Source organism: Aulonocara stuartgranti (genome assembly GCF_965226115.1).
Source record: "Aulonocara stuartgranti genome assembly, chromosome: 1".
NCBI lineage: Eukaryota > Metazoa > Chordata > Actinopteri > Cichliformes > Cichlidae > Aulonocara > Aulonocara stuartgranti.
Window position 1 is genome coordinate 18948662 of NC_138939.1, and position 123270 is coordinate 19071931.

General features: G+C 39.5%; 4 protein-coding genes across 5 annotated transcripts; 2 read left to right on the plus strand and 2 right to left on the minus strand.

The window, feature by feature from the left end:
• Positions 1-22690: 22690 nt before the first annotated feature.
• On the minus strand, positions 22691-51069 carry aldh1a2 (aldehyde dehydrogenase 1 family, member A2). The gene is made up of 13 exons (XM_082540064.1): positions 50819-51069; positions 43184-43288; positions 41492-41632; positions 40811-40940; positions 37342-37403; positions 36534-36662; positions 34130-34243; positions 26594-26696; positions 25800-25984; positions 25519-25683; positions 25043-25200; positions 23791-23865; positions 22691-23559 (listed from the first exon to the last, which is right to left on the minus strand). Exons 1-13 carry the CDS (start codon positions 50933-50935, stop codon positions 23487-23489), a joined length of 1557 nt encoding a protein of 518 aa, XP_082396190.1. The 5' UTR covers positions 50936-51069; the 3' UTR covers positions 22691-23486.
• A 3543-nt stretch (positions 51070-54612) lies between these two features.
• On the plus strand, positions 54613-68660 carry aqp9b (aquaporin 9b). The gene is made up of 6 exons (XM_082527223.1): positions 54613-54839; positions 55517-55643; positions 58741-58878; positions 59099-59217; positions 60368-60585; positions 67624-68660. Exons 1-6 carry the CDS (start codon positions 54738-54740, stop codon positions 67784-67786), a joined length of 867 nt encoding a protein of 288 aa, XP_082383349.1. The 5' UTR covers positions 54613-54737; the 3' UTR covers positions 67787-68660.
• A 2063-nt stretch (positions 68661-70723) lies between these two features.
• lipca (lipase, hepatic a) lies at positions 70724-81598 on the plus strand. Of its 2 annotated transcripts, XM_082540847.1 has the most exons (9): positions 70724-71127; positions 73195-73373; positions 75251-75430; positions 75550-75667; positions 75769-76002; positions 77563-77805; positions 78762-78876; positions 79269-79487; positions 81334-81598. In XM_082540847.1, exons 1-9 carry the CDS (start codon positions 71046-71048, stop codon positions 81446-81448), a joined length of 1485 nt encoding a protein of 494 aa, XP_082396973.1. In that variant the 5' UTR covers positions 70724-71045; the 3' UTR covers positions 81449-81598. The 2 variants fall into 2 exon arrangements, with proteins under 2 accessions (XP_082396973.1, XP_082396974.1); XM_082540848.1 differs by lacking the exons at positions 70724-71127; positions 73195-73373 and adding an exon at positions 74496-74780.
• Positions 81599-82185: 587 nt separating this feature from the next.
• adam10a (ADAM metallopeptidase domain 10a) lies at positions 82186-120902 on the minus strand. The gene is made up of 16 exons (XM_082527626.1): positions 120485-120902; positions 114391-114541; positions 106736-106854; positions 105223-105381; positions 101112-101209; positions 100668-100829; positions 96874-96966; positions 96397-96580; positions 88086-88249; positions 87777-87960; positions 87517-87667; positions 87219-87402; positions 87022-87133; positions 86617-86837; positions 86359-86485; positions 82186-84755 (listed from the first exon to the last, which is right to left on the minus strand). Exons 1-16 carry the CDS (start codon positions 120534-120536, stop codon positions 84610-84612), a joined length of 2307 nt encoding a protein of 768 aa, XP_082383752.1. The 5' UTR covers positions 120537-120902; the 3' UTR covers positions 82186-84609.
• Positions 120903-123270: the final 2368 nt, after the last annotated feature.

The window sequence follows — 123270 nt, forward strand, 5'->3', positions numbered from 1 at the left end:
ATGCCCCACAGCTGGATACTGGAATGCCTAGAATTGTACAAGATCAATGGGACCCTAAGAGCCTTCATCAGGAACTCAATGGGGATGTGGCGTACAACACTAGAGGCCAACTCCAAGCCCATAGCACAAGTCACCATCAAGTGCGGGATCTACCAAGGAGATGCTCTGTCCCCACTGCTGTTCTGCATAGGCCTGAACCCCCTCAGTGAGATCATTAACAAGACTGGCTACGGATACCGACTACGGAACGGAGCAGTTGTCAGCCACCTCCTGTACATGGATGACATCAAGCTGTATGCCAAGAGTGAACGAGACATCGATTCACTGATCCACACTACAAGGCTATACAGCAATGACATTGGAATGTTGTTCGGACTGGAGAAGTGTAGTCGGATGGTAACAAAGAGAGGGAAGGTAGTCAGAACTGAGGGGATTGAACTACCAGAAGGCAACATTGCAGACATAGAGGACAGTTACAAGTACCTGGGGATCCCGCAGGCAAATGGGAACCATGAAGAGGCCGCTAGAAAGGCTGCAACCACCAAGTACCTGCAGAGGGTCAGGCAAGTCCTGAGGAGTCAGCTGAATGGTAAGAACAAGATCCGGGCCATCAACACGTACGCCCTGCCCGTGATCAGGTACCCTGCTGGGGTAATAGGCTGGCCAAAGGAGGAGATAGAAGCCACTGACATAAAGACAAGAAAGCTCCTTACCATGCATGGAGGGTTTCACCCCAAGTCCAGCACCCTGAGGCTGTACGCTAAGCGGAAGGAAGGGGGCCGGGGACTGGTGAGTGTCAGCACCACAGTCCAGGATGAGACAACGAACATCCAAGAATACATTGGGAAGATGGCCCCAACTGACCGAGTGCTCAGTGAATACCTCAGGCAGCAGAAACCCAAGAAAGAGGAGGGAGACGAGGAACCATCATGGAAGGACAGGCCCCTGCACGGTATGTACCACCGGCAGATAGAGGAAGTGGCTGATATCCAGAAATCCTACCAGTGGCTGGACAAAGCTGGACTGAAAGACAGCACAGAGGCACTAATCATGGCAGCACAAGAACAAGCTCTGAGTACAAGATCCATAGAGGCTGGGGTCTATCACACCAGGCAAGACCCCAGGTGCAGGCTGTGTAAAGATGCCCCAGAGACAATCCAGCACATAACAGCAGGGTGCAAGATGCTAGCAGGCAAGGCATACATGGAACGCCATAACCAAGTGGCCGGCATAGTGTACAGGAACATCTGTGCCGAGTATAACCTGGAAGTCCCGAGGTCAAAATGGGAGATGCCCCCAAGGGTGGTGGAGAATGACCGAGCTAAGATCCTGTGGGACTTCCAGATACAGACGGACAAAATGGTGGTGGCTAACCAACCGGACATAGTGGTGGTAGACAAACAGAAGAAGACGGGCGTAGTGATCGATGTAGCGGTTCCGAATGACAGCAACATCAGGAAGAAGGAACACGAGAAGCTGGAGAAATACCAAGGGCTCAGAGAAGAGCTCGAGAGGATGTGGAGGGTGAAGGTAACGGTGGTCCCCGTGGTAATCGGAGCACTAGGTGCGGTGACTCCCAAGCTAGGCGAGTGGCTCCAGCAGATCCCGGGAATAACATCGGAGATCTCTGTCCAGAAGAGCGCAGTCCTGGGAACAGCTAAGATACTGCGCAGGACCCTCAAGCTCCCAGGCCTCTGGTAGAGGACCCGAGCTTGAAGGATAAACCGCCCGCAGGGGCGTGCTGGGTGTTTTATTAAAGATAAATAAAAACCTTTCATTTGTTCTTGATTGTCTCCTTTTTCTTCCAGACACATCAGTCTAGCTACAACAGGAGTCTGACAACAAAGTCACAAATCTGGTTACTCAGAATTATGGACAACGCACGGTGGAGCTTTCAACTTTTTCAGCTTGCTTGTTTCATTAACCATCAAGACTTTCCTTGCTAACATGCTAAAAGAGCTGTACACACTACAGTGTTACTCCTCTATATTACATGTTGGCCAAGGTGATCAGTAAACAAACAACTAGCCGTTAAGATGATAAGTTCAAGCTCCTTTTCTTGCTAATGCTATATTTTTGATCATTTCAAGTTCCCAACTTTGTGAGAACAGTTTGGGGAGGATGGATGGATAGATTGCATTTTTAATAGACAGTATAATCTCCAAAAATGGTTTTCCCGAGGGCAACCAACATACATACAACCATGCAACCTCCTGTCTTTAAACTAAAGTAGTGATTGTAGGGGCCTATTAGAGGTCTGTGATTTGCCTTGGTATAACCGTGTGATTTTGCTGATATTATTCAAATTTGAGAACTTCAGTTCTCTGCTTAAGGCTGTATTTGTCTCAAAATTGTAAGCAACTAAAACTATAATTTTATTTTTAGTGCTTTACAACAACAACAAAAAACCCAAAAGCAAGTTTGTGTGCTATAGTTTTCAGCCTTTTATGCAGCATAGCCAGCAAGGCCCTTATCACAAAAATATACCTTATAACACGGTCGGTGTTTTAGCATCAACACTTTAATTAATGGAAACAATGATCTCATGTGATTTCTGTCAAACTGTTTTAATGAACAACTGTAACTGGTCTGCAAGCAGGGGTTAAAGTGGGACTTGGCAGGTGTATGAACCCTGTGAATGGGTAGTGCACCTTGGAGAGAAGATCACTAAGAAACCAGACTCATGATAATACTGTGAGCTCCAGGAGATTTTTGTTTGTCTACAGGCAAACACACAAGTGCCCACTGGAGTCTGCTTCACCTTTGGAAAGTGTTTGCACAATACCATGAGTATTTTTTCCAGAAAATAGTTTCTTATAGTAATAAAATAAGAACTCTGTCAACCATACAGTTGTTAGCTTTTATTCTTTTCTTTTCTTTTTTACACCTGGTTTCCTTCCTGATGCAGCTCTGAAAGAATTTGTCTTTGGCTGGAATCAACATAGCAACCTTTTACTTACCAACCAAATGTATGGACCAAAAATGAAAAGGTCAATCCTGCGTGAAGCTGCAGAGCTGGGCGATAATTCCCATTGGGTTTGTTACAAGTTTTTTTTTTCATATACACAAATGGTTCAGTGCTAGGGTAAAGCATGTTTAATTTAAAGTACAAATGTATCATATCAAGTAAAACTATGAGAAATATGTGCTTAAAAAACAAACACTTGGACCAAAAGGCATTCATTGTGAGGAATGTATCCTCAAGGAAACCTCATTCCCATCCTGTTTAACTCCTCTGGGCATCCAGTTTCCATTTAGCCTTGCAGGAGTGGCGCTCATCACTGCCCAGCAACTTCACAAAACTCCCCACAGTGGTTTTGGACTCAAGGTGCAAGGTAATAGTAGTCATAGCTTCGTCGCCCAAGAGTGATAAAAGCAGAGAGACACATTTATTTTACGTCAAAGTTTCACGTCAAGTGTGGCTGGTACGTGCTTGGAACAGCTCTACACTATACACAAGTGGTCCAACAAACTGCTCTGAGCAGCCTGATCTGCACAAGCTCATTTCGTTGGCACACCAAGCCCTCTCGACAAATTACATTTCCCTCCCATCTCGGTGTCGGTGAGGTTTCGAAGGAAATGTTCCCTCAAGCCTCGCTAATTAAGACTGATATAGTGTTTTTTGCTTTATACAAAAACAACATCATTATCCAGATTTAACTGTGTTTTAACAGTTGAATAGTGTTTTATTTTTTGTGGTCATTGTTATTCCACTGATGTTTCCACAGCCAAACACAGGTGTGGTTAATAACATTAACGATGGCCGTGTGAGATCTAACTGCTCTGGTGCCAAGCCCAGGCCTCTTCTGTTGTGCTTGTTGGCTCACCGTCATGGCTTACTGGGCCACCTAAATGGAATGGAGCCATCACATAATATTATTAGTTACACCTGACAAATCAAAGTGACCGCTGTGAGAAATGTCTATATTAGTGGCTGGGAACATTTCCAGTCTGAGCTGCATGCTCACATAGCTGAGTAAAGCCCCATTATCACCACAAAGTCTCTGTTTGTTTGTTTGTTTGTTTGAACTCCTTCACAATCAGGAGTTAAGCAATCGAGATTGACACACAGGTACGTCTTCCCTCAAGGTTCTCATCTATGTCAGATATTATGATATCATCTTGTTGCCTAGTAGCCACCTAGCAACAGGCTAAATAGAACCATTTGTTTATTTTATGAAACTATTAACACCTTGTAAAAGCATGATATCGTTTTAATTTAACAACAGCTACATCTATTTTGTTTCCACAGAAGTTGAATTATACATCATATATTATGACGCCATCACGTTACCAAGCAACCACCTAGCAACGTGTTCAAATCACCCATTTTTGAGGCATTTGTGCACATTAAAACAACTTAAAACTATACACACAAGTATTTTTGGTATTAAATTAATAACTGAAGCAACTGACTTTCCTAACTATTTGAGAAATAAGATAACTTTTTTCATATTAATGATGATAATTGAAAATGTATTATCATTCATAAAGCAGAGAGCCGTATTGTAGTCTTAAGCATTTAGTGGGATTATGGAACAAGACTACATAGTAAGTACAATTTTGAGTTTGATTGATTGCAACATATTGGCATTATGTCTGCATTTATATATTAGAGAGAAATTATTTGCAAAAATTCACCAGTTTGCCCAAGAGTAAGTGCAGTCACTCCAGGATGGGACACAGTTTGTTGAAGGAAGTTTACTTCCCACCTGGTGAACCTTGGAATCAGAACAATAGGACCTTCGACAGCAAAAGAACATTGAATGCAATCACTGGACAACCACCAACTTTGTCTTAGTCACAAGGAAGTTTCTGTCCTATTTTTATTCTAGTAATAATTATGATGAACCTAAAATTTGTTGAAAGAAGTTTAATAAAGATCAAACTACTACAAATAACTATCATTATCCAGAGTTTACCGGTGATTAATGCTCCAAACTGCTTGTCAGTCGCTCCATCTCTCTCTTTGATACCGAATGTCTGCTGAGTTATGAAATCATGTTCAGAATGACCACCAGCACTTTGATCAAAAGAAGTGTGTTAGCGAAGGGTGTCATTAATAACTTGTGTAGTACCAGGAAGGGCAGTTAATTTTCCCAAGGGGCCACATGAGAAACTGGAACTGTTGTTGAGGGCGGTCATCCACAACACTCGCAGTTTCTCATCTGGCCCTCTGGGTTAATAAATTGTTTTTGGAATCTGCATCAAATGACCTGCAGTATACTTTAGGATATTAAGGGTGAGCTTATTACAAATGATTCTTGCTGTTTTTCATCTTCTGTTTATCACTAATTGAAGAAATCATTAAAAAAACAAACTATTAAGCCTGAGGAGACATCATTATATTTCAGATCTTTCTGGAAATATAACAGTTCTTCATTGATGCAATGTAGGTTTTCCATTTTCCATTCACAAGAAGACTGCAATGCTGGATTATAAAGAACAACAAAACTTTACATTTGAATAAAAATGTAATTAAGATAAGTTGATGTTCATTGAAAGGAAACACGCTGCACATTAGGATGGCTCCATACTTTCTCAGTCATTAACATTATAAGACTGGTAAGTTATGCATACACACCCTGTGGAAGTTGTCGTTTGGTCCAAACCAGCACTGGTACTGCAAGACCATTATCACCCTAAACTGAAAACAAAATAGCAATAAAGGACCTGGCAAAAGGACGGCAGCAGCTGTGTCTGCGTCTGTGGCCCAAAGCCCTTCAAGAGAATTCTTTAATCCTGACACCTGCAAGTCATTTTATCATGATTTACAGTGGGGAAATGTGGGCCGGGGGCAGGGAGGCCACCAGAGGAACTGTTTTCACAACAAATGATGAGGAACGCACTGTTGTTTAGGCCAGGCATTTGTAGCTTGTTGTCCACTAACATATGGAGCTTAATTTGACAATGAAAGCTTAGACAGAAAATGGGCTGCGTGACTGTTTCTCTGTATTTCTGCTCATACTCACTGTCTCGTGTTTGAGGGGGCAGGAGACATGAGTGTGGAGCACAGTGTGAATGAATGAAACTGTGTCTTTGTGTGTGTCAGAGGGAGACTGAAATCAAAGATAAATAGGCTGGAGGTTTTGGGACAGGATACAGAGTTCCCTTTAATGATCATGAGTGGGATCTCTACAGGCCAGAGCAGTGCAGCGTCGTGGCTGAAAGTTGCCCAGCTGTTCCCCCATAATGTCTTCACATTACGGTATCGTTCACATCCTTTCACTTTCCAGTGTGTCATTAGTTTACGTGTGAAATTACCACATGCTGCACATAACTTTGGACTTGGATGTACTGGTGGTGTTGCGTATTGTGTAATGCAGCAGTGGCAATTGTCTGCGGCAAACACTGTTCACATGTGGTGCGAGAGTTTAGCTGCCTTAAACAAGGCTTAAACAAGGTTTGGTGTTGGTATGTTAGGCTTATAAACAAAGTTAATGCCTAAGACTGCAGCATTTACAGATCCTGTTTCAGCTTGGGAAATTCACTTTAACATTATTGCTAATTTCTTGTTTATTGCATTTTTTTCATGTAAGTATTATCCTCTACATTTGATACATGTAGCCCAATTAAATCAGAAACAGTGAAACGGCATGAACACAAAAACTGGAGCAAGAAAAAATGAACTGAGCACTTTCCTTTCCTCTTAGCAGAGTACCCTGAAATTCCCAAATTTCCTTTGCATCATTTGCAGAAGCTTTTTGGCTCATTTAAACCAGAGAGGTTTAAATGAGCTGCAAGTTAGGGCCTCTGGTTTCAGTGGCATCTCCACTTGTTGAGTGCACAGCTCGTTGTGTGTTTATCATCTTGCCGGCTTCTTCCACCATGTCTAAAACCCCAGATCCCACTAAGTTTTGTCTCTAAATCATGCCATGCTGCATTTACAATGATCTGTCAAAGCAGTGTAACATTTCGATGCATGAACAGACCACTAACTAAATTAATTTGACCTCATGTGGCTTGGCAGTGAAATATCAGCGAGAGGGATAAACCAAAAACATCTCCATGTTTTTATTTTAAGTTTAACTCTTAAGAGTCTTTTCCCACATTTTTACAGTTTCATTTACCCACTTCCACCCACACCTATAAATCCAAAGACAAAAGCATGTGGAAGATTATTGCTGTATGCAGATGATGCGTTTCTCTAACTATCAACTCACAAAACTATAGAAAATCTTTCGTGAGGTCCATCACATTGAACACTGGAACTTCTACTTGGAGTAAAACAGTACACTTTTCATAAAGGGATGTTACATCCTCTCCCCATTTTGTTGCCCTGCATTACTTTCATACTAATGATCGCTTCCGGTTACAGTATCACCTATTTGTGTGGTCCAATGCAAAATAACATCTGTAAGAGGTCGTGTTGTGTTTTCATTCATCAGTGCAAGCTGATATCTGCTTATGCATATCGAGAATCTGTAGGCATCATTTTTGGTCATGGAAGCTTTCTTGTCTCTGTTTCTACTTGTAATGTTTCACTTTGTCTCTATCATAAAAGGCAAAGTCAGCAGAGTAGTTTATAGTCTCAGCGTGTGTTTCATTGATGCAAATAGTAGATGTACAAACTGTAAAAATGTTTACTGTAAGACAAAGGCCCTACCTATTATGGAGATGAAAGGTTTTCCTATATTTTTATGACAGGGTACTGTAAACTGTTTGACTGCAACAACTTGGCACATCTGTATTTCATCATCGTTGTTGTGTTTGTCTGAGACAATGAATTGATTCTAAGCCAGCGTTTGGCACATTAAATGCTCAACATTACACTAACATATTGGGGCTTATGTTGCCAGCTCTTAGTTGAGACATTTATCAAGGAGGTGTAACATGGTCAGAGGTTGTGCTTTTGTCGTGTTTGTTAGTTTGTGTATCTTTCTGGTTGTCAGCAGACTAAAGCAGCTAAGCCCCTACCCGTGAAGAGGTAGCACCTGGGCAAAGAAAAAACATTAGATTTTGTTCTTTAAAACTGCAAACAGGGCATTGGCCTTGGCAGTTGACTGAGCTCTGCCATTCCACTGGGCAGTATCTCACTAAACTGCACTGAGTGTGTCTGCTGTTGCTGCTACGTGTCTTCTGATTGCAAGAATTATGTTTCAAAGCGCTGATGTCCTGGTGGCTGAGTGATTACTGCATATAATTTAGTACATGTACAAAAATACACTCAGGACAGTTTGCTCACCGGACCTTGGAAGCCGTTGTAATAGCAATAATATAAACAGTACTGACTCACATATTGGCACTTTTGGTAAGGGCTATAGGGGCCTTTTTTGATATTTTCCAATGAATATCTGGCATTTGTGGAAAAAAAAAATAGAAATGCCGTTGTGCTAAACAAACATTTGATTGTAATTAAAATAATAGGACTGGCTGCAAACAGCTGCAGATAGCATCAAATGAATAGTTAAGTGAGGCTCAGGGGTAGTTATGAATGTACTCTAACTTAGCAGAACCTCAGCTGTAATAATGGGGGGAAAGAGTTTAGAGGGCGACTCGAACAATCATCATGCCCTGCAGATCATTTGTTTTCCATCGCTTATCTTTCCTTTCTATAATGTCATGTTACGTAAATCACAGAAGTGAAGCTGGTATCATTCAGCCATCAGAGTAGTTCCCTAACACAAAACACATTCAGTACATCGGATATCTATCCCATGACCTGGAGATCGTTGTCTTTAAAATTCCCAAAGAGCACGATGCCAGTGAAAGTTATTTAATATCCATCAACTGACACATAAATCAACTGGAAACAATCACAAAAGACCGCAAAATACACTGGAATCACTGCAAAAATGTCAAGCTGCGAAAGTGTGTGGCAGAGCACCGCAAAGTTCCCAAACATTGTGACAGTTTTACTTTCCATTTCTTTTTTGGTTTGTTTTTATTTTTTTGAATAATGAATGACTGTACAGCTGTTTATAATTTTAGAGTTTATATTTTTAAATTTATATTCATATAGTTTTTTTTATTTTTACAGTTTATAATAATATTTTCTCATTTATTCTGTGAGAGAAATGGTATACTTTTGATGTAAAAACAAACGGGAGGATTCTTTGTTATTTAGTGGCCTAAAATCTCAATAAAGCTGCAGGTGCAATCAATAGTTTAAGATGAATTGCTTCCTGTTTTTTGGCATTTGGCAAAAAGGAATATTTCATATACTTATTTTTCATGTAACTCCTCTTGTTCTCTTTTTATCATTTATACAGATTTTGTTTTTCTTTTTTAATCAGCTGAAGATTGAAATCCACCTCACAGTAAATTTACCACGGCTCCAGTTCAGCATACAGCTTTTCTTCACACGCTTCTTTCTCCACTCTCGCTTCCCTTTTCTTTGCTGCGCACTCCCCTCCCAGAGATGACACTGTCATATTTTGAAACATCTCTCTCTTGGTTGGCAATGCTTTGCTTCCCTCTGTTTCTCTGTTTCTATTTTGTTGAGGACCACACAGAGGGATGACATGTTGGTGGCACATCCAGGCTGGGTGGCCCGGCTGCAGGAAAGATGTGGGTGACAGGATCAGCCTTCAACAGACTATGGGAGTAATGCGTGTAGACAGTGTAAAACCAGTCCTTTGGAGACCTGTAGAAAGAGCAACGCTGGCAATTCTGAATAAATGCACTTTGAAAAAGTGAAAAAAAAAAACGTTCTTTGGGAGCCTTGTTTTAGCTGCAGCCCCATGCACTGGACTCCCATGCATTACTAATACTAATGCCTTTAAACATCCACAAGTAACTCCAATCTAGCTGTAATTCCCACCACATCTACCAAGTAAACCTCATCATACAGATTTTATAAATAAATAAATAAGTCAGTGATAACAGGATGAGGAGGAGGTGTGTAGTGTTAAACCCCTTAGTTTCTGAAGAAAATTGAGATCAGGTCTTTCCTGATAATCAGCTTGTAGCATTTAGCAAGTACTTAACAAAACAAATGGCCTCTATGTGTGTGTGTGAGGGAGAGAGCAATTGGGGGGGGGGGCAATGATGCTGGACTTTGTCAAGGTTGGATCAGGAGTGTCATCACTAACAGGCCCCTGAATCCCAGCGGCCCCTCAGCTTCTGCATTCTTGCTCCGGATGAAGAATGGTGCGACTGGTGATTGTTTATTTTGTTTCTCTATCTTGTCTTAGCAACCTCGTTTTAATGAGAATGTGCAGTTGCACGTTAAGGTCTGGTTTCCTTTTCCTCTTAAGTACTTCTGAGGCTACGAGAGAGAAAGATAAACATGAAAAATACCTTTCTGATGTTTGTAATATAACAGCAGAGTTCATTATTTGCTCCAAGACTCCCTACTTTGCGCCGAAAAATTATTTTAAAGTTTTCCTTAACTGCTGAGATAATGTGGGTCATGAATATCCCAGAAGTAAACAAATCAATAGGAAACTTTTACACCCAGAGGCCTTCTATTCGAAACATGTTACGAGTACACAAAACATTCAGAGATTATCACCACATGCCAAATGAGGTGGATGTTTAAGGGTGTGTTGTCTTGCTATAGAAAAAAGAAGTATGGATGATTAATGTGGAGGCTTAATAATGGAAAACAGCTTTAACTTCTCAAACAAAACTTAGAATGAAGCCTGTAGGTTAGTGTTTCAAATAATCCTCTAAGCAGGGACCAGTTAGTTGGGACATGTAAGAGCCTATTGCACATCATAGCGTATGCGGTTTTGTATGTCAAAGCAGAATAAAGCATGTTAACTCACTCTATAGTAGGGGGAGGGAGAGAAAGAAACTTTCAAACAATCTGCTGTCAGTAGACAGATAAAGACACAATCACCAGTGTGTGTGTGAGAGAGAGAGTCTGTGTATCCTGGTCACCCATAGGCGGCCAGGTGGTCCTGCATGCGAAAGCGTCACCACCCCACCAACCGCCCCAATGCCATTGTGTGTCAAAGAAGCTGCATGACCGATTCAACAAAAGCCGAGACGGCTCTACTCTCAGCGCTCTGTGCTGCATGCTGAAGGAAATGAGCTGATCCTCTTGAGCAGACCGCAACTAAGCTTTGCCTTTTTTAAAAAGAAAAACTGTAGTAGCACTTAATCAACGGCACCGAGAGGAGGGAAAAACAAAATAAAATTGTGTAACGGGCCTTGTACAAACCAACAAGACTGTGGTAAAAGTCTATAATAAAACCAGATAAATTATTTTTATTTTTATATTAGGATCTTGTGTATCAGAAATCTGAATCTCGACTGCCAAGTTTTTTACATTTCAGATCAGTCAGGTCAGATCAGTTTAGTTCCTGCATACGCACAACATTTCATAACCCATCCAGCTCCCAGCACTGACAGGTGTGACATTTCTGAGTTGTGCGTGGTACTTGAGCCCACTCATCACTGCTTAATTCAATTGCTCCAATAAAACTATCCAGCTGCATAAACACATTACAGAATGTGTGAAATCTAAAACAAAGACCATCTTTAATGCTCCCCCGATAACACTGTATGCTACAGGGGCCAATAAATCATTTCACTGTGATCTAACGATTTAAGAGCTCAGTGTCATGTTGTCAAGTGGCACCATGATGGGCCGAGGTGTCGCCTTCTTAAGTGTCCATTACTGTGAAAGTCTATTTTCCCAAATGGCAGAGAACGAGGCCCCATTTGGGGTGGCTGGTTGAAGCGGTGACAGTATGAATCTGTGCTGAAGGCCTGGGCTTTTACACCTGTGTGTGACACAGGGGAGGCTCAGCAGAGAGTGGGAGAGTCAGCCAGCTGTGCTCTCTTGTGGTAGCTCTGGGGATAGCTTGGAAAATGGCAATGTTCACTTTGTTTAAAATCCTTTCAGCTGGTATTTTTTTTCCTTAAAAAGTCTTTACTGCTTCTGAAACACACATGATGTTGTGACTCAGTCGTCCTGATTTAGCTGCTTTAGATTTTTTTTTAACTTTTTTTTTATGCAACTGCAGATGTTCGATGCAAACTTCAGTTCTTGAGATGAGGTCACATGATGAACAGTCCAGCTGGTATTTTGTTGGAGAATAGGGTGGGGTGGGGGGGATCATTGCTTCTCTCAGTGCTGCGAGATGTAATTGCTCACTAAATAACAATCTCTCAGGGGTGGCCACGCTGCCATTCAGCACGGGTCTGCACAGCGTCCTCTCCCTCTCGGAGACCGGTCCGACACGTACAGTGGCTTTCCCTTGTCTCCCAGGACAGCTCCAGCATCCGCCTCATCAAGGCTGATTGCTGGAGACGTTCTTCTCCCAGCGATATATCCACCTGATGTGAAGCAGACCTGTGCCTTGTACACTCACTCACAGAGGAAAACTCTTTATGTCTGCTGGGGAAACAGTCGAGAAACACCAAAGCTCAAAGCAGTGAGGCTTTTGCTGTACCAATCAACTGATAACTACATATGCACACCACGGTGTAACTTATGGATACACATATACGATCGGTCCATGAAGTGCTACCAGCTGCTGCCAAACAATGAACGAGGCCTCCTTGTGTTTACCCAGCACCTAAAATTTTTCTATTATTTATACAGAAATTATTTTATTGGGGGGGGGGGGAAAAATCTTAATTTATGACCTCGACAGTGACACCCGAATAGGTTCAAACTTCTCTCCATCTGTTTGCAATCCCAGTGTAATGCTATCATCACCTGTTTCCATGGTCCCCGGTCACATCTGGCTTGCATTACCAAAGAGAAAAAACTTTTTTACACAAGGTGCATTTTTTTCTTTCCCCTTTGTGCTTTACTTTAGTATTTGGCTCATATTTCTGAAATAGGCTAGAACAACAAATTAAGATCTGAGGCATGAGACAAAAAACAAAACTTATGAGGAGCAGTAATTTGCTTTCAGATTTCAGAACTAGACTCTCTGGGGGTCGGAACATATCAAATCCAAGAATTTGAAAGCGCTGCAAAGTTTATTACAATATAAAGCTCTGTTTTACAAAGATAACAGAAGCCTTTTTTCCTCAAAGCTGGCAAAGAGTGACTCAGATTGTTTTGTAGGTAAATACCTTTACTTGTAACAGGTCCCAAGTCCCTAACAATTATTATCAGATTTTAATTTAGAGATGTTTTGCATATAGCAGCTCCAGTGTATTTATTTAGGGAGTAAATAAATACACATTTCTGTTCTAATGCTTACCCAGCTGGGAATGTCTTCAGTCGCCCTCTGACCCTAAATTGGATAAGTGGTTAAGAAAATGGATGGATTGAAGTAAAATGCACTGTCACTAAGATTTCAGCAAGCAAGAGTATTCCTGATCAAACTTTCATCAACAAATCAGCACGCAGGACTTTTCCATGTTTTTCATGCTTTAGATGTTTATATTTTTATTTTATTTTCATCACACCTGATTAGTCATTGATTCTGCCAACAGAGTGCCAAGAAGTCACAAGTCCTTGAAAAACTGACTGCAAAACACTGATTTCATTCAGCTTTCTCTGTCAGCTGCACTCTGTTAAATGAAAAAAAAAATGAATGAATGCATCTACTCCAGAGTTTGATTTTAGTTGCTGAACGCGGCATTTGCAATATTCGGCTGAAACATCATGCACATGTTTCTGCGTTTGTGGCGCAGAAACATGTGCATGAGGTAACATTTGCCATATGATACCATAATAGTTTGGACACACACCACAGTGTGGTGTGCCGTAAGAAAAATCTTGCCCAAGGAAATGTATTTCCCTGCCTCATAACAGTCTGGAATTTGTGTATCCGCTCTGTCTCTCCCATGGACACCAGCTGTGCAGCTGGGATTTTTAACACAATTCTCCCATGTGTATTGAAGGAAGCAGTAATGTCATGCAGTCGGGCCGTGTTATCACTGTGTGGATCCTGGAGAGTGATGTCAGAGGAAAAAGGAAACTAGCTAACTCCCAAACTAAAAGAGCAAAGGTTAGAGGCAGGCTGGCAGAAACCCAGATTGGCTTAAAGATGTTCCTTATTCTCTTTCCATTTTCCTTTCCTTAAAAGCATAGTCACTCCGTCCAAATGGCTTGCATGGACAGGATGTTGCCTCCTTTAGCATATCAGGCACAGAGCTGTGATTTATCATTGTGGACTAATAGTTGACATTTTGGGGTTAAATATAAAAGCTTGATTAAATGGAACATCCAGTGAGATGGCTGCGCATTGATGAAACACACTGTTGTAAATGGATGAAACTGAGACAAATGACTGGATGGACAAACTAATTCATCTGCTACATTAAAGCAAGCCTTTCATCACCAGTAATGAGAAAATCAACACCAGCCGATCTATAACGTGGAAAAACCATTTTGTATCCCCCAAATGTTCCCAGTGTGTGACTCCTTTGGAGGGGAGGGATCAGAGAAGACTTTTTAAAGTTTAAACTCTTCTGGAGCCTCCTGGAGAGATTGCATGCAGCATTTCTGCATCTGAAAGAGTTTGCTGATGTAAACCGTCACTGCACAAATCTGTGACATGCTCTCACAGCACAGCTCACAAGTCTCACTGTTGGAAAACTGACAGTATTGTATACAGTGGCATCATAATTTATTTGCTATATAACATGTTAGGATAGTCCTCCGCTTTATTAAAGACAGTTATTTATGCTTGAATTGATTTAGTGGCACTCCTGCATTGTTTTGCAGGAAGCAGCACTTCCTGGGTGACTACAGATCAGATGGTGGGGTGACCACAACCATTAAAAACAAACATTGCAAACAAATACAACTGCCACACACAACAAATGAACAACATCCAGTTTATACATGGAAAAAGATCTGAGGCAAAAGAAGAAGAAGGAAGAACAATTTACCCATATTTCAGGTCTAATTAATCCAAATAGTGAGTGTGTAGGACAGCGAGTCTAGCTTCAGTTGAATTCCTGGCAGAAGCATCAATATCTCCAGTCCTTGTCGCTGAGGTTTACAAAATGTGCATATTTGAACCAAAAAGTGGTCCCACAGTATTTTTCCCACCCATCAGAATCTTTATCAGTCTTGATCTGTGCAAGAGTGGTACAGTTAGTCTTGAGATACTGGATAAAATGAGAGATTGGTTTGTTTATGGAAATGTGGCACAAGCTGTTGCTACATCCAGTTCACTCAGAGGAGGTGCACCTGTGTTGCATTGGTTGCATAATGTTGCTCTCAGTACCAAGAGTGGATTACTGACAGAGCCAGATGGCCTGAAGAACCCAGACTGGCAGAGTGTCAGTCAGTTTGGGTAATTTGATTAAATACAAATTAGTCTACAGTATCAACTGAAAAGGGATGGCTAACGTTTGGTTCCTGGCAACCTGCAGGCAGACTACATTGTAACTTTGGCATCTTCTTATCTGAACCTTGTCTCATAAAAGCCCTTGGATGCTGTGTGAGTAAGTTAAGAGTGAGCAAATGCAAACGTGTGCAGATGTACAGTCTGTGCTTAAGCAGTGATGATGAATAAGAATCAGTTATGGATGCTGGGCAGCAGTTATGTAGTTCGGGCCTCCACAAACTTAATAACATGCATGTTAATTATTTCCAATGTATTTGTGCTTTTCTGTCATCAGAAAGAAATTTCAATAAAGTTTCTTGTGAAGGCTTGTGATGGCTCACAGCTTGTTCTCATGCCATCCTCTCTGAGGGAGGTGACAGAAAAAAAACTGTTATTGTTATTTTATTAAATCCAGTTTTACTATTGGATCACATGTGGATGGAAAGGAGAGCTGGGGATGGCTCGTAACAGAAGACAGAAGGATAGCAGCCTGAGTGAAAGGGAAGGTTTACAAGATGGTGCTGAGACATGCTATCAAGTACGGTTTGGAGACAGTGGCACAAAAGAAAGGCAGAAGACTGAGCTGGAGGGGGATGTTAAGATTTTCATCGGGAGTGAGCAGGATGGACAAGATTAGAGCTGATCACAGCTCAGGTTGAGTGGTTTGGTGACAAAGTCAGAGAGGCAAGGTTGAGATGGTCTGTTGAGGTCCAGAAGATGGACATGATTTTATTTATTTATTTATTTAGGACAGTGCATGTTAATGAACATAAATGTAAAAAAAAAAAAAAAATTACATGAATGTAAACATACCAGATTATAGCCAAGGGCTAATTTCCATCTGTTGTCCTTAAGCATAAAAAATAGACATAATAATTCATAAAAATTCATCATTCATTCATAATAAAAACTCCATCACCAAACTTACACATACACACCATTCTGTTCCCAAATAAAACATTAAAACTATACAACTCATACATGATCACACACTTGATTTGTCCATAACCAGTTTTTAACCTTTGCCTTAAACAAAGTGAGTGTAGAGCATTCTCTAATGGGTTGAGGAAGACTGTTCCACAGATGGCCTCCCTTGACAGAGAGGACGTTTAAGATGGAGCTGCCAGGCAGGAGGAAACAGGAAGGCCCCAGAGGAGGTTCATGAATATAGTGAAGGAGGGTTTATAAGAGTGCGCCTTTAAAAATGTACAACTGGGTTTAGAAGCACAGTGTCAGAAGATTTAGTTCAGAAAGGATAAGTGTTTTTGTCCTTAACCTGTCCGGGAAACCGGAAAGATACAGTCCTGCTTCTCTTCTCTTCTTCTGGGAACAGACTTGAAATTGGTCAGTTAGTGCTTGTTTAGACATTTGCATTTGCAAAATCACTGCAATATTATCAACAGAAACAAACAGATCTGTGTAGTACGATAAAAGCTGCTGAAGATCAGCTCCTACATGAAGTCTTTTGCAACATTAAAAAATGTTAACGAGACCGATATGATGTAAACAGAAGAAGTTGTTTCTGTGTGAATCCGCAGTTTGGTTTGCAGACCCTGCTTTTTTTCTACACTACCATAAACACTTTTGCTTTGTTTTTCATGACGATGCAGGACACGTTACACATGATATTTCAAATACAATAAAGCCAACAGGCTAAGAAGGCATAAAATGATTTGACTGGCTGTGCTGGAGTACTGAATATTTTATATCAACAGTCCCTTTTTAAGATAAAATACCAGGAATATTTTTTTTTTAAATCAACCTTGTAGCAAACATTTATTTTTTACATTGTGCAAAACAATCCCTATAATCAATATAGTGGCAAAAAGGCGTTTGGATGCTGCATGCATAACCTTAAAAAGTTCAACTGTACTTGCGAGTACTTGCAAGTGGATTTTATTTCAAGTCTTTGCTGCAAGCAGATAAGTTCCCACAAAAACTGTAAACTCTAAATGTCTAAAAATGAGAGAATAGTTTACAGCACACGCATGCACCTTACTTTAACTCGTGCTCAATCAGATCGGCAGATGGAAACTATTTCAACATCATCAGTGAGCATTATGTTCATTACACTGACATCACACTGGACGCAAGCCGGTGGTTATTTTTGGAATTCCTTTGTGGACAAATTAACACCCCACCCAGCTTTTACAAATAGTTCCTGATGAAGTGAAATATAATCCATGAGATATATTTGCTGTTACGCTGGTAGAACAATCGGGGAATATTTCTGAATCAGCCAAGCTAAACAATTAGCCATCTCTGCCTTGAGGACTGACCCCGTTGGGCCTCTCTGCCACAGTTTTATTGGAAAAACACTACTCAGACTTGATCATAGACATGTCAAGCACAAGTTTTATGATGACATTCAAAGCAGCAATGTCACTATCTCATTAAAGTCCTTATGGTACAAATGAGTCGTTTCATTAGCCGCAAAATGGATTTGGCACACCATGGAAATTCAATAGATCACCTCAGTAATTCTGTTCTTAAAGAAGTTATATTTCAGTGTTTGAATCTGAGAAATTGTTCTTCAGAATTGAATCTTTGAGGCTATTGAGCAGATGGGGAGATTTCCATGCAAATGGCTCCTATAAATCATCTTTCTGACTACAGGGTAATGGCTGGTGAATGATACTTATCAAGCTCTGTAAGTGCTCCTTCCAATAAATACGCAGTCCAGGTCATTTGTATTGAGATTCACGTGTTGATGGATATGGGATTACCACTTAACCTTGGAGTAATTCCAAGGCACCGCTTAAATCATCCAATACATTATCTATCCTATAACGGCTGACCAGTCTTTAAGGATATCGCTTCTTAATGTAAAATATGTTTTATGTGATAAATTAAACCGGAGGTGTTAGTGACCTATTCATCACCTAGATGTACTCATGACAGGGCACCTCTATCCTTTTATTTTGTGAAAGGTTGCTACTGTATGCATGTTTCCCATATTATGGTCATGCGATTATTATTATTATTTTGACACACTGACGTGTAACAGCGTTGCTCAGGGGATCGCAGGCAGTAGCAACACACGTAACCTGCTCCAGAGACACGTTTAATCTCTGTCAGGTTAAGCAGGTTCGAATCTGCATAAATGCACTAACAAAGCAGGACAGTGATGTATGAATGCTGATTGTGGTCATGTGCTTCTTGTTGAAAGCTGGCTCTCTTGACCCTGACCCTGCCTGCCACAATTATATCTGAAGACTTTCACGCCACAGAATCATCATACAGTAGAGTAAACATCACTGCTTTTCATGTAAACATTTAAAGCTGCGTTCAGAAGTTAGTAGTTTCTCACAACTGGCTTAAAAATGCTGACACGCATGTTTAGACAGTTAGTTTAGAAGTCGATATAATCCTGACCGGTGCGTTCATTCATGGTATGAATCTGGAAAGTCAGCGGTCTCTGGGGCAATCCTGAGATGTTTACATGTTTCATTCTGACAGTGCAGACAGACCATGTCGCTGCTATCCACACATAAGCTTGTCTAGAAAACGCATCCTTTTTTTTTTGTCTAAATGTGGAATTAATGCATTTTTCAGCAGAACATCAACTATGATTCCCTTCTGTCTCACTTTTACACAGAATCTGTTCATGATCACAACAGATAAGAGGTTAAAGCAAATGAGTGGTGCACTGATACGCACTCACAGGCCACTTCATTAGGTACATCTGTTCAATGGCTCATTATATTCAGTCAGCCGAGCAGCAGAACAAGGACAGAAAAGTGATTTAACCCTTTAAGACCTGAATTATGAAATAATTGTGAGGACATTCTTTTTGTTTTTAAGTTTAAGTGTTTATTGAACCTTCTGAGATTAAAAAAATATTAATTTGCACATATGATTCTTAATTTGTTAGAACCGGCATTTTATTTCTTTATAATTTATGCTTAAAGTATATAATTTTTTAGGTTTTTGAAGATGACTATATCACAGTGATGATGTAGAAGTCTCAAAACCTCACTCACAAAAACTTATGTATCAAACATGATACACTGTACGCTAAGAGGTTAAGTCAGTCTGAACCTGGTAAGGTTGCTGGAGCTGGACGCGCTCCTCTGAGAATTTCAGAAACTGTTGATCTATTGGGATTTTCCCACACAGCCAACTCTCGGGTTTACAGGGAAAAGGTCCAAAGAAGTAAGCTGCAAATCCCAGGGTGAAAATGCTTTGTTGTGATGTCAGAGGTCAGAGGAGAATGGCCAGACTGCCTTCCTATCAGCAGTCTGATAGCAGTTACAACTGAAGTATGCAGAAGAGCATCTCTGAATGCACAAGACATCAGATGGGCTACAGCAGCAGAAGACCACACCAGGCGCCACTCTTGTAAGCTAAGAACACTAAACCCAGTCTGTGCTTCACACAGGCGCACCAAAATCGAACACCAGACGGTTAGAAAAATGTTGTCTGGACTCATGAGTTTCTGCTGTGACGTGCAGCTGGTAGGATCAGAGGCTGGCATAAATAACACGAATGCATGGACCCATCCTGCCTTGTATCAACGGTTCAGAGTGTGTTGGTGTAATCGTGTGAGGGATATTTTCTCAGGGATACTTCACCATCGCCTAGCTGAATATTGTTCTTGATGATGTCTATCTCACTATGTATTTCTGATAGCTACTTCCAGCAGGATATGTCATAAACATCAGATCACTTCAAACTAGTTTTGCGATGCTGTCATATCAATCAAATGTCTGAGGAATGTTTTTTATGTTTTCAGCACCTTGGTGAATCTGTACCAGGAAGAAGTAAGTCAGTTCTGATGGCAAAATGGGGTCCAACCCGGTACAAGCAAGCTGTACATAATAAAGTAGAAATTCTTCATTCTAACTCTGTAGTTTTCAAGTGTGCAGTGAAGGGCAGCAGCAGTAGTAGAAGCAGTATTCATTTACAGAACAAAGTACACTTCTGTGTTTAAGAATGCCCCTTTAACTGACTGCTACCCTGCAATGATCCCTCCAGTTACACTAGCGCCAGTTCCATCTTCTGTGAATGTTGAATTTATTGCTTTAATTCTCCTAAATTAAGGACAAAGGCTCCCCATCCAGGGCTGTTGTTATTTTCTGTAATGTTCAACAGCCATTTCTTCTTCGCTCGCATGCACACATTAACTCATCACAGCATCGCTGGTGTGGAGGAGTCTCTGTTCGCTCAGCGAGCCCTGACTCACACTAAACTGGAATGAGAAGCATGCAGAGAGAGGCTTGCACAATGTTTCAGTGAGAAGAATCAGACCACCTCTGCAAAAGCACGCACGCACACATACACACACAATCTCTGTCCTTAGCTACCTCTCCAAAGTGTCCGTAAATGTGGAAATCGCTTTTGTGACAAATAAAGAGGACCGGACATCACAAAGACACATCTGTTTGTTCCGTTAACTCTGTGAGAAAATATTATGAAGGAACAGATAATAGGAAAAGCAGCGCTATCTTCTGGAATATTAACTGAAACTATAAACAAGGCTTGTGAAGGATAAGGGTTTTTTCTGGACAAAGGGTGAATGTCCCTGTCAGTGTGTGGTCTGTTTCTAGGCTGATGTCCTTAACTGTGGGGTTATGTACGTGCACGCTGAGAAAATGAGATGCTCTGAAGCGTCTGCATGAAGGAAATACTGAGTCTGTTCATTTCAAAATCTCTTAAAGAAGAACAAGATGAATAAAATCCCCTCAAAAAAAAGGAAATTTCAGTTCTTTGTCTTTCTCATTTGCTGATTGTTATGTTGTTGAGTGCATGTGAGGTTTTTAATTGTGTGAAAAGTGACAGAAACTTTTCACAGGGTAGTGTTAACGCTGCAAGGGTGAATTTAAATTGATTTAAAAAGAGAGCAAAAAAGGATAGAGGTTAGAAGTAATTTTTTTAAATAAGTCAGAAGATAAACAGGTTCATAAATGCGTTTTTATCTTGAGAGTGTAATCTCCTGGTCTGCACTGACATACCCTGTAGTGTTAACAGAGTGCTGCAATAAGGAGATCACTTTTTCATCTTGTCCTTGGAAAGACTGATATAAACTGGGAAAGGAGTTGTGGGAAACCGTAGCCTGGTAAATTAAAAGCTATTTGCCAAAGAAACACTCCAGCACGGTGTCTTCACCTCCAGCATGAACGCCGTCACCAAACAGACTCATATTTCTGCTGTAGCCTCCCTCAGTGGTCACTTCTGTCTTTAGGGCCCTCTTTCATTTAAAAAAAAAAGGAAAAGTGATTTTTTTTTTTTCTAAATGGCCATTTTTTAAAAAGTATGCGTGCTGCCTTTGTGGTTTAGTTCTTGTGTCAGACTTTCCACATGTCACAGACAAAAGATCTTAATAGCAGTTTGTTGTTTGTTTTTGTATTTAGTCCCATTAAGCTGTGATTGAGTAACTATGAGCCAGCATGCACGACACCAGGACCTGAAACTAAACCAGCCTGTGTTTAAGTAAACAAATAGTGTGTAAAGAGGGCAGCTGAGGCAAAATCTCATATTTAATATATGTGTTTTTACTCCTTCATGCAATGTACTCAAATGTTCCACTTCTTTGACATTCCTCAGTTGCTTTTAGAAGTCTAAATTTAGAGACAGATGAAGGCGTAAGGTCACACATGTAAATGTCAGAAGTTGTTATTAAGCAGTTACTTCCTTGTCCCACCCTACTTCCACTTAATAGGACACAACCGTCACTCATGCTGACAAGCGTTCTATTATTTATAGTAAAACGTGTCACACAGCAAGAGGATGTGTGTGACACGCTAACGTTATTCTTACTTTTCTTCTTTGGAATTGTGTCAGAGCTATTTACGCAGTTTTGGTGTTCTCATAATAGAAATAAACAGTATTTCCATTCACCTGGTAGGCTTAACTTTACCCGCTGTTACCTGCCGCTGCCCCCACCACGACTTTTTTTTTACTGGAACACTTTGATACAACTTTAATATTTTGCAGCACTGGCCAACTAAATAAGGAAGGAAGAGGATAAGTAGTGTGTTAAATGTTGTCCCCCACAAAATATGATTAATAACTCCCACAATGACACCTCCACCTCCTCTGTGGTGCAAGTAAAAACTCTAGCGTTTATCACTATGCAAATATTTCCAATTTCATAAGTTTGGAAACGGTTTTTACCTCAGAGTTCAAATGTTCACATCAGACTTGTGTAACTTCCCTGCTGGACCTGGATGGGCTGATTTATACGTCACAGATCATTTTGGCTCGGTAAATCTAAAACTGATTTTTTTTTCCAAACACTGACAAAAATACATCTGAGTGGATGGAGATTTTGAATTAGTATTCAAAGTATAATAATAATGAGTAGTACTATTAGTACTGTTCAACATGTGGATCAATATAACGAGCTAAGTATAGATATTTAATGTAATAATTAAATAGACAGATTTAGCCTGAATTAAAATGTGAGACTTTTTGATCGGCAAAGACTCGAAACACTTTTTCCAAGAAAAAAAGATTTTACTGAAAAACAAACAAAAAACAAAAAAACAACTATAGTCATTTTATAATTTTATAGCATATGATTGTATAAACATAAAAATAGATGGACATCAATGAAAATCAGTTACATGTATTTTAAAACACATCTACTCCTCTTTTAGCAGGTGAGAGTAAAATGCTTTTAAGAGGTTAAAGTTTTTTCACGTTTACATCAGTCAAAGGTCGACATACAGTGTTAAGTCATATGAGCTAAAATACAAACAAAGACAATTAGAAATCAATCTTAATTCAGAATTAACATTTCATCCATTCGTGTCTGAGGCTGACGACATCAGTGGTTTTGAATGAGCGAACGTGCTCGCACAAATTCTAACAAGACAGTGACACATGAGGTTTTGACGATCACACCGCACAGTACAGAGAAAAACTGTCACCCAGCGGGTTACAAGCTGCTAAAGGGCTGATTGCAAGTGCGGCAACTGAGTCTCTGAGCATCCAGCATCTGGTGGTGAGAATCGGGGTTGTAACGGCTGGGACGGGCGTCGTTATTGGGTTTTGAAGTCAGAGCAGCCTCCCCCATCGTCTTTGTGAGTGCTTTAGTGTAGTTAGTGGAGAAGGTATGGAGTACTGTGGGAGGGGGGCAACACAAGTGGCGATACCTGGACTGGAAGCGGCTGAATGTCCACGGAGGGATGGGAGGCAGTGAGTGGGTACAGCCTGGAGTTATCATGGATATAAGTAGCTCTGATGGGTCGTGGTGTGACACCATGGACAGACTGACAAAAGCTTGTCAACAATGAGGAAGACACTACCTCCTCCTCCCTCCCCACTCCCAAAAAAAGTGTGGCTGCCTTAAGAGTTCTTGGCGACCATCTTTATTGTGATGGTCTTCACTTCTGAGTACTCCTTCAAGCCGTTTTCTCCCCTGAAAGAAGAAATAGAAACATTTTGTTTAAACTCGAATGCTGACAGCAACATTGAATTACAGTGTACACACTGCTGGAGGCCCTTGGAGCAGGAATATTTCCTCTTAGATAGAGATTTACATCATGTTAAGCTTTTTTGGAAAGTCGGCTTTCAAAACACTAAGTCAGCAATACTAGTGTTGCAACTAATTTGTGTGTATTCAGCGGGCAGACGACCAAGTCTTACTCACATTTCACGTCCATTGCCAGACATTTTATATCCTCCAAATGGACACTGTGTGCTCAGAGCGTTGAAGCAGTTTATCCTGTGAAATACACAAAGCATTGATCACTCTTGATCAGTTGACTTGCAGTTTACTATAAAAATTTTGCACAACTTTATCCAAAGCGTCATTTGGGAAGACGGATGTAAAATTACATTCTCATCATCACAGCTATTTTTAAAAACCCCTGAACTCAATAACAATTATTCTTTTGCTGTTTAGCAAACACAGTTAAAAAATGTCAGGTTCTATATCTGTAAACGTAGTGATTACAGCTGCTGTAGCTGCAGAAACAATGCTTTGAAGTAACTCGAAAATATGAAGTAAAATTATTAAATATTTCAGCGATTTTTTTCCTTCTCATCCTTCTGCTGAAAGACTTTGTTCTCGTGCTTCATCACTTATGTCCTTGTTCTTCTCTCGCCAGTTTTTTGAACCACATTCAGCTGATCGCTCTCTGAGTCTTCATACACCCCCTGTACAGTACCCCCCAATTTCTAGATTGTCCTTTTAGTCTCAAACATTCATGCCATTTTAATAGTTGCACTACTTGTGTTTTCTTTTTCCTTTCTAGCTCAGGTTTTTGTATATTTGTGTGCCTCCTCATACATGACTTTTCTCCCCTCTTTTGGAGTCTGTCTCTTTGCCTGAGTTGACCACCTGCTGAGTGAATTTCTCAATGTCTATGATTAAAGTTCTAGATCTTACCTATTACTGATGTCTTGTGATTGGACTCATAAATATAATGTTTATAATTAAGGATGGAGCATATAATATCCTTTCTTGGTTACAGAATAATTTATGTGGCATTTGTGATGAAAATTGCCCGATGGTGATTAGGTCAACATCATTGATGAAGGAAGAGTTATTAAAATAGCTAAGCATAACAAGTGACGCAAGATTTCTGGCAGCTATCTATACTTCTACTCATAACCATTTGTAAGTAATTAAAAATGGAAACTATTGCAGGTTAACTCAACAAGTAACATTTACTATTAATTTCATTTCAGTTGTCCTGTCCTGGAACATTATTTCTGATATTTTCTCATCATATCTGAGCTTATGGGTGGATAAAAGGGAAGAAAAGCTTTTCTTTGTGGCTACTGTAATGATTCTAAATCAGCAGACTGTTAGTTAAAGCTTCGGGAAAGTGGCTGATATTTCTCACATGAAAAATATTACTGAATGGAGCTGAAGAAGCACGGCAGATAGAGCTTACCAGACAGTGCCAGCCTGCATGGCTGTGGATATGGTCATGGCTTTGCTGATGTCCTTGGTGAATACAGCGGCAACCAAACCATAATCTGAGTTGTTGGCTCTTTCTATCACTTCATCAATTGTTTTGAACTTCATGATCTGCTGGACTGGCCCAAAAATCTGTAGAAATATGGTAAATGGTAAGCTAACATCACACATCAAAGAAATGAGAATACACAGACTCACTATGAACTTCAAAATTATTAGTTATTCTTAGGTAAACGCATTTAATTAGGGACTTAATTTATGTATCACCATCCTTTTTGGTACCTTTTTACATTTTTTGACAGCTTTAGTGACTCTTTTTTTCTCCAGGTTAGAGAAACAGGTTATTAACAGCCTCTACATTTATTCATGAACTGTTTTGCTACCTCTTCTATTGCAGCCCTTAAATCAACTCAAGATGCATTAGTAGTGCTGGAGTCTTTATCACTATACCTCTTCTCTGGCAATGCGCATGTCATCTCTGACGTTAGAGAAGACCGTAGGCTCAATGAAGAAACCTTTCAAGCCCAGAGCTTTGCCTCCACACTCCAGCTTGGCCCCTTCGGTAATGCCGATCTGGATGAACTCCAGCACACGGCTCTGATGCTCTCGGCTGATCTGTGGAGGTGGAGGACAGACTTACTCCCTTATGACAGAAAAAATGAGCAATATATGAAATTTACAGAGCAAATGATAGAAAAACCGATCACAGCTTCTGATTCTGTGCTCCTCACCTGTGGTCCCTGCTCAGTCATGGGGTCAAAGGGGCTGCCAACTATCCTCCTCTTTGCTCTCTCCACGCTCCTCCGGACGAACTCGTCATATATGGGCTCCTCCACATAGACGCGAGAGCCTGCCGTGCAACACTGGCCTGCGTTGAAAAACACACCCTGGTGGGCTTCTTCTACAGCCAGATCCACTGGGGAAATGGAGAGATTTGTGCTGGTTAATAACTAAACAAAAGTAGTATAGAATTATAACCATGAAGCTACTTATTAGGTAAAAAAAAGACCTGACTGGTCTTTAAAAGTGAAACAACGCACAAATTAAATATCAATAAAGACAGAACAAATTTATCTGTTTATAAAAAGCAATGTGTGCAATGTTATTGGAGCTATCCCATGCAAATCTGACACCTGACACCTGAGAGACAGGATCCCGCTGTTGTGCACAAAGGGTTAATGGACCCCTGTGATTTATGGGTCTCGGCCGAGTCGGGGTCCATTCCCTTGATTTACAGGCCCTAGTGTGCCCCTCTCACGGCTGCTGAAAGCATTTGAGACGCTCTGCAACCCCAGTTTGGTGAGACACTTGGAGTTTATATGAAACCCATCCATCCAGAGGTTTTCATAGCACTGCTAAGCCCCGAACATTTTAAGGTTCTCAGTAAGGGTGAGAGCTGTGAGTGCTTTTCTAAGAATATGACACACAGCTACAAAAAAAACCGTGATTGTGACAGACAGACATTGGGTGGGAGGGGGTCAGGTAAATGAAGTGACAAATAACAAAATAACAAAACAAAACTTACAATCAGCATCTGCAAATATTATGTTGGGATTCTTTCCTCCCAGCTCCAGCGTCACTCTCTTTAGGTTACTCTTCCCAGCTGCCTCTTGGATCAGCTTGCCGACCTAACAGAGGAAACAGATCAGAGGTTTATTCGTGGCGATGCAAGGCTCACAGCCAGATCAGTAAATCAGCTGGAACCATTAAATATCTTAAAGAGGCTGGTTAGCTCCTAACAAGGAATATACTGGTAGGCCAGCTGAAACATGAGTTCTGCAAACACACAGAAAGAATATCTGTTACAGGCTTTTGGCGACAGCGAGAGGAAAACAAAATGATGTTTCTGCCGGGAAGAGTATTTGATATGTGCCGTAGGACAGGAAGAGGCAACCACAAGGTGTGTGGGTGGTGTACTGTGATATAACACCGAGACGGGATATTCGGTACGAGTTGGGCCTGGTGTGACGATACGAAAGACGGCAAGGGATTTGTGGTGTTTTATCTCATCCTTCTATTGCCCTAATTTCCACTTTACTCCTTATCAGGAGCGATGATATCAGATGACCTAAATGAAGAATAATAAATTACGGATTGAGGAATAACATTCCTTGATAAAGATCTATTGCTCAAGAGAATCATGTGTAAAATTCATCCTGGGGGAGAACGTTTTAGTTTTATTTAGTACAAATCATTAAATCTTTGAAAATGTTTTGAATACAAGCCATGAATATTTTTTTACTTGAACCTTGTTTTTCTCTGTAATACATCATTAAATAACATCCACACTTCTTTTTGCTACATTACAGGCTATGCATAGTAAGATATTTTAGAAGCAGGCTAAGGTAAGAAGACCAAGCAATACCCTTGTACCTCCACCAATCACCAGTAAGCCAGTCAGGGAAAAGATATTTTTCTCTGGTGACTGGAGATTTAGTGAAACTTGAAGGCGATGAGGTTTTTGGAGGCACGTGACCATTAACCACATAACATTAATATATTCACTGTTTGGAAGTGTAGTAAGCTTGGTGGCAATGTAGGATCGCTTGAATAAGGCATTAGTCTCATAGACCAAGAAACTAGTTTGCAAACATCAGAGAACCACTGGTCATGAGGAAAAAATTTGTATTCCCTGACTGCTTAGGAGTGGTTGGATGCTGATGGCAGTCACTGGGAGATGACTGATAAAATCCCAGTAATGCAAGCCTACATGCTCCCTAGCAAAAATATGTATTCTACAACTAGTTAGCAAAAACCTCATTGTGATTGCTTTGGCTGTTAGCATTTTGCTGCAGTTGTAGTTTAAAAGAAAGCATTGTACTTGCATATAAACATTGTCCAGCTAGTCTCTGAGCTAATACTGAAACTGTGAAAAGTATGACACAAACCAGAAAAAGAGATGCTTAAATTTGTGTCTTAGCATTGCAGCCAACCTTGTTAAAAAAGCTCAAATTAATTTTTCTTGTTTACAATTTTCAGTTTGTGACACACTTTTTTAAGTTTTACTAGTGCTTGGCTAGTGGTCAAAGATATTTTGAAGACAAACATGATAAAGCAAAGGCAACACACTACTTGCTTTGCTAGCAGATTGTTAGTGTTGCTGGTAGATTGCCACTAGAAGATTGCAATCACTAGGAGGTTTTTGTTGCATACTGATTAGTATGGTTTTCAGTGTGATTATTTGTCCAGGTTTGTACTCCACTTTGGTGATTGAAATTTTTGTATTTTATGGGCCTCTGCTTGTTAACTGCTCGCCTAGCGGTAGTGTTGCTAAAACTGCTAAAAGTGCGACACCAACCAGGAACAAAGACCATCAAAGTAAAAGTTGAGCACTTTTTGAAATCTTCTGGTTCCAGTGGTAAGGTACAACTTTTACTTTGAAGGTGAGTGTTCTGCCTTCCCAGTTTGCATTGCATTTTTCCCAGTTTTACTACCACTTGGAGAGCAGGTGGTAAGAGTTTTTGTTGCAGCCTCCAGCAACCACCGCCAACCACTCAGGGAATCCAAATAAGATTTCAGGTACCAAACAGGCGACATCACAGTGGCAACGCCCACTCATCATACCATCTATGAGCTTATGAGCAGGAGAAACTAGCTTGAGCTAAAGGCAACAGAACTTTGTGCTAATATGAGATTAAAGTCATGGCACATTTATTTGTTTAGGCACTTTTTCAATTCAACTCAACGTGTTTTAAATGAGACACAAAACAAACATATAATGAGGCAACTTAAAAAAAATAAACATGACATTTAAATGAATAATTAAATTGGTAAAATAATAAATACATGGTGGGATTCATCACTTTTGGACAGAGCCAGGCTGACTGTGCACCTCTGGTTACAGCCTTTAATCTAAACCTGCTGCTTTAAGACTAATAAAGGCAGTTGCAGTAATACGTACTCGACATGAAAAGATACAGGTTAAAACTGCCGGACGCTATTTGACCCCCTTGCCAATTTCGGTAAACATGATTTTAGGTTGTGAGAATGAGTCACCAGTTTTTAATCAATATTTTTCACTGTTCTGACACGTTGCAATAACTGGACTGATAACAAGCCTGGAAAATCCCATACACCACCCTCACAATCCTACACCCTAAACAAGTATTCATCTTCCTGTTACTCATACTGTGTCTTTTATAGATAAAGAAGAAGAAAAAACCCCTTAGTGTCCAAGTCCCCCCCCCCCCCCCCCCCCTTCTTCAAACCACCCCTAAGAAAAACATCTTCAAACATGTTAAAGACTCATTCTCTTGCTCTTTTCTTCTTCGCTCTACTTCCCATTATATACTGAAAGACTAAGATCAGAACAGCTGGGCTGCGGCTGGTACCGAAGCTGCCTAAATACAACACAAAACTTGGCTCGGCTTCATTTTTCTGATGTGTTTTGTCTGTCTTTGATCAGAAACATAAAGTGGCTGACTAAGGGGAGTTTAGCATGTGTTTATTCAAGGGTAAAGGAAACACACTGGGCTGCTAGACTCCTCCGCCACATGTGAGTCAGTGAGAGATGAGCTGAGCTCCTAAAATCCACCTGTAGCTACTCCAGCACCTTCAATCCTGTCTGAGGAGATGAGGTGCTTGCTAGGATCCCACCATTGCTACTACAGTGCAGTGACTCACTGTCTGGGCATCAGCAGTCTCTGACAGTGCTGGCTCTTTTCTCAGTAATTGACTCCAGTTCACACGAAATAACAGGAAAACTAGTAAAAAAAGAACCAAAAACAACAAGAAACCCCCCAAACTGGACCACTTATAAAGGAAATGTTCAATTGGGATGAGATGTTAAACAAAGATGTTTATAATACAAGTTAAACAAGATGCCACAGGATAGATAATTTCTAAATAGATAAATACATGATTATGGTTTAATCATAACTAGATCAATGTTTGAAATTATACAGTAACTAATATAGACCGTTAGCAGCTGCTAACAGTTTTTACCGTGGCTTATTCTAACAAAGTTTGGTGATCCTAGTGAGGTTGTGCTTGAATTTGAATGTTTACAGAAAATGTACGAAAGATTGAAGACACTGTAGACATTGAACAGACATCCTACACACACAAATAAGTAAGCTAAGAACACAAAGGATGCTGTGTCCACAATAGCGCATTTCTGTTCTGAACTTTTATTTTAGGAACTATTTGCGTTTGCCTAGAAAAGGTCAAATCATGTGACGATACATGTACGACTCAGGGAAGGACACATAGTTACTGTTATCAGCCAATCAGAAGCCTTGGAATGAATTAAGACAATGCTAAAAAAAAAAAAAAAACCCCAAAAAACCAAAACAAACTGCAGTTCCTCTAGTGGCCACTTGAGGCTGGCTTCAAAAGGGAGTGAGTCTCATTAGACTTCCATGATAAAATGGCCATGTACAGCATTACAAAGCATGTTTAGCTTGACATAAAAATGTCCCTGTGCTTTACAGATAGCCATTCAGATCAACTATAAGTAGAATGATTTATTTTTTTAATAACTGATCTACCTGCTTAACTGAGTTAGGGGTGTGGCCTTATTAATTAACAGACAGCTTTCCCAACACATTTAGCTGGAGCTGACTAGCATCTACGAGGCCTCACTTTTGTTACATCCAGCCATTAGACTGGGCCGGTATTGCCGTAGGTGAATTTTTAATTGATTATCTGACTAACATTAGGGCTTGATGTGTGGTCAAATCATCCCAGAAGTTATGTGCTTTGGTGAGTGAAGTTCTGGTGTTTTATTAGTTCACTACTTGGGTTGCTTATTCACAAGACACCACAAAAGCGGATAAATCAATAAGTTTGATTTGCCAGATTTTTATGCCAGATTCCATTCCTGACACAACCCTCCTAGGGATTTGTGTCCCTTAATCATTTGACATGTGTTAACCAATACAGTATGAACACTACGCTTGTAAATTGCCTTAACATGCTTTGCTGATATGTGCTTCTGTGTTTTGCACTCGAGTTCATGGATAGGTGATAAATTAGCACGCCACTTGTTTATTCATATAAAGTAACTTCTTCCTTCCAAAATCCAACATGGCAACAGCCAAAATGCTAACAGAGTCCACAATACAATTTCTGAATGTGGGCACATCCATGCTTTATACAGTCTCTGATGGGTGTCTGATCGTTTCTAATATCAGTGTGGTCTAGTCTCCAAAATGTAGCTAATGCAGTGTTGCTGAAAGCTGCTAGATGCTGGCTCCAAAATAAATGTGTCTCCTGCTTCAAAATGGATCCGTTTTTTCCCGCAAAAACTAGATCACATTAGTTTTTGATGATTTCAGCTGTACAATCTAATGTGTGTACCATTGGTCATTTTATAAATTACTGCTGTGTTACTAAGACTGGTAGCTAACGGAAGGCTGTAACGCCCGGCAGGAGGCGTTGATTTACAGCTGGCTGACAGCTGTTTCAGAGTTTCTATTTAAAGAGTAAACTTTTTTTTCTCCAGACGCACACTTCTACTACTCTGTTTGTATTTAAGGAGACTTTGATATGATGCAGTCATGCATTATTTTGGTAATGCTTGTCTTTAACACATTGTGGTTAATGTAACTAATACCAGCATGGGCTAGCCCAAGGTCCTGGCTCCACACAGACAAACTCTGCAATGCTGTGGCCATTTTTAGGAACAATATGGTCTACAGCTGTGGTTTGAGCTTAATGCTTATGTCAGCATGGACACACACACACACACGCACACAAACACACAATATGATATTAACATGCTTAGTTGGGTTGGGCAATATGTAAATATTTTCCAACGGCCTGCCGTCAGTCCTACGACAGGCAACTGATGATATATTTGTTAAGGGTTGTCTGTGCAGCAAGTGCAGGGAGCAGGGCAAAAGACTCCCGACACCCTTTCAGCAAATGGAAGCATTTGTTTGTGAAAATATTTTAAAAAATCACTATTTTGGGAATATTTTGGTTTTAAAATGGAAGAAACTAAAGGTCCTGAGGGAGTGATGCCTCCGCTTTGCAGCCTATAAATGAACAGAGGTAAAGATTACAAAGGCTAATAAATGAATAATGTCATTTATGAGACTTTTCAGTACTAATCGATTGGACAGCAACCACTACCTGCAATTACTTCAGTCTGGTCCCTGTCATGACTTTCTAAAAGTTAGAACCATTGGTACGAACACCAACTGTTTCCATATCACGTAGACAATAAATTTACTGGAATTTTCAAGAGGACAGACATAAATCACACAACATAATAATATTAATTATTATTATAATAACAATGAACCCCACAAACAACTGCATAACCCCAAACCTTAGCAGATATAACTGTAACCAACAGTTCTTAATATATCTGAAGCTGAATTGTTCTCCTGCCCAGATGCTAATGTTGATTTTTAAACTGAGACATAAATGTGTGTAACAAATTCAGTTCTGCAAGTTATCCAGATATTTAAAAAAATAAACAAAAAAATCCACCATTGTTTCATAAAAAGAAAAAAACCCAGCATATCACCAAAGTCATTTAAAACTGTTTTGGGGAAATTTCAGTGTTGAAGCAACAGACTGGTCAACTCTCACAGCTGTTCCTCGAGTCCATTAGCGTCACTTAAAATCCGCCTCATCGACATCCAGGATCTTTGAAATGCAAACAACGGCGTACACTAATGATGATCTCTCCCTGTGACATTCACGTTTACATTTTACAGGAATATGTCTACTCATGTGCCACTTAATTAGGTACACTGGTTCAACTGCCCCTTGCTCATGCTGAGCATCAGAATGGGGAAGAAATGTAATTTAAGCGGCTTTGAAGGGCGTATGGTTATTGGTGCCAGGCCGGTGTGACTATTTCAGAAACTGCTGATCTACTGGGATTTTCCCACACAGCCATCTATTTTACAGAGAATAATCTGAAAAAGAGAAGATATCCAGTGAGTGGGAGTTCTCTGGGTGAAAATAAGTTCAGAGTGGAATGGCCAGAATGCCAGCGCAGAATCGCTAAAGCGCACAGCACGCAGATTGGCTTCAGCCACACCGGGTGGCACTCCTGTCGGCTAACAGCAGTTAAAAACAGGAAGGCTACAATTTGCCTGGATCTCAATCCAGTACAGCACCTTTGGGATGTGGTGGAACGGGAGATTTGCATCATGGACGTGAAGCCGACAAATCTGCAGCAACTGTGTGATGCTATCATCACATCAACAAAACCCTAAATCCCTGAGGAATGTTACCAACACCTTGTAGAACCTATGCTATGACGGATTAAGGCACCTCTGAAGGCAAAAAAAGGTCCAACGAGCGAATGTCTCATTGTTCCAGTCGGTTTTGCTTTCATTGCTTTTATCTGTGACATCTGTACCTGTATGGGCTTATCAGGGACTGCTCCAATTACACATACTGTACACATGGCGCCTCCAACACAATGCAGGAGTCAAAACAAATATTACATAAGGCCGTGTTATTTGCTAAAGATAGGTGTAAATTACAGGATGGTCACATAAAAATATCACTACAACATCAGGACTACTGTAAATGGTTTTAATACAGGGGTTAGTCAACATGGAAATGACAGATGTTTATAAATGATCTGTAGAAAGGGATCTGCCGTCACTCTGGCTGTTCTCGCTGACTCCAGGAATCTGTTCAGACCACAAGGCTCAACACCTAACATGGTATGTCCTTTGTCTTCCTATTAACTGCTTCCCTGTTCTCAAGAGCTGTAAGGGTATATCCTGATGGTGAGCTAAATGAAAAGCGGTATGGAGGTGCATTAATACCTCAAAGACAGCTGAGGGAAAACAGACGAGAGGCAGTGTTTTCAGAGAGACCTGTTTGTATACTCTCGACAGCGCAAATATGTGCATGTGTGTGCGATAAAATCAGAGCCCTGTCATGAGGAGTAATGACAGGGTGCGCGGCTTATGTAAGACCCCATTTGTTTGTCATTTAAACTTCAATACAGGCACACAACATCCCCTAATTACCCAGCCTGCTCTTATGCTCTGCACATGTTGGTCACTGTGTCAACTGTGTTCAGTGACAAAAGCTAGCAGTAGGCAGATGCTGATCTGAGCAGTTCCACTAGAGAGAAAAGTACCTCGGTTGATCCTGTGAAAGCCACTTTGTCTATGCCCATGTGTGAAGCAATTGCAGCTCCTGCTGTTGGCCCGAATCCTGGCAAAATATTGATGACTCCCGGTGGAAAGCCGGCCTGTCAAAACAATATGAGAGGAAACAAGCTTTAGCGGAGATGACAGCAGAGCCAAGCAAAACCACAGGCAGTGTGGGGGAATCCGGACCCAACCCAACCTCCCTACAAGCAGAGAGCAGGGAGAACATCAAAAAGGCAACAGACAGATAGTCTCCAAGAAGAGGCGAGGCCGGAGAGGACAGGGGAAAAATAGAGAGGATGTAGACACTTAAATTTGTCCATTATTTGGCTTCAATACATTGCCATGTCAGGCTGTGTTGTTGAACTTACTCATGTGTTTATCCTTATTGTACACAGCTGCACTCACTACAAAGAGCTCTGGTTTGGAATTTACTCGAGATTTATATCAGCGTGTTTAAGATGTTCAGATTTTATTTTATTATTTTGTGGAGTTTTCGGCACTATTGCCAGGAAAAACTGAATAAAGAAAAAAGAAAGTTGACACCAGAGCATCCCTGAATTAATTTTTCTAAAGCACTTTTATGTTGACTGTCACATCCATACTTAACATATGAAACTATGTGATTATATAACATTTGTTCTTGTGATCTCTCTGAATTCATAATAAACTGATATCAAATTTAGAAATAAAAACTTAAAATAACTTTCCTTATTAGTCATTTAGCATTTTAGCTAGTGTGTGCATCATTAGGCTCTCATCACTCTTCATGCTATTGTTAAAGTGGGATTATTCAATGTGGTATGATAATGCTGTACTTATTACTGCTAAAATACTGCCTGTATTATTCTCAAAGGTTGCCATCTTAGCAGAAGGTTAGGGAGTACATATTTTAAGTCTGTATGAGGGAATGCTAATTCTAATTAGCAACCGAGCAGCAGGTGATTTTTAGCAGACCTTGACATTATGGGTGTTTTTCTTGTCTATGTATTAATGTTTAAATATTGTTAATAATGTTCCCCGTGGAAGAATTTAGTATGAGTGGTTACATGTTAAGTTAAGCTGTAAATGTCTACAAAATGGCACAGCTAGCTTGCTAACCACTGTGAAATGCTTCAGTAGCCATTTCTGCTAAGTACATAACCTAATTATCATGAGACAGCAGTACTGTATATACTTCATATACTGTTTATATATATATATATATACCACATCCATACTTGCTGAAGGATGTGAGACACATTGTTAATGCTGCTCGAGTACTGATGACACAATGATGACACAGCTCCTGGCACAAAGTTTTTGTGCTGATGTTAAAGCAAAAGGAGGTTTTGCTGTTTGTAATTTGACATTCAGGGACTATTTTCCCTTAGCACTTGGTGCTGCTGCTCTATAACTTTATGTGGTCTTTGATTTCATGGCTGAGTTGCTGTTCTTAGTAAAGCCTCCCGCATTGCAGTAATTCCCCTTTCAGTTGATCGTGTAATATCTAGGAGGGTAGAAGTTTCACAAACTGACTTGTTGCATAGGTGGCATCCTATTACAGCAAAACGTTCAAATTTAGTGAGTTCTTTAGAACGACCCAGTCTTTTACAAATGTGTGTGAAGGCAGTAGATGAAAACATTGGAATTCAAAGATTAATAGGTTTGACCCAGTACTTTTGTCCATACAGTGAATATTGAATTGAGTTGAATTAGCTGTATTAATATTAATATTTGGATTTTATTTTGACTAAACTACCAGAGGTAGTAAACTAGAGACACTAGACATGTGTTTAGTTCTGCATCAGATAATTATTTTGTATTTCTGACACTTAATTATGTGACAGAGACCAACATGAAGGTTTTTTAATGCAGCGTGAAAGCTCAGCAAAAATAGATATTCACAATATTAATCTCATTATTACTGTTTCTGCAGCATTTCCCACCAGACAGATGCTAATTCTGAGCTTTTTTTTTTTTCATTAAAATAAAGAAAGATTTTAAATGTTTCATTTTTATCATCCTTAATTAATTTTATTGTTGTATTAAGAGACTAAAATCTGTATGTTTTAGATCATTAAAAAGTTCATTTGCATAATTGAGGCAAACTAACCATTTCATTTTGGCTCTATATTGGCTGGAGATAACATAAAGGCCAAGTCCTACTTCACTGACTCTGAGATGATGCACCAAATCGATGTGACACTTCACTAAACATCTGTTTTTTATCGCCTTTTGGTTACATTAACATTGAACTGTCTAAATAAAGTGTTGGCCAAAGTCAAAGTGAACACTGTGTCCTTGGCAAAATAAAATCTATAAGTGATTCTGTTTCAGTTAGTTCAGCACTCATGCTTGAAACTGTGCGTGCGAAATGTTTGCTGTCGTCATAGTGACTCTGTCATTTACCTCCTTGATTAGAGCTGCCATGTAGAGGCAGGTGAGCGGCGTCTCCTCAGCAGGTTTCAGGACGACAGTGTTTCCACACGCGAGTGCTGGGCCCAGCTTCCATGCTGTCATCATCAGAGGGAAGTTCCACTGTGTACAACACGCACGCGCACGCACACAGAGACACACACACAAACACCGGAAAAAGACATCATGCATCTGACACACTGGGTGGTCACAAGTCAAGTTCAATAACTCATCGCTCTTAAGTCACTCACTCTCATTTTCACTCTGTCTAAACATAGTCAAGTGAGAAAATGTTCTCGGCACTTGTACAGTATTTTCTCTTCCCACAGTATTCTGAGAAAGTCGGGAAATTGCAACACATGTGCAATAGACCCGTATCACTGTTCAACACACAGGCCTGTGTTATTTCTGCTTTGCACAGGAGCCCATGGGGCTCAACACAGAACCACACGCTTTCTGCACTCTTGCACAATCAACAGTGTCTCTTTCTCCTTGATCTTTTCCTCCTTTCTCATCATTCTTCTTTCCTCAAACACACTCTGTTAAATCCCTTAGCTCATTCTTCTGCTTCTCACTTCTTGTTCCCTTTTCCTCAAAGCCACCGGCACACTGGAGGGGGTGGGGTTTGGAGTGGTTGCGGGGCATTACCGGTAAGATTTAAAAACTGTGGCTGACAGGGAATTACTGGAAAATTCAGAATGTAATTCAGTACTTTTAGACGCAGCTAACTCCATCTTTTTTATTTTTTCTTCACACTTCCCTGTCATGTTTGCATGTCACTTTTCAGAAAAGTTATACTCACAGGGACAATTTGTCCACAAACTCCAATAGGCTCATATCTGGTAAATGTCAGATACTCTCCATCTGTAGAGGAACACACATGAGCAAAGAGAGAACTGGGTTATTTATTCCTAGCTTTAACACTTTAACAAATAAGCACTTAATAGGAAATACTAAAAAATCCCTCTAAACACATGAAAAACGTCACCACCTGACTCCCCTGGTGTTGTTGACTCGACATGTTAATTTGCAAATGAATCCACATTCCTTGTTCCTTGTTGCTTTACCCTGGTGAGAGATTACGTTTCCTCCAGCAGCACAGGCATGTGTGTAACTGTTTTAGGTCATAGAGATGGGTGTTATGCTGGAAAGGTTTGCTCATTCCTCTTGCATTACTTGAGTAAAAAGGAGGTACTTGCTGAGGGTGTGCCATGCTTGTTCATTTTTCAGAAAAACAATTCATATTGAGAAATGTGTGTATAAATTTGTTACCACAGTGGTCAGCTGATGATTGCTTAATGTTGCACTTGGACTGGAAGGATCAGTGGGGGGATGACAAGTTAAACAATCACGTTGACAACAGATACAAAACTGCAGTAAGATTCCCATATTTCAACTTTTTCTTTTTTTAGTCCGTGTATTCCAGTGTGGATCTTGCAAAACTGCTATTGTTTGTGGAATGAATCTACAAACCCAGTAGGCATGACATTTTCTGGAGGAACTCGAGTATCTGAAGCCTTGTTTGAAAGAATGACGCCTGCACATGAATTATATTTCAATTTGGCACAGGTGGTGTAAATGATACCAAACTGTACTGCCAAAGGTGCTGCACATAATGACACTCCCCATTCATTTCATGCCGTCTCTGATATAAATTTAACACCACAGTATCAGCATAACAGGCAAGACAAATAGCTGCAGAGGAGCAGCTCATGGTAGCTGTGTTGCGCCTCATTCTAACAGGTGAACAAACATGATTACTTACATCATACAGGCTACAGGAATACCCTTATTTATTTACTCTGAAAGCCTACAAGTGGAATAAAGCTTAGACCAAAGCCCTGGGAAAACACTCGCCGTGGTTGGTTTGGCAGCAGCGTACAAGAGAAGCTTTGAGAGGGACAATACAGCGGTATCAGGATGTTTTCCATGTCCTCTCAGTCTCTCTCATTCTTTTTTTTCTTCCTTTTAAAACACACAGCCAACTTTCTTCTCTTCCACCCTCAGATTCAGCTGCTTTAGAGGGGCAACACTGGCAGCTGGCTCTAATGTGTTTAGATTGATTACCAATTTGTTACCTTCACCCGCTGAATGTAAGCTTAGCTTTCTGCAAAACTCTGAACACAATGAAATAAAAAGAGTGTTTTGTTTTACTAAAAAATGTAATAAATGGTGATGTCAAATAGAGACCCCCCCCCCCCAAAAAAAAAAAGATTAAAATTTCCTGTACTTGTAAAAAGCCTTGTATTAAAATATTGCAAGAATTTATGCAATGATCCTAGTCAAAGGTCTCTAAAGTAGCTTAAAAGCAAAAAAAATTAATGTTGCACAACTTAAATCCCTATATTAATTGTGCATTCTCATGCTCCTCTTACAGGGTTCCTATATTATAACATAGTTCTCCTGACTGTCCACATGCTTTTCAGTCAGCGTAGGAAAAGATTAACGGAGGCTACAAAGATTTTTTTTATTTTATTGTTCTGAGTGTTTTAAAATCATGTTTATAGCTGCTTGTTGTATATAATAAACACCGATTTTGGTACCTATGTACAGTGGAAGCGTCATGGTATTAATACTTTTAAGGATCTCTATAAAGATGGCACTTTCTTAACTTTTTTAGACCTGTGTTCAGAAACAAATCTTCCGGCTACCAATCTATTCCGTTATTTTCAGGCACGGCATTGCACTTCTGCTCTCTTCCCGTCCAACCCTCTTCTTCCAAATGTCCAGCCTTGGGAGGAATTCTTATCCCTTAAACCCAATAAGAAGTCAATTATATCTTTAATATATAAACAACTTATGGATTTACATGTCCATTCAGTTGTTAAAATTAGGAGGGCTTGGGAGCGGGAGTTAGGAGTAATTTTTTCGGATCAGCAATGGGAGAAAGCAGTATCCAATGTCCGTTATAGTACGTCCTGTGTATTGTACAGGGTTTGCTATTCAAACTATTGCAAGTCATTAAACGTTCTACCAGCTGATTAATATCATCTCTCCCCCCCCCCCCCCCCCCCCCTTTTTTTTTTGTGTGTTTTGGGTTTCTTCTTAGTTTTTGGGGTTTTTTGGGTTTTTTTGTTTTGTTTGTTTTTCTCAATTTTATATAAGCGTGGGTGTGACTGTGTGTGTGTGTATTATTGTATCTGTTCATGTAAGAAAAACTAACAAATATGTCAGGGGAACAGATTGTATTGTCATTTTAAACTTATGTACATTTGTCGCTCAATAAAAATATTTATTAAAAAAATAAACACCAATTTGCTGCATTTGTTATCAGGCACTGGTTGTAAATTATATAATAACTTACTAATCTAGGTCACTTTGTGTGGAACACAGTCAATATAATAATATATCCCAAATTCAATTAGCACATGTAACAATAATAAAAGTAAAGTTGATCAACAGACTTCAAAGAGCGATCGTATTGATTTTCCAGGTCAGGGAACTATTTTTTTATTTTGTTTTATTTTAATTTCATTTTCCTGACACCCCAGTAATGCACAATAACAATTAAAACCTTTTACTGATACCAAACGGGTCTCAGAATAAAACCGTGCCTGCTAAAGCTCTCAGTAGAGTTAGTGGAGAATTTAAAGCTACTTTCAGCTGCTCACTTCTCACAACAAACAGCTAACTATTGTCTAAGAGGTTTGACACATTAAATCTGAATGACAGACTGTGTAAAAAATGTGCACAGTGTAACATCAACAATTGTTTGAGGAATTCTGTATTGAAACTTCAAGCTGATGCAAAGAGCCACGTGTTGCATTCATATTGAATTGATTTATCAACTACAGGTTGCCACGCCCTAAGGCATATCTTTCATTATCATAGATTTTCTCTAAATGGGAACTAAAAATGACAAAATAAACATCATGTTGCAATCTTTAAGCGTTTAACTGGTTTATTAATCAAGGAAAGTGTTTACTGAGGTCAAAGAGCAGATCAGAAAGAAAGTGATCTTTCTCATACACTTCTATACAGTCAGTCTTCTTTTTGCAACCAGAGGAGTCGCCCCCTGCTGGCCATTAGAAGAAAGAAGTAGATTTAAAGATCTTCCACACATGCTTCAGTTTTTAAATCCTGACTAATCATATATGTTAAGTTTGCAATTTCAGTTGAGTGTTGTTGCGTTTTTTGTTTGTTTTTTGGTACCAAAAAGTCAGAGGAACAAACACAAAAACACAAACCTGGCTCTTTCTTTAATACCATCTGACTAATCCTTTCTTTAACTGCTAGTACCCTTCATCTCTCTCAGTCCAAATGGCTCTTACCCATTGGAATGGAAGTACCATGGATCTTGTCGGCATATCCAGCAAAGTATCTCAGTGTCTTTATGGTTCCTTGGAGGTCCACAAACAGAGTGGGCAGGAAAGGCTTTCCACTGTCCAGTGACTCAATAGTCTGAAGAGAGACGAGGGACAAATATGTGATATAACCTTTTGATCTTCACATATTTCCATACTGTTTTTTACACGCACCCATGGGTGAAATGTGACACTAAGATAACACTTAACTACAAATACGGCAGTAATATGCTCGCTTTAGGACATTTAAGATAAGATAAGATAAGATAAGATAAGATAAGATAAGATAAGATAAGATAGAACTTTATTAATCCCTCGGGTGGGTTCCTCTGGGAAATTCGATTTCCAAAAAAGCACAGCACCGACAGAAGTTACAGAGTTACAGAATATTATATATATACACACACACACACACACACACACACACACACACACACACACACACACACACACACACACACACACACACACATATATAAATACAGAGACAATATAAATAAAATATACGAAGGGGATAAATAGAATTTGCATGTATTTGTACTATCAAGCACAAAAGCAACTGTAGATCCTTCTTTCCAAAAGGCATAAAATGCATTTAATAACATGTGAGGAAAAATAAGAGAACATTCCCAGTATTTGTCCACTTACTGCTAGGTAGACACTGTCCCTCTCCACCAGGTCAGCCAGTTTGGACAGCAGTCGACCCCTCTCTGAAGCATCCATCCTTCGCCACACAGAGCCCAAAGAAAAGGCCAGGCGAGCTGCCTGCACGGCTTTATCAATGTCAGCCTACAGGGGGAAAAAAACATGTCACTTCATGATCTGTCTCTGCATTTTAGCAGGCCTACATCTGACATAGAAGTGTATATGCTGAATGCTGAAGATGATTTGTCTCATATTGTGCTTTTGCTTTTCTTTAATATTTCAGATCCAGCTATTTCACTCATGTATGACGGCTAAAGACTAGACTCCAGGCCAACACTATTGCTATACCTGTTTAAGCATGCAACGCATGTACCAAAGGATAGCGTCCTTACTGCAGGAGCCAGAGTTGGAGTTCATTACAGACCATTTCCTGCATGTTTTCACTCTCTCCCCACTTTCCTACTCTCTGCACTGCCCTATCCAATAAAAAGATGGTTAACCTTTTACAGGGCACTCACTAAGATACACAGAAAGTCTCAACTTTAACCCTAAAGTGTGACTTTTTTAAATCTTTGCGATGCAAATGAAGTGATATGTTTCCTGATTATGGGTAACCCCCCCCCCCCCCCCCCCCCCCCCCACCTTTCATTGTTAGACTCTCCAGCGCTGAAACCTAAGTACAGAGAAATTCATTATTCTTTTTACTGTACTACATGTATTTAAGGTAGCTCCATTATGCTTTTCAAATATATATACTGTTACATGCTCACTTTAAACATGGCTTAAGTTTCAGAAAATTAGGTCATCATGTATAAAAGTAATCCCTGTGAGCCAGAAACTCCAGACCTCACTGCATGCTCAGTTTACACCAGCTTTTTTTTTTTTTTTAACTCTTGGCTCTGTGTGATGAGAAAGAGAAAGAGAGGGCATCCTAACGTTTTCATCTCAAAGTACTGTACTGTGAGTACAGAGGCCACGCTGGCAGCTGTTCAAACCCGCTGTTTGTGAGAGACAGCCAATCAAAAGAAAACTGGCTTTAAGTGGGAGGGGCTAAACTGATGAACTAAGGGAATGGAGCAAGGCCAAGTATATGATTAATAAAGATAACACTGAACTATGAATAATTTAAAGCTACTCTTTTAAAGCCCAAGAATAAAAATATGGAGCAAATGAATTAAGAAAAACTTTAAGAATAATTTGTTATTTCTAGCTGCATTTATCTCTTCTGTGTTTGCACATCATGTGAATGTATCTGCTGAACATCAAGGGTCTTGTTGAGGTTTTACTTTCTGCTCATGTTGCTTTCTGTCCTTTGGGATCATCTGCCCCACCCCATGAGGTTCACTTGGGTTACCCTCCCACCTGTGTGTGTGTGTGTGTGTGTGTGTGTGTGTGTGTGTGTGTGTGTGTGTGTGTGTGTGTGTGTGTGTGTGTGTGTGTAGTTCTGCCTTTATCTTTTCTGTCTTTTTTTATCTTTTTTTATCTTGTATATTGTCTAACATCCACTAAACGCTTGCTTTTGTTGTTTAAGCCTGCACGCTAGTCCAACATGAACAAGTTAAAAATTAGTTTTACCAATAAAAACTTCTACATCCATCAACAGTAATGACTTTAACCATTTACTTGGTTTAACTATACTTATGTAATGTAATACTTATAATAATACTCCACCATAAAACATTGTATAACATTTACCTTGTCTGCTTCCTGGACTTCACAGATCTGCTCTCCAGTAGCCGGGTTGTAGACAGGGAAGACCTTTCCACTAACAGAGTCCTGCCATTCATTGTTGATGAAGATCTGCAAAAAAAGAAGAAGATAATTTGGGCATTTTAGTAAGAGATATAACCCATTTTAAATTCATTAAATAGGCAAAATTATTATTGGAATGTATCCTTTTCACACGTAGCACTGAAAGCCTGAAAAGGCAGTTTCCAAACATGCTAAGCATGAGCGTGCAACAATGGCTGCTCTTTTTTTAATTTAAAAATATTTATATTATATTAAGTAATGCGTTCATTTCACCATTTTGCTGCAGCTATGTGTTTGTGGACTGCGAAAGAAAAACAGCTCTCACGCAGCGACACGTCCAGGGAGAATCTCTGGAAATCTGGACACAGATTCCTGTCTGTTCAGCATTGCTCTCTAGGGAGTGCTCCACCATCCAGACAAAGGGGGTGGGTGGATGTGGGGGTACAGATAAATCCCAATCACACACTCGACCCCCACCCACCTACACAATCCGCCCCCCCACCCCCCAAGCACACAGACACACGTTTCACAACATCGCTGCTCGTTTACGAGATCATAAAACACGTGCTGCACTTGGTTTCTGTGATGCGTTAAAGCAAGTCTTCCGTTAAACAGCAAGTCCTTGGATTCCAACACGAGACATATGCAACATCTTTGCCGAGCAAAAAGAAAAATAAATGTTTACACAACTCCAAAACTGAGAGTTATGACACAGAAGTACATGTATGTGTCATATGTAATTTTAAACGTACCTCCAGCATATTAGGTCAGCGACAAAAACCTCCTTCCCCGCTGACATGTTTGGATTCATTAGGCTGACTTACTCACACTGTTTTTAATGGCTGTCAGTCTGCCTGATAGATAGAGTGCAAGGAGAACATCTGCTGGCACAAATCCCTCTGTGTATATATTCGCTCTTACCCTCCTTCTACTTTAGAGGAGTTCTGATGTACTGAGAGCAAACCTGAGAGCAGGGTTCAAGTATCCCACTGGCTGTAGCCTCCCTAAACTCTCCAACATGTTTACCTCCATAAACGCCGGGCTTTAAGTACTATTTAATTGGCTGTAAAGTGTTAGCTGTGTTTACTTTCGGGCTGGTATAAAATGCCGAAGTTCCTGAAAACCGTTGGAGTCACAGTAAAAACACATCACTCTGCCCCCCTCCCTCCCTCAATCCCTCCTCCGTATCATTCCCACGGCTCACTGGCTCATAATGTGGACTCTGCATCTGATTACCTCGCATTCACATGTTTAAGGTGTTCAGTATCTCCATGTACCACTTCACAAGGCAAAAAAATACAGTACACGATCATTTTCCTATCATTCCTTTGCACTGCTTACCCCCAAACCGTCCCCCACACAAAGGCCTGAGTAACTTCTCCCTCTACCAGCCTGGTATTCTCAGGCGCCTACCATCAGAGGCCACCTTTAATCTGCTGCTCATTAAGAGCACTTCATAAAATTGTCAGTAACAATAAGGAGCAGAGGGCCAGCTACAAAAACAAAAAGTCCTGTAGAGCACTGAATTAGTTTTTAAATTTATAGGGGCCACTGAAGTGGGGCGCCCTAAATCAGAGGAGCCCCCTGACAGCCTCAACAGTCCGAGCAAGAATGCAGACCATGGGTAGCTTTATGCATGGCGTAACCCCTCTCACAAGATGCTGCTAAAGGAGAACGGATGAAGCACGACAACAGTGGAGCAGGCCCCACCTAAATCACAGCCAGAAAAGGACAACTGTCAGACGCCGTTTGGCTCAGCCCTCTCGCTGGGCTCGGACTGGTGTTAGACTTTTGTCTCGTTCCATTGAGAGACTTGATTAAGATGACAGGCTGGAGTCGTAAATCAACTCTCAAGGTTTCTTAAAATTGCTTTTAGGATCATTTGGACGAGGGGCAAAGAACGCAAGGATGAAAAAGCAAGTGCAAGGGTTCACATTTTCAAATGACTAATTGTGTTTTCTTTCCCATTCCCTGCGGGGTCGTTACTATCACTTCACATGATAGGTTCATGTTTATGAAAGTCTGTGCTGCCATTCAGGGCCTAAAATCCCAAAAGTGCACGCAAGATGAAAGAAAATAATTAATATGGATACAAATAATCCCAGGTTTTATTTACTCTATATTTCATTTTAAACTAGAGGTATGAAAAACTCTTTAAAGATCTAGTTCTGCAGCTTTTTATACAAATGGGAGAGAGGATTAAAACTGAGTCCAATATATGTTGCTTGAATAATAACGAGGAGGCCTGATGTGGATGAGTAAGCCTATAGGTCAGGGCTTTCTGCATGGGTCACAGAGCAGCTGCAAACATTTAGCAAATCTCTTGCTTTTCTATAAAAATCGCCGGTCCCATCATCCGGTACGAGCCTGCGAGGGATGGGGATCACAAAAAGATGAGGCACAATATAAACAACTACAATTTAAGATTGTATTTTTTTCAATTCAGCTTTAATTTTCTGTAATTACAAAAAACAACAACAAATAAATTAACGTTAAAATCAGGATTTGTTCATGTTACACAAAGTTTAAAATGTAAACGATACCGACTTTTCCTTTTTTTCCTTCTTTTTTTCCACGTTAATAAAAACTTTGTGCGGTATTTGTGTCGATTCATTTTTTCGGAGTGAACTGTAACGGGAAGTATGAAATGCCAAAATACTTCATGCAGCCAACAAAACATCTGTTTGGCTCTTTGCTTCTTCTCACAGCTCACATGCTGAAAGAATATGTAAGGCTACTCGTTTCTCGTCGGTTGGACAGAGGGGGCGCGGGGGTTTAGGGGCGTCTGTGTGTGTGCGCGCGTGTGTGTGTGTGAAGGTTTACATACGTGTGTGTTTACACACAACACGCCAAGATTCCACAGCCAGATGAATCCTACGGGCACCTGCAACACTCGTCTGCGCAGGAAGTTTCATATCCTCCCCTATCACAGGACCTCTATTTCCTTTCTGGTTTTGGATGGCGTTCAAAACTCTTATAATTACTACTGTTACAAGTGAGTGGAGAGCATGTGAAAGTGGAGACCAGCTGGTATTTTCTTTTTTTCTTTTTTTTTCTCCTACTCCTCTCCACATGTCTGACACCGTGGAGCCTTCATGTTTTTCATTCACACACCCAGAGACAATGCCACCCTGCCCTCTCGGGTTTGGCGAGGGCGGCCTCATTGTCACTGCCTGGCAAACGCCTTTGTCTTGTCAATTTGAGTAGGCAACTGATAAAGGCTGTTTGTCCTGACAACGACGTTAAGCAAGAAACAAGCTTAACACAACGCACACCTTTCTAATAACATCCCCAGAAGTGATGCTGGTGCCAGTGTGACAACGTTTCTGGGCAGATTTATTCGGCCGGCAATGAATCCCAACACTAACGCTCAATTTTTATCAGACTCAATATGAATATTATTTACTGCAAAACCTAGAAGAGCTTAATCTGCAGTCCTAATGAAAGACAGAGCAAAATAAAACAAAGAAAAAAAACCTCGAGACCATGTGCGGCTTAATTTCCATGAATCAACAATAAAACTGACCTCTCCTCTCACTCGTGGTGTTTTTTCTACCATTTGAGGTTTGATGGGTTTCCTGTGTACTTAACCACTCTTTATATTTCAGGTCAAGGGAGGTTTTAAAGAACGTTTTAACATAGTTTCACTCATGGGATCACTGGACAAGGAGGAAGTAATTTATAAAGAAATGTCATGCTTTTTTTCCACGGACAAATAAACATCTAGAAAAGCGGTCTCTGCTGTGTCGTGTTGTGCTCGCCGGCGAAAAAGAGCCCATTCCAACAGATTTATGAAGCCAAGTGTTTTTCATAATGACACCGTAAGGATTTACACGTTTTCTTGTCAGGAGGGCCGCAGACTGAAGGTATGGGAAGTTAACAGGGTAACCTCGCTGTCACTGCTCTTCCTTAAAAAGTGATTAAGAGACAGGGGACATGATGTTGACGTGTCTGCTAAGATGATAATTTACACTCGCTGCACAAGCAGGCATTTCACACCAATGGACACATTAATGGCGGTGCACACTTACCCTGTCACAATCAAAGAGATGTGTTTTAGAGAGTACGCAGCCATGTGTGTGCGAACGAGGAGATTGTGAAAGCAAAGGCACAGAAAGGAGGGAGGGGATCTTGCTGTGCTCGTTGTGATAAATCATTTAGTTGCACAGTATCCACTAACTTTGCCTCTGTTTGATCTTGATCGCGGTAAGATGGTGGTTTTGAAGTGAAAAACTCCAGAACTGCAGGTCAGACTCTGGCAAGGCAGGGCCACTAACCCACACAGTGAGGCAGGGTCATAATTTACACCCCGGTGGACAGCACCTAGCATCGGGGAGCCCCAAGCCTCCATCTGTACTATCTCAATCAGTGACAGATTGATGGAGTCTCTTATTCATCCACACTGAGTGGATGTCTGTGCATAGACTGCTTTACAAATTCATGGGTCTTCATCAGAGGGGCTCTGCACAGGTTCCTATGGTGAAAGTGCACTAATGCCACCACGAGTAAAGCAACAATGAAAATTTATAACTTGATTAGATTAAGAGATCTGTAACTCAGACGGTGAACAAGGCCACTGAATCTGGTCCTTGTCAATTCTTCAGATGCGTTCTCACTTTATTTGTGCTATGAACACAAATACAAAAGTGCATTTTTATCAGAAGCTTAATATTAACATTTGTGGAGCATTCTTGTAGTTTCTAGTCTCTAATAAAGTCTCTATAATATCAGAAAGACAAGACATGTGCAAACGTTTAAGAATAACTAAATAAAAATGTCGTAAAATACCTCTAAATCCTCTCTTCTCACCACATGTAAAAACATTTTATAGACTCTTCATCCACAGCAGAAGAAACAAAGCTGGGCCTTTCTTGTTAAATTTGTCCCACCGAGTGTCTGTTTTAACAAGTCATTACCACTCAACAGTGTGAAAAACCACAACAAAGAGCAGGGATACTTTCTCCTTAATTATTTATCAGTCTTTCTCCTCTCCACTTCTGGCACAAGTGGAAAATGTCAATAAATAGCTATCATCGTCCTCTTATTTATGGCTTCCGTTGTGGTAATATCAGGCTTTAAACTCTTTCTGTCTTGTAACCCAGCTGTTGGATCCTTTTAATAATAGAAATGTGGGGGTAGAGGATGGGAGGGGGTATGCTTTCTTTTCAAGGTTTTAGAGTATTTATTAAAACTACAAAGTCTCCTGAAGGTATTAAAAAACTATAAATGCCACTTTAATATGATTTGCATCCAAGCAGGAAGATATCTTGATACGATCACACAATTTCACTGTGAGTGGTTTGTGACTTGGTGAAAAGGACAAGGGGCAAACCTTGGCTGAACTATCCCTTTTGTTTTAATCAAATGCTTCCCTGTTATAGATCTGTTGAAGCACGATAATGGATCAGCATATCTCTGCTTCCGGAGTCATCTGATCTTTGCATTGCAAAGCAAAGAAAAGTCACTGCGATCAAAGTTTGATTAAAGTTTTTGAATTCTCATTAAGTTGGAAAAAGTTTCAGATGCCTTTATGTTGCAGAAAATGTGTTTAAAAATCATATTTGAGGGAAAAGGACTGCATCAGTGAACAATGTGGGCTGATTCCTTTGCAGTCAGCAGGGAGGAGAACAGGAACAGGGTGTGAGGAGAGTCCACGCCAGGGGTGCCCATAAATCAGGGCCCTTCTGCCCCCTATGTCCACCAAACCATCAGGGACTGGATGATCCAAATTCCTGGGGGTTAATTCACCAAGTCGCTTCCTAAATTTCCTCCTGTACACTGTTGTTTCCACTCCTTTAACTAACATTCTGCACTGAGAGGGAATGAAAAGCTTTTAGCAGGACAACACACACCATTGTCTTTACAGGGCAGCAGTAGTGTGCCCTTTGCACTTAAAACACTGAGGTATGTGTTAACGCAGAGCAATTATAAAAGCAAATGAACTTCCACCACATTATCATCAGCCTGTCCTCTGCACGAGATGCCCTTTAATCTTACAATCATAAAAACACTTGTTCTGCAGCTAAAAGACTGTTTTAGTAGCGACAAAGTGCAGCAAGACACAATCAGGCTGCTCAGACTGATGATCAAACCTCTGCTACTGATACTGTGAATTTACCTAAAAGTGCAGCAACATAAGCATGAATAAAAAATAAAACTGAAAGAATGAAGATAATCTAGACATCAAACCAAATCAAAACAACTCATATCATGCCAGTTTTTCATGTGACTCATCACTTATGACTCACTTTCAAAGCCCAGAGGCTTAAAGTGACATCATCCGATTAATTAATGTTTTTTTGTTTTGTTTTTTTAAGAGACATCTATTTATTCAAGCAGGATTAAGCAATTCACCATATATATATATATATATATATATATATATATTTAATATATATATATATATATATATATATATATATATATATATATATATATATATATATATCTTTAAAAAGAAAGAAAAGAAAAAGGAAAGAACAATAGAAAATATATTTTAAATAAATTTTAATTCTAAACTATTTCCTCACTAAATATGTTGTTCTTAGATAAAAGAAACGGAAACATTTGACCTGAGTGTGCTGCCATCACTCATGTCATTAATAGAAAAATGCTTAAAGATCAGGTAGAAACTATTTTGGTTGCGGTTTTTTTTTTCTTTTTAGCTGATGCCTAATATGATCCTGGGCCGTAATAATAACAGTAAATCGACTCAGTGAATATGACGAGAACACATAGGAAGGAAAATAAAAATAGACTAAATAAAAACCAGTGGTTCAATACATGGTTCAAGTCTCCCAGTATCATTATTTTATACCCCTTTAAAGTATATTTTATAAATTGTTTTCCCACGCTGTAACCTGGAATGAGGTTGGCCTGTGATATTAGGGATAATGTATTCCAGATGGAATAAATATAAAAACTACATTAAAACGGCGGAAAAAATTGGCCACGTGACTCAGTGTTGTAAAAGTTTAGCATGTGGTGCACTTCTTAAAACACGGTCAAACTATGACACGCCCTTTGTTAATACGTTGTTGGCGTCTACTTAAAATCATAGCCGTTGTGCACCATGCGCACTTTTAACTACAAGCACAACCAGGCCAATTAACCATGTTTAATTTTTTTTAAGAACAAAAAGGCTGAACTGTGTTAGGAAACCAGTTGTGTTTCAAAATGCACGAAGCGATGGGCCTATCTAGAGAACACAACAATCTAAAAATATTAATCAAACGTGTTTTATCAGCCACACGCTCGTCACCGCTTCAGTGAGTCGCGCACGGATTGTTTAAGATTTAATGATCATCTCTGAGCGCGTGCGAGCGGAAAAACAATCTAATTAAAAGTTGCAGCGCGCCAGGTTTAAAGCTCTAAAGTTCTGCTGGATCATTTTTCATCACCTCTAGTCTGCTTTCAGCCACACGCTCTGACACTGAAGCTCCAGCTGCTGACTCACAAACTCGCTTTACTTCTAAAGATTTCCAAGTTTAGGTTTAAGATCTGCGCGTACAGGCTGTGAGTCGTTACGCGTAAAATAAACTCTGCTCGGTCGGCGGCGGTTTGTGGAGAGACACAGACCTTGGTATACTTGATCTCCGGGTTGGGCACCGGTGAGGGCATCAGCTGGAGCGATGCCATGAGAGCAGCGGGGTCGCTCTTCACCTCTCCCGGGATCTCGATCTTACTGGAAGTCATCGCGGCCGTCTCTGCGCTCGTCTTGCCTGCCTGCGCCTCTCTGGGTTTTTTCAGCACAGTTCTGATTGAGATTTTGGACTCCTTCCTGGGTTTATAGCCAGGTGTCAGCAGCGGTTCATTTTCATTGGGTAAAGAAAAGGGCTGTCCTTTTGAAAAATAAATTCAAGCATTTACATAAAGCCATACGTGTTAAGGAGGAGGAACACATCCACCCCACCCACCTCACACTCCCGGTGCACTCAGTTTCCAGTGTTCTCACTCACCAACAGCTGACGCTTTTCTACACTAATTCATCCTGTTACATGTACAAATAGACCACGCTCATACTCGAGAAAGTCTGAAATGGATTGTTATGATAGTCACAAGTGTAGTATTACTCAATGGTAATAACAATTCAGCATGTAAAAGCTATGCCAAGTTTATATAGTTAATATAAATGGGCCCTTCAGGGAAACAGAGAGTTACTAAAGCGTAATAGCCAACATATTTGTTGGGTAAACCAGTCTCGCAACAGGGTCCATTAGTTTCTGGAGCTTATCGCTTGCTCCTTCGCCGCAAACGGAGTTTGCCCTGTTGTCTTGCAGTTGTAAATGTGCAAATATCGGTCTTTCTGAGCCCTTTAAGCGCCTTGCTTCGGCTCAGATTAAAAGTTAACTCTGTCTCTCGGATCCCACAGTCAACAAAACAACCCCTCATACATAAAGCACACCATAACCTCACACTTACACCGTCATTAACCTTTTCCTAAGTGACATTAAAGTGTCGCACCACCTTTCGCCTCACAGTCACCATGTAGTCCTATTTGCCTAACACAACCTCCCCACGGCCTGAGATGTCATGCAAATGCGCACTGGAGCAATTGTTCCTGCGTGCGGGGTATTGTTGGCACAGATTTGTCCTGTAGGTGATAATTCCTTCCAGCGCCTCCTTCAAAACCGGCCAATATACATCCTCCAATTAGCCGAAAGAGGCCCTATCTGGGAAAACTAAAGGATTTAAAGAAAATCCACGCGTATTAACACATCCACAACAAATAGACCGTCATACTTAAATGTGACGTCACTCACTCAGCAGTTTGTGGGTGAATGAGGTGCTTATTTACGATTATCTGCTCATTAAGTTTGGCGGAAATGTGAAGAAACGGCGTGGGGGGAGAAAGTGTATCTAGCAGGGCTTACTGAAGAGGCGTGAATTTCAGATTTCATAACGCGGGCCTCTTGACAGCACAAAGGAGTTTGAGACAGATGTAGGTCCATAATTTGCAAATCCCCGCAGGATGCTTTTTCTCCATCAGCACATCACTCTTTTTCTCACAGCATGGGCGACACTCTCCAAGTGTCTGTTTCACATCAAAGAGGACGGCTCCGAAACTGTGACATTGATTAATGGAGTCAAAACATCCCATTCTCAGCCTGTCGTCTCACCTTTTCACAGAGCGCAGTGAACGGAAGATAAGGCATACCGGGGAGACGGTGTGACAAACGTGTAGCCGCCACTTCAACACTTCAAATGTTTTCATGGAGCTCCCTCTGTTGGACGGAGAGAGCCCAGGACTCTGCAGGGTCACACACGTTTACATGAGTCTGAATAATTGGAGAGAGCGACTCGATAAGCTGAAGTGATGGGAACACGAAACGGTAACAAATGGAGGCATGACCGAAAGCCCAGGATGAGTGCAAGGAGCGCAAACCCTCCTGAAGGAAGGCTGAAAGAAGGTGAGTGGGAAAGCATTTCAGAGAGAAAACAGAGGTGAGTGTCCCCCGAAATGAACCAGCATCGCTCCCAGTTGCCCCCCAAACGAATTACAGAGAGTAAATACGCGACTAATGGATGGTGGTGAAGACCTCTGAAAGTTACGAAATATTTTATTCACAAAATCAACCAAATATTTTTATGGACTCAATTTTTTCCCATAAGTGAGATTAAAAATGTAAAAAAACAAACAAACAAGCGTAATAATACTGATGGAAAGACGCATTAAATCAAGAAACGAGGCTGAAGATAATCTGTTCAACCCTTAACCGAGGTTAACCTCTTATACTCGGTAGATTAAACATATTTTTTAATATTTTAATTTTTAAACTATTCTCAGTTTTATTTGGTTATTTGATGGCGCACACATTTGTAAATATCTTAACTCCCCCTGTGCACTAGTTCGTCTACTTTGCATAAATAATTTGATTTTATGGTTTAAACCGAGACAAAGCTGCTTGTTATTTAAAGGTTTAACATATGTTGATGTAAGGCGGCTGCTCGAGCACCAAATAGAGAAGCCTGTAATTCCTATCACGTTCTGTTAAAATACACACACATAATGTTTTTTAAATGTAACTTCAGACCCGAAAGTCTTTCAAAAAAAATAAAATAAATAAAACTAGTCTGTTTGGGCTTTTAAAAAATCCTCTAAACGCCCAATAGAAAAATCCGTTTTATAGGGTTATATTTAAATGTACTTATAAGTAAATCCCTCAGCTAGAGCTCATTAAAATAAGAGATTTTTTTAGAACTGTTGCACCTTTGAAATTGTATGGGTGTAAAGTAAAATATGTGTGCTTTTAGGTCACATTTCCCATGGAACTTAAGTATAAAATGTTATGTTATTTGAGGAGCATATTTAGCATTTTTTGCCTTTTGTATATTTCAAATTAAAACTTTAAAGTTCTCTTCACATAAGATCAGTTGCTTAGTACCGTCTATACATGCAGTAGAAATCTTTATTTAAGTTGCAAAATGCCGTAACTGGCTCAGACTCTTTGTGCCAAAATTCATAATTTGCGTCACTGAATGTGCTACAAGTGACTTATGATAATTTCTGAAAAGTGGCCCGACATGTTTTCACTGACACTGGATGTGCTGTGGTTCTAAATCTCTAAGAGGAAAGATAACTGGCCGCTGTTGTGTGTTTAATTCCGATGCTGAGCACATGGTTCAACCTATAACTTGTAAAGCAAAAGAGCGCTAACACGTGAGGGGAAATCAACTGCCCTGCGATGATCACGTAACACATACAATATTGAGCAAAAACAAGGGGAAAATATAAAGAACAAATACATTTGTACCCAGCACTGAACAAAACACACAGACCGTCAGTGCCCAAAAACGTGTGGTAGAAAGAAAGCATTGGCCTACGTGTGCATATAGCAACAAAATGTTGCTGGGAATCTCATCATGTCGCTCCTTTTTCCAGAAATTCTTGCACTTATTGCATCCCTTTGCAGCGTAACTTGGGAATAACTGGCTTGCATGTTGCAACCATCGTCTGCACGCCCGTGCATCGTTGTGCCTGACCTCCTCTCGCCGTGGCTAAATTTGTTTTACAATCCACATTCTCGTGTGACTTACACCTGCAGGATCGACAGATTTCGGCCGTCGTGGTGACTTGCACAATAAATAACCCCAGCATATTTTGTGCTGTAAAACTAGCCCATTACAATTTAGTAACCGTTCAGGTGGTAGGCAGGTGATGTCACATTGGCTTAGCTGTGTTAAAAAATGTGCGCTGGTGCTCTTGGTGTTGTGCACAGGAAGCATTTCATTTTTTGTTTTTACAACTTCAAGTGAGATTTGAAAATTCAGTGAAAGCAGCTGAAAAAAAAACCCTGTTGAAGTAGAAGTAGACCTCTTGTGGTCACCAAGGGAAACGGATTGAGAAAGCTTAACATCGCTGTCAGCCTGCGCGGTCCGAGCGCACCGAGTGGGAGGCGACAACCTACACCGCCAGTGTTTCACGGAGACTCCATCAGAGCTGTTAGCTGTTTGTTGTGTCACAAGGAAGACATCAAGAAGGAAGCCGCAGGGGAAAATGGAAAACGAATACAGGAGGAAGATGAAGGAGAAACTTGGCCTGAGGCGAGACATCTTTAAGGAGTTCCTGGCGGAGTTTCTGGGGATATTTTTCCTGATAGTGAGTACCTCCCTCTGCACCTGTCATCCAGCTTAAATAGACGCTTTAAAGCTGCGAGCCAGCAGCCTATGATAATAAGGTGTCAAACTGGGTCTCCAGGGACTGTAACTGCTGTCTGTCATGAGTCTATTAACAGACTATATATCTTGAAAATATCTTTGTCTTTCATGTGCTCAGCTTTGATTTGCTGCTGACAGACTGTAAAAATCACAACAAAATGTTTCTGATTTAGGGAATGTTTCTCTTCAGGCAAGCAAAGGCATCCCGCTCTACAAATTTTGAAAATTTGCAAATATGTTATTTCATCATAATTCTTATGTCACATGTGGGGGGGGGGGGGGGGGGGGGTGTTTATTTCCCACCCTGGTGTTTTCATTCATTCAAGCGGTGGCCTGCTTTACAGTTATGTTCCTCTATCCACCTGTCCACCCCGACCTCCAAAGCCTGTGACACACCATCAACAGCTTCCTTTTTTATTTGCCTTTAAATCACCCACACCCTTTACCTAATTAAGTGGGGGACTCATTACTGTTTCCAGCTACAAATTGTACTAATTGCTGCAGATGGTGGTCAAAGGGGGCTAGTGTTAATGGTGGGTATAATTGGACCAATTAAATTAAACACAGTGAGCCTCTCTGCCTCTGCTGTTTACGTTTCTGTTCTTGTTTGTGTTCCAGCTCTTTGGATGTGGTTCGGTGGCCCAGATGGTCCTGAGCAGAGCAGGTCTCGGTGACATATTGAGCGTCCACATTGGTTTCACTCTTGGAGTCATGATGGCCGTCTATATTGCAGGGGGAGTGTCAGGTAAAAGTTCCCCTCGCGTTAATTATGTCGCCCCTTTTTTTAAACAGCTAACAATTTGAATATCAGATTGTTAGCAGATGAATCGATTGTTTTGGTCACTCAAATGTTAAAAACAGCCAAAATACTGAGTTTAAAAGTAACAAAAGTAACAAAGGAAAGGACACATTCCCACAATACAGACACATAATTGTGTAATAACTATGTGTTTAGGGTCTACCTGCAGGCACATGATAAAAATGCTAGTTTCAATTTGTTGTCACATTGTTTTCCCTCACTAATTCAGTTGTTTTCTTATATAAAATACTTAACGTTACTTAATAATTCACCCTGGAAAACAAAACTAGGCTGGTAATGAAGGTCACTCTGCTCCAGATGACTTTTCTCTGTGTTTAAATGATAACACACAGGTCTTAATGTAAAGTTTATATTTTTATGATCCTTGTGACACTAAATTACTGCCATTATTTAATTATCCTCTCTAATGGGCTACATTTCTGTTTAATAGTAGTCTGAATGGTCTAAGTCTGGAAATTTTGCACCAATGGGACTTTATCGGGTGCATTCCTTGAGGATTAAGCAGACCCTGCTCGGCTTTGCCAGCAATGACAGGGATAGAAGGGGATAGTTGTTAAATGTCACGGTGCTTCTCACAGGCTGTCTGAGCCAAAGTGAGCGTCCATTAATCAGTGATTACAGTATCCAGTGTGTCAAGGGTTGCATTGTGCAGACTCCATGAGATGTATGGACATTTCATCAGTATTTGAAGGGGAAAAAGCTTCAAGGCTGAAATAAGAGATTATATAAATGCTGTGGCATCTGAAGGCTTAGTCACCGCTGAAAAGAAAAGTTTAATGTATCTGAAGTAAGGGGAAGCGGCAAGTTCAGTGGTAACATGAGCTTACCAGCACCTTTGTTTAAAAGTGAATATTTGCTGTTTCATGAGGGTTACGTGTGCAATTCTTTGCAGGCTTCAGAGTTTGTTTTTGGCTTTGGAGAAGACAGAGTTTCATAAATAAAATTTGGGTTTTTAAAAACAAAAAACAAACAAACATAGTATAATAAGTGAATTCATTTTTTAAAAATTATTATTATTTTTTAAGAATCAAAGACTGAAATATCCAATTTACGCTAAATCAAGGAAGCCAAACATACGGCCTGGGGGCCAGAATCGGCCCAGCAAAGACTCCAATCTGGCCCGAACCAAAGCAATTTATGGTTAAACAATCAAATGATTAAAAAGTACATGTTTTTTCACCATCTGCCATAAAAACAGATTTTTTGTTTGCTTGGTTTTACTTTACAGTGACTTCACAGTTACAAAAGCAAACAAAACATTGAAATTTTCAGTGAATTAAAAACTTTATATTTCATAATTACAGGACAGTCTGAGTAATGAACAACCAGAAGTTTGTCTGTAATTTCACACACTTATCACATAGTTTTACTGGTCCAATATGGCCCACTTAAGATCCCATGTATGTTGTATGTGGCCTGCGACATTAAAAGAATTTATAAATATAAATATATATATATATATAAATATTAATGTCATGTAGGCTGTACTTCGTTAAAGGTCTTAGTATTTGGTTAACTACGCAAGCTCAACACCCATAATGTGGTTGAATTTTTCCTGCCTTTTCTTTACTTTTTTCCACCTATTTCCATTCCTTTTTTTTTTTTTTTTTTTTTTGCTGTTAGGGATGATTGCTGTGAGCACTGAGACTCATGGTTCAGTTTTACTTGCGCGACATGATTAATAAGAATAGTTTAAAGCTTCAGAAGAGTCGCTGAAAAACTTGAGGACAGCAAGGTTAATATATGAAGAGCTTTTGCTGCATGACTGAGCCATTCAGCCCTGGGGTCCACGGCTCAGTGGGAATCTTCTGTCCAACGACATCTCTGAAGATGATCATAGGTATTGGACTAATGAGCTTTACTGGGGCATGGGTCTCTGGAGAGGAGGGGAGTCAGGTGTGGCAAGCCTGGCTTTCTAGGCTCCCCTGGCAGGGAGGCTCCATAGGAGAAGAAAACACAATTGTTTTCACTTTGTAGTCTGAGATTTTAGATGACAGTATACGGTAAGTGTGACACATCATGGTCACTCTAATGACCCGCAGCCTACGTGTGCCTTAAGCAGATTCAGGCAGATTATGTCAGATGCAATTCAGACAGGCAGGTCTGGCTGGTTGTCGTGGTCTGTGTTTGTGAACAGGATGGGGAGATTAACAATGGGCGCATGGCCGATACCCCCAGTGGTGTTACCACATCTAGGTCAAAGCCAAGAACCCAGAGTGTTAAATAAATGACCCCACACTGCCATCACAGCCCAATAACAATTGGCTGGAATGTGTTCAAACACGCCTCTTCAGGACAATGCAGAAGAAAAAGTATTGACTCTGAAGGCACACAAACCCGGTGCCCTTTGTTTGAAAGTATCCTGAAGATTGTTAGCAGAGGGTTTGATCACAAGCATGAAATGATCAGACAGGACGTCACTAAGTGTTTTAATCTACTGCACACTGGTTTCACCTCATCTGGTAAGACATAAGAGACTTTTAAATGCCTGGCCAAGTCCTCCTCTTTGGTCTCAGATGTTTGACATCTGATTTAGAGCTTAAATGGTTAGTCAATTAATTTGTCAATCAACATTTGATAATTATCGTTTAAAGGGTAACTCCGTCAATTTCACAAATCGAAGTTTGTTTGCAGGTCTAGGGGAATATTTCATGATGTGGGGGAGGGGAGAAAGGCCTGATGTAGCTTAACAAGGAAGAAGACTATGGAATAAAGAAGTTAATGACGTCTGTAGCCATGCTGGATCTTCTTTGATTATTTTTAAAAAAAACAGCCTTACAGTGAGCCTAGGTGTAATATAAGAGTCTCATGCTCAATGCAAAGTATTCAGAGTGATAAACTCAGTGTTTGAGGTTATAGGGCTTTGAGAACTGTGTGGCCATCATTCATCATAGAAAACAGGTCTTAATTTTTGCCAAAGCTTTTTTGTGTCATAAAATCATTGTTGATTACTATTGTTTCTCATCTTTGACTTGTAAATGCTGCAATGCTATGTTCCTAATGCATTGTTGCATTGTTCCAGGAGCCCATGTGAACCCGGCAGTCTCTCTGGCCATGCTGATCCTGGGGAAGCTGCCTCTAAAGAAGTTCCCCATATACGTGGCAGCACAATTCCTGGGGGCTTTTGTTGGATCATGTGCCGTCTATGGATTGTATTATGGTGGGTGTAAATTTCGCCAGTACCAAAAGGCAGGATTTTTCTGAGGAAACCCGGAATAACCATCCAACAATAACAATAATCACAAACCAGATGTACATGTTAAAGAGCCGAAACAATGATGCTTCTCATTATTATAGTTGATACTGTTTTAATGCCTGAATTCTTTTTTAAATATTAGATGAGCTTCATGGCAGTAATTTTATAAACATTTCTTTTGCAGATGCTTTGATGGACTTTACCAAAGGAGAATTTATTGTTACAGGTGAAAATGCCACAGCCACCATATTTGCAAGCTATCCTTCAAAACATCTGTCTGTCCTAAACGGGCTTGGTGATCAGGTGGGCCTTTAGACCTGTCACTTATATTTTGTAATTTAGATCTTAATGACTTTTACACTCCTTTACATATTTTTGTCAGTTGATCACAGTATATTGTGGATGTAGAAGTAGAAGTGCCCTGAGTTTGGGACTACATGCATACACAAGTAAGAGCAGAAAGCAAATATATTTTCAAATCATGTGTGTTTATGAAACCTACCGTAATACATTGAGCTTTAGATATATAATTGAGGTAAAAGAGCTTGGCCAGACTTACCCTTTTAGTAAAAGCATAACATTTGATAGACCTTTACAAGCTATATAAATGGCCTGATAAGCCTAAAAAGACAAAACAAAACATGTTATTGAATCAATGTGAATTATAACCTTACAAAATATTAATTTCTTTTATATAAAATTAATAATCCAAAAAAGAAAAAATTATATATCAGACATTTTATTATAATACACCAAACCTTTTTGTCCGCAAACTCCTCCTCCATGATCAGGGATACAAAGGTACATTTCAGGCGGCTGAAGGTTCTTATCTATATCAGACATGACATCATCATCACCATCATGTTGCCAAGCAACCCCAAGCAAATTATCCAGGCCTGTAACACTGTATACAAAATTTCACAGCAGTTATGTTCATTTAGTTTAAAATTTGAATACTATCATATATCATGATGCCATCATGTTGCCTGGCAACCACCTAACAATGGCATTTATGTGATAGAGGAGAACCTCATCATTGCAGTGCGCCCAAAAAAGACATGACATGGTTAAAGATAATCTGGAGTAAAAAAAAGACCCACCAACCCTACTTATTATTTTCTAAATGAGATACAGTATGTCAGTTTGCCAACAGCACAAACACTACTGTAACATGGGTATGCAAAAGTATAATAACATTTCCAAATTAACTGACATGTTCACTGTTTTAGAGATGTTTTAACAATAAGTGTGTCATAATATGCTTATATTGTTGATAAACATGATATTAAATAAACTAACATCAAATAATCATCAAATAATATTCCTGTTATTATCTCATTATGGAATATATTTAATGTACAGTGAAGTCCTTCAAACACTGCAGCAGCTGCAGCAGCAACTATAGCAAATATGTTCAGAGTTGTGCTAACTGCCTTATTTTTTATTGTTTAAGGTAATTGCAACCGCTGCACTGGTCATATGCATCCTGGCTATCACTGACAGGAAGAATATCGGCGCTCCAAAGGGCATGGAGCCTCTGAGTATTGGCCTGATCATCGCAGGCATTGGAGTGTCCATGAGTCTGAACTGTGGCTATCCAATCAACCCGGCTCGAGACCTTGGCCCCCGTTTCTTCACAGCTTTGGCTGGATGGGGCATGGAAGTTTTCAGGTAACTTAGCTGTCTGATATTTAAACAAAAGGTGGTTGTTATCGACTGTTAAGTGCATTTTATTGAGACTTTGGGAAGAATTTCATTTATTGAGTTTCTGTTCTTATTGCACATGATGAGCAGCATTTGCACCATCTTCACTCCTGTGACAACTGAATTAATATTTCAATGAGAGCGAGGAGCAGAGGGCAATCCAATGCAGATAGATATAAAATATTCAGCGCTTTGTTACTGAAATGAAACAACTGGATGTTCCTCAGTTTTATTCCTTTTTACCTTCAGCTGGTCCTGTTTTGTGTTTTTCCACAAAAAGGTTTTAATCAGATTTGGAAGATCACAAAAAGGGTTATTTTGTCTACACATGTAGTGTGCAGTACTCAATACCTGCTGTTATTAACACTCAACCACTGCACTATGTATATTATAATATACACTTACATATTTTTTGTCTATTTTTTGCATAGTATTATTAGTGTTAGGTTATGCTGCATCTATTTATCTTATCTTATCTTATCTTATCTTATCTTATCTTATCTTATCTTATCTTATCTTACTTACTACATTAATGGCACTTTTTGGGGTATTTTAAATCACTAGTAACAGCTGCTATAAAAGATGAAAACTAACTGTCACATGTGCATTCATGTAAGTCCATCTGTCCATCGGTATATGCAGTAGTTAAAGTGGGGTTCTTTGATTAATCTCCACTAACTTAAAAATATATTTAACACCCCTTATAAAAAACAAATACATCATTTTGACCCCGATTCCCTCATGCTATCTGTGAGCCAAAGGAAATTCTAACAAGTTGAGAAATATTATTTCAAAGTTGCTACAAAAGCGTTCAATTAATCATCGCCACGAAAACGGCTAATCGTCAAACTGTTGGCTATGCTCTGGGAAGATAGCGTCATTGGCAGGATGGAAACATTTTTGAAGCTGTGACACGATGATGTTGATTTATATGTTGATTTTGGCTTTATTGACAGATCTCTCTTCGGTTTTAAGCAAGCCAAGCTAAAGCACCGTCTAACAATCCAACACCCTAATAACCCAAGCAAATCCTCCAGTAAACCTAAAAGATCTGTATATAAAATAAAGAATGAAGAAAAATAATCAAAGAGCAAAACGTTGCAAATGTAAGGAGGTTACACATCCATTCTCTAAGTAAGTTTATGGAAAAACTGAGGAATGGAGAAAATCATACATCATCGATCTCTGTGTTTAGCACAGACAACATTTCACTTCATACTTCCCTGATTTTAAAACTAAAGTTTAGGACTGTTTGTGCCCCAGTCGCAACAAACTGGTGGATTTATCCTGAAATACCAGCAGGTGTCTCACGCAGTATTTAGGCCAACCCGTTAAGTATCCTGAACTCTCAGAGCATGACAACTTTGCTCCCACTCCCTCTTACCCATGTGAGTCAGTCCTGACTCAATGAAGACTCAGTCAGGAGCTCAGGACACGTTTCTATGTGGAAGATGATATTAAACTCAGCTGTAACTGTCAGGTGCATCCCACTGGTTTCAGGCGGGGTGTTATCAGTGCAATTAGAAAAAAAGAAAAAAGTTGTGCTTTAATACTTTCTATATGTAAATGTTCAAACAAAGAATTTTTAACAACAGTGCAATGTTCTGTAAAATTTCTCTCCTCCCTCTAAGAAGTGATTTAAAGGGTCATGAAGGTTGCACACAGAGCTCCCCGCATCTGACAGGGTACACACTCGTGACATAGAGACACAGAAAAACAACAGTGTCACGGTCCGCTGTGACGGACCGAGTGGAGAATGCGTGTAATGGACCCAGGTGCGTACACAAGTGAACAGACAGGAGTGAGCTTTAACAGAAGGCGAGCCTTTATTATGGCTGAAAACAAGGTGTGCAAATACAGCAGGGATGGCGTGGCTAAACAAAAACCTAAACTGGGAACAAACTATGGTGAGGCTATGGCTTGGAAGACAACAGACCAGGCATGGAAACACGGAGGGTGGGAACACAGACGACGCGACACAGACTGTAAGAAACACAGAGACTAAATACACATGAGGGATGATCAGGGGAAGTGGCCACACATGGGAACGCAGCTGACACACATGAGCTTAACGACAGGACAGGAGGAGTGAGCTGAATACACAGACAGTGAATGCAGGCCTTCAAAGTAAAACAGGAAACATGAGACATGAACCGGGGAGACGTAGTACAGGGGGAGGTGACATAACTGACAGCATGAACTTGACAGTACAAGACACACAGACATAAACACACGAAGGGCAAGGGAGACGTAATGCAAGGGTAACATAATTACAAAAAGGACTGGACTACCTTAAAGAACCTAAGCAAACAATAAACATCAAAATAGGTTAAGCATAACACACTGGGTCACACGACCCAGGACCATGACAAACAGGCAATTTAGAGTTGACAGAAACCCTAACAGTTTAGAGAAACCTGCAGAATCCAGGTGTTGTGACATTTCTGTGAAATGTTTTGCTTCTTGGAACCAAAAATTATCTGGAAATTTGGGAAATTGAGACAGTTTTTTTGTATTTAGCACCCTTCAGACCACATAAATATGTATGTGGATTCCTAAATTAACCACTTACTAATCTTAGAAAGATCAAGAAGTACTGACCACTCCAAACCACCATCAAAATGATGCTGTGTCATCAAAGTGTACCTTTTATATTTTTCCAGTATGTTGCAAACATACGTGGGTTCAGTGTGTCTCCATGTCTCACTTTCACTTTGGACTTTGACTGGAGTGCAAACAGAACTGTCTGGCTACATGTAAATTACCTGAATGCTTTATAACAGTGAACTTTGTGTCAGCTGTCTGACCAACTATTCACAAATCGGTAATGTCTGTAGTGAAAATATTGGACAGAGACCCCAAGAAGTAGTATCACTGAACAGACTATCATTTACACCGTCTTCACTTAGACTTCTGGTCCTAACAGAGTTAGAAAACACTCCTCTGATGGCTCATCTCAGTCTCCGAGTGTTGAATCAGATTCTTATTCTTAATTTAGAAGATCTCTCCCCAGAATCTTTGTGATATTAGAAAACCACATCAGCTGTTGAACACTGAAGTATTAGAATTTTCAGGAGCTGATCTCATCAATTGCTGGCAAATATACAGTGTTGGGCTTTTTAACTAACTCCTGTAGGATTCAAGCTTCCAGATATTCCAGGTCATGTTTAGTTTTTCCAGTTGTTGCTTCATTCTCCCTCAGGTTTCCCTTTTATGAAGACAGTATCCTCTGGGTTTCTCTGCCCAAAGCAAATTCTTTGTACCAAATCAAAACTAAAGCTTTCGTAAAAGTACCCCTCAGAACTGATGGCAGTTTTCTGAGGCATTAGGCCTATAATCTTCATTCCCATCTGATCCAGCTGGGTTTTAACTCAAAATGTTTATTTTGGGTTGGCAACATAACACAGTTTAATAGTACAGTTTGCCTGAAGACAAAGCGTTTGTGCTGTTTGTTTGTGGATTTGCCCTCAGCGTCCGATCATCATTGGCTGTGCCCTGATCCAATCTCTTTAACCCCTGGACCTGAAAGTGTCTGAGCACAAACTAAGACCCAGGTGCTCTCTGAATAATATAGGGCATATAAATGCAGACTTGGATTTTTTTTTTTCAACAAGCCTGAGAAATATAAATGTTCTGGTGTTATCTGTTACTGCACTACAGCCGTAAATATCTCATGTGTAGCAATGTTTCTATACTAATGGGTAGAAATGCACTTAAGAGGTTTGTATCACTGTGGTAAATCTGATTAAAAATGCAACAAAACAAAAGAAAAAATGGAAGTCGGGCTGAGGATTTCCTGACATTCCGTTTCTTTTCTCGCTGGGTAGAAATGCACTGAAGAGGTTCGTATCACTGTGGTAAATCTGATTAAAAATGCAACAAAAGATTAGGTCCAAAACATCTGACAATTCTTTGGGAAGGTTGAACGCCTGGAAAAATGATTTAAAGAAGGACATATCCATGGAACAATGTGCATTGGTTTGTGCAAAAGCTCATAAACAAACTATTAATTCTAGACTAAGGTTGTTGCAATACAAATGGTTAATGCGAATATATGTTACTCCGGAAAAATGAAATAAGTACAACTCTAATATTCCAGACACTTGTAATAAATGTAATGAAGATAAAGGTAACTTTTGGCATTGTATTTGGGATTGCAGGAAGATAGGCTCTTTTTTGGGTTGCAGTAACACAAACTATGAAACAAATATTATCCAAAGAGGTTGTTTTGGATCCTGGCTTCCTTATTTTGGGATTGTACCCGGAAAACATGAAGTACACAAAAAGTGACAGAATGTTTATTGATATGGGTTTGTTACAAGCAAAAAGATTAATCGCACTAAAATGGAAAAGAACAAGGGAACCGAGTATCACACAGTGGATAAAACAAATGATGGTGGCTTTGCCATTGGAGCGGATAACATGTATACTGAAAAGGAAATTGGATGTTTTTGAGAAGGTGTGGAGACCATTTGTGAATTTTGTAGAAGGATTTGTATTATCTGAGGAGGACGAGGACTGAGGGCAATGACATTTGATTTGGGATAATGATAAATTTAGGCCTTTAACGGAGTGATAAATCTGATGACTTTTTTGTTTTCTTTTTGCTGTCTGAGAGGAGTGTATGTTCATGTAGTATTTAGAATGTTGGACTGTTTGTAAGTCATTAAAATGTAAAAAAAAAAAAAAAGATATTGTTGGAAAAAAAATGCAACAAAAGACAACATGTAGTAAAACAAAAGAAAAAATGGAAGTCGGGCTGAGGATTTCCTGATATTCCGTTTCTTTTCTCGCTCACTATTTGCATTTGATGGTGTCAATGTGACCCACTGAGTGTCTGCCTCCCAGCCTGATCATCTTAGCCGTGGCCATAGATTAAAGTCTATAATCCGGGTGCCTCTCTCCTCAAGTCTACTTCCTGAATGTCTGCTGGACCTTGTTTACTTTCAGGCCTGCTCTTTTAATTGAAGCCCTTTCACCTATTGCTACATTAACCCACAAGACTCTAACTCCCTCTTCTAAGTAAAAGAGTCTTTGCGGGGGGGGCAGAGTGAAAATGAGGACACAAGCAGCTGGTCCAACAAACAGAGCTTCTTAGTCTTTATTGTAATCTGGGATAACTTGTCTCCGGTAGGAGGATACTAACATAAACAAAGAGACTAGTGAAGCAGTTCACAATATGTCTTTTAAACCTACTAATTAACCTACCTAATTAATTAATAAAATTAGAGATCATACAAAAGAAAAAAAAATAATACAACATTAATTGTGCTGCATTTGTGCCATGTTTGCAGTCTTTTATTTTTTATAGCATTTAAAACAACATCCAAGTTGCAATTTTGATTCAAAAATATAGCTAGCATATCTGCCTATCTGAGGCATTATGACTATAATCTTCATTCCCATCTGATCCATTTGGGTTTTTTTTTTTAACTCAAAATGTTAAAACAACAACAAAAAAAACCATCTCACATGTGTCAGCATGTGTCAGTGCGAGATGGACAAACACAAGAGACTCATCAGCCAAAGGCAAGTAATAAACACCATCTATGTCTGAAATAAAGACAATCCTAGCAGCTAGTTACACCATAATTGCTTATATTAGCATAGCAGTATCATCCATGAACCCACTGTGATGTGGACAGATTAATCGGCCACAATATCACCAATAAACCTGCAAATCCTTAGATCAATAAAATGGGATAAAACATGTTACCTACTGAGCATTGAAGGTGGTGGTAGGTAGGTTTAATTATCTTAGGACGGAGACGGACTCTTCCGGTTTTAGCCACAGACTGTATGTAAAAGATGGACAGAGCTGATGAAGTCCCATTTTGAGCCATTTTGAGATGAGACAATAAGGGGTATGTCTGACTTTGAAGCCATATGCTTATTAGCTGCTGACTTGTTTTTGGCTCATAAGTTGTTAACTTGCCAGCTAATGAATATTTCCTGGATAATCCTCCTTTCTGAAACTTAAAGTTATAAAACATTACAAAATGGACTCAATGCTTTATACAGTATAACCAGAAAATACTTCCAAAGACCATAAACTCAACAGTAAAGTATTTACTGTGGTCCCAGTAGAGAGACATCTATTGGACTGTGAGTCATTCTGCAAACATAGCTTTCGCCCCCTGATGGCCATTAAAAGGAATGCAAGTTTAGGGTACTGGTTCCTGTTTTCGGACCCAGAAGCTACATCTAAGTTATCAGATAATGCTAGCTAGTTGCATTTCACAGAATGAGATATCTGCTAGTTAGGGCTAAGTAACATTAATTTGAAAAACAAAAACCACTAGAATTTAACTCAAAACTGGCACTCAGGTTTCTTGGGCAGTCTACAGGTATAATTAACAATAATGTTAGTCATATTGTTTGTCCAACACACTCTACAAACCTAGCCATGAAGTAACTCATACTCTACTGGCACCAACCTTTGAAACTCAAAGTGAAGTCAGAGTTGTAAAAAACAAAATTTTTGTATCAGGTCATAACTTTGTTTATTCCTGATGTGACGATGGCTATGTCGAGCATTAGAAGAATGATTTTAACTCACTTTTGGAGCTGGCCTCAAGTGGCCACTGGAGGAACTACAGTTTTTGTTACATTTTTCAGCACTGGAGGTTTCTGCTCAGTTCTAGCAAATCAACATAAAACTACTCTTTGAAACCAAAACATAAATGTAATATTTTCGTATTGTTTGTAGTGTTTTTTAAAATCCTAACAAGACATTTCCGTCAGCTGTCTGTCTTAATGATTATCCCGTTTATTAGAGTCTAAATAAAAATATTAGAATTTCACTCTTGTTAGTGATTCCTCGGCATGAATCTAACATCAGCCTCTCTCTGTATGGTAAACTTTTTACTTCATGATCCTAGTTTGTTTGTTTTTTAGGACTGCGCAATAAGCAAATTTTTATTTTTAAATCCTTAATAAGACCAGATACGTTTGGGGCTGTGTTTTTGTGACATCATAATCTCTGCGTATGTCCCCTGTCTGCAGAGCTGGAGGCTGCTGGTGGTGGATTCCTGTGGTAGGGCCCATGGTGGGTGGCGCAGTGGGAGCAGGTGTTTACCTTATCTTCATTGAGCTGCACCACCCTGAACCTGAAAAACAAGAGGAGAACAATGTCCAGGACAAATATGAGATCGTAACTATGACTTAATACTAAAAAAAAACAGGTGTTAGCATGAAAACTGAAATCTATTTCTACTATAAAAAAAGTGAATAGTTGCATGAAGCATGTACGTGAATGGAACATTTTATAGTCATTTATTTATATACACATGAATATTTTATGAAGCCTTTAAAGTCTCTCTTTTTTAAAAGTCTATACGACTTCAGGTATCAGGGTTTATCTTCCAGGGGCTCTTTTATATATCAAATTTGACTAAAATAATATATCAACTATACAAAAAATATATTCTCTTTAGTATCATAATAATAAAACCTTATATAAAGTGTTTTTTCTGCATTAATCAGTAGCTATGCAGTATTTTTAATCTCCTATTTCCTAACTGGGACCATCTTCTCCTGTTAGAAATATTTGCCAAGTTTCTGAACAATATTGTTTTTTTATGTGCTTCTGTCAAACAAGTGGGCATTAAATATACAGCATGTATTTGAAAACTGCTGAAAGGTAGCAATTTATGATATGTTTAGGTAGTGGCATTAATTGGTATCGTGGAGTGTCTTCGCTCTGTGTCACACCATCCTTTGCGTGCATGTAAAAATGTACGATTGCTGCATCTTGCTGTTGTCGTTTTGTTTTTTTAACGTGTATATGTAGAAAGTCGAGCCTTAAAATGACGATACTGGTATAAGTTTATATTTTCATTTATGTATGCTCGCATAAACTTTTCTTCTCTGCAAAGAATGTAGCACATGTCACTGAATTCCTTCATGTTCTTTGTAGCGGTAGTGTCACTGTATCACAGGCAGTATGCAAACACTGACTGTAACTGTTTACATTAAAACCTTCTCGCAGCTAATGTGGGAAATGTGTAATAAAGGCTGAAAATTCCCTCCAAAGCACACAATCATTGAGCCTCTTGATTCAGATTAGTTTGTGATATTTTGAGATTATCTTATCTGCACTATTTACTCTTGATACGTATTTGTTTAAGACATGATTTGAAATGTCCAATTTTGCCCGATCTTGCAGCCTTGAAGAATCTAATTTACATCTTCATATACTCTAAAACAGGGGTGTCAAACATAAGGCCCGGGGGCCAGAATCAGCCCAGCAAGCAAAGAAAGGCGACAGGTTTCATTTTCACTACATAAGATCAACGTGGGCTGCATGTGGCCCACCATGTATAATGCGTTTGACATGCCTCATCTATATGTGAATCACTGCTTAGATGGGCTGAGCCATATGTGCAGTAAAGAAAAAAGCCAGACAAACAAACAAATAAATTAAACCAATCACATCACCTGTTTGGTCTTCATAAGGCTGTTTTTCAGCATAACATGACGTTAAACACAGCCTTGAAGATTGGATCACTCAGAATAGGCACTGCTGTCAGAAAACAGGAAGCATATAATCTCTGCTAATGCATGGATGCTGATATTGGCTGTCAGTTGAAGAAAAATAGCCGTTCTCACATAATTACTATGCTGAGTGTCATTTTACAGCAACGCAGTGGTTTAGTGATATAAAAGCACTCAAAGCACTTAAAAGTTGTTTGTTTTGTGAAACAGGAAATAATGATGACATAATCTCTGATGTTTGTCTGTGCACCATGCATGAACTGGTCCATTAAACGCTGCACTGTTAACTGTATGTATGCAACTGTTCATTAGTGAGATTATATTTCATTGTATATTTTTCTAATACTTCTATGTTAGAGCTGTTTGAAATCACATGTACTTGTAATGTGTGACACATTTTCTTCTTTAACACGTGTCACTGTATCAATGTAGTAAACTGATAAGCAGCATTTAAAACGAATCAGTGAAGACAGGTTGTGAAGCTTAAACAGCTTCATGAAGAATGGATGCAAAGTGTTTTGCTTATCAGTGGTTTTTCCTCAGAAAGCAGCCTCTCACTACCCGAGCCTGCTGCATGCTGTGATCTAGATTAAGTGTTTATGGCAGCTTTGATTCCCCGTCAGTCTTTATGCTGTCACCATGTTTCCCTCATCTGTATGTAAATTTTTAAAGTACCATCACAAAGGCAGTCCTTGCCTGCTAAAACTGTGTGCACACACGTGAAGAAGGCATGGATGTACACAATCCTTGGCAAAGAGCAGGGTCATCAAGTTTGCTGTCTGAAAGTGTGTCAGGCGACATCATGTATTAAACAAACCTCAGCTTTAAATATAGCTGCTGTTCAGAACAGGTATAGAGAGTGTTTAATAGTAAGGTTAATATACCAAACACCTTACCTTACAATATAATATGCATTGAGGCTGCTGTTGTTCTGATTTGTGCCATATAAATAAAACTACATTTATTTATTTGCTTACTTTTCCTCAAAGCAATGAGCAAACCCAAAACTTTTTTTTTTTTTACTAATATCGGACAGAAAGACAACAGATACAAAGACACCAAAATATAAGCCTGATACCACTGCACACACAATAATATGATTCATTGTTAATATAAAAGTACTGAATCAAGCAAATGTTAAAATTTATTTTGAAAGAGATATTACGTAGAGTTTTTAATAAAAAAGACAAACAAAATACAAATACACTTCTTTATAACGCAGAGATTATAAACAGAAATCAGAAGTGAAGACTGTGTACGCATTAAAAGGAAGAAAACAAAAACAGTAGCTTAAAACTGAAGAAAATATGATTCAGACGCTATACTATTTTGTTAATACCCAATATTACTAAATGAAAACAAATGCCTGCGGTTGTATTTTTTACCCACTCTGTGGGACGTTAAGAAAATTTTGTGTGCAGTATTGATCCACTGTGTGCCCTGGGTACACAGAGTGCTCTTCGTCAACTGTTTAAACATGGGTTTAAGCAATGCGGTAATAGTCCACATCTAATCCATGTCATGTCTTTAGCCAATAACACATAGTTCTATAAAAGCTACATAAAAAGTACATATTCTGTACCTCTACCCTGGTACCTGGAAAGGGTCTCGATTGAGGATCCAAGGTCACAGCACATCGTACCACATCCCCTGCCTATCATACCTCTGCTCTTTCACAATGTACACGATCCAGCCCCCAGCCAATCAGGATAAGAATAAATCCCCCTTATCCACGAACCATTGCTCCTGGTGTCCCCTCTCTTTCTCTTTAGAGTTCGGTAAAATAATCTGATTTCAATCCTCAGGACAGAAATGAGGCTTCCTTAAAAACAGCTCCTACATCTGCAGACAAAAGGTTCTCACCTTTAAAATCCACAGCACACGCTGAAGATTTTCTAAGCGTGGCCAAAAGGACCTACCAAGCTGACGGCATGTTTGTGGTCAAAGTCTTGTGGTGTTTGCTTTTAATCTATCACCTCAGTGAGGGAAAGAAAATCAAAGGAATCAGAGCAGGTAAGTGAAATATCATGCTTTGCCTTCGCTTCTGTGATTTATGCACAGATTGATTGATGCTATCAAAATCTTTAACAAGCACTAAATTTAACTGTAGTTCATGCTGTGAATTCATGCTGAGGAAAGTGTTTGCAATGAGACTCACACCGAAACTAGCCAATCTGTACACCGCAGAAGTATACACATAATTTCCCAAAGTATCTCTTTCTAAAGACAATCTTTAAAACAATCTTTACTGTTTATTTAGCCTCACAGTAGATAGTTATAAAGATGTGGTTCCACAGAGTAGTATTTTGCCTAAAAAGCAAAAGCTCCCCGATTTGGTCCCAGGAGGAGACACAAATGGATCACAGAGGGGGCCGACATAGAAACACAGATAAATTAGACATGTGGAGCTACCTGTCATGGCTACCCCGTGTACATCAGGAAGCAGCTGAAAGCAAATTCATGTCTTGTAAAGTGAAATTTTAACCAAGTTTCAGTCCAGCTGCTTCAGGCTGTATGTTTATTTTTACTAATTCATATGAACAATTACATTTAAAAGTTACATTAAGATTCCACAGATGAGCAACAAGTAAGCGGAGAAACACAAACAGTGTGCGTGTGTGTGCGTTTCCCTTGTTCCCTTACAGTGAAGAGTCACTTCAAATCGGTATAAAGCTGTTCTGAGCTTTCACGTTTATCCCGTGATAAAACATTTTTCATGCAATCGGTCCTTTCAAGATTGCCAGTGCCCCCAGTGTCTGGGGGAAAAACAGGCCACCAAATGATTTGATGAATATAAAAATATGAATCACGTTTTTTTAACATCTATGGGAGATTTTACAAAGCTGTTAGCCTTTTCTCCACCACGTGGATATCTGGGTGAATGGCGTTCATCCAGAGAGAGACTTAAAAACTGAAACAGCTGTCAGATCTTGTTAAGTTGAACTTGTTGTTTTGAACTTTTAAATACTTTTTTAAATAAAATAAAATATTTAGCATCTTAAAACCCAGCCTTTTTTCTACAAAATCTCAACTATTTGAAAGCTCGTAAAGGATGCGTTCACACCTTATTGATGATTGTCATTATTTTAAAAAGTCCTACAACGAAATCATTAAAACGTGCGCAAAAAGGAAAAGTTACTGGAGATTTTAACTCAGATCAGATTTCCTTGTATTATTGTAGGGTGTTTACCTCACAATACAAAGCTACTTGAGGTAACTGTTGTTGTGATTTGGCGCTACATAAATAAATATAAATAAATAAATAAATCATATTCCTTTAGGTTTGCCATTATTTTCTCCATCTCAGTCTTTAGTGCCGGTGTTTTTACTGGGTCTTTAAATGTGGGCTTATGACAGACTTCATGCCCCATTTACAAATATGTTTTTTTTAATTATGCGCTGTGATAGATACCATGACTGATTTGCAAAGTAAACACAGTTCTTGTACAAATTTCTGGGTTAGGGTTTGTTTGTGTTCTGTTACTAATGAGTCAGACTGTTTTCACTGATCGTGTCGATAAACAGTCACTGAAGAGACACACCAAAGCAAATGATGATAAATGATGGCTGGATGTTCTTTTACTTTTCTTGCTAAGACGATTTGGGCTTCACATCAGGAACCAGAACTTGTATGAAGGCAGCTGCATTGCTGGGTGTTTACAGGCGCCTTGGTTTTTGGCATTATTGGCTGTGGTTTTAAACATGTTGAGGGAGGAGGAGTTTACGTAACAAATGATAGAAGAGTCTGGCAGAGATTCATCTGATGGGACTTGTTGTGAAGTGATGTCTGTGAGCAGATGCCAGCGAGGTCTGTATGACCTGGACTCACAGCAAAGGGCTTCTGATTGGGCGTTAGTTAGTCTCCAGTCCAATGGAGCCTCAGCAGGAACTGACTGTCCTAATTTCTCCACGTTTACTCACTCAAATACTTACATTAATGCATCAAAACACACTCAGTGTTATCAAATTGACACATTTCCATTCATCATTTGTAATTATTCTGTAAGCATAACCATCGTGTTCTGTAAAGTACTCGTTTCTAACAGACAATCCATCCGTTATTTGATTTCTGAGGTGCAGTGGGGACAGAGCAGAGGGATGTCCTGAGGGAGAAAGAGCTATATGTCAGCAGTTCAGTCTTTAGGCTGTTTTTAGGAGGTGAGGACACCTGCACGCTGGACCCTCTGCAGCTGCACACTCTCACCTCCTGTGGCTTCAACAGCAGTAATCCCCTCATCATCATCACTCATGGGTGGTCGGTAAGGTCAACTCCCTTTTCTCTCTTTACGCTTCGCTGACTTAAGCCACTGGATACTAAACATGGAACTTGACTACAGGGAGGGAAACGTCTTCAAAAGGCTGAAACATGTTGAAAAAACACACCATGAGGTAGACACGTGGATCTGCACTGAAATGTAATTAAATTTTGGATCGGATCATGTCAGCCACAATAGCAGTTAGTTCCCAGACCACACCCGTCACAACTCAAGATTACTAAAGTTTTGGTAGAGATTTATACGTACATTATCCATCATTCAACCTTTTTTTTTGCTTATCCAGTTCAGGGTTGTTGGGGGGGGCTATCCCAGTGGTCAAAAGGCGAGAGGAGGGGCACATCTTGAATAGGTCGCCAGCCTCTTGCAGGGCTAACACAGAGAAACGTACATTAAAAAGGGGTGGGGTGCTAGTGCCATGACTCTCTTGACCCCACTGAACTTTGACTGCCCTTTTCTCTTTGGAGTATGGAACATTTTGATCTCGGTTACACAACTATAAAGCTGTCTCTATAACAGTGAAAATATTTGTCCACAAACAGACTTAAGAACACCTGCCAAAATACATAAAAACTCCTTGCTGTAATTCCCATTCACAAAACAATCTGTATCATATTTATCTGTCAGCGAGATTTCAACACCAAGCTGAAGTTGGTGAATGCTGCAGGAGAGGTGGAGGATGGCAGATAAAAGGAAGCTGTTACATTCTTGTGCACATGCAGGTCACCTATTCCTAAACTGCAAAACAGGAAGCAGGCCTTGGCTGAGGTTGAACCCTCTTAGTCGCCCTGTAGTTTGTTATGCCTCCCCGTATGAGGTAGCCTGATTTTATTTAGAGTGAAACCATATAGTATATGTTTCACAGTCATGGTATAAAAGCAAAATTTCAAGTTTGATTTTCAATTTAAAGATTTTTTTTTTTAGAAAATAACCTAAAATTCTGACTTATGGATGGCAAAAAATGTTTTTTCTGTGGCAAAAACAAACTTCCATAGTCTGAGAATAGGGTCCCAGATGTCAGACAGTCAGTTTGACAAAGGGAGGACAGGAGACACTGAGGATTAGCTGGAGATTAGAGACGCATGGGGAACAAGACACAGGTGAGCGTAATCAACACAGGTGGTGACAATAAAACACTGAATCATAAGTGATATAGAAATGAAAACAGAAAAGGAACAACAATCACCTTTACAGTGAAACATGAAAGATAAATACGGAACATGAATGAACTCATTCAATGGGACAACATTTTGAAGACACGGGAAAAACAAAGAAAAATTTAGCTTCAGACTAAAGGCAGCTGGAACTGGAGAAGCATAAGAGACAGTGAAGGATGACACGTGAAGACACGAGGACATGAACGAGACAGAGGGGACACAGACTGGAATACTGGTGAAGAATAACAAACAGAAGCAAAACACAAAACAGAACTCACTAATTTCACAAGAACTACAAATCACTAAAAAAGAAACTTGTGACAAGTGCTCAAAAATAAGAACCAGAATTCAAAAATACCATGAGAATTAAGACTCCATAAAAGCCAACAAACACTAGCTCAGCAAATGAGAACCAAACAGAAACCCCAATCCCACATACTAAGAATTCAAAAAGGGAAATAAGAAAGAAAAAACCCTCCATAAACACAAAGATGATGCCAATATATGATGGGTGGGGAAAAGTGAAAAATCAACAGTTTGTAACGGTTCATGAGGAAAAATCCTTTAGTTAAGTAACAGAGTCACTGCAGTTTCTCTCATTTTTGCCGAACTGAACTATGCACAGGACTGTACTGTGGACAGCACATATTAACACTTTAAAAGTAAGAAGCTGTTTTTTTAATGCTTAGTTTTGCTGTTGTGAAGGTGGATGGCATAATGGAGAGCTGGGTGATGAGGTTAGCCACGGCTGTGAGGACAAACCTGATAGATGCAAATGTGGTGCTTACAGACTGGCTGTCGCTGGCTCAGCAGCACTATCCAATCGCAGTACAGAAAACCCGCACTGTTGGAAAAGACATAGCTCACCTACTGCAGGCACTTCAGGTGAGAATAAACTCCTCCACTGATCTTTATGATGTCAGTGGACTGAAAGGTGATACATTTTCATTCCATAATCAAATCCATACGTTTCAGCAATCATGCATGTCTTTAATCGCCTACAGGAGCACTACAAGTACCCACTTAGAAATGCTCATTTGATTGGCTACAGCCTCGGCGCTCACATCTCTGGATTTGCTGGGAGCTTTCTGACAGGTCCGGAGAAGATTGGAAGAATTACTGGTGAGATTTTTAGTCCTTTCATAGCTAAATTTAATAAATAGCAATTTATTCATTTAATATTCTAAAACCACCCAATGCTTGTGTATATCATGTGTGTTCAGGGCTCGATCCAGCCGGTCCGCTGTTTGAAGGCATGTCTCCCACGGACAGACTGTCTCCTGATGATGCTGAATTTGTGGATGCCATCCACACTTTCACCCACGAGCGTATGGGCCTCAGTGTGGGAATTAAGCAAGCTGTGGCTCATTATGACTTTTACCCGAATGGAGGAGATTTCCAACCAGGGTGTGACCTGCAAAACATTTACGAGCACATATCCCAGTACGGGATCCTCGGTAAGATAAATCTGTAACAGCACATTAAAAATTGCGACCACCAGAAATAACCATGATTGCTTTATAGCAGGGGTGCCCAATCCCGGTCCTCGAGAGCTACCGTCCTGCAGCTTTTAGATGCATCCCTACTCCAACACAGCTGAATCAAATGGTTTGATTACCTCTTCAGCATGCCATCGTGTTTGGCAAAGGCCTGATAACAAGCCATTCATTTGATTCAGCTGTGTTGGAGTAGGGATGCATCTAAAAGCTGCAGGATAGTAGCTCTCGAGGACTGGGATTGGGCAGCCCTGTTTTATAGTATAGTATTTCTGCAGCATGAAATAAGCAGCTCTGTGATGCCTCTTAGAGGCTGCAGTGTTTTATGGTCTGTAAGTGTGGGATAGAACAACAGAACATCCTGCTGTCTGTTTGCCGCTGAAGACTGGCAACAAGCTGCCTGGTCTGATGAGTCTCAATCTCTGCTCTGACATTCAGATATAAACAGCATGGCTCGATCCTGCCTTGAATTCACGGTTCAAACTGCTGCTTTTAGTGATGTAATCATGTGGAGGATATTTTCTTGCCTCTCTTAGTACCAACTAAGGGTCAGCCTACCTGAGTATTGTCCATCCCTTTATGATCACAGTGCACCCAGCAACTGTGCGATGATATCATGTCAGCATGAACCGAATGTTTCCAGCACCTTGTTGAATCCAGCATCCAACCCTAGCCAGATGTATCTAATGAAGTGGCCACTTTAAACATTGTATTGAAACTTAAATATTACAAACATTTTTCTGAACAAACAGTCTTTTACAAATTTAGACCATATTTATCAGGAATACCAAAGCTATTATATTTGTTTATTTATTTAATGTCTGCATTGATGAGTCCACATAAAGTAGGCATTCATTCCCTGTTTGAAAAGGCATTCAAGTTTCTGATTCCTCTGGTTTAAATCAAAGCTCCAATCAGAGCAGTATGTTCTCTGCTTAAAGGCTTTCTGGTTTCCTTCTTTGCACGCTCTATCATAACATTTTTTCTTCTTAATTGGCCTTGCCACCTCAGAACACTGGTTTAGAAGCCACGTCTAGGATGCCGATTCCTCTTCTGCTTGTTGACAGTTTCTTCTTCTGTGTTTAGGCAGATGTATTTAATTTCATGCAGTCTAACAGAAGTGGCTGTGGGATTTATGCTGCCTCTCAATCCTAAACACATCCTCACAATATGACAGCGAGAACCACATTAAAGCATCTGTCATCCTCAGGAGTTAATTAGCAACATGTGCCGTGCTTTTTCTCTGTCCATCCGTCTGAGCTGAGCTGCCTTCAGGCTACAAGCTGCTGCTCAGAGAAACGGCCTTCAGAGCAGAGCCGTGTCAGACATAATGAGTCACTTATAGGAGATGTGACAGAAGCAAGAGCTGATAGATGCCACCATTTGGCGATAATGAACTCGATCCACAAATAATGGTCAGGCTTCGTGGTTTAGCTCTTCCACAATCCGTTGAAAGTCAGATCAAAGTCGTTTTGGAGAAGCAGGTTTAAAATTTTCACCACATTTTTATTTTTCTCTTAGGCTTTGAGCAAACAGTGAAATGTGCCCATGAGCGCTCTGTCCATCTCTTCATCGACTCTCTGCTCAACAAAGACAAGCAGAGCATGGCCTACAGGTGCAGCGACAACAGCGCCTTTGACAAGGGCGTCTGTCTGGACTGCCGGAAGAATCGCTGCAACACACTCGGCTATGATATCAAGAAAGTCCGCACGGGCACCAGCAAGAGGCTCTACCTGAAAACACGGTCTCGGATGCCTTACAAACGTATGGTTTGTCATTTTGACCTAACAGCCGTGTAAAAGTCATAACTGACCAACAGGATACACTTATGTCCCATTAAAGACTTAATATATATAAATAGCTTTTGCGTGTGTTATTAAGGCAAAATAAATCAGTTTGATGACAAGATTACACAAAAATAAGGAGGCCAAATTTTATTTAAGTTAAAGCGGAGTGGCAGTAGATTTGAAAGGATTCGGTGCATCTGTCATCATGGCATAAAATCTCATCCCAAGAAGATTTCTAGTCGTTATTTGTTATTCAAGTAAACCTACGACAAGACCTAGACTTTTTACAGCTTCATTTCTTTTGAGAATGAAAAAATGAGAAATTACAAACCACTAATTTCATTTGTAATTTAGATCTTTAGTAGGAAAGGGTGGCTTTTAGATTGGTGCCATCAACTGGGCTGGAAACCACAAAGCTTTGGTGTTTTAATGGAACTTGCAGACATGAAAACATAAATATCAGATAAATATCAATATCAGAAACTTTGCACTTTGATGGCCTCATTTTCCCGGTTTTCTGCCTTGATTGAACTCCATTAGCTCCATAAGCCTAGGATAAGCAAATTAGATTTTAGTAGTTAAAAGTGAAAGATCAGGGCCACTTTGGCCTCATAAAACATTTTTTCTTTGTCTAAATCAAAAAAATTACAGAGCAGTTTTTGCCAATTTTTCACACTATCGAATAAAAACTTACATCTAAATCTGTTTAGACAGTCCACATCCACCAGTAAATGAATCCAGTCCTCTGTTTGACTGGTAGGAATACAAAAATCAGCCATTATCTACACAAAATCTGTTCCTGTTTCAATGTTTTATTATCCTATATGTTAGACTGATAAAATGTAAAGCTAACAAGAAAAACTGAAAACTGTGTCGGGGGTTTCTCTGTAACCGTGTCCTCTTCTTCTTCTGTTTCTGGCTTCCACCCTTCAGTCTATCATTACCAGTTCAGGGTCCAGTTCATCAATCAGACGGAGAAGGTTGAGCCCTCTCTTACGATCTCCCTCACAGGAACCAAAGAAGAGAGTGGAGCTGTGGACATCACCTTGTGAGTACTGTACCAACACCAACCCCCCATCGGGTTTAAATCAGAACACATGAGCACTCTTTGACACATGCAATATGCAGCTGGGCTCTCAGCTCTACAAAGCAAGTTAAGGAGAGCAGCTGACACACATGGAAACAACTGAAGCCTTTGCATGAAAGAGAACTATAAATGGCAATGATGGGATGAATAATTTAAACAAGACAATATTCCCTGACAACTGTGTTATCCTTCATATTCTGTGTATCAAAGCGTCTCAGGCTAAACAGTGCTAGCAGAGGAAATCTCATCTGCTGTCCCGCTCTAGTCTGAGCCGCCACAACAGCCTTTTGCAGGGTGATTAACTCTCGTCTAACTTTGTCTCTCTCGATTACTGTTTTAAAAATCTCCACCAGCAATGAAAAGATTTCAGGTAACAAAACCTGCACCTTCCTGATCACCCTGGACAGAGACTTGGGGGAACTGATGTTGCTCAATATACGCTGGGAGGCATCTCCTCTGTGGGAAAATGTGTGGGACAAGGTGCAGACCATCATTCCTTGGAGAACTTGGGAAAGAAAAAGACTCCTGAATGTGGGCAAAGTCAGCGTCAAAGCGGGCGAAACACAGAGGAGGTACATGTGTTTCTTACGAGCTAGCAGCATAAAACCAAAAGTTTTTCTTGATTGCTGTAAATTTTCTTGTTTTAACCAAAGTTTCTTTAGCAGACACCAAAAAAACAGGAATTGTTCTGTCTTTAATTGTTTATCTATTACTTTGGTGTAGAATGAATGGGGGAGGTTATTATCAACAAACTGTAAAACGTATAAATATATAATTAAATCAAAACCTTTATGCCTTCCATATTTTCTAAAGAAATCCAGCAGGCCGGATTGGAGTCTTAGCTGTGCCAATTCTGCCCCCCAGCCTCATGTTTGACACCCCTAAATTAAGGGCTTAAATGATGGAGAGCACAAATAATTATACAGCTTTTCATCATCATACCGGGCTTTATTCCACACATGATTCCAACACTGCTGAAGCCTTTTCTATTTTTTTAAACTACATATTTTTAAATTGATTTTATTTACATACACACACACACACACATATATATATATATATATATATATATATATATATATATATATATATATATATATATATATATATATACACACACATATGTATGTATATATACATATGTATGTATATATACATATATATATATATACATATGTATATATACATACAAATGCTTCAATGATCCAGTCCAAACCCATTTCAACAAAAGCCGTGACAAAAACTAAGAACATTAACTGAACTTTTAAAGGTGAAATGTTTTTTAGTGATTGATACTTTTCAACTTGTTTGTTTTCTTTGTATTATTTTTTTGTTTCATGATAGATCACATATTTCCTGTAGGTTGCAGGTCTAACTGCAGACAGACATGACAGGCTAGTTTAGTCTACAGCAGCCAACAATATGTGTCAAAAAGTGGTTTAGCATTATCTTTGCTGCATGCAAAAAGCTCTTCTCTGAAAGAGACGTCTGAATGGCTCTATCTGAATATGTGTGTCATTCAGCATTAATGGGGCCTTCACGGATTAGCACGTTACAGCTGTGGCTCAGGAGGAAGAGCAGGTTGTCTACTAATTGGAAGGTCAGTGGTTTTAGTCTGCGTGTCAGTGTTTCCCTGGGCAAGATGCTGAGCCCTGAGCTGCCCCTGCTGCATCTATGTGTTAGGTTAAATCACTTTAAAAGCAATTAGGCATAGAAAATGGTGATTAAGGCTTGTGGCTAGAAAGTACTTTGAGTGCTCAAATAGAGTAAGAGAGTGCAATGTAAGTACCAGTCCTTTTACTGTTGCATCTATCGGAGGACACAGTGTCCATGATTTCCAAAATATCTTCACATTCCCACTCTGTACACATTCAAATGAGCTTTGACCCAGAGAAAGCTGCTGTGTTTTGGATGGTGTTTGGGGTTTTTTCTCTTTGCATTGTAAAGTTTTAACTTGCATTGGTGGCATCACAGATGACCTCTGTTGACCCTGCAGTTTTTCGTATCACATTCAAAGCACATATATATGAGCATATATGATATTTCCAAATATAAAATAAAAATCACACTGTGATATTTAATAGAGCTGAAAATGGGATAAACAGGAAAGAAAGTCAAGTACAGTTGTCTCAAATTGTACAATAGTGCTAAGACGAGTAATATTACTGATACTGAATTATATTAATTCAGTTCAGTTTTAATGAAATAGCACCAAATTGTAACAACAGTTGGCTCAAGGTGCTTCATATTGTAAGGTAAAGATGCTACAATCGTATAAAGAACACACTTGAGACCATTACAGACTGCTGATGCCATCTAGTGGGTTGTTTCCCATACACAGACTGGTTAATCTTTACTCCTGCACTCACTCTTTCTGTTTAATCGCAGCGTGTTAACGACACCGTCTCTGTTTTCCAGGACATCTTTCTGTTCCATGACAAACGAGAGACAAATGGAAGCGTCAGAAGACATGGTGTTTGTACGCTGTAAGGAAGAGAGACCAAAAAGGCCCAGAAGAAAGGACAACTTATAGACTTGTGTGGGTCACTCGCTGAAGATCTAACTGAAGATATCAGTTGAATGGCCCTTGAAAACAACAACGAATGCGATAAAATTCTCCCTCCTTGAAGGGAAGTTGTGTACATTCAGGGAGTAACGCAGAAAACCATAATTGCTGGAAAGAAGTGCTGAATAAATATACTGTTCTTTTCTATCATGTCATTAGGTGGGTTTATTTTTCTACACATGCACAAAGGTCCATTCGTATCCAGCTACGGACTAACACATTTTTCCATGTCACAAATGTGCAGATATTTTGGTTGAATGAAAACACAACTGACAGGTTGAACTGTAAGTTAAAGCGCTAAACCCTTTAAAGCCTGAAACGGGAACTAATCTAAATTCTAACTGAAAATTGATGTTTATAAAACCCTCTATTGATGCCTATTTTGCATCTATTATTTGAATTTGTATCATAATTGCTTGAAAACAAAATCAGTCTTAAAATCTCATTAAGAGATTAAGAAAGGCAAGTAATTACCAGGTGATGACTGCAGAGGGCAGGCTGTTACAGCTGAAAACTCGAATGCAGTTGAATCTTGTTCTTCTAAATCAGGTGCGACACTTGAATCTTCTTACCAATCATCACTTTGAACCATTTGTGGGTTGAATAACATAATAACATTAAATTAAATTGTAAAATGTTTCTTTTTTAAAGTATCAGAAATCCATGGCACTACCTTTTAACACTGGACAAAGAGGGAAACAATATGGTAAATTCAACTTTATTAATGCAGTTCAAGTAATTCAAAAGAAATTATACATTTCCACCTTTGCAAATGTAGTAAAATATTCAAATTAAGCAGGATGAGAATCAGAACAAAAGAAGGGGGAAAACAAAACCACACAATTTGAAGGCACAGTATAAAAGACAACGCATTAAATCAGACAGTAGTAATGAATCTATAACATTATGGATTCTGTTTACATCGTTTACATTTCAGTGCAACATCAACAAACAAAATCCCAGAGTACTAACCCTCGACACCAAGTATCCACATCATACATATATATTTTTTTTAAAAAGATACGAATGTTTCAGCAAAGCGTCTCTCTCTCTCTCTCACATAGACAAAAGCTTTTTTTTAAAAAGCCACAGAAAATCTCATAACCAACAAAAAGCATAACTAGTAGCACCACAAAGACAAAGAACATAAGAAAAGGGAGCAAAAGAATTGCATTTGTGCCTGTTCACAAGCTTTGCTGCAGCACACGGTTTTCCGTGTACCCTCTCAGGAGGACACGCTGGAGGCATTTCTCACTGAGAAGGTCAAATGTTAAAACTCTGTGAAGCTCTGCATAGAATCTGGTCTGTAAGACATCCTGGCACCTTGCACATAAAACAATGCTAAATTGCAGCTGCGCTCAACAGAGCTCATTTGAGGGAACATCTCTTTTATTCTACTAAACATATGTTATGTAGTCTACAAATCATGTTTGTGTGTGTTCTGCATTTGTATCTATTTATCTGAAGAGAACCTAAAATTACACTTACTGAATACTGCTCAAGTTAAGCCAAAAAAGGTTTTTATCTGTGTGCAAAATTGGATTCTTCACGTGCTGGCTGATAAAGTGTCTACAATCAGGCAAGGCTATGCTCTAAGTTGCATCACACAGACATCGTTTCAGTCTTCAGTAACGATTGCTGACACTTGTACATCAACTTCAGTCACACTGCTCCGAGTAGGCACATATTTAATGTAATCACACAAAACCAAAGGGAGTAACAAAGGTTAACAAAATCCCCAATCAGTAGCAAAAAGAAGGACAGAACAGTAGTGGATGGCTGATGCGATGTGATTGTTCACTCTGATAAAGATCTGTTAACAGCAGCAACAAAGCAATAATACAATTAGAATCGCTAGACTTCCCAACTCCATGCACAATAGAAACAATCTCAACTGCATTAAAAAGCATTAAAAGCAAAAAAACAAAGAAAAAACAAAAAACAAACCACATATAAACCCGGACAGGTTCCTTATCTGGGTATAAAGGTCTGACTGCATTTGAGTGGTTTTACTTTGTCTTTAACAACTGCTAATGTGTGAAAAGATGGACAGATGACAAGAGTTAAAAGACACGACAGTCAAACCAGGACTTCTCTCTCCTCTAATCAGTTCTGTACACTTGTATTGTTTGGTTTAACGCATTCTGGTTTAGCTTTCACTTTTCTGAATGTAGCACAAAGTGGTTGTTTCACCGCTCAGAGTCAAAGCAACCAGTTAGGTAAAAAGAGTTATTACAGAATACAAGTGTGATACAATCAGTTTAACAAAAGCTATTTTCTCGTCATTCAATTCCACCTCAAGTATTTTGTTGTAAACACATCTGCAAACCATATCACAACTACAAATACACAAATTCAGACCACCAGATGACTGACTGGTCTTATCGAGCTCATTTATATACATTCTTCCAGTCCTGTCCTCTGCCTTGGATGGCAGCTTACGTGACCTGTAGGCCTGAGCCAGAAGAGACTCTACCCAGACATCTGTAAGCAGTCGTCTTTACACTTGTATTCTGTCATTTTATTGATCCTGAGAAGATGAATTAAAACAGTGAACGATCTCCATTCAAAGAAAAATAAATTCATGTGAAACAAAAGACAAAACGACCTCAACATTTATATATTTGCACACAGAAGGAACAGAAGTATGCCTTACAAAAAAAATATTATATGTATTGGGGGGAAAAAGTCACATTGGCAAAAGAAAAACAGGCTCTTTTCAAACACAAAGTCTCAGATCTGTTTTTGATTGGCAGCAGAAATTTGTGAAAAACTAATAAATTTGCTTTTCTCTCCTCCACAAAAAAGAAAAAAATTCAAAGGTTTAAAAAAAAGAAAAAAAAGAAACAAGATTAAGATTAAATAACGGAGATCAGTAAATTTCTCCCCCGTTCATCCTTGGAAAAATGTATTTCCTATAAAAGCTAAGTGAACCACTGCTAGTCTTGCTCTTAGAGCAGAGGTGAGTGAGTTTGTTAGACCCAAAAATACATCAGGTTTTGTCCAGTAAAAATGTTTCAGTTGCAAGTTCTCAGAATTCTGCAATAAGTGGTAAAGGTAACTCTTTGGAGTAAGGTGCTCCGATTGTAGGCACGAAGAAGAACCAAGGCAACAAGCGGACTTTTGCCTCATTGTCTCAACAGTCCCATTTGATACTGCTCTCTTTGTTGACGCTGCTGACGCTGCTGGCGCTGGCCCTGAGCTTGGCGCTGGCCCTGAGCTTGGCGCTGGCCCTGTGATGCTGGGGGCCGCCGTCTCAGAGTATTCAGGGTGTCTACAGGAAATGGACATCTCAATTAACTTAAAGAAATACAGTGAATGCTGCAAATTAATGCTACTACCATTTATATTGTTAGAAATGCCCACAGTAGAAGTGACTATTACATGATAAGGTAATCATGTTGGACTACAAAGTATTTCTTAGCACCTTGCTATTCAGCCATCTCTTCTCTTTAACCTAAATATGCATTCAGTAATCCACAGTTGTGGAAGTTTATACACATACATACACACACTTGTGCATATTTATATCCTTGTGGGGGACATCTCATTGACATAATGCTTTCCCTAGCCACTTACCCTAACCATCAAAAATGAATGCCTAACCCTGACCCTTACCCTAAACCTAACCATAACCCAATTGTAACCCTGACTCTAAAACCATATTTTGAGTCTCAAAAATGCTTTCGTGCCTTGTGGTGGTCCCCACAAGGGCTGTCGGTCCCCACAAGTATAGTAAATTCCAATTATTGGTCCCCACAAAGATGTTAATACCCATACACACACACATATCATGAACATGAAAGTCCTGGTAATTTAGGGATTTGATTTCTCTGAACTGTTCATTTTCCAGGGTGGAATAACTGTGCATCATACATCTTTAATTATTTAAAACACAAGAATTAGATGCAAAAGTTTAAATTTGTTTGGGATTTTCTCTAATCCATACAGGGATCCATACATGGGAATATCCCTTAGCAAGTTGCACCTCAACCCGATGCTTTTGGCATAATTCTGACTGGATATGTGACCAGTCTTGGCAAAGTTTGGTTTGACTAAGGGACATTTGATTCAGTGTCTGTAGGATCAAAAATATACACCCTCCACAACATTTAATTAATTTTGGATTTTTTCTAAACTCCTTAAAAGTCTCAAATTACCATGACATTCATGGCCATGGCCTACTAAAACATGTAAATATAAACTGAGTTACATACAGATGAACTGTTAGTATACTTGCAAAATGTATTATATGCATTATTGAAAAAAACATTTTTTTTCTCAATGATGTATATACATTTTTTTGTTTAAAAAAATACTTTTTGTTTAAAATTATTAAATAAAAAATTAAATGGTTAAAATACAAAATGTATGAGAAAAAAAATATACATCCTCTGAGAATAAAGAGAAATCCTTACAAAGAAAAGAAACTAGTGTAAAATTTTTTCATGCTATAAGGTTTTACAACAAGAGGGAAAAACCTCTGCGGTGGATGACCTAATCAAGTTAAACTGTACTTTGCAATGGGATTCTTAAAAAAGGAAATACTTGAGATTTTAGAAGTCCGAAGATTAATTTGTCACAAATAGGCTAAAGTTAGAAGAAAAGAAAACCCTGATTTGAATGAACTAGAAGTCACGGCCCATCTGCTCATTAACATGGACATGTGCTGGAATCCTTGATGTGATGAAATTGACTAAATCTTACAAATAGAACCAGTATGGAGTTTGATATCCAAAATGAAAGTAAACAAACTTTTTTAATATCTAATTTCCCTTCTCTCCCTCACTCCAAAATTAGTTTTTCTTTAACCCACAACAGGCCACAGATTACATCACAGTTTCCTTTTTTTGCAGAGCCCTGGTTTAGATACGTACCAGATACATGCTTGCGTGGAGGAAGCTTGGGGTTGCTACTGGGTGTGTGGACACTGCAGACCTTGATGAAGCCAACCATTAGCATGATGAGAGCAACACCCATCAACAGCACTGCCCACCAGTAGGCCTGAATGACACAGAATGTAATAAAAAATATTTAAGCACAGACAAGAATCACTAAAAATATTAGCTATGTGTGTTTGTCACCATGTTGACAAATCTTTGTCACTATATACACTCCCACACTGAGACACTCACCACTATCCAGTCTGCAATACTGTTATAGAAATCAGGATTAAAGATGGCTTTCTTTAGCCTTGCAAGAGGCCCGTCTGCATCCACCAGGCGACACTTATTGAACACATCGCAGTATCCCTTGAAGTCATTGCAGGGTGAGCCAGGCTGCAGCGTCACCACTTTCCCACTGAAATACTGGGCCCATCTCTGTGACCCTGTGCTGCTGCAGGTGCTGGGATTCACTGAGGGTAGAAAGAAAGTAAGTGACATCTGTATTACCAAGAAAATGTTTTAATCGTAAAGATGTTCTCATGACTAAAAGCAAACATTAAAACCAACAGTCACTTATGCTATACGTCAGATAATTCTAGTTTTAAATGACTATACTTAGTGTACATTTTGACATGTGAACAATCAGACACTCACTTTTCTCCTGGCAGCACACATGGCACAGGTCAGTAGCCTCATCCTTGCCATCCTCCTTAGCACAGCTACATACCTCCAGATTGTGCTTTGCACAGACAGAACCAGTGCAGGCCTATTTCAAAAAACAAAAACTTTAACTTATGATACAAACTCACAAAGCGGGAAAACAAGACACGAAGCCGATTATATGAGCATACCCCATTGATGCAAACTTGTGTATCTTTATGACAAAAGGTGAAATTCTCCTTTGGCTGTGAGGCAGGACATAGAGCAGTATTTCCACCACACCTGCCCTCATTGGCACACTCAGAATCTGGTCTGCACACCTCATTATTGGTCTTGAAAGTACATTCTCCTGTGCAACATGGGCCTTGGCTGGGACTGCGTAAAAACAATGAAAACCATGCAACCAAAAGTCAAACAAATGCTGCCCTGTTCACAGCTGTGTTCTGTGCTCACTAATACCACAATCAACAGTTCATCACAAAATCTTACCTGCAGATTTTGCCGGGTCTAAGTTTGCACTTTTCGCCATCCCCTGAATCTGCACTAAAGCAACAGTTGTCTTTACACTGGTCTTGGTAGCCACAGTCACACTGCTCTCCCTCTTCCACCAGACCATTACCACAGATAGGATGGCCAGACTCTGTACACACAGAAACAACAGACTGAAAGAGCATCTCTCTCTCTCTCTCTCTCACTCACACACAGATAACAAAATCCTTTTATTTATTTGATCACATAAGAGAATTTACCAACAAAACAGCTATCTCTTTTCTTTTGTAGAACAGCGGTTATATTCCCGATGCTGCAGCTTGAGAACTTGTTATTGTTGAGCCTGTCCCCTGATGTGGCTCTGGCATACATAATGTAGTTCCCTCTCTCCTTTTGTCCTTGCTCCTTAGACTCTCCAGGGGTGCATACGCTACCAGAGTCATGCTGTGAAATAGTAGGCAAGCAAAAGAGAAACAGCAGAGCTCTGAGAAAGTTCCACAGAATAAATACAGCTTGGCAAGAGAAAGTAGGCTACTGGCAAAGGCCGGGATTTAAATAATAGTACTTACAGGTGAGCCAAAGTTGTGTCCGACCTCATGAGCGAAGGTGATGTGTGACACCTTGGGGGGGACATGTGAGCCATAGTTCTGCACTGTGATGATACCAGTGTTCAGAGACTTTGTCCTTCCATCTGAGTATTTTCTGTTCTTCTCACAAATTCCCCCGGAGCTTCCTGCGGTAAAAACAAAGGGTGCGATGCATTAACAGGTCAAACACAGCCAGGATTTGTTTGAATTTGCTTGCTAGACAAAACCTAAAAGTCCAGTTGGAGATAATGTGCATCTCAACAGTGGTTATCAACGTTCTGTTGAACCAGGCCTTCTGAACATGTTTAGAAGCCCATCATAATTCTTAATCTGTACAAAATGACCCATATGAGTTCTGCCTACTCCAGTCAGAAACACTTTAATGATGATGATGATAAAACACTGCTAAATATGTAAAGAGAATAGAAAACAACATTAAAATGCAATCCTGTTGTAAATAAGACACAAAATTAATGCTGCAGAAAATAATTAAACTGGGAATTCAGTCCACAGAGCAATAAAATAAACATTTCATTTTAAGTTAATTATTTTAAAGCCAAATGCGCTCTCACTGCTGCAGTTTATTTTTAATGTGACAGCTCTGAAATTTTAAAGTGTATATATTTAAATATTACATTTCTTTATCCCATAGCCTAATAAAGGAAACGTGGAAATCACAGATCAAAGTGAAAATTATTTTACTTTTAAACAGGCATTCTTGCGTTCTGTGTTTTAGCAGCTGCAATTCCAGCAGTGTCAAAGGCGACTTAGCAGCAGATTAGAATCAAGCAAAAACAACATTTTTATATTTTCTGCATCACCAACCGAATACACACATGAATGCAACAGTCTGTGCTGCTGTTACTTTACATCTGGGCTTCATTCCTGATGTTGGTATGGTTTGACAGCTTGCACATATGAAAGGTATTCGCTCAGCAAAGAATACGAGTTAAAAAATGCTATAAATAAAACATTACGTGAAAACGTGGCAACTAAAACAGTGAATCGAGGGTTGGCAAGATGGCGTCGTAGCGCGAACACCCGTCTCGCTGTGCTCCGGTGAGGTCCCCCGATTATCCGTCTAAAATACGTGTTCACCTGGTGAAACGTTACAAATGTGCGTGGGAGTAACTCTATAATGAGTCTGGACGACTATTTTTCTAAAATGCCTAACGTCAGGTCTAAGAAAAAGACAGCTCCGGTTGTGCAGGCTAGCGACATTGTGGGTCCTATGGCGGCTGAGCCTGAAGAAGCTAACGCCAGCGACACAGAAATCTCCGCTGACGCTGAGGAAACTGGGAGTGATATCGACCCGAATATCCTTGCGGCTCTGAGTAAGATAACTGACAGCATTACAACTTTATTGGATGTTAAAGTTGATACTGTGCTGGCCGCAATCCGTGAACAGACGTCTCGGATCCAGGCTCTGGCGACACGGGTGGGAGACGCCGAGATACGGATTTCAGGCGTGGAAGACACGGCAGGTGTATTGCAGGCGAAAGTGGCTCGACTCGAAAAACAAGTAACTGACATGGCAGACCACATGGACGATTTAGAGAACCGCAGCCGCAGATGTAACCTTCGCCTGGTCGGGCTTCCCGAGGGCACGGAGGGAAATGATGTTGTCGCCTTCATGGAGTCATGGCTCCCCTCCTATCTCGAGCTCACAACTAAAAATGGGAAGATCAAACTAGACCGCGCTCACCGCTCTCTAGCACCGAGGCCGGGCCCCAGCCAGCGCGCCAGACCCATCATTATGAAGCTTCACAACTTTGCTGATAAACAACGTGTGATGGCCGCAGCTCGGCGCCTGGCTACGCAGCCGAACCAACCAACAAGTCGGATCAAAGTCTCTTTCTTTAATGATTATTCAGCGGCGGTAGCCAAGAAACGCAAGGCTTTCGACGAGGTGAAAAGCTGCCTGAGGAAGAAGAATGTGGATTATGCGCTTCTCTACCCCGCCACACTGAGGCTGTTTGCCAACGGCAAGGAGAAGAGATTTAACACACCGGAGGCAGCTGCGTCCTACGCGGACTCGCTGCCTTGAATCCCCGTAACCACCGGAGTACTCCTTTTCTTCACACTATGCCTTAATTAACCGGTGTGAGTACTTGCCGAATCTAGGCGTATATGACTCTTTTTTTTTTCGTCCTCGCTGCTTATAAGCGACCAGGTGAAATCTTCCACCCCATCGGGCACCGGACGGACTGTGTTTTCGTCTATGGGTAGGCGTGAGTTACGCGCGTGCAATGCCCTTCGGCTTTCCCGACGGGCAGGAGGAGATTGGTTTTTCCCTACATGTTTAGTAGGGCTGTTGCCAAATCACTGTTCTTTGAATGTTCCGTCACACAGCTCTTTCATGCCTTTTTTATTTTTATTTTATTTATTTATTTTTTCAACCAGGGTGTGGTGAACCCTTTGGCTCAATATGCTTTGTGTGATACATGAATAAGTCTAATAATGAGTAGGCTGCGAATATGCACCTGGAATGTACGAGGGGTTCACAGCCCTATTAAGAGGAGGAAGATATTTACTTGTCTAAGAAAGGACGGTGTAGATGTTACTATGTTACAAGAGACACATCTTGATAATAATGAACACTTGAAGTTGCAACAAGGATTATATGGACAAGTGTTTTTTTCATCCTTCACTACAAGAAGTAGAGGAGTGGCAGTGTTGATTAGGAAAAATGTACCTTTTGTAGTAACTGATTGCGTTAAGGATCTGAAGGGCCGCTACGTGATAGTCAAAGGGATTTTGCAAGGCCAAAATATCTTATTACTGAATGTTTATTTTCCACCTGCCCACCCAACTACCTTTCTTACCAAAATGTTTCTGGAATTAGCCCCATTTCTTCCTAACTCTACCGTTATTATTGGTGGTGATTTCAACTTAATGTTAAATCCGCTTATGGACAGATTTCCACACAGCATTGCAACTCCTTCTCCTCAGGCCAAAGCGCTTCATGCTCTATGCGACGAGTTTGGACTTGTGGATGCTTGGAGATATACTCACCCCTCCGATAAGCAATACACATTTTTTTCGGCTCCGCATAGGTCCCAAACTAGAATTGATTACTTTTTTCTCCCGAAAACTGACTTAGGTTCAGTAGTATCGTGCGACATAACAAGTATAATCATCTCAGATCACGCTAGGGTAATCATGGATCTCGATCTTAAAGCTGCGCTTCACAGGTCCCGCCACTGGAGGCTTAATACCATTATTCTTAAGGATGAGGAATTTACCTCTCACTTCTCTGCAGAATTTAAAGCGTTTTTGGATATCAACACCCCCTCAGCTACTACTGCCTCTGTTTTGTGGGAAACATGCAAAGCTTATGCGAGGGGCCTAATTATTTCGTATTCTGCGACAAAGAAGCGACAACGGATGGAGGAACAAAAATCTTTAGAGAGCGAATTGATGGATAAGGAGAAAACATATATTGCCTCCCCATCACCACCATTATGGCAAGAAATAACCGCACTCAGGTCAGCGCTGAATTGCCTTCTTACCAGAGATGCAGAGAAGAAACTTAAATACACCAGACAGAGGTTCTACGAGCATGGAGATAAGGCCGGTAAATGTCTGGCGTACTATGTTAAGAAGCGCGCAGAATCGAATACCATTGCAGCGATATCTGATGAAGGTGGCCACAAGATATATGAAAACAAACTGATAAATGACTGTGTTAAGAAGTTCTACGAAGCCTTGTACTCTTCTCAACAAGTCCCGGAGGGGGTGCAGCTGATGCATAATTTCTTCACCCAATTCGACTTACCAAATTTGTCAGAGGAACAGAAGACTGCCCTTAACAGCCCTATAACTAAGACCGAAGTGTTTAAGGCTATTAAATCACTGCGAAGTGGAAAGTCGCCAGGGCCTGATGGCTTCTGTTGTGAATTTTATAAACAGTTTCGGGATATTATTGTGGAACCGCTTCTTGATATGTTCAACCACTCCATTACGGGTGAATTCCCGCAGACACTGAAGGAAGCCAACATTTCCCTAATTCTAAAGAAAGGGAAGTGTCCTGATTTGTGCGGATCCTATAGACCTATAGCCCTCTTGAATGTAGATAGGAAACTGCTTTCTAAAATTCTGGCCACCCGCTTAGAAAATTTTTTACCTGTGCTGATAAGGGAGGACCAGACAGGCTTTATAAAGGGTCGAAACTCAGCCACCAATGTTAGACGCTTACTGAACGCTATTGTAGCTTTCAAGCAAAAATCTATTGACGGCCTGGTGCTTTCTCTCGATGCGGAGAAAGCATTTGACAGAATTGAGTGGTCTTATTTGTTGTATACTCTGGGCAAATTCGGCTTAGGGGAGAATTTTATAAAATGGGTCAAAGTTATCTACAATAATCCACAGGCAGCAGTCCTGACTAATGGACTTAGGTCTGATTACTTCAACACTCATAGGGGAGTTATGCAGGGCTGCCCCTTATCGCCCCTTCTATTCGCTCTGGCCATAGAGCCTCTTGCTGAGGCCATAAGGGCGACGCCCACAATACGTAGTTTAGAGATTGGACAGCTGTGTCATAAAATAACCTTATACGTGGACGACATCTTGATTCTTTTGACTAACCCTGTAACATCCGTACCCAGTCTCATTGAGGTGATTGACAGGTTTAGCCATTTCTCTGGCTATAGAATCAATTTGGCTAAGTCAGAGGCCATGCCTCTCGGTACTCTTTTCACAATGCCGGCTACTGTTCCTTCCTTTCCTTTTAAATGGTCTCCTAATGGATTTGTGTATTTGGGGATCTTTATTACCCCGTCTCTCGACCAATTGTACAAAGCCAACTTCACACCCTTATTTGGCAAACTCAAACAGGACCTAGAGCGGTGGGCGTCACTTCCTGTCTCCTGGCTAGGACGCATTGCCCTGATCAAAATGAATGTGCTGCCCAGGCTATTGTATCCTATCCAAATGATCCCCGTCTTGTTCTCTAAGAGAGTACTGAAGGACATAAATGGTTGGCTCACCTCTTTCATCTGGAACAAGCGCAGACCCAGACTCAAGATGGCAGTGTTGCATCTGCCAAGCTCCAGGGGCGGCTTGGATCTACCTAATATTAGATTGTATCAGCTTTCTGCCCATTTAAGATTTGTGAGCGACTGGGTTAGGGGTAAAACCTCAATCTGATCGGATATTGAGACAGCTCTGTCACAATGCAAACTGAGCGATCTATTATTTTGTAATGATTTTAACGGAATTAAGGCCCTTTGTACAAATCCTGTAACAATCAACACCCTAAAAGCGTGGCGAATTGTCCGCCGTCTTGAGGGAAGATCGAGAATAACATCAACCTTTACCCCTATAATGAATAACCCTGCTTTTCCTCCGGGTTCTTTGGACCCCGGCTTTCAACGATGGTCTGATAAGAATATTAAGTCTCTTGGTGACCTTTTCTCGGGTAGTGAACTCATGTCGTTTGAACAGCTTACCAACCAGTTACGGCTTGCCTAGACAGGATTTCTTTCGTTTTTTGCAAATACGACACTATATCACTCACAATACAACCCTTGCTGAGCACCCTGAAGTATCTGATGTTGAGAGGGTTTTGTTTGGGCAACAGCTGACGGTGTCTCTGAGTTCATTTTACCATGTGCTTAATGCTTTGACTACCACTGATGCGCAGGGGATTAGAGGTGTGTGGGAGAGGGAACTGTCGGTAACCATAGATGAAGATAAGTGGGATACCGTTTGGTCTCTCGCAAAAAGGATTTCAATTTGTACTCTGACAAGAGCAATCCAATTTAAGATTTTACACAGATTACACGTATCCCCTCACCGCAGACACCTCTTCAGCCGCTCTCTTTCCCCTGTGTGTCTTAAGTGCAAAACTGATGTAGGGACTTTAACTCACTGTTTTTGGTCCTGTTATAAGCTTCAAGAATACTGGGCTGACATTACAGGTGAACTGGGGAAAATCTTCCACGTTGATATAGAGATGGACCCTTTGTCCCTGATTCTAGGTCTTCCAAGTGACCGCCTAAAAGCGGCGGCCAACAAAAGATTGTATAACACTCTTAACATTTGCAGCCAGGAAAAATATCCTCTTACAATGGATCAACGATAGGACTCCCACTGTCTGTGGCTGGCGCAAAATAGTTTTTGAACTGATTCCTCTGGAATACCTCACACACGTTATACACCACAGTGTGGGTCAGTTCTATGGGATGTGGCACCCCTTTTTGGACTATATTGGACCGGACCTTTCCGCTATCTTATTCAAAGGACTACTACACACGTGATCACCACCCGGGCGCTGTAAGACTGACTCACCACCTCTTGTATGTTATATTTTGTATTTTGTATCTTGTATTATGCCTTATTTAAGAGCTGTTGTGTACGTTTTGTGTTTGTACTGTTTTGTTGTTCTGTGTCTACTGTCGAGACACTGTCGTGTTAAAGGAAAATCTGCAATAAAAACAATGATGAAAAAAAAAAAAAAAAAAAAAACAGTGAATCTAACCTGCTCAAAAGCAGGTTGTGTGTTCAGCAACAGTTACCACATAACAGTGACTTAGCCACCTGTGCGGGTGACAAAACCTTACTTTTAGCTCACTAACCCATTGTACACCCCTCTGGTTCAATATGGACAACAAAATACACACATACATACAGACACACAGTAGCAGGGCATGGAGATGCTGGTAGTTTCAGCAAGCGTAACTGGCTCCACAGTTAATCGAAAAGAAGTCATGAAAATCAGTGAACCATAAACTACAGTAATTAACAGATGGAGAATGTTTTATTTGTATACCGGTTTAACCAATAAACAATAAAGTCTTATAAGGGTTGTCCAATAAATTAAGGAACTTGTTTTAAATGTTTTAAAAGGGGAGAACAATAATCTGAAACAGGATGAATCGTCTGTAAGTCTAAGACCCTGAATACATCTAAACCCCTGAAGTTTCTTTGCTTTATTTGTCTGTTAAATTATCTAAAATAAAAATTGGTTTTGGATATATTGGGTATCACGCTTAACAAGAAGCACTCTCCCAGTCGTGCTGCAATTCCCAATATCCAGAAATTCAGAGTTTAGGAGACCACTTCCAGCTACATAGAAACATGAGACCACGTCAAGCAATAACGTGTCCATTCTGTGTAAAGTGACCATGAGACTGAGTGCACATTTTACTACACATCGCACTCTTTACCTGTGCAATTGTGTAAACCCTGCACTGAAGCCACCCATGACAACTAGTCACATGAACTCACACATTAGCTGTGCTTCACCAGTGGGCCTGAAAGCCTTTTTTAGACTTCCTTTGTTCAATCAATCACCACAAAGCTCACTGCAACCAATCTATTCTCCATGTCTTTTATTCAATCAATTCTTTCAGCTTACAGTTTTGCTAATACGCCAGGATTGATCGTCTGGGTTTGTAGCGGTATACTTCATGTTGAAATGGTATCCAAGCTAATTCAAAAGGAGAGGAAAGAAGCACCAAACACAACAATCAATTACAAATGTGAGGGAAAAGCCAGTCTATATGAGCAATCTGTGGGAAGACCACAGCATGAAATCCAACAGGAAAGAGAGGCTGCTGGCATACTTTGCACTTCAAGGACAACAGTTTTTCTCACATACATAAATATAAAGAAATTAGAATATTTCTTAATACAAATGGCCACCTGTGCAGATTCTTGTGGTCTCAAAGCATTGCCAGAATATAAACAAACTCTGGGTCCTCTGATCACCACAGGAAAAAAAGAAATACTGGCAGTGTCCAGTGGTACCTATCAGCCTCATAGCAGATGCACCTACAGTATAAATTTCAAAATCCTATGTCCCTTCATTCCTGATTTCACAAAATTTTCTGAAAACTTGACCTCTGACCTAACAGCTGAAATCTGTGAGATTATAACTTTTCCAAGATTTTTAGTCGATGCACATATGGTATCAGTTTGAAACTCCTACATCTCTTCATTCTCAAGTTACCGCATTCACAAACTTGGGTGTCCTTGTCTCCCCGCCTGGTTGCCCGCCCGCCAAGCAGGGTGACAGCAATACCCCGTCAGCCTTTTTATGGCTGATGCGGTAGCACTATTCAAACTACTAAAACTGAGATCTGGTTTCTTGAACCAAAGTGATCTTAAAAAATAAAATGATCAGACTAATAAAAAAAATTATAATGTGTAGTATGGATAACTGGCTTGATAGCAAATATGATTATAGAAGTAATGTGAAGGTGTGTTACAAAACACCCAAACACTTTAAATGCTTCTGAGCAACGCAGGGAGTCACTACCAGAGCTCGGTGTGTGTGTCTGGTACCAACCTGAGGGAGCCCCAACCCACGCCAAGCCAAGCACGCCATCATCAAAGTCCCTGTCAGTAAAGACGTAGGCCAGGCAGTACTGATCGTGGTTCTGTTCAGAGTTGAGCTCCAAAAACTTCTCCACTCCGATGTTGGCAAAGCGAAAAGGATTGCTGGGGTCCTTTTCTTCAACTGTGGTATTGATCTGTGAGAAAGAGTTAAACAATCAAAAGGAAAAGTAGGAAAACAAAACTACCCCAATGAAGCAGATTAGTTTAGAATGATCCCGGGCAAGTAGACAGATTACTTCCACTTTTAATATCAGCAGGTTGATTTAGTTGTTATTAATAATGATAAATGAGGTCTGGTATAGATGAAAAATTCTAGCATATTAAATAATGGTAAACAAACATAATAATGTAACACTTTATGTAATTTAGGACTATAAATGGTGGCTGGCCTGAAGTTTGAGACCCTAAATGTCAAGATGAAACTCACCCTGACTCTTTTCACCATGAAGCTGATGTTACGTATGCCCTGGAAGTCCGTGCCCTGGTAAATGGTGTCAATAGCCTTTACGTGGCTGGAGATCTGCAGGGAGTGCAAGATTATAGATTAGGAGTAACACAGGTACAACAATGAAAAAAGCAGTGAATTATTAGGTTTAAAATTAAAAAAAATAAAAATAAAAATAAGATTACCAAATCTCTGCAGCTCCTCATCTCTGCTACAGGTTACTGGCTAAATTCCCAGCTACTAGAATAATGCCTACACCACATAAGTAGGCATTTGTTTTCAGCCTATGAATGTTAGATGCCAAGTTTGACTTTGTGGTCAGCTATGAAAAAAGCTAAAACATTAAGAATGAATGGATTAAGGATTACGAAAAAAAGGTCTCAAAGACTTTAGAGTAGGGGTGGGTTTTTATAATCGATTCATCGATTAAAATCGATTCTGGCTTGGATAACGTAAAATCGATTCATTTAAATCCTCAATCGATTTTTTTAATATAAATTTATTTTGCTTGAAATGCCAGAATCTTTGGTGACATCTCACAAAATTTCAAGAACCACCAAACAGTTAAGACAGTAAATGAGAGCAGGTACACGGATTCTGCACATAGACTTAAACACACGGTGCGACCCGCGGATCAGAATCAGTTAGATGTCGCCTTTCTCACGGTCGGGGCTGAAAGCCGACAGCTCGCTGATCCTGATGTTTCGGCGGGTCCGCGCTTTGTGTTTACGCCCTTTTTGCGCCGATTCTAAAGCTGTTAGTTTGATCTCTCTCCAAACAATATTGACCAAACCAGCAGCAAAAGAAGATCCAAACGATTCACATAAAATCGTCATGAATTCACTCTGACTTTTACTGTTTTGCTTCCACCGCGATGCACAGCTCTCTCTCTCTCTCTCTCTCTCTCTCTCTCTCCCCCTCCCTCTCTCTCTCTGTACTTCAAGAACAGTTTCCCTTTCTTCATTATTCGCTTGCTTGTTACGCATAAGTCTACCGTAGTTTACAGCGCTGTCAGCCGCTGTTTTTTTCCCTTTTACATTCTTCCGAAAAGAAAACCTCATTTCTGCTGTTCAATACTGAACAAATTTAAACTTTTTAAAATTATTCAAAATGCAAAACGCTTAACCGTGTCTCTAATAAAACCGCTGTAACTTCAGAGGTAATGTTCATATGTTGATTAATGGTTTTCTTTCGTTTTTGATGTACTGCAGAATATTTTTATAAAATCCCAGGCCAGGAAAATCACCTTCATGTTTTTCTGTGTTTTATCTTCAGCTACTTTGACACAAAGGCATCTGCTGTGATGCTCACACCTTTGATAAAGTCTTGCGTGTGTCAGCTTCCTTTTTATTGATACAAAAATATGTAAATGTACTGATTTGAATTATAATATTTCTGACTGTCAAAATTTCCCAGATTTAAATCGAATCGAATCGAATTAAATCGAATCGTGGATCGAATCGATTCGGGACCTTGTGAATCGGAATTGAATCGCTTCTAGAAATCAGTGACGACACCCAGCCCTACTTTAGAGTCAGACCTGTTACAGATCGTCAACTTTTCCTTAATGTCAGGTGTGTTTCCAGAACCACTAAAAACTGCTGTAATCAAACCTATACTGAAAAAGGACAATCTTGACAAGACACAAATAAAAAACTACAGGCCGATCTCAAATCTCCCATTTTTAAGTAAGATCATTGAAAAAGCAGTTTCTCAACAGCTCAATTACTTCTTAAAACAGAATAATTGCTACGATGCCTTCCAGTCAGGTTTTAGACAGAACCACAGCACTGAAACCGCTCTGACCAAAGTCTTTAATGACATATGTCTGAACACAGACAGTGGAAAAATGTCAGTCCTAGTTTTACTGGATCTCAGTGCAGCATTTGATACAGTTGACCACAACATATTACTCAAACGACTGGAGAACTGGGCAGGTCTTTCAGGAACTGTACTAAACTGGTTCAAAACATACTTAGAAAACAGGAAATACTTTGTATCAATAGGTAACTTCACATCCGAGCAGACAAGTATCACATGTGGAGTTCCCCAAGGTTCCATCTTGGGACCCCCTCTGTTTAACATTTACATGCTCCCACTGGCACAGATTATAAAGAACAACAAAATAAACTACCACAGCTATGCAGATGACACACAAATATATATCACAATGTCACCAGGAGACCGAGGCCCTGTACAGGCTCTTGGTAAATGCATTGAGGAAATTAATGACTGGTTGTGCCACAATTTTCTCCAACTAAACAAAAACAAAACTGAAGTAATAGTCTTTGGCACCAAAGGAAAACGATTACAGGTCACCAGAGAACTTCAATCTATACATCTAAAAACCACAAACCAGGCGAGAAATTTGGGTGTAGTGATGGATGCAGACCTAAACTTAGAAAAACACATTAAGACAATAACAAAGTCAGCTTACTATCACCTCAAGAATATTTCAAGGATAAAAGATCTGATGTCTCAACAGGACCTGGAAAAACTAGTCCATGCATTCATCTTTAGTAGGCTTGATTACTGTAACAGCATCTTTACAGGTCTACCTAAAAAAATCAGTCAGACAACTACAGCTCATTCAGAACTCTGCTGCTCGAGTCCTCACTAAGACCAAAAAAGTGGACCACATCAGTCCAGCTCTGAGGTCTTTACACTGGCTGCCTGTCCGTCAGAGCATAGACTTTAAAGTTCTGATGCTGGTCTATAAAGCTCTGAATGGTTTAGGACCAAAATACATCAGTGACCTCCTGACCCAGTATGAACCTTCCAGATCCCTCAGGTCATCTGGATCCGGTCTTTTATCAGTTCCCAGAGTCAGAACCAGACACGGAGAAGCTGCATTCAGCTTTTATGCTCCTTATATCTGGAACAAACTCCCAGAAAGCCTCAGATCAGCTGAAACACTCACTTTATTTAAATCCAGGTTGAAGACTCACCTGTTCTCAGCTGCATTTGAATAAAGCACCAAATCCACACTTTTAAGCTTAAATTTCAAAACTTACACTAACTACTGATCTTATCTATTTCTGATTTTATCTGTTTTGATTTTATATACTGTTTTGTTTGTTTGTTAAGCTTAAATTTCAAAACTTACATTAACTACTGATTTTATCTACTGTTCTGATTTTATCTGTTTTGATTTTATATACTGTTTTGTTTGTTTGTTTGTTTGTTAAGTGGGTTTAGAGCTCTGGGTAGCTCCCCAGCTGGGTCTAGACTGGGTCTAGAGAGTATTTTAAATTCAGGGAATTTAAAATAGAAAGTAGCTCGTCCACAGAAGGACTGGTAGCTCCCCTTACGATAAGGGTTCAGATCGCGCGAACAGGTGTGAAATGTGTGTGTTTAGTTAGTTTGTTTGTTTGCTTGTTTTAATCAATTTTAAATCATGCTTTTTATTTGTTTTTGTTTCTAATGTCTCTGTAAAGCACTTTGAATCACCTTGTTGTTGAATTGTGCTATACAAATAAATTTGCCTTGCCTTGCCTTACGAACTTCTGTCCAGCTAAACTTATTAAAAGTATAAGTTACGAATTAGGAAATTAAAATCTGATGTCAGGATGTAGCAGCAGCAAGTTAGCCCAAAAATCCGACTCCACAGAAATGTTTTGATTTGGTAATCCAGCATGAAGTCACTGGGAGGCAGCAGCTAAAACAAGGGAAGGGGTGTGAGCTAATGCTAATCAGCAAATAAGCAAAACAGGCTTTTTCAAATAAAAAAAGAAAGAAAAGAAAACAAAGATTTCACATACTGCATTTCCTCATACCTGAGCAAGGACAGCCTCTTTTGAGCCGTAGCGTTTGAAGAAGAAATGGTCAGTCTGGATGTAGAGCTGACAAGTGTTTTTTTCTTTACCCGTCGCCCTCTTCTTTCTCAAAATGACAGGAGTATCTTTAGATTCCTCATCTTCCAACATTCGTGTCACATCCTGGACAGAAAACGTTACGTTATGCTTGTTATCGATAGCATAGTTCAATGGCGTTTGGGGAAATAAGCACATTTCCGGTTTTGAAAACAATCCAACATTTTTATCCCCTAAAAATTTCCCTGGGCTAAAAAGTTTATATTGCCATTTTAAGTAAGGTCAAACACTTCCACCTTGCTGTTAACTAACAGTGTAAGGTAAGGTGGAAATAAGCTCATGTAATATCACGAGTCTTGTCTGCCTGTGTTTATCTGTTCTTGTTCTCTTGTTCTTAATAACACTTACTCTGGCTGGCTCTTCTGCTGATGCCTGGTACTTCTTCATCCTCTCAAACACAGAGTGGTCTGCGCAGCCACCCTCTGAACCATACTTATGAGGGTAATCTGTCAGACAGAAGGAGAGAAACATTTTCTTGAGTGCCTTTCACCATATCCATTCAGTTATCTTCATCAGTCATTTATATCTTTATTTTAACATTCAGTACAAGAAGAGAAAGGCCCTGACTCCACTAGTTAAAAATCTGTGCAACTAGGCCTCTTTTCTCATTTATTAACAAAATCAAGGCAAAAAAAAATTGTTATGACCTGGCTCAAAAGCCACAAAATAAAGCAGAGACTGACAGAGTTTGCAGGAACATTTGGTTTCATTTTAAATTGCTTTGTAATCTGTGGGCTCTTTCACACCAATAGTTTGTTTACTCTGTTTTGAATCAGTTGATGAGTTTGTAAACTTGCCGCCTTTCCCCCTGGTTTGGTTTGTTTTCACATGGAGAAAACTTGAAGAGAACCAATTTGTGTCACTACAAGCCACCCAAACACGGGGAGAACATGCAAACTTCACAGAGAAAGGCCAAGTGGGAAGCAAACCCAGGATTGTCTTGCTGTGAGGCAACAGGCCTGACCACTGTTCCACGTACTGCCCAGGTGTTAAGCAAAACCAATAGACCACCACTGTAAGGAAATTAGGGCCTGCTCAAGTTCAATACAAAATTCAAACAAACTAATCATGTTACAGCAATGGAAAAGAAATTCTTGCATATTTACAATCACGGGCTCCACTGATCATATCTAAAAATTGAAAGTCTCTGTTTTCATATGAACAAAATACACTACGCTTCGCTAAGACTACAAGCAGATCCAGAGTTCAACACTGAGTGAAGCCTTGTGAATGTTGGATTTCAATGTTTCTGCATATTACTATTGACACCATAACAGATAATGGTGTCATAAACAATAACACTGACTTCAGAAACATGTTTCCTAAATGAAAACAGGTCCGTCGTCTCCTCTTTTAACTCACTGAAACGACCAAATACACTGTGTGCAATGTGCTTTTGAATTTTTTTCAAAGAAAGTCGTCTTTGTCCTCACAGTGAATGGTGTCTCATTCAACTGCTAATCAAAAGGCTTTTGCAGTTTGGACAGAGGTAAAAAGCTTAAGAGAAAGGCCAAATCAGAAGCAAAGGCTCCTCTGAGTCTTAAAAAAATAAATAAATAAAAAGAATCAGCCTTCTCCACCCATTTCACTGATACCTGAATAAAAAACTGTACAGAAACTTCACACAAAAAATCCCCCAGTTAGTTGTGAGCAGTTTTACTGCTGGGTACTATCCACGTACGGTTCACAGTCCTCTGAAAACCACAACATCAATGAGACAGCACAAGAGCCATCACAATTCACAGGTTATTGCCCATAAAACAACATGTGTGACCTTGAGCTTGAGCACAGTCCTGATAAAGTCTCACTGGGTGATCACTGTGTGCAGCTTTCACTAAAACATGACTGACACTGTGCAAGCAGCAGGAATTCTTGGGAAAATGAAAAATTCCTTGTAAGGTGACAAATATGACCCTCATCTAAAGCAAAGCCTTGGTGAAGATCGATTAGCTGATCACTGTTTATAAGTTTGCTTAAATTCTGTACAAATCTATAGGAAGAGCAGCAATTCCTATGAATTGTGGGCAGACAGACAAGGGCAACTGGGCAGACAGATGCCTCCTCGTGACATTAGACCTTCAAGGTTCGTAAAAATGTCACCTAATTATCTCAAAACAAGGGGGATACATTCCGACTACCTAAAAATTGTTCAGAGAAGTTTTAAAAATATGTCTGATAAATACATATTTGAGTTTTAAAAATCACGGTACACAGCCAGAAACAACATCTTGTTTTATCTTTACAACCCAGTGCAGATGTTAGCAGAGACTACATGCAGCAGAAGTGTTTTAATGAAAAACACACTTCCACACAAGTTGATGTGCTACTTCAGTCTTGATTAACAATGATGAGTAGGGAAGTAGAAAATTTAAAAGGGCAAATAAGAGTTGATTATAGTTGCAACACTAAGGGAAGAAGGATGAATTAATGAAAGCACTACATAAACAATTTCAGTTCCACTTGATGTTTCTTAGGAAATTTAAGAAGTCATAAACTCCACTGTGGAAACTGTGACAAAACCTTTTCTTTGATTACCCTCATAAAGAGTAAAGTTAGCACTTCATTAAAGTGTGGCAGTTATCCCACCGAGGGTAGTTTTCTTACATAGTTCCCAGCACTTCTCTTACCACTGAATTTCACCATTGACCACAAACTCGTGCTGAAAGCAAACATCAACTTCTTTGTCAAACTGACCTAAACTTCATGTTCAGGATGAACAATGAGGAAAGCTAGGTCTCCAGCTTTGGTCCAAAGACCACAAACAGTTTTCAGCAGGAGAAAAGTGGCACATCAGGGGAGAAGTGCAACAAGGAGCAACTTCCTCTCTTACTATGACATTCACAGAAGCTGTGAGCTTTGAATTAGAGCCCCAGGGTCACACGATAAATACTGAGCTCTACTGTAATGCCCTGGGAAACTGACTGTAAACCTAACCTTTGGTACATGCTATTGTCTGCCTGCTTATCTACCTTTGCTGTGCTAAAAATGGCAGAGATGTATCACATGTCTCAAATGCAAACCTGAGGCGGTCAGAGATTTCCAGGGAAGGCTCTTGCAATGTTTTGAGTGGTTTCTCGCTAAGGAGACGGCCCTGACGGGGATAACAGCTATTATTTTTTTGTTTTTTAAATAAGTGCACTTGCTGAACTTTTATATTGTACCATTTGTTGGTTTAATTTTTCCAATATGCATCTTCTATCTCATTAGTGACAGAATTTCATGCTCCTGCTGTTAGAACATGAATTCAACAAATCATTAGGCACAGTCTGAGACTCTAAATCCATATTTCCTAAATTTCCTTCAGCAGATTCAGATTATATACCAGTGTATGTGTTTAGACGTGTGTTTGTGTGCTAGTCTAAAGCCACCACAGGGTTCATATCAGATTCCCTGCCATGCTGCTAAATGCACCCCCGGTCAGGGAGCACTTGCATACATTTGTGCGACCAGTAGAAATGCAGAATGTCATTTAGTACACACGAAGACCGTGAGTGTAGCAGCCAACTCAACACAGAGCTTTTGGACCGGAACTTAACCTTACAGTTAGCGCACTGCATGCCTGTTCCCATATGAAAGAGCCTTCATACTAAATTTGTAAGTCTCAAGTTACTGAATTGCATTTTGACTCACGCACTGTGCACATGTTTTTTCAGCTTGGTTGAAGTCAACCTCTAAATAATTTCAGATTTGCTCATCTTCATCGAAAACACTGAGAAACTTGCAGTGTCCTGGTTCTATAGCTCTGTAGCCTGACAAAAGCAGTGAATGTAAGCCATTTACATTCTCCGATCCAGTTTTCAATAGATACCGAACACCCTGTCCATGACTCAGGATGCTGAACAATATCCTATTACTACCACTACTACTCTGTCCTTCACTCAGTTTTAAGATCATAAACTAAACTATTAAATATGACGTTCAAGTACCAATTTAGTCTCAATGTATAATAACAATGTTATTTGGACAGCATAGATATCAATCACAGCTGTACATATTCTGATCAAATGTCAATTATTTAAATGTATTATCAGCAGGCAAGACAGTCTCACATTTCAAAATAGCTGGTGTGCTACAAAAATGGGCTCATTTATGCAATTTCCCAGTTAAGATTATGGAGGAGGAAGATAAGCTTGTTACTCTTTAGAGAGCCCCCAATGGTCTAGGCCCCAAGCGTTTGTCTGACACGCTGATTCAACAACTTCTGTTGCAACTGAATAAAAAATAAAATAAAAAAAATTCAAATTTCACTTTGTTATTTAAAAAATATAACAGAATTTTCCTTTGTGTATTTAACAATTCTTCACCAAGTTAATGACATTTGCCAGGGGTATAAAAAGAAAGCTTTTCTATAAAGAAATGTTTCAGACTTTGTAAAAAAATACCACTTGTCCAACAAGCTTCATGTATTGGTCACTATACTAAACATCAGAACACAAATGTAAATATAGTGCCTACTTACTGATGTCATCTTCGTGATAAATGACAGAGTGGAAGGGCACACTCCTGTCCTGTAGGTATCTTTCTGAAGGTTCAACATAGTATGTTCCTTGTTGGGTTTTAATGAAGCCCTCAAATCGCCCATCAACCAAAGAGCCATGTGTCAGTGTGCCCTTTTCTCCTGAAACATAAGAGGAGGAGGGTCAGCAGATGAAGACAAGTCATTTTTTTGTGTAGCCTAAAGTCGCAAGTAAATTGAAAAAAAGACTAACATGCCAAAGTGGACAAACAAACAACCACTCGAACCTAAACTGTTAAAAACAAACAAACAAACAAACAAAAAACACATGAAAACCTGAAAACACAAGCGAGAAGAGGAGAGAGAGAGATGGCGATCAATATGAGGAATAAAAATGATGATGATGATAGATGAAGAAGGCTTGGCTTATATAGGTTTCTGTTTTACGGTTTTGTCTGTTGTACTGCTTCTAGAGTATGAGGTTTGCTTTTTTGTCAGGGATTTTTTCTTTGCTTGTTTTTTTTTTTCACTTTTGGATTCCGACTTTAAGTCTTTGATCGCCGTTTTTGTTTTATGGGTTTTTCATGTTATGAATTTCAGTTTTGTGATCCGTTTGATTAAAGTTTTGATTTTTATGAATGTTAGTTTTACTTCACTGCCTGTTCCTCCCTCTGACTCATTTCTGTATTAGTTTATTAGTTCCACTGTTCCCTAGTCTGACGTCTTCTTAAGCGTCACAGTTCACATCAATATTTTCTCATTTAGTCATTTCCTGTTTTGCTTTGAAATGAGGATTTTGCATCTTATTCCTTTATTTCTCCTTCTGTTCAGATCAAGATCACCTCCTCCAAAGGATCTGGCTACAGTGGGTTTTGGACTGCTCCCCAGTGCAGCTGCCATGCACAAACGAACTGCACAACAGTGCCAAAAAAAAAAAAAAAAGGTTTGATTTAAGGTAACTACAGAGCACCGGTGTGAAAACAACTTTATTCACGCTGTGCTTTTCCTGCTTTGTTACATGTGTGGATTAGTTATGCATCATGAATAACTTTAAAATGTTACTCAGTGGTTTAAAGAAGCTGACTTCTTATCAGCTCAGAAAATATTCAAGGAGTATACACCTCTCCTCCCCATCTGTTTGTTTGATGCAGACCAATCACTAAAAAACAAACACCCTTGTTTTTCCTCCTGTTCATTTGAACTCTACTGGAAACAGGCAGCAGGAAGATGTCCAGGAAGGGAGGGAAATAAGAGCAGCAGAAAGAACTGGGACAAAAAAGAAGCTAAAAATAAGTCTTGTGAGATTTGGCTTGTGATTTGTTGTTTACTCTGCACATTTAACAACGTTTCATCAATTGAGAAGTCACCCAAAAGGTAATACAAATAGGCTTTGAATTGAAAAATAACAATGCTACAAATCAGATACACTACCTTTAAAAGACACACACACACACACACACACACACACACACACACACACACACACACACACACACACACGCGACTCAAGACTTACCATACAGTTCTCCACTATAAATATGTGATGTATCAATCGGGTTCTCCTCCCCTGACACCTCAATGACAAGATCTGGAGAAAACAGCTTTGAATCCCTCTTCATCCGCAAGTTAAAATGTCTGAAAAGAAGAATAGGAAACAATGTCCAATTACATTAAATGTCTAACACCACATTCAAACTTTGTACATACCTCTGTCCTGCAGACAGACACTCATAATTCACAGTGTTGACAGTGTTTTTGTCATCCTCTTACTGAAAATTTTTAGAATAAAGGACCACAAACACTGGAAATCTACGACAGGAAGCTGAGAAAGCAGCCTTATTTACTTCACTAATGTTTACAGAGGTTCACCGTTCTAGTGTTGTTACCGAGTAGGCAGCTCAGTGAGTCAGACGAATTATGTCACAAGGAAAACCACATGAACCTTGCAAGTGCACAGACACTGTTTTATGTAACACTTTCAGTGGAAATGATGAGAATGATGTAAAAGGCAAAAAGGCAAACGTCACATGGCGCTCACATGAGGCACTTCTGAGAAGTTAGTGGTTCTAAGGCTTGAGCAGTTCAGATGCAAACTCCTTATCAGAAATCTCCTGACAAATTATAAATTCCTCCACATGACTCAGTATTAACCTTAAATGGCTCAAGACCTTTTTGGCTTTGGTGTGTTTACACAATCATCAGTAAGGCCAAAAAGCTGTTCACAGCAGGAAATCTTTAAGCTAAAGTAGGCTGTTTAACAGATTTTGAAAGTACTCCACACCTTTTTCTTTTTTTTTTTTAACTCATTTTAAATACCACAGTTGCCCTTATAGGCAGGCATAGTAATGAGATTAATCATAGTCGGGCAGGATGTGTGCATGTTCTTCAATCCCTCAGCTGCACATTAGTCTCCAAACCAAAGCTAAGATAATCTCAGGTCATAGAGGACATAATACTACTGAGAACAAAGTGTATGCTGTGAAGTTTTCTTGATGTTCCAGTATACAGGTTTGTTTCAGACTAAGGATCTTACAGTAACATTTCTACACAACAATCATGGAAACATTCATAGAGCAAAACAAAATGAAAACACAAAATGCAAATAAATGCTCTGAGCAGTACAACGTGTCAGGGAGTGTCTGGCAGAGTTAGAAAGCAAGGCATTATTCATGGCTCAGACAGTTCAGGATTTCCCTCCCCAGGATGACTTTTTGACCTGCATTCAGTTTTTCCCAGTCCAGTTTTCATTTCACACCCCTTTTTTATTACTGTTTATTTTCCATGTATTGGTTCATTGTACCAAATGATATGCTGAATGAAACAGCCTTGCTTTTGGTTAGTATTCAGTTTGGTAAAAACTTTGTTATGTCATTAGGAATGCTTTTTATAGATACAAACATGTATAATAACCTAGACGGATCAAGTAGATTTGCAGTCAAACACAAGCTGGCCTCGTCTACAGATTTTCTGCCCAAAGAGCATTTCAGCTGAAGCCAAGAGAAAGAAAAAGGATCAAATATTTGACACAGAAGAGGAGACGATGAAATAAGAGAACTGCTAAACCTGTACGACAATGGCTGCAACATGACCTGCTGTTTGAAGTCGGCAGTGTTACACAGAGATAGCAACAGATACAGTATAGTTTCCTTGGCTTATTACTCATACTGGCACTAAAACAATAAATCTGCCTTCATAAACATAATTCCGGTCACAGCCAAAGTAAATTATTCACTTAGAAATATAACCTGCACTGTCATGTATTTAGAGTTAGTCGTCAGGGATTGAGACACTGTCTGTGGTTGGGTTCAAAAAGAGAATGACTAGTTGGTAAGAAGCCTTACAAAGTCTAAAACCTAACTGCCTTCTTTGCAACATTTGCCTCCTCATCTTAGAAGTTAACACCTCTGCGACAACTTCCCCACAGCAGCCAGGTGTACCACTGAAGTCACAAACCACTGGTTATTCTGTTATAAAAAACTGTTCTACACTTAGGATGTGGCTGCTCTTGTTTCTGAAGCAGTTGAACAATACAGTTTTGGCAATGTTTCCTGTGTATCGAGAAGCTTGGCAAAGAGGAATCGTGGGTTACATCTTTTGTATTGCAATAATAGCAAAAAAGGTGTATAGAAATACACTAAAAAGCATCTAAAAGGCTTTCCTATTCAGAATTTCCATCCCAAAGTTCATGAAGCAACAGACTGCAGGGGCTCAATCATGTCTGCCACAAGTCGTTGACACCCATGTGAGTCAAGGTTCAGAGCGCAGCAACTCAGTAAAGGAGCTTAGTGTGTTCAGAGAACAGAGAAGCAGGAAATCCGAAGAAAGGGGAGAAAACAAAGCAGTAAATGAAGAAGTAAGACTTGAACAGTTGGCTTGGGCTTTGCAGAACAATGCAGCTTAACTGCACCTGTATATGTGATTTAGCTATCTTAGCAGGTTTAGTGGGAAGCATGTCTCTCCTGCAATGTGTGGAAAAACAAACACATTTAGTGTGTTTCTAATCACTAAACTATAAAGTGCCCTAGACAAAAAAGAGAAAGAAAGAAGAGACCAGAAAAAATACCAACAAATCAACATGGGCCGCAAGACAAGAAGAGAGGAATCCAAGGATAAACCCAGTGGTACTCGTCTCACAGCAGCAGCTCACTGCTAAATTATTCAGACAAATCCCAATTGCTGAACATACTGAATCAAGCATCTGACAGTCATCCACTGCTAAGTAAGCAGGCCAAGCACACAGAGATGGGGTGCCCTCAAGACATTTCTACAGAGAAAATTCCAACTAAAAAGGGGGCAATACCTACTTATCACTACATAGAGCTCTATTTACAATATTAAGTCGCTTGGTCACAATGAATCATCGTAAAATCATAGTATTCCCAAATTACTTAATTGGAAGAAATCAAATCAGGTCAGAAGTTGTTAAATATCAGTGCAGAAAGTGGGAAACAAGGACAACGAGAGGAGAGTAAGAGATGAAATCAAGACATAACTGGGAAGCAGTCCTAAGAGATTCTGGTTAAAGTGGTAAAATGTGGTATGAACCTTAACTTTAACATTCATTAATGGATAAGCCGCATTGTTTGACTGCTTCAATAATAATAATAATAATAATAATGTTTTTTGTCAAATATTTTTATAATTAAGGAAAAAAAACACTTATGCGTCTTATTAATTCATTATTAAGCTATAAACTACAAAGAAATGTGAATTATATCACAATCACAAGCATTGCATTAGCACATGCTTGCTATGGCACTTCACTTTGTAAAGAAGCCCTACACAGAGACCCTGTGACTTGCCTTCTTCTGTCACCTGATCTGGCCACAAATACTCATGCGAGTGGGCATACAGAAGAACGCTTTTCTCTCGTTACAACAAACCTCTACAGTGCCAAACAGCCTGGCCTTGAGTTTTCACAGAAGGGAGAGTGTTAGCCTTAATTTGCACACACTAAATGAATTCAGTCAGGACATAAGACACAAGCTTAATGTCAAGTGGCATAGTATTATAGTCTGTGGTACAGCTACTTTTATTAATATTATTGCTCAGCTTTGAAAAACTGAAAGAAAGTGGTCAATTATTAGTTCACTTTTTGTTTTGTTTTTTTTACCACATCTCTGTAGCTCCTCATCTCTGCTACAGGTTAATTCAATTCAGTTTTATTTATATAGCACCAACTCACAACAACAGTTGCCTCCATACACTGCATATTAGAAGATAAAGACCCTACAATAATACAGAGAAAACCCCAACAATCAGATGACCCCTAGGAGCAAGCACTTGGCGACAGTGGGAAGGAAAAACTCCTTTAACAGTAAGAAACCTCAGCAGAACCAAGCTCAGGGAGGAGCAGCCATCTGCTCTAACTGATTAGGGATGAGGAGAAGAAAAGAAAAGAAGTTCTAGTATGCAATGCGATGTGAACATCAAGCCTCAAGACCTCTTAGTTAAATCTAGATATTTCTAACTGGCATGATAACTAGCAACTGTCAGACATGTCTAGTAAATTATCTTGTACAAGTAATACCTGACACACAGTTTTAATATGTACAAAGGTTTCTACACTCCATATGATACTGCAGAAAACTGGACACTTTATAACTAAGTGTCCACTTATTTCAAAGAAAAATCTAAGAAACTTTTTAGAACTCAAATGTAACAGGTAGGCAGCATTATCTGTGCAGTTCTTGCTCCTTAATGCTTCCATAATATAAATCATACTGATGTACAGCAGGTATACTGCAGCCGTTTTTGGAAACTGCAGTATGCTCAGAGAGTTAAAGTGGTTATCTCACCAAAACAGGCAGTAGAGCTACATGACTTTTCAAACTAAGTTTCGCTTTTGCACAATGTGCAAAATGTCTAGTCTACAAAAATGAAATAAGCCTGCAAGTGTGAGCTTCTTCATTTAAAACACTCAAATTTTACTCATATGCTTCAATATAACCTCAAACAGACAACTGTGCCATGTAAAGTAAAAAACTCAGTTCAAACTAAAAGTGGAAGCATGACAAGCCTCCTTCGCACAGTGGAATACGAACAGTGTGTCTCCTTAAATTCGGAGCCTCAGACCAATCTCAGTTCCAGGGCCATAGATAAAAAGCTGCCTCACTTTACAGTGGCAACCTATATAACAAGACAGGGAAGTAATTGAAGGAAAGCTCATACGGTTAAAGAAGTGATATCCACTTACGCAGTCAAAAATCCTGGATTTAGGATGCTGAATACAGTCGATCCCAAGCATGAACCACCCAGCCTTATGTATTTGTGGAGTAAGCAGTGGACCATTTACTGCTCCTGCTGCTGCAGATTCTAAGGCTTTTACTTACAAGTGAGCTTTTATGATTCACAAATGATGCAGATGATTGAGCAGAATCTTTCCTATAAGCTGAATTTTTTGAGAGGAGATCATATTTTCTGGCCAACCCAATAAGGCAATGCTAACAAGTTCTGCAAGATTCAGCAACAACTGGAAAAAGCGCAAAAGCTGGGTAAAAAGCCACTGGTATCAATATACCAAAAAACTGAAAGAAAGGACAAAAGAAAAAAAAAAGAATTAAAAAAAAATAAATAAATAAATAAAAATAATAATAATAATAATAATAATAATAATAATAATAATAATAATAAGGAATGAAACAGTATCACTGCACAAAACGTCAGTAAAAACATTAGCGAATATACTGGAATCAGAGTTTATAACCGCAACTAATTTAAATATTTTTTAAAAAGGAAAGAAGAGACAGGAGGAACACGCTTCAGCTGATTCATGAATGTTTGAGTTGCATAGTTTGCATCTTCCCTACTGGCAACATGTGTTTCAAACCCACAAACACAACAACCAGCTGATCTGCACAGACTTAGACAGAACATAAATGAGTAATCCATAACCTGTGACAATAAAACAAGATTATAAACTGTATTGTCATAATATTTTAGCAAGTACTCAGAAATAACTACACATAATAAACAGATGCTTGTTTCATGTGCCTGAAAAAAATATTGGCCAATATATTGGAATTTAAAATCACCAAATATTGGTATTGATCTTAAAAATCATTCAGGGTCTAGTTTCATAAATGTATTCACATAGACGGGGCTAGAATAAATAAACAAACCAATCAATGTTGCTCGTCTTTGGTTTTGTTGAGCATTTACACAGTTTTGTCTTACAGTGCCTCTTTATTCAGTAAATATACCTGTCTCACAAAGACATGGACTGCATGGACACATTTAAAATGATTGGATGTCATGCTAAATTAGAAATTCATTCGTGTAGATTAGGAATAATACAAGCTCCAAATTATTATCATTGTGAACATTTTGACCAAAAGAAGGGAACCTGTGGCTAACAAGGTAGACCAGATCCCTGGTTCTTCCAGTCTACTACTGCATCCCAGATTTCAAGTTAGTATGCTTCAGAAAAAGCAAGAAAAAACAAGTTTTGTTTCAGTTCTTAGCAAGGCTCAGCCAGTCAGGTATCACTAGCAATACAGCATTTTGTTTAAATTTTCTTTGCACTTAAAACACATTCGTGGCTAGAGCCTGCTCACTCCTCTGTGTATGCCTTATTTAGTGAGTCGCAAATACACAACAGTGGCAGTACAGATTAAAAATAAACGGTTTCCCTATCATTTTATGTTCAGTGTCCCCATTTGGATTGCTAACAACGGGCTTTCTGGGTGGAAAATCCAAGTTGAGGGGGCATTTGTCAAAAAACATTCCAACTGGGAACTCACCATACAAGTCAAAGTGTCCTTGGGCAAGATATTGAAACCCAAGTTGCCCCAATGTATCCACTGGAGTGTGAGTATGTGAATTTTAGACAAAGCGCTTAAAAATGCAAATGTTAAAGCCCTGCGTGAATGTGTAAATGAGGCTGTCACAGAAAGTACTCTGATTAGAAAAACACTAAAGTAGTATGAGTCCGATTGCCATTTTAAAAACAAATGTTTAAATTATTAATAACCTTTTGAAAACACACCTAAAAGTACCTTCTGCAAAATGAATTAACAGCATTGACTGCTTTAACTGCGTTTCACAAGTTCATGTGAAAATGTGTAATTCTTACACATTTTTGTTGCAGAGTGTTGTTCCTTTACAGGAGATGGCAAAAATTCAGCTGATACAAATCTGGGAACATTTGTGTTGTTGCCCGTTTCCAAAACAAGGGTGGCACCACTGCACTCAGATGACATGGGTTTGATGAAGGGTCATCCTTGGATAATGTATATAAATGAAAACTGAATCTCTCAGGTTAAAATGAAACATGAAAAAACCTGAGTTTGAACTTTGAGCAATGAGTCTTATCTTAAGGACTATAACTAGTATCTTAGCCAAATAATAAAGAGATATTTTCCATTGACCTTTCTACAACTCCCTCTCTCAGCTCAGCTCTGTATATACAGCCACAACCAACACAAACTGAAACCATGGTGAGCAAATTAATTTCCACAGTAATTTATTAGCTGTACATACTTAATAAGAAAACAAGCCATGTCTTATCTTGACGGGCAATCACCAAGCATCACTGATCTCAAATATCACCGCCCATCTCCAAGATGATAATAAGAGTTAGAAAGGAAAATCTAATTATACTAATTATACTACAAATTATACAAAGCTATTCTTCTTAGCTCTTTTGCAATTCCTTGGTATGTACTGTATGTCTGCCAGTATGATAACACTGAAAAAACATTTCATATTGGCTGCAGCTCTAGTTTTAACAGGGAACCAGCATAACCAAGTCACAAAATACACAATATGTCATGTATAAAGGCATTAGGCAACAGAGCTTGCACTTATCAATTTGACAGGCAAATATACGGCTTGCTGATCATCCATGCAAAAAGGTGCAGTATAATCTTGCAGTGGCAACAAAGTGCACACAGACCAAGACTAGAAAAACCAAAACCTGATAAATATCACCACAACACACAAAGCAGTAAGAATTTATGAAAAGGTGTTTCACATTACTAAAAAAAAAAACCAAAAAAAAAAAAAAAAAAAACCCACTGAGTAATAAAAATAAATACTTCTTGTTTGATCCTAGGGCTGGAATATAAATTACTGATCACAAGAATAATAGACTTGGACATGAACTGAGTCAGCACAGAAAGAAAGAGTGACTACATGAGGAAGGCTGTGTGTGTTTCTACTTAAACTGACCTTCCGTGTGCATGGAAGTCCAGCTGCACGGTGCTGTCTTGAGGAGAGAGCGCCCTTTTAGCTCTCTGGTGACGGCTGTGCAAGGCTTCTGTGTCATATGATAAACCCTCATAGTGGCGAATATACTTGTTCAAAGGGTTCCCAAACTGACCTGAAAGAGAGTTCAACAGCTTTTTAGTACTGGTCAACAACAGTATCAAAACGAATAGGTTTTTATATTGTTTTATTAATCAAATGATAATTAAAATTTCATTCACGTATCGCTGACATTTTTCCACTGTAGATTAGCATGTAATTCTGAGATAATTCGTTTTTATCATTTCTATCCATGATTTTCCTGACGTGCCAATCTTTCAATGGAAATGGCCTATGGAGCAATCGATCTCTACAATACTGGCTAGCTTTAGTACAAGCCCGCACTCGCTAAACATGCTTAACAGGCTTATTCAGCCAATTGCTATAACATCCCCTGAGGTAAAACCCTACCGGCATCCATACCGACCCTTTTCTTTGTTCTTTTCACAAAAACAAAGCTAGTGTTCAGTTTAAAATACAAGTGAGGAGCACATGATACGATCAGGTGACGAGGGTCTGTTTCAGTAGTACTGTATAGCATTGTGTGAGCTTGTTGCAGGCTGCTTAAATGCTAATCTACATTCAAAGGGGTGTGTGTGTGTGTGTCCATCTATCTGTCTGTCTGTCGGTGTCTGTGCAACTCTGGTGGCCTTAAAAAAAAAATCCTCAGCTATGACTCAATTTAAGGATTTGTTAGTAAGATCAAGTTCTAATCTTTTTGTACTGTAGGATTTTCTGCACATGACTAAGAGATACCTAGACTCAAAAATGCAAAAATAGATGATGTAGATGCTCCACATTATCTGCATTTTTACATTGCACTGTTCTGTTGACAACTACATAATTTCCATGTCAGTGGGAGGCATAACTCCCCATACAGGGAGAGGCTGCTCCAGGCTAGCATGAACTTGTCTATGAATGCACTTAGAAAATATTTCAACAACCATCTTCTTTAGTCTCATTAAACAAGGAAAATAATGTTTGCAAACTACACAGACAACACAGATCAACCTTTGCAGGAGGTCTCACCAACTTCATTCGTATATTATGTATATAATGAAGTATGCAGTGTGTGTGTGTGTAAGATATCATGTCACATTTGACCTCTTTATGTACACGGTTTCAAAAAGAATGCTGACAGGTATCTCCGGATGCCTTCACGGTAGAAAAACATGTTTCTAAAACAACTCTGAGCTTGTATGATAAATCAGTCATGCTCTCCATCTAAAGACTCTGGAATGAAATCTTTTAGCTTATGTTAAGGGTTACAGAGTTAAGCCAGTTGTAAGAGCAGGTTAACATTTTATGCAGCTTTCAAATACCTGAGAAAACTATCACTAACAAAAAATGTACCATCTTACTGCAACCCACACACACACACAGGTTATTGTTGCAAAACAAATACAAGAACCACGCCAAGAGCGCAAACGTCCGCCAAGGCAGCTCACTCTCTGGGCAGTACTTACTTTTAAGGGAGTAGTTTTGTATTTTCTATATATTCATTGTGTTTTCTTTGTTTGTTTTGTTTTTAATATACTTTATGTTTGTAGTGCAGTGAAAATATGGATATGGCACACTTTATTTTAATTAAGACCTTGAAGACCTTGGTGGATGTAAGCCAAATATTAAATGATTGATAGCAGTACCCCACTCCACCTCCCACAAAAGTCGATCAAAATTCACCCAAAACTTTTCAAGCTAATCGTGTTTACAGGCAGAATGACATGCAAGCAAACATTACCAAAACCTCCTGGGCAGCGATAAAAGGTGGAATTGTAAACATAAACAATATAACAAAATGTAATGTTGTTTTACTTACTAAAATCTCTATATAACTCTTGATTCCCATACACAGACATCTTACTAAGCAGGTTTTTTTCATGTTGTGTGTAAACATCACATCCTGAATGTTACAAGCCTGAAAAGAATCTAAAATGCAGGCAGCTACACAATGTTGAAAAGGTTAAAAAGACACTTCCTTCTCTCAGTGACAACAAAGAATTCAAATCAACTATATTTAATGAACTACTCTTTATTACTAAAAATGTGTTGATCAGGATGTTTCAGGAAGTTAAACCAGATCAAATAGGTTTAAACATCAAACCAGTACTATCTGAGTTAATTTGTTCCACGTCATTGCATACCTCACAACTCATACTACACACACACACACACACACACACACACACACACACACAAAATCCAAAAAAGGTAAAAAGCGAGGATTGCTCTACTCGCATGTCAACATTCCAGCCAAACTGAAATACAACATTGACTGGACTACCTAAATTGTAGCCATAAAATACACTGCATTCTTAACATAAAGTCATCACTACCATGTGAATATGCATGTATTTAATTTCTATCCAGTTTTATTTATATAGCACCAAATCAGAACAACAGTTGCCTCAAGGTGGTTAACATGTTAACGTAAAGACCCTACAATAAGAGACAAAAACCCAACAGTCAGACAATGCCCTATGAGCAAGTCCTTGGCGATGCTGGGAATGAAAAACTCATGGCTCAAAGGCTCATGGAGGGGCAGCCATCGCCCCAACTGGTTAGGGGTAAGCGGAGGAAGACAGGAAAAATGACATGATGTTGTGTATGTGATTTATAACATAATGTACACAACCTTTATGTGTATCTATAATTTATAAAATAGCATGCACAAAAATTGGAATTCAATTGAGATTTTTAATGCATTTTGATTTCCAGTGGTTGCAAAATACATTACTTTCAAAATGAAGCTCTTAGTTGCTTGCATTAACATCTCTATTAATACCCTACATTAATCACATCAGTTGGTTCCTTTGGATTGCTTTCTTTTACTTTTATTCTTCTTCTGTTTTTTAAAACATTTTCCATTTTTATTGTAACAATAAAAAAATACAATAAATCATTATGTGACAATACTATCCAACACTATTAGGAACTACATAGTTCACTTCAGACTGATAGCAACAAAAAATTCATTTAAACTGCCAGTGAGTTTTACTGAAAAGGCATCATCACTACAGAGCAATCTGTTTTCACTCTCAAGTCCTGCAGGAAAGTGCAAGACAGAGAGAGAGAGATAAAAAACCTGCTGACAGGAAGCAAAGACATGGTCACAGCATGGATCAGAACTGAGCTGAGCCTCGCATTGCCATGCACGCTGGGTCCTGGCAGCCCGGCTAAGACAATATCTCAGGCACCCGACTAAAATGTCTCTCCTTAACATTTTATATCATACAGTACTGAAAAAAAATTAAGTGGGTTGGCAAAAACCTGTAGGCATCAAGTCCACAACAAAAATTCACTCTACATTACTCAAAAAATGTCTGCAGGAAGCTGTGACTGTGAGAAGGCCAAGTAACAGCAGCTGTGCGAAAGTGAAATAACCTACATTACATGAAACACAGACTTCCTCGAAAATGTCTGGGCATGTAAACAGAGTAAGATTGGTTGTTGCATGTCACGCCATCATTACTAACAAGCTATCAAATTGCAAACTCAATTGCAATGGCCCCTCTTACATCAAACATATCTTTCAGAGGTACATGTGGAATGACATAAAGCCATTTGTTTGAAGCTTTGTGGAAAAACATTTTTTTAAAAACAACTGAGCTTGTATAATAAATCAGTCATGTTGTACATCTGAAAACTCTGGAATGCAATCTTTTAGCTTATGTTAAACTGATAAAATAAATTAATTAATAAAATTTAAAAAACACAAAGCGTGAAGTTTTGATCAGGACATTTCTGGCCCCACCTTCCCGATCCCTTTCAAGAATATAAATAGTGTTTCCTCATGTTGGTGTTCACATCAGTGGACACACCGCCTACAACTGCAAAGCTCTCCAGCGAGTAGTGCGGTGCTCTGAACGGATAATTGGAGGTGAGCTTCCCTCCCTCCAAGACATCTACAGGAAGCGCTGCCTGAGGAAAGCGGGGAGGATCATCAAGGACTCCAGTCACCCCAGCCATAAACTGTTCAGACTGCTTCCATCAGGAAGGAGGTTCTGCAGCATCCGGTCCCGTACCAGCAGACTGAGAGACAGCTTTTTCCATCAGGCCATCAGACTGCTGAACACGTCATAGACACCTCAGCTTCACCACTGGAACTTCAACATTATGCACTCCACACTGTATATAAATGCCACTCGTTTTGCACATATTCAACTCTGTATATTTTATATATTTTATTATTATTATTTATTTATTTATTTTTACTATTTAATTTGTAAAAATGTGTATACACACACACACACACACACACACACACACACACACACACACACGTAGGAAAATATTTAGTATACACATCCAGAAATGCATACACTATTATATATTGTACATATATTTATTAGTTTCAGGTTGGCCATTCTTGTATTTTGCTCGTTTGTGTTGTTGTGTTTGCACATCTCTGTTGCTTGTGGGGCTCGCACACAAGAATTTCACTCGCATGTGCTGTGCCAGTGTGCCTGCACATGTGATGTGACAATAAAAGTGATTTGATTTGATTTGAAAGCTCAAAATACATTTCTGATCAGACACAAAAAAAAAGAAAAAGAAAAAAAAGGTAAAGTTGTGAGATGGAAGCAGGGGGGAAAAAACGTAGTCACTCGAGTCACAATTTCACTTGTGCTACTGCAAAAAACAAAACAAACAAAAAAACGCCAGTACAGATGTTTTATGAAAATACGTTGATGCACTTTGTACTTAATCTTGACATGTCAAATGAAGGTTTTAAAGACATAAAGAAGATTAATGTGTAATCACAATGAAACAAATCTGAAATAAGCCAAGAAACTGAATTATTTATAATGACAGATTAAGCAATTTTTCAAACACAGCAGCAATATTTTGCCACAGGATATTAGAACTTTTTAATGAAGGTTTGACAGATGTTAAAAAGTGAAAATTGAATAATAATGTACCAGCTATCTTGCCAGATTATACAATTATATGAAAGTAGCACAGCAGCTCATTACCAACACAAGGCAGAAATCAATTTCTATTTGGTTTTCCTGTCCTGATTCTTCATGACAGCCCCCAGCTCTCAATAAATCTGTCACTGCCCTCACAGATAATAAAACTTCACAGGTGTAGTATCTGCAGTTAATCACATGCACACATTTTACACTGTGAGCTTAAGCTCGTCTGTCTTGATGTTTTGTGAAGCAGGTGGTGTAACTGTACTAAATCTGGAAATAACCCCTTAGCGATGATTTTATTTTCATTTACACACAAATTATATCTATTTTAATATCACCAGTTACACAAAATCACAGTTTTGCTCTGTTTGTCTTACAAATGTTGATGCCTAAAGTACAATTAAAGTACCAATCTGACATACTGTAGAAAATATGTTATTAAGAAGGGCCTGGACAAAGTTTTGTAAGGTGGTTAAGTTATATTAAAACTTATAATATATCGACACCCAGGTAGTTACTCATCCACGGTAAGAACGGGATATATATCATCTCTTTCGACCAAATGCTTGAGTCAGCAGTAGAAAAAAGTACCGTATTTTGCTTCAGGTGCCTTTCTGACGGATGCAACTGCTTGTCACGCAGCTTCATACCTAACCTGCTTTTCACAGACTGTCCGACAAAACGAAAGTTTTTTGTTAAACTAGTCTCAAATTATTCTAGCGACACTGAATATTCATGGTAACAAACATATTCGGCAGTAAAACTCTTGTTTATAGACGTTAACAGTGTAAAGATTTCCCACTAAGCAAGTGACTGAAAGACAAGCCCCCCCTCCTCTACTACAGGAGTACTTAACCTGTATCAGCCAAACATAATTAATTAACCAGATAACAGCTAATACAGATTGACTACACACTGTAAACAACAACAACAAAAAACACAAACAAAAAACACACACAAGTTAACCGCAGTCTCCACAACATTAGCCAGCCAGCTAGCTAGCAAGTTAAACTGTCGACAGTACAACTACACGATCCGATTAGCGCTAGCTCTACTGACGAGCTCTAAAGACTTTCTCTGTTAGTCAACGGCAAACTTACCTGCAATATCGTGTAGGCAGCAAAACAGAAGAATTAGTTTGACAAATTCCATAGTGAAATGCCCTGTAGTCCCGCTTAACCAGCGAAGCTACACAGCGATACCCCTGACAGTTGCTTGTTTCGATTTCTGCCACACTTAAAGACAGAGTCGCCCTTCCTAGTTAGCTGTGACTCCCATCGCAAACACCGGCAGCTCTACCTCTCCAACAGCGCTACACACTGTCATAAACAGAGAGAGACAGACAGGCAGGCACTACTCCCTTCCGGTGTATGGGGCCAAAAGATATGGACACACCCGCTGTTCTGCGTTTCTATAGTATTGCGATCGTAGGTTGAAAGATACGTGAAAACAACTGGAAAAAAACACTACTGAGCTTTACACAACGCCACCAAAATGTGTCTGCTCCTGTGCTGAAAACACGCACTGATCTGCTGTTTACTGCTTGCACACATTATTTCCGGGTTTAAAAACTAAAGATTTAACTTTGTGATAGTGAAGTTATACATTTCCTGTTTCTCTGTCTATGTAGACTGCGCTGTAAATGCAAGGTACAGACTGCTCTGAGAGCGAGGATTCGCAACAAACCGGTCTGTAACATTAGCATAAAGAGAACTCGGGAAAGAAAGGATTAGTCATTCGTTTTTAATGATTTTTTTAAAGAATGAAGTTGAAATGTACTAATGAATCTCGAAGTACTATTTCGAGATTAAGTAGATACAAACTAAAAGAAAAAAGTTACAAAAATACAATTTGAAGAAAAAAATGAAATAATATTTTGACAGTAAACATATTTATCTGTTTATTGCTTTGTGCAACCGCATGGTAACCGTGTAAAAGAGACATCTGTAAATTGCATCTGTAATTGGACCAGCAGGTAAGTATAAGGGTATATAAATTACAGAGAAACACTGGCTTTCTATACCTGTACCACCTCAGCCAGAAGGATTATTCTAGCTGCAGTGTATACAATTTATTGTACCCCGCAAAAGTCTGCAGTGTTCTTTGGGTGATGAAACCTATTTGTTATGTTCTGATTCACTAATGTTGAAATCCAGGCTCTGGGGAGGCCACTCTATGACTGACAATGTGTCTTTTCTATCCAGGTGTATTTTTATTGCATCGACAGTGTGTTTGGGGTCGTTGTCATGCTGAAAAATTAAGCCATTGCCAATAAAAATGCTTTGGTACTTTTCTGTGTTTATGATTTCATCAGTTTTGCCCAAATTCTCAACAGCAGTGGCTGAAATACAGTCTCAAACCACTGCAGGCATCTCACTGTTGCACCTCTCTCCTGAGCTGCTCTAATTATGACTTGAACCCAAAATGTCTCATTTGGATTCCTCACTCCATCGGGCCTGTTGCAGCTGATTTTCAGCTCAGTTCTTGTGTAATCTAGCATACCTCAGCCTTTTCTCCTTGTTTCCCTTTCGTAAGAATTGCTTCTTGAAAGCCGCCCTTCCGCTGAGATAATTTCTGATGAGGCTTCAGTGAACAGCATCAGTGATCAGCTGAAGAGACAGATGTATTTCCAATGCTGAAAGGACACAAGTGTCTTGCATTAGAGAATGCTGAGGCTTGTAATACTAAAAGAGAGATTATGCATATAGCAGGATCTAAAAACAAGTGAAAACAATACACAACATTGTTTGTGGGCATGTAACAACAACAACAACAAAGAAATCAATGCAAATAAAGAATTAGAACTGAAAAAGAAAATGTGTAAATTACTGAGACAGGAGAGAGATGGACTTCCAAGTTTGTTTGTTCTTTTTGCAGACTAGAAAATTATGGGCAGCCACATCACTCAAAATGACAAAACAACCCCCCCCCCCAAATAATAATAATAATCTGACATGTACTTTGCTGTTAATGTTAACATACAATTCGCAAGGGTTATGTTTACGTATGAAAGTAAGGGGTATGTCACTTGTATTTTTAGGCGATAACATGTGGTCATTTTTGTTGTCTGTCAGTCTGCAACCACAAAATCTAGGTGCTTCACATCCCAGAAGTGACTGTGACTGACATCCTGTGACTGGCCTATAAATAATTCTCAGTTTTGATGCAGACTTCAAAACAGATCAAAACAGGGATAATCTTTTGTGTGAACCTGTCAAACTTATAATAATGGCCACGTAAAACGACCTTTTTCCTTAGCTGCCCACTTCTACATTCCTTTTCATGTAGCTCCACTGTGATATTGAGAGCCAAACCTCTTATCAAATATAACACTTTATTAAGAATTTTTTGTATATTTCACTTTTGCAGCTTTTTCTGGGTTTTGTCATTATAGGACGTTACTAAATACTATCTGTGGCAGAAATTTATGCCTGTAAAATCTGTGCTGAAACCCTAAATTGCGCTTCTTGTGCTAGATTGAGTATTTTCTCCCACCCAGTGTCTATAAAACGTTACTACACGTGGGATCTATAACTGTCAGATGTGGTTTTTGTTGCACAGCCAGAGCTCTATCTCAAGAATTTCCAGTGTGGGAAAATTTAATCTACTCAAAGATTACTCCGTTTTTGTGCTTTTTAAAATTTATTTATGTATGTATGTATGTATGTATGTATGTATGTATGTATGTATGTATGTATTTTTATTTATCTTTTTTGTATTAAAAAATAGACAAGGATTAAAAAAGTAGACACAAAAGTATACACTAAACTGTCAAACAACAAATTAATAAAACACATCCAACAAAAAGTATACTTTGTTGTGAATTTTTAAAACTCACAGACAGTGACAACCTCGCGATATCCAAAGTTGGACCTGGGAGGTCCAG

Excerpts from the sequence above, each read along its gene's own strand:
- lipca (XM_082540847.1), top strand. The coding sequence starts at position 71,046 with ATGTTTGTGGTCAAAGTCTTGTGGTGTTTGCTTTTAATCTATCACCTC. Across the intron at positions 75,668-75,768 it reads GAAGATTGGAAGAATTACTG|GGCTCGATCCAGCCGGTCCG; the intron begins GTGAGATTTTTA and ends ATGTGTGTTCAG. Across the intron at positions 78,877-79,268 it reads GGAGCTGTGGACATCACCTT|CAATGAAAAGATTTCAGGTA; the intron begins GTGAGTACTGTA and ends AATCTCCACCAG.
- aqp9b (XM_082527223.1), top strand. The coding sequence starts at position 54,738 with ATGGAAAACGAATACAGGAGGAAGATGAAGGAGAAACTTGGCCTGAGG. Across the intron at positions 54,840-55,516 it reads TGGGGATATTTTTCCTGATA|CTCTTTGGATGTGGTTCGGT; the intron begins GTGAGTACCTCC and ends TTTGTGTTCCAG. Across the intron at positions 55,644-58,740 it reads TATTGCAGGGGGAGTGTCAG|GAGCCCATGTGAACCCGGCA; the intron begins GTAAAAGTTCCC and ends GCATTGTTCCAG.
- adam10a (XM_082527626.1), bottom strand. The coding sequence starts at position 120,536 with ATGGAATTTGTCAAACTAATTCTTCTGTTTTGCTGCCTACACGATATT. Across the intron at positions 100,830-101,111 it reads CAGCAGAAGAGCCAGCCAGA|GATGTGACACGAATGTTGGA; the intron begins GTAAGTGTTATT and ends TTTTCTGTCCAG. Across the intron at positions 86,838-87,021 it reads TGTGTGCTGCCAGGAGAAAA|TGAATCCCAGCACCTGCAGC; the intron begins GTGAGTGTCTGA and ends TTCTACCCTCAG.
- aldh1a2 (XM_082540064.1), bottom strand. The coding sequence starts at position 50,935 with ATGACTTCCAGTAAGATCGAGATCCCGGGAGAGGTGAAGAGCGACCCC. Across the intron at positions 37,404-40,810 it reads TGGTACTTCCATTCCAATGG|ATGGAGAGTATCTGACATTT; the intron begins GTAAGAGCCATT and ends GTTCCTCTACAG. Across the intron at positions 25,201-25,518 it reads TGCGCATTGCCAGAGAAGAG|ATTTTTGGGCCAGTCCAGCA; the intron begins GTATAGTGATAA and ends ATATTTCTACAG.